The sequence below is a fragment of the Harpia harpyja genome, chromosome 6 (assembly GCF_026419915.1).
Source record: "Harpia harpyja isolate bHarHar1 chromosome 6, bHarHar1 primary haplotype, whole genome shotgun sequence".
NCBI lineage: Eukaryota > Metazoa > Chordata > Aves > Accipitriformes > Accipitridae > Harpia > Harpia harpyja.
The window spans coordinates 10,187,061-10,305,445 of record NC_068945.1 but is presented as its reverse complement, the minus strand read 5'-3'; the positions used below and the strand labels follow the sequence as shown (position 1 = coordinate 10,305,445).

The 118,385-nt window shown below is 39.5% G+C and overlaps 5 protein-coding genes across 18 annotated transcripts; 2 read left to right on the top strand and 3 right to left on the bottom strand.

Moving 5' to 3' along the window:
• Positions 1-2,157: 2,157 nt before the first annotated feature.
• On the bottom strand, positions 2,158-8,712 carry SPX (spexin hormone). The gene is made up of 6 exons (XM_052788804.1): positions 8,664-8,712; positions 7,650-7,730; positions 7,467-7,524; positions 5,963-6,025; positions 5,226-5,312; positions 2,158-3,170 (listed from the first exon to the last, which is right to left on the bottom strand). The coding sequence occupies exons 1-6, from the start codon at positions 8,667-8,669 to the stop codon at positions 3,112-3,114; spliced, it is 354 nt and encodes a 117-aa protein (XP_052644764.1). The 5' UTR covers positions 8,670-8,712; the 3' UTR covers positions 2,158-3,111.
• Positions 8,713-19,467: 10,755 nt separating this feature from the next.
• Positions 19,468-60,011, top strand: IRAG2 (inositol 1,4,5-triphosphate receptor associated 2). 2 transcript variants are annotated; one of them, XM_052788785.1, is made up of 39 exons: positions 19,468-20,066; positions 20,833-20,943; positions 21,695-21,875; positions 22,096-22,172; positions 22,252-22,330; positions 23,307-23,465; positions 24,618-24,735; positions 26,135-26,185; positions 27,343-27,420; positions 27,967-28,023; positions 30,866-30,925; positions 31,036-31,100; positions 31,182-31,278; positions 32,890-33,003; positions 33,353-33,454; positions 36,877-37,040; positions 38,632-38,746; positions 39,185-39,347; positions 41,620-41,681; positions 42,636-42,701; positions 43,740-43,845; positions 44,980-45,127; positions 45,924-46,005; positions 49,442-49,488; positions 49,572-49,636; positions 49,766-49,882; positions 52,039-52,121; positions 52,261-52,333; positions 53,144-53,198; positions 53,285-53,312; positions 53,872-54,012; positions 54,460-54,594; positions 55,418-55,565; positions 56,473-56,516; positions 57,185-57,262; positions 57,367-57,431; positions 57,823-57,924; positions 58,099-58,203; positions 59,312-60,011. In XM_052788785.1, exons 1-39 carry the CDS (start codon positions 19,472-19,474, stop codon positions 59,553-59,555), a joined length of 4,380 nt encoding a protein of 1,459 aa, XP_052644745.1. In that variant the 5' UTR covers positions 19,468-19,471; the 3' UTR covers positions 59,556-60,011. The 2 variants fall into 2 exon arrangements, with proteins under 2 accessions (XP_052644745.1, XP_052644746.1); XM_052788786.1 differs by lacking the exons at positions 19,468-20,066; positions 20,833-20,943; positions 21,695-21,875; ... (13 more) ...; positions 38,632-38,746; positions 39,185-39,347 and adding an exon at positions 39,547-39,661 and having other exon boundaries at positions 43,737-43,845.
• Positions 59,698-84,700, bottom strand: DNAI7 (dynein axonemal intermediate chain 7). 7 transcript variants are annotated; one of them, XM_052788787.1, is made up of 15 exons: positions 84,623-84,654; positions 79,919-80,000; positions 78,268-78,359; positions 76,926-77,027; positions 73,925-74,062; positions 71,847-71,993; positions 70,585-70,688; positions 68,839-69,118; positions 67,020-67,122; positions 64,557-64,723; positions 63,441-63,585; positions 62,431-62,645; positions 61,577-61,744; positions 61,231-61,344; positions 59,698-60,292 (listed from the first exon to the last, which is right to left on the bottom strand). In XM_052788787.1, exons 1-15 carry the CDS (start codon positions 84,623-84,625, stop codon positions 60,023-60,025), a joined length of 2,130 nt encoding a protein of 709 aa, XP_052644747.1. In that variant the 5' UTR covers positions 84,626-84,654; the 3' UTR covers positions 59,698-60,022. The 7 variants fall into 7 exon arrangements, with proteins under 7 accessions (XP_052644747.1, XP_052644749.1, XP_052644748.1 ...); XM_052788789.1 differs by lacking the exon at positions 84,623-84,654 and adding an exon at positions 80,787-81,161; XM_052788788.1 differs by lacking the exon at positions 61,231-61,344.
• A 24-nt stretch (positions 84,701-84,724) lies between these two features.
• Positions 84,725-86,100, top strand: ETFRF1 (electron transfer flavoprotein regulatory factor 1). Of its 2 annotated transcripts, none has more exons than XR_008235459.1 (2): positions 84,725-84,809; positions 85,784-86,100. XR_008235459.1 is itself a non-coding variant. In XM_052788805.1 (2 exons), the coding sequence occupies exons 1-2, from the start codon at positions 85,642-85,644 to the stop codon at positions 85,997-85,999; spliced, it is 261 nt and encodes an 86-aa protein (XP_052644765.1). In that variant the 5' UTR covers positions 85,048-85,641; the 3' UTR covers positions 86,000-86,100. The 2 variants fall into 2 exon arrangements, 1 of the variants encoding a protein (XP_052644765.1); XM_052788805.1 differs by lacking the exon at positions 84,725-84,809 and adding an exon at positions 85,048-85,686.
• Positions 86,101-86,921: 821 nt separating this feature from the next.
• KRAS (KRAS proto-oncogene, GTPase) lies at positions 86,922-114,695 on the bottom strand. Of its 6 annotated transcripts, none has more exons than XM_052788803.1 (7): positions 114,534-114,695; positions 113,232-113,474; positions 106,774-106,952; positions 104,262-104,421; positions 96,863-96,978; position 96,811; positions 86,922-90,550 (listed from the first exon to the last, which is right to left on the bottom strand). In XM_052788803.1, exons 2-7 carry the CDS (start codon positions 113,340-113,342, stop codon positions 90,434-90,436), a joined length of 684 nt encoding a protein of 227 aa, XP_052644763.1. In that variant the 5' UTR covers positions 113,343-113,474; positions 114,534-114,695; the 3' UTR covers positions 86,922-90,433. The 6 variants fall into 6 exon arrangements, with proteins under 6 accessions (XP_052644763.1, XP_052644762.1, XP_052644759.1 ...); XM_052788799.1 differs by lacking the exon at position 96,811 and having other exon boundaries at positions 90,445-90,550; positions 96,855-96,978; positions 113,232-113,354; positions 113,457-113,474; positions 114,534-114,693; XM_052788801.1 differs by lacking the exon at position 96,811 and having other exon boundaries at positions 90,445-90,550; positions 96,855-96,978; positions 113,232-113,354; positions 113,457-113,470; positions 114,534-114,693.
• Positions 114,696-118,385: the final 3,690 nt, after the last annotated feature.

Here is a 118,385-nt window from a genome sequence, read left to right as displayed (position 1 = left end):
TTCAGCCTGTTCTTCAGCAGGTAGGATGATGTAACCTTTGGAGGTATTTATGCTCACTGTCAATCCCAGGGGGAGCCTAAATGTCCAACTTTGATTAGACACCTACCTTTCAAACACTTAACCAACATTTGATGACATGGTTCTTACTATAGGCCATATAGAATAAAAGTGATTAGGTGCCTATTTGTATTTTTGGCCACCTAAAATCAGTTTTAAAATTGGACTCACATTCTTAAGCTGATTTGGATACCTGAAAGAATAACTATTCTCAGAAGACAGGTTCAGGCTTTTATGGCAAAAACTTAATTGGATTTAAAAGGAGTCGCTATTTTTTAGCCTTTTTAAAAGTAATTAAAACAATGAGTAGTTATTTTTCATATGAAAGTGGTGAAAGCAAAGATACTGCAAATATTTTCCTTCATACAGTTTACTAAGTGGAGAACAACTGTATTTTGTGAGTTCAGAAATGTATATTCTTGCCCAAAGTGCTTTTAATCAAAATTCCCTTGCAGAGTCAAAGAATGTAATGGATGAGAGTCCCAGCAAAAGAACATTTAAAGGGCATATTGATTGAAAGTTAATGTTCTCTTAAAAAAAATAAAATTCAAGAAATCTGCCATTATTGCTTATATTTCAATGCACTGTTGTACGGAAGGAAAGCATTTCACCCCAAATTCCGTCATCAAAATTGCATTAGCATCATCTGAGCATGATCCAGAACTTCCTTTGTTGCCTAAAAATGTTCTAGCAGCCACACGGTGGTGAATATCTGTTAATCATCATTCCAGACCCAGCTTCATTGCAGTGCTGAAAGGTGTGATCATTGCACACATATTGTAAATATTGCTAAATGATGGAAGCACAGCACAGACAATATGGAAAGTAGGAAGGTTTTGCTAGTGTTGCATTAAGACAGCTACACTTGTTCTTTCTGGACAAGTTCCAGAGGAGAAAAATAAGCAACATGTATGATCCGGGTTGCAGGTTCTCTTAGATGTGCTTATGGGGGCTGAGCTCCCTGGGAAATGCAGAGAGCTGGCATGACATCTCACACAAATCCAGGTGTGTTTGTTTCAGCATACTCACGTTTTGAGCACCTCCCTGGTGACAGAAAGTGCACAAATTTTGAGGTACAACTAATGTGAATACTGTGCCCATTCTTCTCAGAAATGGTCCTGCAGTGGCCAAAGTGACCTCTACCTCATGCCTCTAGGCTTATTTTAGTTCTGCCCTGAATGCTAGGAGTAGCCATCAGTAGCAAGGCAATTTAACTACAGCAAAACATTTCTGCCTTTTGAATTTGCAGTGTTAGAGGGAATGGCTTTTCATTCAGTCAAGGCAACAGATTGCCTAACTGAAATGCCACACATTTCTAACAGTTACTGACATCTGACAAGCTTGGTGGCAGTTATCTGTTACATAAGTGATTATCTGCCAGATTGAAAATATTAGGGTTTCACAAACAGCTCACCAACAAGGCAGAATGTTTATTCTGTTTCATGATTTTTGTAAAGAACTGTTTAAGCTAGTAGGCTTAGATCAGGAATACATACAAAAATCCGTCAACTGGGAATGTGATTAGTACAGTTTTTATATCTCTGGGATGTTTAGAGGCATATGAATTTCACGATACTAACAAACCAAAGGATGTATGAGGGTTCTACTTTTTGTCTGAGCACTGACTGATTATACTGTAAAATATGCTGAAAAATAACTTAGATGCACCTGAGATATTCAGAGAATGCTTGAAACAAAGAGCAATTAAATTAATGAAAAGATTTTGGTGGATACCATTGGTCTTTAGATGAAGTTCATGATGAATGCATTCTGTCATGCATTATATACTGCTATTGAAAGATATATTAGTGCTTAAAAATGAACAAACAAGGACATTTTGATTTCTCTGGTTACGTTCCTCCATGAAATGATATAAACAACTACTGAAAGTGCCTATAGCCCCATGATAGAAATTAATTCCTCTGTTCCTTCAGCTGTGTTTCTTTGTGTTGAGGAGAAGCAAGATTATAGTTAGTGTGAGTTAACAAAATTAATTAGCAGTGTCATGAGAAAGATCAGAGGAAAGTACCATTAAAAGATGAAGAGCATGACTAGGGCTAAAGGTTAAAAAAATAAAACATAGTTGCTTGGACACAAGAATCATGTGGCTACTTTTTAATTACATGAGAACTACAGAGGGCTTTCCAGTAAGACCACAAAACTACATAAATAATGTTAAATATATCCTTATCAGCATGGAATGATAATTAACCAATTTATGTATAATTCCAGTTCTGCAATTCAAAAACCAGGCCAACAAAAAAGTACACTAACGATGTGATTAATATTCTTTGTGCCTGTTGTCATGCATGACACTAGATTTGTACCTAGTACACTACCACTAGCTCCAGCAGTACTGCACCTCCTGACAACAGTAGTGACTGTATGCCATAGTTATTAATGAGGCCCTGGTCCTGTAAGACCTATCCCCATACTACCTTTATGTGGTGGGACTTGCTCAGTAGGATTGTTCAGAGTATACATTTCTGTATGCATGTAACTGGGGCAGTACTGAGGTCTAAGTAAGTGCTGTTGCCTATTCTCGAGTGGTGACAGTTATCTGCAAAAAAAAATCACCGGCTTTGCAGTCAAAGATAACAGGATTGCTTTAATATCTCACTGACTTTATTGACTATCAGCAACTTACAGGGCCAGCAGTGAAGTGGTGAAGGAATCTACCTTTATCAGAAATAAAAAGGCTTCAATATACAGCTGGGTGGAAGGTGGTAAATGGTTTCCCAATGACTATTGAAAAGTTGTTTTTAATGAAGTAGTTGTCCAAAAAGACAGTTTTAATCATCTTTTCAGGTAAGATGGTACAGCGTATTTTAAATTTTGGGTGGGACATATGAAATGGTCTAAACAAAGCAGGAACTTTACAAATACTTTCCTTATCTGAACAAATAACTTTTAATCCGTTTGCATTCAAAATTTTGTAATGTGTATATATGTCACCCTTTGTGAACTTAAGTGAAGATGGATGAAATATTCTGTTTACACAAGTCATGATTTCAGGGTATATGCAATACAAACGTTAAAGAAATTTGAAATATTTCACCAATTTGATAGATTATCTGTCAAGTAGCCAGGGTGATCAGTGTTTTCTTCTTCAACTGTAAGACAAGACACAATGGGGAAAAATAAGCTGTAGATAAATGAAAGTTCAGTCAGCCAGAGTTTTCAGCAGATAGATGTGCCTCAGGCACAGGCCTAGTGTAATGTGACTGCTTAGCTAAGAGATGCAGGCATCTGTAGAAATAATCATGTCTTCTCTCATTTTAAATGTAGGAATTTTTCTGTTTGCTGAAGAGCAAAGATACAAACCATGTCCAGAGGGGTATCTTAGTACAAGGCACAAATTTTTTATGCAGAGGAAAATAATGTGTTTGTTCTTTATTTGCATATTTCTCTCAGTCAAGAGGATTCTGAAATCACCTGAAAGTGATCTTCTGAAAGTGCATGGCTTACCTAGGTTTGACTGTCTTGTTATTCCTTACTACAATGATGGCAATGTTATTCCACATAGTATTTTTCAAACAAGCTGCCAGTTCTGCTTAGCTCTCTCAGATATGTCACCTTTTTTCTCAGAGGGCTGCTGCTGTCCACCGTCTCCTCTGGAACAGCAACAGCAGGCAGGAAAATACCACTAAAACTTATGAATCGTGAACTTCAGAGGATTTTCTCTTTTTGTTAGCACACAAATGACACTTACACTGATTTATCTTTAGAACTGCTCATATATTTTGTCTAAAGCACTATGCTCATTGTCAATTCTGCCTTTCTTAGTCAAAATGCCACTGAATTTTTTTGGTTAGCGGAGTTCTGCCAGGGCAGAAGAGAGCTGAGCACAGAGCCCCAGCATTACATGAGGTACAGTGGGAGATTTTAGGAAGTGGCAAAAGACAGGAGTGGTTCCAGCATATCTGCACATACACCAGGTAAATTCTGTGAGGTGCTTCCTCACACCTTCTTTTCATTTCAGGAAAGGTGTGTACTTCAGATATCTAAGGAGAGGTGATATTGCAGTGATGACAAGGCGGTGTTTTATTACACACTGTTGATGATGTCAAGGGCAATCAGACAGTAACAGGCCTGTCTTACCACTCATCTATGTGAAAGGTACAAAACTACCTCATATTTTACTAGGGTTTTACTTCACATTTCCTAATTCAAGTAAAGCACTTTTTTTCCTGTCATGATGATAGCAATTAAGAGTCCGAATAAGGAACTCACAACCAGGACAATAAGAAACAAAGGTAGCTTTTAGCCACCCTCTGTTTCTCCCTGTCCTGAACCAAAGAGGGGAAGAGCATAACTTAGGCAAACTCCTGGGCTTGCACATGCTACAACAGCCTCCCCAGCACCCAGGGGTCAAAGCACAGCACAGACTCTCCACAGCCACCTGTAGGGTGTATTGTCCTTTTACAACCTCCATATCCCCAGCTCCATTTCCAAAAAAATAGTCTACGTACCTGAAGAGGTGAATGGTAGAAAGACAGAGGACATGGATAACATAGATTCAGGGTGTCAGCCTGGTGAGCTGTATGTATGCATCAGACAATGAGGGGTTCAGGATAATGGTTTTGCAGGTAAGCTGGTCTAGGGAGGAAAGGTGAACTACAGCGGGGTGAGGGAGCTGGGGAATATAGGATAGGGGTCCTCATCTAAGGGAGTGCAATGTGCATGAAGGAGATGAGGATTAAGCCTGACTCAGTAGCTGAGTTTTGCTGGGGGTATTGTGGCGGGGGGGATTTTTAGGATTCTTTTAAGCCTTTCCACCAGGACAAAAGAGCCAATGGAGGATGAAAATTTCACAGGCAAACAATATTCTGCAGAAAAAGGAGCCCCAGTAGAGTTTTGTTTTGGAAAATTCAATTCAAAATAGCCATTCACTTGAATCTAAACCAATAAAAATCTGAAAAGCAAATTAAAAGCAGAATATACAAAAGTTTACCTACTATCATTTATCTGATTCATGTTCTAATCTGTAGAAATGTACACCCTAATATAATACACTCTTTGTAAATGTACACTCTAACACAATGCACTCGGTGGAACAATATCTCATTTCAAACCAGGCCTTTTAGATCAATTTACTAAATTGTTAGTAAATGAAATACTGATAAACCCCTTTTAAAAACATCAGGTAAGACAAAACATGCATTTACCTTCCTCTTGTGCTTTCCGTAAGGAACCAAGGAACAGTGCTGCAGCTTCAGAAAGAGATAAAGGATTTGTGTTTTGGCTGCGTGTTTCTAGAATTATAAAATCAGACATGTATGGTTTGTTAGTGTTTACTGGTATTTATTTATTTTGTTCTTTGCTTTTTTATCTCTACAACTAGAAACCCAAAGAGAAAAAAATACTGTCTCCTTCGCTCTATAATATCCTCTGCTCAAAACCAGCCTGGTAAATATCTAACACAGAAGACACTAGCAATCTTTTTTAAAAAAGAGGCTATTTTAAATTCCCTTAGAAGGTAATAAGAAGATTTTCTTTTTTCATATATTCCTTACTTTGCTACAACATTGTTTCCTCCAGAAACATTGTCTAGCATGGATTAATGTTGTCTACTTTTGTCATTTGTCAGTTCAGCGCAATTAGTAACTTGATTTGATTTTTTCCAGTAGAAAAAGAAAGTCAAAGGTATTGATGATAATCCCACTTAACTGCCAGGTCAGTCTGGAACATGACTTATGTAAATGAAGTCACACAGGTACACAAGAGAGGAAAATCAGACAGTCTTTATCATGTGCTTTTTGGAATGAAGGAACTGACAAAAGGGAGTTTAATTGCTTCCTTAAATAACATTGCAGGAAAACAAATCCCCTCCAGTTTCCACAGATTTCTCCCATAATCTGAGGAAAGAGTGATGTGTAACATATACCTGTGCACATGTACTTACCAAGCTGCATTCTGTCATACAGATCCTTTCGCTGGCTCTCATCTGAGATGAATCGACGTCCCTCTACAAAAGCAGTGGGAAAAGGGTGAAAACAACCTGCCAAATCTGTTGTAATTCCTACTTTACAATCCCTAAAGCAGTATTTTCAAAATACAAAATTACAGCAATCCTTCTACAAACGTAAAATGGAAGGCATAAGTCCATTCCAGAGTCTTTCCAAATCAGCAATAGCTCATCCTGAACCAGAACACTCAAGACATACTTTATTCCATAGAACTGGTGTTTCAGCACTTTTTGTTCTCTATTAACCTGCTGTAGGAACTGTACGTAGGGAGGAATTTACTGTCTTTTCCTCGCTCTTTCCTCGACTGCTGTACGGTCAAGAGCCTTCAAGCCCTTTGCTGGACTATAAAATATTGCCTTTTAAAGGCATATTTCTACTTTAAAAATGAAAAAACCTGCTAAAAAAATAAAATCACATTACTTCCTGTGCATCAATAGGAATGATACACAGGTCGGTGTAGAAGTAACACAGTGCATTATTCAGTTGGAAGCATTAAACAAAACAAAAAAGGGCCAACTTCTTTCTTTTTATGAATAGAAATAATTTTATTAATGTCACTAGAACTTCTTTCAGTTACACTTACAGGTCTTTGGAGCCTATATTTATTTTGTGTTTTTATTATTTGTATTGTCTCCCTTTTGCATTTTTCTCAGGGTAGTGAGCTTCAATTTTTTTTTTTTTTTTTTATTTCAAGGAAGCTGTTTTTCTTGCTCTCTTAATACCTACCCTACCTGATAGCTTTTAATTTGGAAACAACAATTCAGTATAGAATTTTTTAAAATACAAATATTTCCGTTAAATTTTGTGGGTTTGCATCAAAGGACAAAATCTCTCTTTGGCTCTAAATTTTATCCTTATATTTAATGCTTCTCTAATTCCAGACTAACAATAGAAACTCAGAAGTTCATTGCACAACCTTGACACCACAATATTGATAACACTGACATCCAAGTTCTCCTTAGGAGACGATGCTTGTGGTCTTAACACCAACCCTAATGCAAGATGCTTGTAATAGGAATGTGTGTTCTCCTATCACTTGAGAAGATGTTTTAATAAAGCCTGAATGAGAATAAGGAATGATAACTATATCCACTGTATCTTAACCCCCCTTTAAGGTTATTTCAGCTAAGGAAACTGCTTTTCCAATAGGTTTTACAATCAAGCTTCAAACTCTATATATTTTCAGTACTTTGTTTTGCTTTTCTTCTTCCACACTTGCTTTCTTCAATTTGATTTCTTTAAAAAATAATAATAATACTGCCAATGCCACTGTTTCAGAGGCAAGAAGAAATAACTAATTAGCACATCCCTGCAGGCCTCAGAACTTCTACCTCCACAGCATCCTCGGGGATTTACTGCTTGTGTGGAGCCAAGCAGATCAGGAATAACCCAGTGTTAGAGAAAGTTATCTCCTCAAAATAGAAAGAGCTTGGGACTTACGTGCACCCTTCAAATAGAGCATAGCCTGGGGAGTCCAGTTTCTCCTTTGGAAATAAGCCTTTATGCCAAAAAAGAGAAAAGATCCATGTCAAGGTTTCATGCCATTACTAACCAGTACAAATACTTAAATGGCACCAACCTGTGAAACTCATGCTGCACATTCAGCCTGAGCAAGCAGTTTACCTGAGGTGCACTCCAGGAGAAAGATATGAAGGACGCTGCCAGAAACAGTGCCATTGCAGATGCTGTCAGTTTATGCAGTCCCTGTGCACAACAAAGAACCACAAGGTACAGGAAAAGCCTTTCAGATCTGTAGATCCTCTCAACTTCAAATCTAAATGTGAGGGTATTTCCAGTCGCTCCTTTCTCCCTGTCTTGCTGCCAAACCTCCTCTTGCTCAGTGGCTGTTTCAGCTTCAATACACAGTGATCGGACAGGAGGATGAATGTTAAATCAAACATACTTTTTTCTCTTTACTCATATTCATTATAAAGGTTCCATACCAGTGAGAACTGCCATCGAGGCAAGCACCTTTTGTGCTCCGATTTACAAGGACATTAGATCTTTCAGAAATGAGAATAACGTGCTAACTAAGGGAGAAAGACAATATAAAGTATATCTTGATTTTACCAAACCTTGAATCATAGAGTTTAGACAACAAGCAAATGTAGGGGACTTGCCATTCCAAACCAACCAACCAACAAACCAGGAGAGTGGATCACTACTTCCTCAGGAAGAGAAAGTTTTCAAACTTAGCATCTTATTTGCATCAACCATGATTACACACATGTCACGAGACCGGCTTTTTTGATTCTTGGAGTTTGTTCGCTGATGCAGCACATGCAAATGAAAGCATTGAGCATGAATCCTCTGAGAACAAATTGCATCTCTGCTTGTTCGCACAGACCATGATGTTATTCATATATTGATAACAGTGATGGGCAACAGAAAGCATCTTACATTATGATTGACAGTGGTTTATTTCATCCTGTTTTTGAGAGCACATTGTGCTGTTAATGGTTTTTTAATGCAGTTGTTTGAAGCACACTGAATATAACTGTGTATATTTCTCTCAGGTTATTTTTAAGTTTAAATTATTAAGCCCCCCCCCCCCCCAGTTCCTAAATATTATACTCGCATGAAAAAGCATAAATTGCAAACTAAATATTTCCCACACACCCAAAGAGTCTCACTCACCTTCATACTTAGTTCAGTGGCAAATCTTCAGTCTTCTTTTCTTGGGATAATGTGTGACAAGATCTCCTACAGGTTTGGGGGTCCCTTTTTAAATCTTCAGAGTGAAAGTACCCTCCCCTTCTGTGGCAGGGCGGAGGAGTCTAAAGGGATCTCATCAGCCCTGCAGATGGAGAAGTAGAAGGTCTGATGACTCCTGAGGGAAACCTGTAGTCTTGCAGGAAGTCAGAGAAATGATTGAAAGATGGATACACTTGGAGATGCACCCCATTAGCCAGGTGAATACCTTCTGAATACATTAGCATCAGCCCTGTGCATTTGCAGTACATCACCTTCTTGCTAGATGATCGATAACCACAGCCAGAAGCAGGTATTAATATGGATGATGAGTGTTTACCTAGTATAATCTAGCATATATCAGATGGCTATCCATTGCAGGAGCTGGAAAAGTTAGTAAATTACTCTCCAGTCATAACATGCCAACATCAAGAAAAAGGTGACTTATCCAGAGTCACTAGCTTGAGGTTATTCCTAGCATACGTTTAGAAGATGTAGTCTCTTGTTTGATTCTCTAACGATCTCTCGCATCTAGTTTTCTTACACACAAGTAAAAACACAAAGCTGAATAAAAAAAACACCAAAAAAACCCCCAGCCCCCGTTAGTCAGAAACACTTTTCTGTCTCATGGATTGGTTGGAGTAAAAGCCCAGATCGTGGGCTTGAATAGGTCAAGCAGTGGAGCAGTAAACAGAAAAAAGGCAGGAAGCGGGAATCAGAGAAGCCATTTCCATAAGCTACTTCTAAGTAATTGTTGGACTCATCACAGTCATGGACAGTGGGTTTGCTCCTCCGGCCAAGAGCTAATCATGCTTGATGCCTAGCCTTGCTGGTTCTGTAGCTAGGATTTTTATCTCTCCCCCTCAATTTTTTCCTTTGTGAAATGGGAGAGGGAAGCAGAAGGGGAAGCAAAGCAAACAGGGAGCTAGAAATTTGCTGATTAGAAGATCGACCAATAGAAAGTTTACTGCAGCAGCCTCACAAACAGGACCAGCCCCTGGTGTAATAAAAGTACAGGTCAGACCACATGTATGACAAACACATGCTCATGTACATGGAGTCTGAGTGAGGAGTGTGCAGATAGGCACTGCTAAGACTTGTTATGAGCTTTTCCCTGACATGATGTGTCCGTGGAGACTGCTCTGAAGCACACTGTTAGCGAAGGTGCAATTGCTCTCCTGCTTTTGGGGGGATATTGTTCTGTTCTCTGCTCATGCCAGACAGAATTGTTCATGGAATATACAGAACTGGCATTAGCTGCAGCTCATTCTGGTATAGATGCAAGGAATGAGAGAGGGAAGTTCAGGTTTTGGCCTCATGTAGCTCTTGTGATGGCTGGAAGCTGCTATTATACCTCTATCCTTTTAAAAAGGCCGTGCTATGATGCATCCTAGCCAGCAGAAGGGATTCCACTTGCATCTACTTCAATGTGAAGTTTACATTTTCCCTGCTCTTTTCCTCTTGCTCTGACAGATCAGAGTCGTTTCTTGATGATTATTAACCCTTAGCCTTAGAAGGGGACTATGCATTGTATCCAGGAGACATTTAACAAGCAGAGACTTGGAAAAGATAAAGCTACTCACCTATACCCTTGTGGAGTGACTTCAGCACTTCTTTTTATGCACAGACCACAGGGCTAGAATCAAAACATACAACTGGGTCTGTGAAAATTACCCCCCTGCCTTTGGTATTGGTCAGTGTAAAGTATATTCTCGTCTCAATGTTTCTCCTTGTGGTAGAAAAAACAGAATGTGTTTGGCACTGAAAATAAGCCCTGGTTCTCCTGCCACCGGAATGAGAGGAGTTAACACAAAATAAACTGTGAAGACAACCAGGTCAGCCCCTTCTGTTGGAACTGGGGAGAAGAGGAAGAGAACGGAAAGCATAGAGAAAGATTTATGTTGTTACCACACTGTAGAAAGACAACTTCAGCTTTTCTTATGTTTTGACCTCTTTGCAAAGTCTGAGTTGCTCTGAGTTGGTGTTGCTGGAGTCTTACTCTCTCTTCCAAACCTGGCTGTATTGCCAGAGTCCCACTCACCTCCTTGTAGAGACTGGGGCTTGTTTGAGGCTGCCTGGAGGGCAGCAGGGAGCTGAACTGGAGAGGTCAAACCTGAACTGCCTTATTGCAGGGTCAGGTGACCATCAGCTCAAAAGAAAATGCAGGGCCTTGATGGCATCCTCTTAAATGAAATGGTTTTAATGCTGTACCATCAGATGTCTCAATGGCACTAAGGTGTCTAAAAGTGAAGTGTTTCATTTCAACCAATAGCAAGAGACAGACTACCTTTCCCAAACACCATCCAGGGCACCTGATACATGCACATGGAACTGCCAGCTGTGACACAGGGCCTGCAAGAGACCCAAGACAAGTGGAGAAGCAGCTGAACAGCAGGCAGTATCCCTAGGGCACCTAAAATGTCACTAATTGCTTTTGACTAGGAACTGAATCACTCCTACAAAGTGGAGGGAAACAGGACTTCAAAGAGCACCCTCTGGCAGCAGAGCATTAAGAGAGAAGGACTGAATTCTCCTCTGGAGATGTCTGTGTCTCTTCATTGGCTTCAGACAGCATTTACACAGACAACATCAGGTGAAATGAACCCAATCCAAAATTGAATTTCCATAATGGCTTTTTTTCCAAAAGCTTTTTCTTTTCCCCTTAAATTCTCTGTGCCTTTGTGACTTAGGGCCCTAAATCCATTTATTTTTACTATGACCAGCAATTCTAAGTTGCTTTGGTGTTTCAAAATTATGTATTTCATAACCACTTCCCTGGAAATCTGTAAGAAGTCTGCATGCAGAATAAAGAACTCCAGGTTTGTCAATTCTACTTTAGCAATTAAAATTTAAAAAACTCTTCTTCTCCCTTCATAGCTATTTCTGGTGTGATCCTATGAGAAGGTGGTCATCTCACTCTTCCCAGAAACAAAACCGCTTCTAGGATGGCATATGGGATATGATTTATTTGCAAATAGCAACAGGAGGCAATGCTTTGGGAAGAAAATGCATGTACTGAGAGTGTTTGCATTCACAAAAAAAACCATGTGGATGTGTACGGGCATATGTAAGCTTGTACTCTTGAAAAATGAAGTAGCCTATAATTGGGTTATGGATCATAACACACTAAAAAACTACAGCACTTCAGGATGATGAGCTGTACATGAAACACTCATTGTCAGTGCTGCCATTTCTCAGCTGATTCACATAAATGGGGAAGTGGCTTTGGCATGTAATCAATACCCTAAGTGAGGGAAGTAAAGTTTGCTGTAGCAGCAGGACCCCTTATTAGAAAGAACATAACCTATTCTTATTCTTAAAGATGATCTAAAGGGCAGAGACTCCTTATCCTGACACAGTAAATGATAAAAAGCCAATTTCTGGGATTGAAGTTCGGTGCTGAGATGGGTGAAAAAGTTTTCATGTGATAGAGTTTTAAGTAGTGGGGTCAAACATACATCACTGACTTGCATCACGACCGTGTACTTTCCCAAATCTTTCCCTAAAAATATAGGCTACAGTCATTGTGCCTATTTTTAAAATGCTGGTAAGGACACCAGTGATCCGTTGCTTGCTCTTGAGCAAAACGTGTAGCTGTTGTGTGTAGGTGGCCAGTAGGTACGTCAGCAAATATGGTACTCTGATGGTGTCAGGGTATAAATCTCCTGCAATTTATGACCTTTGTCTCTTGTGCTTATTCTCATTTCCTTTGCACTTTCCTGCTAGTTTGTTAAGTCTTTGGGAAATACATCTCACTTTTGTCTGGCATCTGAACAGCACCTAGCACAGCGTAGTTCTGGCTCACACATGCTAACCATAGCATCTTAAAAGGCTGTGAATTATCATGGCAGAGTCCGAAAAGTAGGAAATTGCAAATAAAGAATTTTGTGTTTAATTTGCAGTATGGGGATTTAAGTTAGATAGTAAGGCAAGCTTTCTAACAGTAGCACAGTGAAATATAAATAGATTGCCTTGGAAGGCTGTGGATCTATTATCACTGAGAAACTCAGAGAACAGATTAACCAACCCCTTCTTAGGACTCACTGGTAAACTGATCCTGCCCAGAAACATGATGATGAACCGTGTGACCTCTTAACATCTTCTTTGGGGCCTATTTTTTTGTGGTTTTGTGATCATTCAAAGCTGACTCTGGACTTTAACCCCATGCATCCCACTCAGACTAGGGGGAACTTTATGTCCAAGTTCCATATTCGCCTTGTAAAATCTATTGACTGATCAAACCATACCTGCAAACCATCAATACATTTTATGTCAGCCAGTTCATCTCACACGAACATGTTTTTCAGCATTATTTTTCAGAATAGGCCCTAACTTATAGAATCATAGAATAGTTTGTGTTAGAAGGGACCTTTAAAGGTCATCTAGTCCAACACCCTCCTACAATGAGCAGGGACATCTTTAACTTCTCTGGGAAGTTGTATTTTCGTGGTGCAGCTCTGAAGAGAAGAGATACTCTCTGACGTAAACCAGGTGCATGATTACAGAGGCCATTAGTTGTTGGCCCAAAATTTACTGGACTACACTGTTGCACATTCAGCACCATAATGTCTGTGGGCCTGATTCCAGTGCTACTGCATAGTTATTAGAGTTGCTTTTCTTCTTTTCTCTAGACTGTATGAGAAGAACTGTACTAAAACCTACTTGAGGTACAGAACAAGCTGTAGAAAAGCCAGTCTGCTAGGGATCGTGTAAATGCCTCACACAATAGAGGTAACAGAGCCTTTGTTGAGGACTACAGTACGATCAATGCTACATTCAGGTCCAGGCACTACTGTTCTCAGAAATGTGTTGATGAAAGAAGAAACTTCAAGGGATAGTTATAAGTAAAAGTTAAATATGTTATGTGGGATGAGGGATTTTTAAAATTATCAGGAAAGAGTAGAAATCCACAAATATTTGAAAGGTGTAAACATCACAGAAAGAGGTATTACTTCTGAAGTTCTGTGAACCGTAGGATGGTACAACATTTTTTTCAGTAATGGACAACTCTGGGGCAAACACCAGGAAAAAAAGACCAGCTGAAAAACAGTTTTCTCCAGTTTGCAAGCTGGAAAAGAGATCTGACCACCTAAATACAGGCATTTACAAAGTACATTAGCAGAAGCTGTACAGCTCTTCAGACAGGCAGATACTACTGAATGTATCTCACAGAACATACCTTTCTGTAATGACAGAAGCACCAAAGGCCAAGGAGTCATCTGACCTTTTCTTCCACCCCCATGAACTTGGCAAAGAGGATTTTTGTCTTTGTCAAGAAGCTACCTAGCGGGCTACAAACTATGCTGAGCATTACGCATGCAGTCGTCTCCTCTTGGCTGAGCAGTATGTTTGTCACACAGTCTCACCCATGGAGCGGGGCATGAAATACATGCTGTTGCTGAGCAGCTGGATGTCTATATTTTATTGTAAACAGTGGACGAATTGGGAGAGACAAAAAAAGGCAAGTTACACTGAGAGACTGCATGATAACCAGACAGTCAGGTGTCAGAGACTGAAACAGCCTGCCCCATATTCTTGACGGACAAAGTGCCCAACCTCTGTAAGCATGGTCCATAAAATGTGCAGCCTCTTGGGCTGGTTTTCCTTGCCCATGTATACCACGAGGGATGGGGAGGGGTTGATACATTTATATAGAAATACACATATTTATATACAAAATACATAACTTATGTAAAGGAAAATGTTAAAGGCCAAACAGGAAACCCTGGAGAGTATTTTCAAGACAAACCAAGTAACTTAGGAGTTCTACTCCATTAACATTTGTTAAACTTTGAAAACATTTGTTCTCAATATTTGCCCATACATACTGAACATGAGGTACACTTCACCCTTAAATAATATGTATTTTAATCCCACCATGCAGAGAACAGGAATCCTACTAAAATAAGAGTAGTTTTTGTGCTACACTGTTGTAACAACAAACATCATTGTTGTTTGAAACAAAGCTTGGTTCTAGAGCCACAAGTCCAGTTTAGGGGAGAATAAATAGCTCTACCTGATGCACCAGGTCATCAGGACTGACAGGCATTTCAGATGTTCCCAAAGTAGGTGGGAAACCACTTCAGCCAGGTCTGTCAGTGCTTACCTGTCTCAGCCCACAGTGAAGCTCTAAGCAAAACACAGTGTTGCACAGGAAAGATGGGCCGTGAGCCACGTGTACCTGAACTGCACACCAGGCAAATGGGGAGGGTGGGAATTTCCTGCTGCTGGATCTCCCCCACATCACTGAAGTAACACATACTTCTTTTTGCAGAGCTGAATGAAATAGCACAAAACCCACAAGCTGATTCAGTGCATGACTCTGATTTCACAAAGGAAAGGACCTGTTACAGGTGCTATTTTTGAAATTAGAAACTTTATTGTACATTTTATATTACAGGAGTTTGTGCTCATGCAGCTTAACAGCTTAACTGTTACATGGTTAGACTTATCTCTTTACAAGGTCCTGTGTCTTTGTCATCTGAAGCAATGTGACAAGGAGGCAGAGTACATCAATGAGACTTTTAGGAGCATATCAGGCACCTAGTTTATATCTCAGACCCTGTGAATGAAGCACTGCTTCCTGTGCCCCTGCTTTTCTCGCCATCTTTCTCAGTTTAGACTGCAAGGTCTACAGGCAAGGGTCATTTGCTCCTGCACCTGCACAGTGCCTACTCTGCTAGTTGTACAGCAGCACAAACAACATCATCACCTGGAAGAACCTCCCTGAGCAGAGGTCAATTGTTCCTGTCAAGATATGAAAAAATAGGGGTGCTGTTTTAATGTGGGAGGTTTTCTCTTCAAACCAGTAAGTTAAAAATCTTCCCATACACATAAATCTCTCAAAGATAAAAGAGATCCTCACCTAGATTGGTTTGATCTCAGAATTGTTACCTTTGTATTATTATCAGCTTTACTCCTGGAAGAAAGTGTCTAGTCAGAAACACCCATCTGCTAATCAAACCAGAACGGATTGCATCAGCTCTGTGGTCTTTGGTAAGGCTGCTGGATGTCAGTGCCAAGTTTTCACTTTTATTTAACAGTTTTCCCACAAAACAGGGAACAGCAACGTCAGCTCACTTCCACATTTGGGGTTTTAATCACAAAGCACCTGTGAGAGCACTTCTTACTTCTTTTCTAGGGGTGCCCAAATAGCCTGTAGTAGATTGGGAGGTGTCATTTCTCCAGGTGTTTGGAGAAGTCTGATCGGTTGTGCAGTTAGTAGGTACTGGGCAGGCAGTAGTATTCCCTCAACAACATTATTCTATTTCCAGTTATTTGTACAGCATATACGTAAAGATCCACACTGTAAAAATGCAAATCTCGTTTGAGAATTTAATACTAAAGAGCAGACTTGGTTAACAGTCCTGATGACAAAACTCTTTTTTTTTGCTCACAGAGCCAAGTGCAGTGCAGACAGTAACAGAGAGTCTTTAATACACCATCAGCCCAAGAGACTTCAACACTTGCCTTCCTTTAAAAAGTGGTAAGAGCCATGAAATTTATACAGTTTCTGGATTCTCTGCTCTGTCACAGGAGAAAGTAGGAGAGATCTGCTCCTGTCTGAAATTTTGCAGTAGGTGAGAAAAGTAAGAAGAACTGCTAATAGAAGTGAGAAACATCCCAGATACCTGAGTTGCGACAGAGCAGTAAACTAGATCATTATTTTCCTCACTGTTTACAAGTAAGGGGAGGATAGCAGGGAGACTTCAGCATGCATTGAAATTCCAGGCAATTCATTTAACAGCTGCAGAGGAGATGCAAGAGAAAAAAGTAGAAGGGCTAGGAAGCTGGAGACCAATGCTTGATTTGCACCTCCTTGCAGTTCATTGTCCCTCTCAGCCTGAGAGCTGAGTGGCAAGCAGCAACAGGTGTACCTTGTAAAGCTGATTTTCTAACAAATGAGCCTTCCGCTAATTTGAGTACCAAAGTTCACACAGCTAGTCTTCCTCAGAGAAACAGCTAAAATAGCTTTTGTTATCCTGTGCTATCTCTACCAGAGAGGAATAGAAGGTATTTTTCCATATGCTAGTGTAAGTATAAGGTCTTGGACTGTTTGGTTTTTTTTTAATGAGGAATTACAAGCAATATTTAAAAACACATTGTAGATAAAAAGACTAATATTATTTCATGGAGGGTTACTTATATCTGCTTGAAGGCTCTTGTGCACTTAGAGAACTTACTTAAATCTAACTGCAATGTTTTTAAGCTTTCTTTTAAAAGGTAGTCTGTATCTCTAATATAGGAGACTGCTTCAACTTCTTGGCATTTACTTTTAAGGAGTAAATCTTTTAAATCAGCCATAACAATAAAAAGCAGTCTCTTTAAAATTATTCTGAGAGTCTTACTATTGTTTTGGGGTGGGGTGGGGGTTAAGTATTCCTGTGGCTAAGGACATGTTCATTAAGGTAAATGTAACTACTTACAGAAATCATGGTAAAAAAATAAACCTGGAGATCTTTCCTCTACATATGTAAAACCAAGCCTCTGGCATGCAGGAAGCTTGTAATAAATCAATTTAAGTAAAACATTGAGTATTTATGTCTATTGTAGTCTGGATTAATAGACACGTGATTTTCCTCTTTGCTTCGCAAGATTATACAAGTGGCAACTCTTGTGTTAAATGCTAGTGGAGCATATTGCTGTCTGAGAAAAGAACTATTTTTTCTGTCTAAAAAAAAAAGCGGGGAGCTAACTTCTTGGGGAGGTTGCTTCATTTTGTTTCCTGATGCACAGTTTGAGTAAAATGACACAGTTCAGTGAAGTCTATATCCTTCTGTGGGCAAATTGGTATTTGTACTATACAGGGGGAAATCCCTTCAGGGTCAAGGAGTCTGGTGTTCTGCCCCTGAGGGCAACCATGTCAGTCCCCCTCACACCCCACCCCACCCCCCCCCACCTCGTGAGCTCTAGTTATGAAGTTGCTGTTTAGTTTTCCTCTCTGTCTACCCCTTACAGAAGTCTGGTCTGTGATGGTGCTATTCTGATAGACTGGCTAAGAGTAAAACCCAGTCTTGGAGGATCTGAGGATGGTTGTTGCTGGTCATGTAGGTTATGCGGTTAACATACACAGGACTCTTCACTGCTTCCCTGCTTCTTACTTTAAAGCAAGTGTTGTGTTTCGCATGTGTTTTGGTTTTTGTTTTTTAACACTGTATATAATCTCGTGGAGAGAAGCAATACAGTGTTTTCAGAGCTGAGGAGCTGAAAGTGGTAAGAGTGGTGGAAGGCAGGTAGGTAGCTGCACTATTGGGTGTAAAATATCACTTAAAAACTGATACTTGGGAGCTTGAGCTAGCTTTATTGGTACTTTTTTTTTTTTTAATAGTATATCTCTTATAGTGATCTAGATGTCATAGATAACTTCCAATAGTATTGCTTGTTTCCCTCCTGTTTCCAATGACAAAGATTCAGTCAAGTTGCTGACACCTGTCACAGAGTTCTGTTCAAGTCCAGCCGTATTCACTGGGTTACACTGGCTGGTGGATGGCCTTTCTCAGTGGTGATGTATCAGCAGATGCTCTTTTTGGGGGTGAGAAGCTGTGAGTGAAGTCCACAGTGGGACAGTGATGGATGAAATCTCCCAACTACTCAGTTCAGAGAAGGTGGCTGCAAATTGTAGGGTGGAGATGGGCATCTCACTTGAAATGTGGCTTTATCCCTGCAAAATGCACCTCCCATGTCTTCGTCACACACACATATGCTTATCTTATTGGAAATATCTTTTTAAATATTGCCTGTACAATAGGTAATAAAAATGTAGTAGTGAAGCACCTCTGTAGGGTATGTTTCTTAGGTAATTCCCTGTGTGGTAGCGTGACAGCTGTAGTTGTGGCTAATTAGTAAAAGAGAGAACTGGGATTTGGGTTTTTTGTTCTTCTAGGCTCACTGAAATGCTGAAAGTCTTGTTGCTCTTGCTTTTCCTGTCTCCCCACACCCTACAACCCAGTACCTGCAAAGAGCAAATCCAGAAAGACAGCCTAATGTCTTCCTGAAAGTAAACTTCGTTTAAGTCTTGGCTTCTGAAACCTGTCACAAGATGGATTCTAGAAAGCTGCAGGCTCGGTATACTTCACCTGACTTGAGTAGTCGTGGCTGCAGGGTTTGATTGGGATGCCATGTAAAGAGATCAGAAACTGATAATGTTTATAGCTGTAGGAGATACTTTCAGTAAATAGCTGGACATTTGTTGCTGTTAGAGCTGAGCAAAAAGCCATGGAACTAGGGAAGGAAGTACGTGCTACAGATGTGATCAGAGGTAATAGTTACAATAGTTGTGTGAGGTTTTTGTTTCTTTTTAATGAACACTTCTTATATAAAAAAGAAATACCCAATTTGGGATAAGTTGGTCTGAGTAATATTGCTTCATGCTTCCTTTAATCTAAAAAAGATAGTCAGCTGCTAGGTTGCAGGGAGTTCTTCAGGTTTTATTTTTGTTTCTCCCCCCTCTCTGACATGGTTATTGTATTTAAGAATAAGCAGTGAGATTTCAGAAAGTATGTGTTTCTTTCTTCCCCACCTTTTCCAAATCTACATCACTTCTAGTTCCTTGGAGAACTAAACATAATGATTGAAGGTTTCTGTCACAGCTGGTATGTGGACTAAGGATTTTCCAGCCACTTGATACCAAAGCTCCAAGTTGTCTCTGAATGGAAAAATTGGTGCAAAGAATATGTATGTGTATGTTGATCATCCTGACTCTTGTATCTTGTCCCTCTTCTTTCCAGATACTTTGCAAGAGAGGGGAATTGATAATGTCTTCAGAACACGGAGCTAACAAGCGGCATCACAACCCAGTGGACAGTATATGCAGGAAGATCAAATCTATCCAAATGATGGACCAAGTTTCTAACCCTGCTTTGCAGATACCGAAATTTCAGTCCCGGAACTTTGACAGTCCACAGTGCAGTATCAAAAAAAATCTAGAAGAAATACTGAAGAAAAGAACTTTTAGAAGTCGTGATAGTACTGGTCCACACTTAACCAGTCCCATCAGTGACAGTGTTTCCTCCACAGATTTGCAGCTGCTGTCACCTTGTCTCAGGTGTATCTCTGACTCCTGTTCTCCAAATGTTGCCTATTCGGTCATTAAAAGTGAAGAGAGATCCAGCAACTCATGGATGCCAGTATGCCCCATGGAGAGCTGTTCTCCATCCTACTTCAGATCCAGAGAGGCTAATACCCAGAACAAACTGCGAGTTTTATCAAACATTGAATCTAAAGATGTGCCTCATGAACAGAAGTATCTTACGTCAAGTCCAAATTTATGTTTCTTCACATCTGATAAAAAGTCAGAAAGTGCAGTGATCCAATCTCCTGTGCCAAAGAGATTATCTTTGAGTGAAAGAGGTAAAAATCCTGGGGAAAAAAAAAAAACTCCCAATCCAAAATCCTAGACATCTGAATGTTCAGCCTACATAGGTGACATTTATTTACTACTTAAACTAGTACCAATACATTTTAGAATCACTCAAATCACTGCAAAAAGAGCTGAGTAAAGTATTAATATTTTTAGAGAAAATCTAAGGTGAATGTGAAAAGTGATGAAGTACTGAGTGAAGCAAAAGCTTTTTCAAATTTGCTAATTCCTTTTTGTGGATAAGAGATTTGGCTATTAATTTAATATAAAAAGATATATAAGTTTGGGTGTGGCTTTTTGTGCTTGGGGTTTTTTTAAGGATTGTTTTCTTAATAACTTAATCTGACCATGATGACTTCTCTACAGTATATCTGGAGGTGGAGGGAAGAAATAGCTGGACTCTTAAAACGTTCCATTTTATGTGTTTACTTCATGCAAAATAATAGCCAGAGTGGCCAAAAATGCATGTGTAGAAGTAGATGCATAAGCCGGTTCCCAACTCAGAGGCTCCAGCTATGAACAGTTCCCGGTTTTATTTGACAGTAAAAGCTCTGTTTTTATTGGCAGGGGAGGAGGGACCTGGTTGGTTGGTTTTGGCTTTTTAATAATCTTAAATGGCACTTTTTTTTTTTTTTAAGCTGTGGTATGCTATGTGTGCTCATGCTGTTACAAACATAATATTTTAGTTAGAAACTATGGTGCATAAAGTTAATAGGAGCAAATAAAGATGCGCAATAACAAACTTATTCTTCATAGGATGGAAGCAGTCCCTGGGGTACAAAGCTGACAACATGTATGATGTGAGCTTGATCTGTGAAGAAGACCTGCTGACCACTATCTTCTGTGCATGTGACATAGAGCATACAGGTTTGCCAGTGGCTTTTCACTGCTCCGTTTCATTCTCCTCTCAACAGATTTTTCAAGGCTGCGATTGCATTACGATTCCTGAAACGTGCCAATCTGTGGTATGCTTAGACTGACTAGCTCCCTTAGCTAGGTGGCTGTATGTGTGGCAGATGCAGAATAAATGTCTGTGCCTCTTTTGCACGGTGCCTGTCTCCTCCCTCCTCCTTCCCCTTCTCCACACACCGCCCCCCCCCTGCTGATCTTTGCTATATTTTACTGCAGAGGAAGTAGAGGAGCAATATGCTTCTAGCAGTCAACCTTATTGGAAATGACTGTTTATTTCTTCTAGGCTTTTTCCTGTTAGAAAAGAGAACTTTGGGAAGCTTCAGAGCAAGAGATAATTCCTCTGAGCTTCACCTCAAACATGACTAGAAGTGGTAAAGAAAGGAGTCGTCTAGTCACAGGGTTTGCCCAATTTGATGAGAGACCTGAAAGCAGTAGCATAGCAAACATCAAGTCTGTTCTTCTTAAACTGAAGTCCACAAAACTAGTAAACTGGACTTCCACACTTCTGTATTAGAAAAACCAAACAAAAGCTCTAAACTATTCCTTTCCAGGTTGCACTAGAACTGCAGGGATCAGTTGTTTGTCTACAGCTCATGAGATCTTTGAATACACACTAGTGCAGATCAGTAGCATGCCCTTTTACAGCTTTTTATAATGGCTTGCCAGATTTCAGAGTCTGTCGCATGGACACCTGTATCTATTTTAGGAAAAGTAGCAGTTTCCAAGATAGTTGATTATTTGAGACATACAACTAGTCGAGGATCGGACGATAGTGGTCTTGAAGAGCTGTGCAACATGCTTGACCCAGATCAGAAGGATGTCTCCATGGACCTGGAAACATATCATGCCATCATGAAAGAGTGGATTGAAGACTGTAAGAGGAAATGGTAATAACTTTTTATCAATCTATCTTATAAAAGCTTCTGTGAAAACAGGAGAGTAGAAAGTTCTCCTGTGGCTTGCGTCTTCTGTACTCTGGAACAAAGATGGTGTTAGGACACCATGACCATAGTGTGGATTTTGGCTGCAAGCTTTTAAATGTTACAAAGTTGGTAAGCAATCCAGTGTCATGCTGACTTTGTGACTCTTGATGCTTCCTTGTTTCAGGGAAGATGGTGCCACGAAGGAACCAACAGCAAGCATGGAAGACCTGGAATTTAAAGTGCATAAAAACACCTCTGAAGGTGCAGACCATTTTATTCTGTTTTTATTCAGGAAAACTCCACTTTCTTACTCTCTAACCAAAAACCTCACCTCTTTCAGCCAAAAAGATGCATGTCTGGATGAACATTACATCAGGAAGCTTGGAGGCCTATGGTGGTGATGTGTCTAAAGGAGATATGTAAGTCCATTTAAGCAATTCTTTCTCAGAATTTAGTACTCCTGGCTTTGAATTACTTGAGAGCAGTTTCTAGAACCACTGTTTCAGAAAACTATCTCGGCAGAGTTTCTAACGCTGACCTCGGTCTGCACTAGCTTTTGATGTCATCACATTCTTTCTCACAGCTTCTGTTCAGACTTAAAAACACACTAGTAATTTTTCCCGCTGCTACCTTGGTCCTTCTGTGTCCATTTGCCTTTTTAATTCCCTTTGGTCAGAGTTGTGCCGTGTGTTTCTTTTCCTTTTTAAACTGGTTCCTTCCCTCCCCCCAAGTTCTTAAGTGTATGACAATAGAAGACATTATCTCCTGAAAATCTTGTCCTTGGTTTCATTTAGGTTTTTTTTATTTTTTTTTTATAGTCATGACTGACTTGGAGTCTGTTAATAGCAAAGCACTATTCTTTGAAAATTCTTAAGATTTTTGACTGCATAAAATGCAAAAGTTAACAAACTTCAGATCTGCTTTCTGAAGCTTCCGTATTGTTTCTCAGGATCTCAAAAGGGTGATCCTTGTTCAAGTTTCAGTTGAAAGCAAAAGTGGGGAATGGCTTAGCAGAAAAGAAAGGATCCAGAAACTGTAGAGTTAATACAAAAGTATTAGTGGTGGCCTAAGGAGTGATTAGCAAAGACTTAAGATGCTGTCATGCAGACATCCAGGTGTGGCACTTGTCTGGTGGCATACTTCAATTGCAGGGAGCATTAAAAAAAGGGCTTAAAAACAAAACAGTTCCTGGTGTCTGTAGAATTAGAGAACTGGTCTGAAGATGATCTGATATCTCTGTGCAGAGCAAATGACTGTACACTGCAGCATTACAAGTCCTCTGTGGGCTCTCCTCTCACCTCTCTAATAAGTACAGCACAGTATCAGGATTTTTAAAAAGTCTAAATTGGATCAAATCACCTTTCTTAATCTTTCCTGGTTTTGTTACTGGAATAGGGAGACTTCTGACTTGATAACCTGTGTTGCGGACCTGCAGTACAACAACCAGAAGCTTCAGGAAGAGAACAACAAGCTGAAGCTCACACTGGAAGCTGTGGATGAGACCAACAATAAGCTATTGGCAGATAATGACGATCTACGTCAACAAATAAAAAGGTGGGAGACCCTGGTAGCACCAGATCTACAGTGTAATGGCCATGGGCAGACCTATCTTCTTCCAAGTGGTCCAGCCTTGCTTTATGCTTTTAGCTTCATTGGTGCTTCATGACAGCAACTTTCTTAATGTAGTTATCTGTAAGGTTTAACCTTCTTGCCAGATTGTTCTGCTCTGTACCTCCTGGACTTTATAAAGTCAGTCATTCATCTTATAGCCTGGCTCTTGCAGCATGAGGTGCTGCGGGTGCACACAGGCAAAATCTTAGGGTAAAGCGGCAAAAAAAAAAAAGCCAAAGCTTAATATTACCCATAGAACAGCCAAGCACTGGAAGGCTTCTAATCCTAGAACATACACTTGCTGCCAAGTACAGGGGAAATGAGCACACAAGAGTTATTTTGCTAGTCCCTTGAGGAACTAAAGTGAGTTGTCTCACCAGCTTAGTATTCCTGCAGCCTGGGGACCATTAATGCCACAAGTACAAGCCTATTTTTACAGTAATTTTGTAATGCTCATCTGACCTAATTAATTCAAATGTGATATAGTTATGTCAACTGCCAAACCACTCCAAGTGTCTTCTGGGGAGATTAAGGCAAGAGTCCTGCAGCATAGCTGGCATGGGATGCGTGCCCTCATGTGGGACCATGTGCTCTGGAGTGGTCTGCAGCCCAGAGCTAGCCAGGAAAAGAGCCTTGCCCCATTGGTTAAATAAATATTGTTTGGGGTATCAGATCAGGATAAGAAACTGATGCAGAGCTTATTCTTGAAAACTGAACTGAAATGGTTTCCGTAACTGCTAACAATCAAGTATTGTAAGGATGAATTTATGTACTCGGGTAACCTGATGTATTTGACTGTAACAAGCTAGATTGTTAGGTGGATACAAACAAAAGCATGCTCTCTTGGATGTCACATTTGCCTGGGGTTGCATCCCTTTACTGTGAGAGCAGAGGAATAGAGGGTAAGTCCATGAGCCTTTACTTACTGCACAGAAATGATGGGTTTAAACTTTATTGTTGCTCTTCTGTTAAGTATCTGTGCCAAAGAATAAGTCCCTAGTGGCTTCTAAAAATACTGTTCTTGGTATTTCAAGCCTATCTAATGACCAACAGTAACTCACTACAGTTTCTCTGGATTTAATTCTCCCCATGCAGCATCCAGCATTCTGTGCTGAAAGCCAAATCACTGGAAGAAGATCTAGAAGAAGCAAAAAACAACCTGAACCTGTCAGAAGAGAAGAGACAGCAGATTCTCTGCCAGAATAAACAGCTAGTAGGTGCTCTTATTTCTTAGCTTACCTTATACAGCATCACATACCTTGCTGTAACAGTGGCATGACCCCTCAGACTATAAAAATCAGCTGTATGACCTTCTCTGTACTAGTAGGTACGGAGGCTTTTTGAGGATGTTTGAAATGTGATTTATTAGCGTTATGAAAACACTGTGAAGTTTTTGCATGGAAGTTTCTTTAAACTATTGTCAGTTACAATGAAGAAAACAATTAAAAGGGCCAATCTTGCATATAATTATGCTAAAGAACAGCTTGCATGCTGCCATCATTGAGCCCTGTCTATTTTGAAGTTGGTGATGTTCTGCCAGAAATTCACACGACTTTTCTAGAACCAGCAGTGACAGGAGACTCGGTTCAGATGTCCACACAAAAGCCGTTTTCCAAAACACCCCTAGGTTATTGTCAATGTCCGTATGGATGGGCAGATATGACAAAGGCCTATCAGAAACCTGTCTGTTATGGACTGACAGCTGGAAGCTTGGCCTGTCTCGGGGCGTGAGCTCCCTGCATGAGAGCATCTGAATTGCACCCCAGGTGTCTGAGTAGCAAAGCCTGTGTGACTGTAAGTGGTGTAAAGCAGCCTGGTAACAAGGCTGATGTGGCTGCAGCTTTAGCAGGTGTTGCCAGACACCAGAGCGTAGGCTCTCTGGAGAACATGTGTTTGCATTGCTGCTATGCATGTTTTTCACCCTACAGTGGCATCTCTGTGTCTTGCTGTGTGGGTGTAGCTGTAAATTGGTGTTCCATAGCTCTGTGCACTGCTGATGGTTGGTATTTGGAAATCAAAAAAAGTCTTCCATGCCGAGCAAGAACACAAGATTTTTTGGTGCTATCCTGCTGCAGTGTGTATAATTCACCTTGTGAGAAGGAGGTGGGGTGGGAGAGAGAAATACTATTAGAAGTTTTGTAGTTGTTCTTCTAAGTCCGTTACTTACTGTTCCCTGTGCTGTGGAGGCACTGAGTGGGATACTACTACCTTTCTTCATGTCTGATATGAAGAAAGTGTAGTGTGGCACATAGGCTTTCCAGATTTGGCTGAACTCAAGCATGAGCACAACTAGACTTGCTCACTCTGGCTTTGAATACCTCCTTCCTATCATCTAGTGGTCTGAGTTTTACTCTGATTTGAAATGCCTGTGTCAAACCTGCCAGTTAAAGTTCATGAGCTGGACCAGCCTCAGCACTCCCCTTTTTGCTGTGCTCTCAGAATTAAAGGAATGCAACACTATAGCTTCATAATCAGCCCTGAATGTGTTTGTGGTCTGTTGCTTTTTGGCTTAGTTTGGCTTTGAATGTTGAACTTGACACACTAAAACCAACTATTTTGGTTTTATCATCTTTTTTTTTTTTTTTTTTTTTTCTTCAAATAAACCTGATCAGGAAAAAGAAAACCAGTCTCTCATCATCAAAATTACTTCTCTCCAGGAAGAGGTAAAATAAATCATGACTTTGCAAGTGTATGTTCTTGTCTAGCTAAAAGCTCACCATTAAGAAATGAAATGTTTGTCATACTTTGAAGCCTGACATGCTAATTAGGTTATCAAAATATCTTACATTTTACAAGGAAAACTTATCATGAAACTTTGTATCTTGAAGTTGCACTGTGCTTCAGACTTTCCATTTGCTGGGTAAGTAAGGATATGAGGTTGGGGAAGTATGGGGGACAGGGACAAACAGCTTTTTTCCCCCTGTTTTTCAAAGCTTTATAGACAAATTCCAAATATTTCTAGTTAACACAGCTATAAGATACTAACCCTATATTGAAACAATCTCCATCTAACACTTTTTCATATTCACTTCTGTTTCCCTCCTTTATGATCCAAAGGAGGAGCCCTGTATAGAGCTGTAACTGCAAAAAAAAAAAAAAAAAATGCAGTAGCTGGGGGCTTCACTCACAGATGAATCCATTGATACTGGCCAAGGACCTACAGGAGGCTTTTAGGGAATATATTGCTAATGGTGCTATATCTCTAGGCTCTCTTTTTTTCTGTTCAGAGGAGAGCTATTCATTCTCTACTTTCTTTTATTTATTTCATTAAAGTAAATATTTTATAAACCAGTTTTTATCAGGTGATAAAATGTTATATTTTATGAGTCTGTATTTTAGACTATTTAGGATGATATAGAGAAACAGGTTAAATCACACATAGTCATGAAAAGAAGAACCTCATGGATTCAGGAATCTATTACCTATTATGACAACATGGTAGTCATTGTTCTTTGCACATTTACCGTGCTCAAGATTAGTCTTTCCAAAAAGCTCATAAGTCCAAATAGCTATCAAACTGCATCTTTCAAAAAATAATTCTCATGCTGCAGGCCTGAAAGACTTCCTTTCGCTTTCTAGGTCTGATAGTGCTTATAAATCACATTCTGAGGTTTCCTCTTTTAACAGTGCTCTGGAGAAATGGGGGAAAGTAGCAGAAACGGTTTCAGTGGGACAAGCACGTACAATGTATGTGCAGAAATGCTGGTAGTGCTTTAGAGTAGGCAGTAGCTTGGGGGTGGAGATGTCATTTTGCCTACTTTCTTCAAGGAGAAGCTGTCAATCCATTCAGCTGTGCCTAAACACTCTGTATCTTGTTCAGAATATTAGGAATACCATGGACACTGATGGACTTCAGAAGAAGATTTTGGAGTTGTCTAAAAATGCAGCAGAGCTTCAAGTAAGCATTTCAACTCTAGGAGGAACAAAAAGACAGCCTATAGTTCACTCGGGTCTAGGGAGGGGCATTTCTACCTCTGGAAGGTAGACAGCCGTGAACCTGTCTGTATTAAAGAACTGCAGTGCAATCATAATTTGGACAGTGTGACAGCTCTGACTAAGAAAGTTGCTTGTCTGGAGGCTAAAAACTGGGCTAATATAAACAATCCACAGTTTCATTCTTTCTGCTAAGTTAAACTTCTAGGAAACCTTTTCCCCACTATTTGAGAAAATATATTAGAAAGTCGTGCTTTGGCTGATGTTGCTGAAACTATTAGCCTGGACAGACAAAAGGAAACAAAGGTGACTAAAAGCTGAGCATGCTTTCACTTTTAACTGTGTACAAGATTTGAACTTTGAAACACACCATGCGAGGTACTCAAGAATTTGTTTTTTCTAAGCAAGGAATGTTGATACCCTTTTTGATTTCCAAGAAGGACATAGGAACAGACTTGTATTATAGTGCATACTGATGACTGGAGTTATTTTTGATCTTTTCATTCTTTAGGTCCAAGCACATATCTATGAGAGCACTGTGGTGAATAAAGAGGCAAGCTTGATCCAGGTTAGTTGCTTTTACTTCATTACTGTCTTGACTGAAAATACTGACTATGGGATGATTTGTAAAAAAGCAAGGCAATAGTCTTGACTGTGGCACTTTTGTTTCTACTGTTCTCGCACTACAGAACCTGATCCTATAAATGGCTTCAAAGTAGGCGAGATCTACTTTAGGACCTGGTTATGAGTCAGCATAATTAAAGGTTTCAGGATTTTGCTTTTATTTTAAAAAAGAAAAAAACCCACAACCTATTAAAACAAAACAAATTTGCAAATTTCAGAAAAATGTACAGAAACTTCTGAAGGCTGCTTCCTTCAACAGTTGGTAAAAGAATGTGCCTGCGGAAGATCCTTCCCTTCATGTTTTTTTACTTAAATTGCTTAATTTTTGTGTCAAACTAGAAATGGTGATTCAGAGCCCAATGGAATAGCAAATTTGTCCTTTCTTGTTACTGAGGTGTAATTATCTAGGCTTTGCTGAAGATCATAATTTCTGATGTTGTCCTTAAACTAGAAAACAAAGACATAAGACTACATAAAGGTGTTGGCATTCTCTGGATTCATAAATTATGCAAATAGCCTTCTACGCTAATGGAGTTGCTATTTAGCAGAACGTGTTCTAAATCAGCTGATGAAATATTTGACTATTAGGCTGTCTGCAAAAATGAGTGCAGCTGAAGTCAAATAGTGACAAGAAAGAACCTAATGTCAGTGTTATCCAGCTGATAACTTTGTAGCTGTTTTTAATAGTTGGGTTGGGGGGGGGTGTTGTGATTTGGTTTGGTTTGGGGTTTTTTTGGTGGTTCTGGTTTTGATTTTTTTTTTTTTTTTTTTTTCCAGAAGCAGCTTAAGGGCACAAATGAATTAACTTCTGTTTTTTTAAATAGCTTTCACTTTCTCCTCCTTGAATGATTCAAAGCTTTTGTGGCCTCTGTAGTATCCTTTTATTTTAAAAGGGCTTTTTAGTATATTGACTAAATGGGAATTTTGAAAGCAGACTGCTAGATTGCATGTTCTTGTAGATAAAGGTGACTGGTTTGTATAATCTTGAAGAAACTGGTGTGGAAAACTGACTTTCCTTGTTGGCATTAGGATCTGTGGGATAAGGGTTTACCTGTAAGCTAAAAAAACCCTCTCATAGCTCTTTATGCAAAGATAGATCAGACAGGATTGATGGTGACTGAAAATTATTATGGCAACCTTTCTTTTCCAGGCCTGCAGAAGGTATATGAACATAGGAAACACTTTAAGTTTTTCCCCATTTAAAAAAAAAAACCCAAAAAAACCCCAAACAACAAAAAACCAACCCCCCCAAAAAAACCACACACACACACAAAAAAAAAAAAAAAACAAAACAAAAACCCCTCAAACCCAAAATACCCAACAACAACCTTCAGCACCATACATCAGTTGTCTCTGCCAAAGCTGGAAACCGGGTTCTGTAACCTCACTTTTCCTGCTTAGCTTTCTGTGTATTTGTCGTGGTTTAACCCCAGCCAGCAACTAAACACCACACAGCCGCTCACTCACACACCCCACCCCCACCCCCAGTGGGATGGGGGAGAGAATCGGAAGGAAAAAGGTAAAACTCATGGGTTGAGATAAGAACAGTTTAGTAGAACAGAAAGGAAGAAACTAATAATGATAATGATAACACTAATAAAATGACAACAGCAATAATGAAAGGATTGGAATGTACAAATGATGCACAGTGCAATTGCTCACCACCCGCCGACCGACACCCAGCCAGTCCCCGAGCGGCGATTCCCTGCCCCCAGTTCCTATACTAGATGGGACGTCCCATGGTATGGAATATCCCGTTGGCCACTTTGGGTCAGGTGCCCTGGCTGTGTCCTGTGCCAACTTCTTGTGCCCCTCCAGCTTTCTCGCTGGCTGGGCATGAGAAGCTGAAAAATCCTTGACATTAGTCTAAACACTACTGAGCAACAACTGAAAACATCAGTGTTATCAACATTCTTTGCATACTGAACTCAAAACATAGCACTGTACCAGCTACTAGGAAGACAGTTGACTCTATCCCAGCTGAAACCAGGACAGTATTTCATCTCTTGCAAAAACCTCAACTATTTTTAAAGATGAAGAGTAGGAAGAAGTCATACAAGGGGTGAGAGGACCAGAGCTCCTACTTGAAGTTCCTGTTTTCTCTAAGAAATGCTCTGCTTTTCTGTGCAGTGTCTTCTATTGTAATGGCATAACATGACTGAAGCCCATTGCTAGTTTGTGATGCTAAGCAAGCTACTACTTCTACTAACTCCTCAGTCTTACCATGACGGTTGATATGTTCTCTATCAGTCCTTCCGTTAGGCAGTGTTTAATCTGCAGAGCACTACACTCTATGCCTTTAATCACGAAAAGTAATGAGACTAAACTCAGAACACTGCAACTTGTTTTAAGGGTCAGTTGGGATTAAAACTCATGCCAGGCATAATATAGTCCAGGTTTTCAGCTAAAATTAGAGTGATTCTGTCTAGTTTAATCTGCTACTGCTAGTACAGAAACCAGGTAAGTAAGAAATTAAAACACAGCACCTGGAAAGAGTTTTTCTGTCTCCTCAGTTTCAGGAGTTACATAGAAAAGGTCTTCTGAGTGCTTTCTGTTAGCCAATATGCAAGGTAATTGACTATAGTCTTTTAAATTTGCAACTATTTTATACGTTACATAATTAGGTTGCTGCTCAAACCTAAATTGTACAGTTTACTGCTGTGATGTAGGATTGAGCATAATGTTATTTTGGTTACAAAGCATCATAGCCGTATTACAAATGCACTTCAATGTGCTAGTTGTCAGGTTGTGTACTTTAAAGGTTCTTTTCTCCACAATCTCTGCAGAAGGAGCAGGACATCAAAGAACTGAAGTTAACAATTGTGGAGTGTTCCTCAGTAATAGAGGTATGGGACCTGAGTTTAGTTTTTGACTATGTGAGGGGAAACCATGCATATACTATGCTTCCTCTGCCTGACAAACTAACACTCTAACCAGGTCTGATTATATGTTTTAGACTTTGCGAGCAGAAAAAAATAAGCTACTGGAGAACGTGCAACACATGCAGCAAGAGTTGATCTCGTGAGTATTGTGAACAAGTCCCGGGAAATGCAGTTCATCAAAAGTAAAAAAGGGCTGATTTTTTTTTTCTACCTCTTTCAGAAATGGGTTGAGTTTCCCATTGTGTAAATTCAACAGTAACATTCCTGAAAGGACGAATTCACTGCACTGTGAACTGGAACTTGCTCAGTCTTCTGAGGTATGAATCAAATCTTTATTGAATCTTATCCCAGTTGTCTTGCATCAGTGAAGGAAAAACAAAGCTCATTCCCTATAGGTCATTAGTAACCCTGGAACTTGAAGCCATTAGTCCTAGCACACAAGCATAGAATGTGACGGTTACAATATTGTCCCAAGTACATTGGAGAATGTCCAAGGAAAAGCAAACACTTGGAGATGTAAAAAATGAGACCTACAAAGTAAATCTGGAAGAGCTAGGGTCATGCATTTAGCTGGCAGAAGAACAGACTGATAGAAGAAAATATGAGTTTTCAAATATATAAAAGCTATTATGCTGAAGAATGTAATGGTCTGTTTTTTGTGACACAAACATTTTCAATTGCAGGAGGGGAGACTTCTTTTTCCTTGAAGTCTAATGTAGTGAAAAAGAAAATTAAGCATTAGAGTAAGCATCTTGATGAGGTTGTAGAGTCTTCATCTTATTTACTCTTTAGAAACTCTGATAAGCATCTGTCCGTAGATACCATTCCCTTGCCCCCCACCAAGTACAATGGAGACTGATCTTTAGAAGTCCTGTCCAGCTTTTTTTTTTTTTTTCTTCCCCCCCCCCGAGGTCTTTGCATAGTGACTCAGAAGAGGACAGGAGAGGCACCCTTCTGATGAGCCTGGCACAGGCTGACAGTCTTAGTACTGCAGTTGAGCCTGTTGGTTTGGAGCTGTAATGTCCCCCATGTCCTCTGCAGAACACCCGGCAGGTGGTTTGGTGACTTTTGGCAGCTACGCTTTTGATCAGACACACTTGACATAACACTGGAAGTTTTGTCTCTAATTTACTGTTCTCATAGCTTTCCAGCACTCCAATAGAGAACTACTGGAAAAAAACAATGTACATTATGGTTTTGGTTCAGATTTTTATCTGAGCTGTCCTGTGCCCACTTCCCTAAAGACATTCCATGGAGTCCAGCCTTCCTTACAGTGCTGTCTTCCCTTCAGATGAGAGCTGTGCAGCAGAGCTGATACCAAATATATGCTATTGCAGTGATTTTTTCTTGTAAAACTTCACTGTGCTGCTACCTGCTTTTGTATGTGGTACGTTTGAGCAGCAGTTGCAAAGAGTTAGCATTTGCAACAGAAAAAAAGAAAACTACTCACAGACTAAAACTACAGGCCCAGAAATGAGAGGTACACTTGGCTAGGCAGCTTCGTTTCAAAAGTAACATGTTGTCCCCTATTGCAGCTCCCCACAGATGCAGTGACTCACTGTGTTTATCTCAAATGCTGTAATGAGACACAATTCCACCAAATCATCTATAAAGCAAGTAAGGTCTCTGCTTATTCATCATTTGGTAAAGCCTCTTCTGAATAAAGATAACTAATTATTGACTTCCTCTTGCCTACTCCTGACATGAAAATTTACATTGGATCACTCGGCAGCTTGGCTGGCTTGCTTTTTTTAAATTCCCATGACATGATGGTTTTGAAAAGCTTTTACAAGCTTCAAGTTTCAGTAGCTCTGACCTTCTGGTAAATACGACGCAGGGATACTTCAGAAAAGTCTAAATGTCACTGATGCCGGTTTGTAATAAGGAGATGTCAAAATAAGCTAGCTGGCTCTTCCATCTCTTCAAAGATTACCAAGACTGAATGGATGTCCCTGGATGAAACACTGGACCGTGAAGTGCTGTTTTTACTTCAGGGACCTGAACATGTGGGAGAAAAATTTAAGACTATCATGCAAAACCTGGTCAGTGGCAGAGCTTATATGAATAAGGATGTGGTCTTCTATCAGCCTTTTAATTAGCATTTCTCAAAGCATTGATAATCAGATCATGTTTACGCCTTTTTAAAAAATAAGAATAGCTTCTTTGGGGATGGAGAGGGGGGCATAGTTGCTTTAACAATATCACTTGGCACCTACTCTAACACTGTAACTTATAACCTGGGTAATTCTGGGCAGGATTGTGTCAGACTAGCACTAGAAATGCCAGGGGTTTGGGGTTGAGGAGGGGGGCTGTTTGGTTTGTTTCGGGGTTTGTTTGTTTTGGTTTTTTGGTGGGTTTTTGGTTTGTTTTGTTGTTTGTTTTGTTTTTCAGCAAGACGAAGCCTCTGAAGCAGAGGAGCTTGTCATGACTTCTTTACGATGCATAAAAGATCCTGATGTGAACATGCAACAAGCTTGGGAAAGAAAACTTGTGGTAAGTAACTGTTTCTCTGAAGCTATTTTATGAAATAGTAGGGCTGTGCAAAAACTTAATGTATATTAATTACTTGAGATCACAGCAGTCAATTTGGAAGTCAGGGATGGCTGTATGGAGAGAAATACCTTTTGTAACTTTTTTTTTTTGAAGATGAAGGGGATGATTGCTTTTCACTTAAATGCTGTACTTTTCCTGACTTGTCTTGTGCAAGGTCTCACTTTGTTAAAACTATGCTTGAAGGAAAGGGTAGGTGAAACAAATCAATTTGAAGAGGGAAATGAGGTCAGATGACAATGCTATAGCATGTGAGCTATGAAGATTTTTCTGCCCACTGCATGTTTCTGTGTGCCTCGAGCACCCATTTTCCCCTGTGCTCTGAATCTATGTAGTGGATGGTTTCACCATCAAGAGGAGGAGGGAGGTGGCTTTATAACTGGATTTCCAAATCAAAACCTTCATAGGGTTTGCCTTCTTTTGAAAGGCAAAGTGTTCTGCTTTTTCTGGACACAATCCATAGGAAAAGTTTCTACAAAAACATATTTTATAACTTAATCTTGCATAATGTATTTTTACTATTCCTCATACCACTTGCGAGGCTTGAAAGTAAATAGTTTTGCTCAAGGTAACTGACAAAAATAAGTTTCCCATATGGTAGCAGTGGTCTGTGGACTCAGCTCAACTCCCTTGCTCTTGTTCCCTCCTTCCCTCCCATGTAACAGCACAGTTTCTGAAATTTTCATCTTGCTGGATGTAGCTTTTTCTCTAACCTTCTCCTTCTTCCTAATCTGTCATTAGGAACACTACTACATAAAACTCCACTGAATTCTATGTTAATGCTGTCTTTCAGCTCCTTAATAGAAGCAAAACCCTCAATTCATCCCGCTTGGGTAATAGCAGGTGGCACTACCATACGTGCTGCTTTAAACTGTTAGCTTTTAAGCAGAAATCTACCCTTCTTTTCTTCTAGTGCTGCTAAATGTTGTAGCTGGCCCTCTTCATCTTTCCTGGGCAGGCAGGAGCAATCATTGGAGCCATCTAGTCCTGCAGCCAGCTTTTTTAGTTTTTTCTTTTTTATGTAAATCCTGAAAGCTTCCACTTGCAGAAGGTGCAAGCATCTCAGTCTCCTCACCCTGGTGTGACTTTGGGTAGACTCTAGGAATCTGCTGCCTCATGCATTGCTGTAACTTTTTGATCTTGACTAAAAACTTCCTCATTCAAAGACGTCACAGCTGAAAAATACTTGTTAACTTACCATTCGCGCTGGGATCCTATTCCTGTTAAACATGTAAAGCTAAAAACTTTTGCTGTGGGTGTTGGAGTTGATCGTGGCAAGTGAATCCTATTCTGGTTCCTAGAGAGTGATGCATTTGGAAACTAAGTTAACAGAGGATCAAGGAAGAATAAAATTTTTAAAAAATAAAAGGTCCCATCCTTCTGGGTCCTGTGGGGATTGGAAGTGACTTCATGTCAAACGTATTGTCTTCACCTAGCTAGAACAAGCCAGATGTGTGGGAAATATGGTATATGGAACTGAACAACAGTAGATCCAAAAAAAGAAGCATTCAAAGTAGCTTCTTCCAGCCTTAGAGAAAACTTTTGTAGAAAACTTAGTTAAATCTTGGACCATGCACTATCACTTGAAGCCTAAAACTTCCCCACCATTTCCTGTGAAACATACTATGGACATGTTTTGCTGGGTTTTAGTATTTTTAAGTATGTTTTAAATTACATTATACATAAAGTAAATTTTAAGTGTGCCTGTGGTTTTGTGTGTATATACATACATTTAAGCATATACAAATAGTGACAGCAAAAACTTTTTTGCCCTTCTCCTGCTGGAAGATAAGTGGTATAGGCTTATCAGGGCACATGTGCCAGTCTTATGTGTCAAAACCATGCTATTTCTAAGAGCAAGTGCTGCCTGCCTTGGCTGAGAAACTGATCTTCAGGATGTGGGCATTTGCATATGGTCACATCCCATGTCATCCTAGTAAGCCTATCTAGCAAAACTGCTCAGGTCCCCCACCCCCCCCCCCACCCCCTTTTTTTTTTTAGCATGATACTTGATGTGCTACACTTTTTTGTTGTTGTTGTTTGAAGCCTGTGAACAACATTAGAATCTAACTTGCAAGTAGGTAACATGGCCTGTATTTGTAGGGTTGTCGTTTTCCCCTTTGAATTAATGTGAAATCCTGGAAATATGAACCTCATTCTTACCTGATCCCTGTTTGACTCTCACTAAGCATTCTTTAAAAGCTGAGGACTCTATTTTGTATGTTCAGTTGAACAAGGTCAGAGAAAGAGGACTGGATTCTTCTTTCTCAGTACTTTATACTGCAAGTCACTGTTCAGAGAAATACAGAGGATGCAATGTTACTTAACACTTCATTTTTACCCTCTTCCCCTTTTTCTTCCTACAAATCAAGGTAAAACGGAAAGCCTTTGTCACAGGGGTCATCCCTTGGACAGATTTCATCTGCTAGGCATGCATGACAATGAAGTGTGGATTTATCGGGATTTGTTGTGTTGTTTGTTTTCTCTTTTTATTTTGCTGCAATACAAACTTAAATTGGTGCCAGTGGACTTAGTTGTACTTTGAGGAAAGGGTCACAGAAGTCTAAATTATCAATTTTAGGGCTTCCTGCAAGATAGTAATTATTAAAACTTACCCTTACGAAATATGGGTTTTGTTGCTGTATCTGGGCATCTTGTGCTGGAGTTTTTGGGGGGTAAGTTGTAAAGACTCACTTGTGCACCATGTAATCTCCTGCCACTCTTACCATAAATACTTGCCAACCGTATATTTGTTTTACAAGGAAGAAAGAGGAAGAGGACTATCTGTGTACCCTAGATCTGCCCAGAAAGGCTGAGAGTGGCCTTTGACTTAGAAGTAACCTTTTGAAAAAAACAGGAGCCATTTGTCAAATTGGACTACAGAAGGCTTACATTTTCTTGTGCAAACTGTTATGCATTGCTCCGTCTTAAAAGAAAAAAAAAAAAAGTCTTAAAGTACTAATGCTCGGCAGGAGTCTAGCCTGTCTGTCCCCACATCCTGTCAGATTCAGGAGTTAGGCACAGGTTTGAAGTTTAGGTAGCTTTGTTAACCTATTAGACTGCACAAAACACTGTTTTGTACAAAACAAACATCCATTTCTCCTTTATAATACCTTCCTTATTAAAATGTATTTTTCCTCATTTCTCTCTCTCTCTCCCCTTCCCCAACCAGATACTCTGTGAGTAGATTACAAAATATTGTCAATCATCCACCTTCTTTATTGCTGATAGTGTTGGATGTAGGTGATGATACTAAATGGTGGAGCAAGGAAATTAATTCTCATCATGTGAATTGGAGCTCTGGTTTAGTCTCTGGTTCTGCTCCTCATCTAGCCACATGGCAAATCAGTTTCAAAATTCCACAGGTTCTCAAGCAAGAACTAGGAGAAAAAAGACATCTTTGGATCCAGAAACTTCATCTCTTGGAAAAATACAAAGAATCCCTAGATAAGGATTTTATTCGAATGGCAGGCGACCTGAGGAGAACCAAGACAGAGCAACTTCACCTAAGAAAAGAGCTCTCTGCCAGGTACCCCTTCAAAGCATATGTATCTGTTGTTGTTGTTGTTGGTTTTGTTGGTTGCTTAGCTGTTCGGTGGGGGTTTTTATCTTGTGGAACAAAGTTTACTGAATTCTGAAGACTTTTTTTTTCACAGAGGAAGTTATCTGCTGTTTTGGAGAGTGGATCTGGTTTTAGCATAACGCTTCCACTATGTGGGAGTTAAGGTTTGTGTGTGAAGTAACACATGATCTTGGAGATGTCTCTGAAAACACCAGGGAGACCACAGACTGAGCAGTTAAAGCAAGAGGGCACTGCTTATCTAGCAGGTGCAACCATTAAATAAACTGCTGGGTTTATGTGAAGCAGAAGACCTGTAAAATATATGCCTGCAGGTATTATTTCTTTGGTAGACAATTGCTAGCCCCAGACAATATAATGTCGCAGTTTCTCAAGGGTGTAGCTTCAGTGAGTTATCTCATTAAATATGAAAATGTAACTTTAAATTTTAGTTTATTGGCACATGGTTTCTGCTATGACTTTTGATGTTACAAATATGACAGCAAAAGACAGCAGGTGTAAACCTCTGCCTGCCCACCCTCCCTCCTCTCCTCAGACATTCAGGAAAGTAGGTAGTTAAGGGTTTTTTGCCAGAAAAACTAATCTGAATTTGTTGTCTTTGTGGAACCCAGGCTTACTCATAGCGTCAGCCTTCTGCTATCCTATGTTAAATGTAAATTTTTGCACATATGCTTTTACCTGGGTTTGGGGTGTAAGCAGCTTCCTAGGGCATTGCATCCCAAAGAGCTAATGTGGAGCAGTCATACTGCACTTTTGCCTGACTTATCTTCCACTTAACATTGTTAATGTAGACCTCCCACGTGCTCCCCCTTCACTTAGAAAAGAGCTGAAAAAAGTACTGATGGCTTGGTTTCTTACAGCTGCCTCTCTGTAACAAAATTGTTTGTGCTGGTAGCAACAAGAAAAAAAATACAAGGGTGAGTTACAGAAGAAATGGGCAAAGGGTTTCTGCAGTGGAAAAGAAGGGGTTCCTTGAAAGCCAGAACCTTTAGCACTGGTTCTGATGGTATCTGCTTGCTGTCAAGTGAAATACCCTGTTGAAATACTGGGGAATTAATCTAATGAACCTGTGTATCTGCAGTAATAGTTCCAGGGTATCTTTTCTGGAATGATTGACTCTATATCCAATAATTATTTTTTCCAAACCATGAGACAATGCATTCTTTTGACTAAATTGCAAAAGTTTGCCCCGCTAAGCTCTTGCTCTTTGAGAGTTCTCTGGATGTTCCACAAGCTTCTGCTATGGTACCCAGCTGGCTGGGGCTGGCACAGCCATTGCACTGTTCAGCTGGGGAGAAACCAGGGAAAACCTCCATCCCTTTCCAAATTCTGGAGCTGCTATAGAAAACCTTGTCTGCCTACTGAGTTGAACTGTGCTTAGCAAGAACTAAGTCCCTAGTGCTGGATCCTGGGGAGCTGCAATATGTAACAGCTGAATGTGGTTCTTGATGCGTGTCTCAACTAGTGTGTGTCATCTCCCAGGCATGCCTGCTCTAAAATATCAGGAATGGATTGTGGTTTGTGCTCTCTCACCCTGCAGGCAACGTGAGATAGAAACTGTCAAACAGTTACAAGAAGAAACTGCTGGCCAGGCAGAAGCCCTTGGTTTAGAGCTGCAAAAAGCTACAAAGCAGCTTGAGTATGCCAGCAAACAGGTAAGGGACAGTCTAGTTCCTTCTACACAGGGAACAAGAAAGCAGATGCAAAAGGTTACGTACAATGCATCGCTGCTCTTGGGAAAGGAAATCGTATGTTCGGAATGGAGCACCTCATTGCAAAAGTGGAACCAGCAGAGGAAGTAAAATTTGAGGGGGTGGTGACAACAGTTTGCTGATGAAAGAGGCAGCATTGCATATTTGCGGTGGCTTAAAAAAAAGAAAAGAGAAAAAAAACCCAAAAATAGCTTCCATACACAGTCCACCCCAACGTAAAAATGCAGAAGTTCAGAGGGAGCTTTATCACTTCCTGAGAAAGAACAGATGCAGTTTGGTTTCATTTACATGAACTGTAGAGGCTCCTTGTGTTAGCCAGGCTGCTTTATTTTTTATTTTTTTTATTCCCGTCTTTTTTCTTAAATATTGTTTTGTGCTTAGGCAGAGGATCAAGTTGAAGCCTTTCACTCTGCTTGTGAGGAAGCTGCATCCTTGAAATGCAAGTTAGAGGAAGCCATTTCTGAGCAGCAAAAACTCAAGGATGTGAATGCAGCTTTAACAAGCACTTGCCAGTTGCTTCAAGAAAAGGTTGAAGACCAGAAAAGTGAGTAACTGCCGGCAGTGTGCCACCATTCACTCTTGCACAGGCAAATCCTTTATGGTTTAGTTATGGCAAGGGGGAATAGGACTGAGCTGCAGGTCATCCAGTAAAATTCTCTGTGGAGTCTTTTTTTTTTTTTTTCTCTTTTCTTTTTTGGGCGTGGGTGAGGGGGCTTTCTTTCTATTTTCCCTTTTCCTTTAAGAGATCTGCAGCCATGGCATCTGGGCTGAGAATCAGGTGGGATCCCAATGAGTGGGTGTTGGGCTGGACCAAAGCTGCAGAGCCTCCTAACAAAATCTCCAGTCCTAGGAGGAAGGGTTAGTAACTCCATGGGTGGCACTGGCACTCCTTTACCAAAGGTGCTGTTCCCACACCTGAATAGCCCACCTTATTCCTAACAAAGTCATCCCTCTTTCTTAAGCTTCCTGTACCAAATAGACCTGATTTTTATGTTCTGCATTCTGCTTGCTGCTTGTATTTGCTTTGTGTTTTTGAATAACTGCATGGTATTAGGCTGTTTTCTTTAGTAGAAAGCAATTGTGTCATTGCATCGTACGTATGCAACTTCTGCTATGGAACCATGGGGACTTCATACTACCTCTTGCTCGCTTACTAACGCCAACACCTCAAAAGCTTGGGCAATTAAAGAATGCAGTGGTTTGATTCCACCACATGTGGCTTTTTCTTTCCAAATTCTGGAGTGTGTATTGCTTATAGGAAAAAAATTTGACTGACTTAAGCCCACTAACATTTGGCATCAGGCATGCATTTCCCAGGGCAATGTGACTGATGCTCAACATACATGTGCATTGTAGTTTCACATAAAGTTGTTTACAATTTGTCTTGTAGGAAAAATTACATAGGACCCTATGTCTTGGCTCTAAGGCACAACTGTTATGCACCGATGTGGCAGAAACAGCTCCAGATTGTGCTTGACTTCTGACCAGTATTTTAGCATCGTTCACGTGTGTGTGCTCACATTGCTTTCATGCTTACTGCTTACTTCAAACTGTGGAGTGTGGGTTGGGTTTTTTGGGGTTGGGTTTTTAATTTTTTTGCAAGAGGCATAACAATGGAAATAGTGTGTCATTTTCCAGCAATGAGTAGACAAAGCTCTTCTGCAAAGTGAGCTAGAGTAAATGAAAACAGAGATCCCCAGACATGTGGAAGAGACTGGTGCCACTGTGACTCAAAAAAGGAGAATTTAAAAAAAAACAAAAAAACCCCCCGCAACTAAAGACCACCCCAAAAAACACCACCACCTTGAAAATGGCTAAGGCTTTGGCTTTAAATGACTCCAGGTAGTTTGCAGAAACCTCTTTCTGTAGATAAATAGAAATAAACCTGGTAGATGTGTAGAGAAGTTGCAAAGTGTTATGAAGAACAGGGCTTACAAACAAGGATGGGAGTGGGGGAGGACAATGTTTTATATTTGGTTCCTGCAGAAAGCCAGACAGGTCTAGTGTCCCTTCTGACTGAAGGGCTGGGCTGAGGTGTCTCCCCATCCACCTACCCACTCCATTCCCTTACTTCCTCCCACCTGTGTGGTAGGAAGTGAGAAATTAGGGAACCTGTTGGCCAAGGAAGCTACTACTCAACCTAAGTCAGCCTGGCACAGGTCCTTCTATGTTTCAGATGTCTAATCACACCTTGCCACTAATTGCTACAGCCCTCATCCAGTGAAAAAGCTGAACAAGCTGCTGAGCTGCCTTCAATTTTTGCTTAGGCACTGAAGTGGCAGTGCTAATAATCTCATACCCCACCCCCATTATTAGCTGTGGTATAAAAGTTATGATAGACTTATATCAAGGTAGAAGTCAGCAGAGGCAGGCCCTGGCATTACCTAACTTGAACAAAGAAGGTTTCTAAGCATAACATAAAGCCCATTGACTTTAAAACTTCTGTACAGGATGTCAAATTGGAAGGACAAATGCTTCTCTTCCAGCAAGTAATAATGGAGTCATCCATTTCCAGAGGGAATTGTGGCACCATAACGCTGACGATGTGGGCAAGCATTGCCTCCCCTTTATAGCAAGGGGAAACATAACTGCAGGGAAGAAAGTGCCCAGTGTTTTCTGCAGGGTGGAACTCGCAAAACAAAATGCACTTTTAAAATTCTCTTTCCTGTGAAAAACTGTTGTAAGTATAACTAGACTAAAGCAAAGTACAACGGGTTAGTGATAGGCAGTAGTCAGGTTTAAAAATGCTATAACATCCAACTGCTTGTTATCAAATTATAAGGAACCCTGTAAGACTTGTAAATGTCTCTTCATAGCAACTGCTAATGCACTGAGATGGGAACTGCTTCAAAGGCGACTCTGTGAATTGCTCTGTCAGGTATGATGCTTGCTTGGTGGGAGAAGAAAAGGTAAACTTGCACAGGAGGTGGTCTGGTGGAAGGACATCTACAGCTGAGATGAACTGCAAGTAATTTGGCAGCATCTAATTTCTTCTTTTCTAACATGTACATAACTGTGGAGGCAGTAAACTGTATGTACTGATCTGCTCATTATTATTATTTTCCCTCCTCAGCCTTCTGGAAAAAATGGGCTAGAACCTAACAGGTGTGGTGTTGGTCTTTGCTATAAACTATTGTTGGTGATCATATCAAATGGGGCTGAGGGAAGCTTTCCCTGATGCATTGGTGTAATTTGTGCCCCACAATCAGCCCTCTCTTCTGTAGACAGTCTTGAAAACAAATGTTTAAAATTTTGTAATAAAATATTTTTCAGTATCCAGATACTGGAATAGGCAGTGAAACAGTTATTACCTTTGTGCCCCTCTGTGGAAATATGTTGAAAATTATATAACTCTGGTGTGCTTTGCTTTGAATAAAAATACTTTCTTCAAGTTTGGAAGGGGGTGGAGGGGGAGACATTGTGGGAAGACTTTTTTTTTTTTTTTTCCCCTCAAACAGCTCTAGTAAGGAACGCTATAGCTCAGGGTCTGAACAGTCTGGATTTCACATAGAATAACAAGGTATTTATAAAGACAAACAGAAGATCCTAAAATGTATCCTAGGCTGTAACAGGGGCATCAGAGGAGCAGAATCAAAACTGTGGACCAGCTGCATGTGAATAAAACTTGTGTTTGTGCATAAAGGTCTGCAGAATTAAAGGCTGAAAGTAGCAAGGGGAAACAACTGTGTAGTTTTCCTGATAGCTGATAATAGTTCAATTAGGAAGATAAAATTCTATTTTGTTCATAATCAGTAGTAGTGTTCCTTCTCTTTTTTTTTACCTTTTTTTTTTCTACACCTGCCTGCCTTGAACTATTTCTCTAATGCAACAGTGCTGTGCAGAGTTAGAATCTGACTACAGTCTGCTGCCCACGTCAGCTGAGCCACTAAAAGGGAAGGTAAGTGTGCTTGCTATGACCATTGCTGAGCCTGTTTAAAATGTGACACTAGTTCTGTTTGTTCCTAATTTTTTTTCATGACCTAAAGGAATTAACTTTCCTTGTAAGAAACTTTGCAAAGTTAAACATTCAATAAAAATAATTTGTGGTACATATTTATGTATATGCATGCACATGAATACACACATACAAAAGTATATTTAAAATTTTATTGCAAAACCAGTTTCCTATTGCTTCTGAACAGTCACTGTGACAAAATACAGGCATTTGATGAATTGCATTTGGAGAAGGATGAGAGGCTGAAGATGGGGCTACATCTTCCAATTTCTTTTCCATTTTTCATCACTTAAGCAACATTAGGTTAAATGTAGCTGTGTTAAGTGTTGCTTCAGAAGTTTCCTCTAGCCATCTTCAGATGACATCTCTTCAGCACTAAAGAGCTAGTGGTGTGCATTCAGGGGCAGGGGGTGGTGGGGACAGTGCTTTGTCTCCACGCAGCCGAGCTGGAGCTGCCCTCCTGCTCCTGCTGCGGGAAATCTGACCTGTGTAGCAGGTGCTGGGCACTGGACAAACGTTGCCCTTCTCAGGCTGTCCAGTTGGCTTGGCTTGGCTGAAAGGGTTGGTTTTGGTTTGGGGGTTTTTTTTGTGGTGGTTTGTTGTTTATTTGGGTTTTGCTTTTGGGGGGGTTGGGGTATTTTTTTTGTTTTTTTCACGGGGTTTGGTTTGTTATTTGGGTGGTATTTTTGGTTCTCCTGTCCTGCTCGTCTTGCCTGGTTTTGTAGTATCTAGTTCCAGACCTAGCTTGAACCAATATGTCTGTTGCAAATATAAAGTTGAATTATTCTACCTCTTCCTGTATCTGTTCTGCCCATTAAGGGTGTCAGCTTTTCTAGACAAAAAAGCAACAGATGATGTATTTGTATAACTGTTAGTATTACATTATGCAGATGCAACTGTGCGTGTGTGGGGGAAGTTGATGGTATTAATGTATTCAGCGTGATTGAACAATAGCAGCACTTTCTATTTTTCAATTAGCAGCTCCATTGCTCTAAACGACTGTGGAGTGAAGGACCCACCTTGTGCACTGAACTTCCCGGGACACTGCCCTTGGATATTTCACGCTGGCATAGTACGCCTCTGCTAGGTAAGACCTGGTGGTGTTGGCCATTTTTCTGTCTCTCTCCTGAAATATAGGAAGAGTTGATAGAACAGTATCATCAATGGTGCTAAACGTGCTGGTAGAGTTTGGAAAATCTATTGTTGGCTTTAGGCTATTTCTGCATGTAATCCAGGAGGCTGAACCATGTTTATAATGCTTGCAATGAAAGGTCTGAAAAGGTGACTGTATCAACCTAATAGGAGTCCCCAAAAGCTTAAGGAACTATTGGTATAAAGCATACATCCAGGTATATTCCTGACAAGATGTTTGCTAGTCTGGATCAAGAGGGCTTGAGTTATGTTCTTCCTATTCACTCTGACTGGCACACACTGAGATAGCAAGTGATGTACTGCTACTTTGCTACTGACCTGAGGTCAGTTCTGGTTTAAAAACTTGAACAGGTAACATAGCTACTGAGAATCAATTAATTTTATTTGTTGATTTCTCCTGCGTTCATAAGGTGTTTGTAGCTCCCTGCAACTCTCGAGCCTTACGAGTATTAAAAACAACCACTAACAGATATGCATTGCAATGTCACAGAACTGCAGATTGCATTTGGGATTTTACAGACAAAGTGTTTCTTCCAGCAGTAAGCTCGTACAACACAGAGTCTCTTCTCACACAAACTGAAAAATGCTCAAATGTAATTCTATGCCATACTGGGGGAAATGGAAGAAGATCTTGCTTGACTGCACATGCTCCTTACAAGAGCACTGCTGCTCTGAAAGGGCTGTTTCAGTGGACGAACTCAGAGCAACTTGCTGTAATATCACGATCCAGCCACAAATAAGGCACGTATTCTCGGCTTGCACCAATTGAGTATTGATACAAAAAAGATGATCTATTTCCCAGCCCTCTACAACAAAGCTGTCCCACATGGAAGTTTCCATAACCTGACTGATGGAATAATCCCCATCCTCAGGTGCTGCAGACTCTCCATCTACAAAATATGTTAAGGCCGCATAACCTACCTTTTCATACCAAAATAGAAGCTGCTTTATTATAAATCTGTATTTGGTTGGTCTGCTGCTTGATTATTTTAAACTTAGTCAAAAACTGATGTAACTAAATCCAACTTTGCCCATGACTGCCACCCTTCACGCTTGTCTCTCTTAACAGATGCTCTGACCTTGGAAACCTCATACCCAAATAACTCTTCTGTGCACAGCTGGGATCGGCCTTGTAGACGGAGCTCTGGCAGCTGCACATTTGAAACCCGCAATCTGCAACACGTGTCCACTTCAGATGTGACATCAGTGGGGTGCAAGTAAGATGGCAGAATTACCTCTTTGGGGCAAAGGGTGGAAGAGTCCACAGGATCTAGCAGGTTCTAAGGAAAAGCTCTATCCCCAGCACATGCTGACTTCAACAGCAGAACGTCTCTTATATACTGGACACTCAGAGGTCAGCTAATGGTGCTGTGGGGTAACATTTTGCTTCTATTCACACAAGTAATATTAAAACCTTTTACTGAGACTGTTGGTATGACTGCCAGCCAGATACAGTGATGGCATTTCCATTTCATGAGGCATGAGGTAGGTATTCTTGTGTCTATTTTCAGCGTTTAACTCACAACTGACACTCCCATTTAGGAGCCAAAAGCCTATTGGCTTTGAGGAGTTACTTTTTTTTTTTTGCAGAGTTTAGAGCAGGAATTCTGAGGTCTTTGCTTGTCAAGCTGCCTCCTTAGATCTTTAAAATAGAGATTGAACTGCTTAAGATTGTGAAAGCTAGCTATTGTCAGTGAATATTTTAAAAGATAAGGATGTTCCTGAAGATGCAGAGGCAGACAGTCTGCAGCAAAAGACTCGGCAGCTCTTGAAGATTTTGCCACTGGTTTTCTGTAGAATTGTGCAATGTGGAGGAGGTTGGGAGGAGGACTGGTGGTGGTTCTTGCTGTTCGGGGGAGGGATTGATGGTTAGTGATGAATTTGTCTTTCTCTGAGACACCAGCTGTCTGACTATACAGATAGTGGTGACTTGAGTTGTTACGTGCTTAAGGAAAACGGGCAATGTAGCTCTCTGTTGTTTGGGCAATATGCAAATAAAATGTGTATTGCCAGGTGGAAAATATGCTCTGCTGCTAACTATACTGATGCAGACCTTCCTGTTTCCATTACAATGACGGACTCTTCACTTACTGAGGTGAGTGCTGTCTCTGATGCCCGAGATGTGGTTCTGAACGGGTTCAAGCATTTAGTGCCTTACTCAGGCCCAGATCCAGAAGCTATAAATTGGCACTGCTCCAAGGTGTAATACTGTAGTTATAGACCTAAATGTCTTGATGTTCACGTGCATCTGGGTCATGCTTTTAGCTGGGGAGTATTTTAAACATGGCTTCAAGGCTTGAGACAGTGCTGTTTCTGTAGTAATACTCAGTTCTGCCAGGGAAGTCTGAGTGATTTTGCTCTTTTTATCCACCTGCAAGAAGCCACAAGATGTTTTAGTTGTGAATGCTGCCTTTCTCTGCACTTTCTCCCACAGCTGCCATGTAACAGCTGAAAAACGGCATCTTTGCTGTATGAAAACTTTCCTTCAGCTGATGTGCTCAGATATACCTTCACTGCTGTATTGAATCCTGCATCTACAGCTTGAGCTGTCAGTTGGCCTTCTCATGGCGACAGCAAGATGAGCTGCAGCTCAGCACACCTAGTTGTGCTCTGTGCTCAGTGTCACAATACTTACTACTGAAATCTAGACCTCAGCCCTGCCATGCAGGGCTTCTAATTAGTTTTACAAATGCCAGTGTTGGTGGTGGTGATGGAAGAATATTGGTCAGTGGTTTCTGTGAACCTGGAAATAACCTTTGTAAGACTGGTGAGCAGGCAACCTCAGACCTAGCCTAGCACGTGTGTGGTACCTGCGAGTGCAGCAGTGGTCTGGTTGTAGTGGCAAATCAAGGCAGAAAGTGCAGTGAGGGTAAAAACTAAGAGTGGTGGGGACTGCCTGTGGTTTCAGCACACTGCTCGGTTGGGGTAAAGCAGGTGAGGAACTCAGTTTGTGCTGTTACTACTTAAGCTACCTTAAAGAGGATCATCTCAAGCGCTCTTGCTTTATCCAGTCCTATCACAGCCTTGCGAAGTTGTCTGAAATGCCTGTGCTTCATTGCTCTGGAGCTTTCTGTAACTACAGCTGGGCTCAGAAATGTCATTTTCCATTTTCGCTTCTTTTTTTATACAAAAAAAACTTTCCGTGTGAGTATTCTAGAGGGGGAAAATGAAAATGTTAAAGCTTGCCCCAGAGAAAAGGCAAATGGGCTGTGTCCAGTAACTGTTCTAAAAACTGTGACGTGCAGCAAAATTTGAATATCCTTGTTTAATAGGAAAAGTCTCCCTAGTTTTTTTTTATTATTATTATTACACTGTGGTTGCAGATATGTTTGAGCAGATCAAGCCCTTCAGCATGTAAGTAACTTAAATTATTTTGTCCAAGCATTGTCACTGTACGAGTTTAGGGGATATTTATTAAAGGAGCTCTTGTGAGAAGCAGATGAAGCTTGAGCTTTTTATACTTGTTTTCATTTATAAATGTGAAAGTTGTATCACAGTCTAAAAACCAGATGATAGGCATTCCAAATGTTATTGCTCGTTTGGGAGGAGTTATACAAGACTGTGGCCAGAATTTGTCTTATGATAGAGAATCCTTGTATTATTATGCTAATCGAAGGGATGGAGGAGGAGGAAAAAGTGGTTAGGGTTGTACTGCAGAATCTTTGACACAATCCTTTTACTAGGAAGAACCACCATTCTCTAATGCCCTGTGCAAACAGATTTTATTAGGAAATCTAGAATGCAAGGGGTTTTCTTGTTGTTTCTCTTTAAGAGTACCCTGTGCAATCCAGGGGAGCTCACAATCCTAATAGTTAGTATGGGGTTTTAAAAACTGAATTGAGGATTTTCCTTCACTGGAAACAGAAACCACTGACCATGTGATTACCTGGGGAGGGAAGGGTATGTAGAATAATGTATCACTTTAGTCAGTTCCAGGTGTTGCAAGGGGTTTTTTGTTTGTTTGGGTGGTGGGAGGTGTGTGTGTGTTTGTTTTAAAAGCCCTTTAGATTTCTTTTGTTTTCATTCCAACATGCTATTCATTTTCACCTTCTCCTTCCCCAATACTCCTGTAGACCTAATGGCCTGAACAAGGCAAACGCAATGCTGTACTTCCTTAAGCTTGATAGAGAATTCAAATAAGAATAAAAATAGCCTGGATTTGCATTAGAGGAAACATCCAGCTGGCTGGGGCAAGGCTCTGTGAGTGCAGTCGAGCTCTGATGGGTGGGTGAGCAGAGAGGAGAGGGAAGGCACTTACTGATGCTGGGAGCAGTCAGTTGCTCTCAGAAGTGACTGGGGGCCTTGGTCACCTCCTTTTCTACTTCGCTGGGTTTCCTGGGTCCTTTGAAGAGGTTTGAGGGAGTAGGGGAGATACCAGAACATAGGTGATCACTTGCTCATATGTTTTTTCTGTTGTCGCAGCCCCCTCCCCTCCCTGACTTCAATAGTGCTCTTAGACACTTGATAGTAGGGAGCTACCCAAAGCTGGCTAATTTCATACCTTCTCTGCTTGGAGACGGGTGGGTTTTTTTGGTTTGGGGTTTTTGGTTGGTGGGGTTTGTTTTTTTTTTTTTCTATTCAGCACTCCTCTTCAGCCATGGGTGGAGTTCATCACAAGTCATTACCGACTTAACCCTTTAAACCTCTGTTTCACCCTGTATTTTCACCCATAAAGAGAGACCAATCTATCAATTGAATAAGCAAGCTGGAGTTATCCAGGGTGAAATGAGGAAGAGGGATACTTTCCATTCAGTATCTCCCTTGCCATATTAAAAGACTTAAAAGGATGTTGTTTTTGTCTGTGACGTGATAAGACTCGGGTCCAGAACAGCACTTCAGTGGCTAAAGGAACATGAGCAAAACTATGTACCAGCCTTTAACTGCTTAATTCCTCTCTGCTGTTTGCATACTGTCCTGGAGGAGGCCTGAAGCCTACTGAAATGGCTAGGTAATTGTTATATATAATATTGAAAACTAGCGTCATTCAAAGACAGATACTAAAATGTACAACGCAACATGCAAGTTTTCTGCATTCTGGATCATCTGCTCAGTCGAGCTGTTAATAGTAACGCTTTTATTTACCTAAACAAGTCTGACATCTATAGCCAAGTGAAGATCTGTGTAACTCATTTGTAGGGTTTGAGGTCAAGACCTTGAAAATTGATATATCTTGATGCACAGCATTAAGATAGGACAATGGTGTGGTAACACATGCATTGGTCATTTGAAAATGCGTGTTAGAAGCAAAACATGAAGTGAGGAACCAAAATACATCTCTAAGTATGATATTCGTGAGAAGATTTCTGCAGAAACATAGTTATCACTCCTAATGATGATAACATGCTAAGCTACATACTTTATGTATGGATGGCTTTAGACTAGCAGATGAATCTGCATGCACTTAGCATCTAGTTCTTCACTGCTGAAATAATTTAGGTACAGCTGGAGGATTATTAAAACCTTGACATACAAATTTTCTACTTGCACAGCAACTGTTTCCCTGATACTAACTCTTCTCTCTTTCCGTTAAGATCGACAGTGGAGAGTCAACACTACCAGCCACTCTGATCCCATCCAGGTCAGGTTTTGTGCAAGCTTGTAAAAGCCTTTATCAAGATTGCGTAATATGGATGAGTATCTGAAAGAATTTTGTTTTGGCAGTGATCACTTAACATCACCCCAAGAAGTTCTTACATCCTCTGTGGAAAGCACTGAACCAGTGACAAGTAAGCACTTAATTTGGGGCACAGATGTATGAACTTTTTGCACTGAAATTGTTGGAAGTGGATATGCTCAAGTCTGCACACTTACTGAACAGTAAGAGCTCTGTCTTCTGTTGCCTGATATATTTGTAGGCTGCCTTGTTACAGAGGAAAAATCACCCAAGTGCTCACGTGAAAGAGAGGAAGATGTGCCAACTTCTGTAGCAATGGAGAAAAACAACGATAAGGATGCAGCTGGTCCTGTATCAGGTACAGTAACTGCTGCAGCACACTGGCACTCGCACAGTGAGGAAAGGGCTTGCTTCCAGCACATCTTTGAAGTGAGGAAGCTGACTAAGAAAAATAACTTGAGGACAACTTATGATTTTCTGTTGTTGTACATGCTTTTGCCTGCGAGTTCTCTCAACCCTCCCTGAAACTCTGAGTAGGCATAAGGCTTTACCTACTTGCAGGAAGCCAGTAGAGTACAGCACTGCAAGAAGTAAACATGGAATAGCTTAGTGAAATACTGATGCTTGCTCAGCTGGCAAAACATTGTGTGGGTACTAAACCCCAGGCAATTTTGGAAGGATAGAGAATGTTTTCATGCCTTTAAAAAGTTTAGTGACACAGCTAGGCAAAAGAACACTTTCCTCGCTTTCAAAACTGATGTTTAGTGCACAAGAAGCTGGGATGGGTCAAGAGGCGGGATGAGGATAGAGGCCTTTGTGTATGGTTCTGTCTCTTGCTATAGCCATAAATACCCAGAAGAATTATTCTTACTAGATCTGATGGTGTTTCTTCCACTTAAAAACTAAAAGCAAAACAAAACTGAAGTACACGTACACAGTGTATTTAAGCTATTTTTAAAAAAGCTGATCTGAATAACCAGCACAGAATATGCGTGCATGCTTCTTTGTAACCATTTTTTAACATTTACCTAAACATAAGGCTTTTTGTCGTCACTTCTTGTTTGGTTTTGTTTCTTTCTTTAGTACTATCTTCCTGAAATCTAATTCAGTCCCCTCACTTAAACATTCTTTCTTTCTACTAGTTTGCCTCTACTGTTAATTTTCATATGTGGTCTAGGCGCCTTTGGCAAGAAGGAAACAGATATGCAAAACAGATCAGAAAGAGTCCAAGCAGCTTTAAAGTCTGAGAATCCTGCTGCCTGTTGTACATCTCTGAATAGAAAGTGTTTCTAGTATTAGAACAGATATACACTGATGAATCTCTACTTGTGGTTTTTGCTAGTACCACACAATGTCTTGTAAAGGTGCTTGGGAGCCAGGTCAGATATGTAGGGCTGCTGCAAAAATCAGTAGGGACAAAAGGGAGTGCTAAGCAGAGGTGGTTGTTCATGTGAAGGATGAAAAGAGAAAGCACTTCAAACCTGAAGGTGGGTTTTTTTTGTTGTTTTTTTCCTGTGCCATTTCTTTGGCTTGCATCTCTCTGTGTGTGTGTGTGTCTGTGTGTATGACTACATAAACAGAACAGAAAAAAAAACAAACCTCTAGATGTTCTAAAAGGTATAAATAGCTACCAGGGTTACTGCTACACAAGAAATTAGGTGACTCTCAGACTTCCTTCAGTTTCTTAAATATTTTCCTTTTTAAATCTTCCTGGAGGTTATTTTTGCTTGCTTTAAAGCTTTTCTAAATTGCAGCACTTGAAAGTTTGTGTTGCATTTGAACTGGCATCATCAGTTCCTGAACATATCAGTTTTTCATCACCACTCATCTTCCAGGAAAAAAATTATTTTGTTGGCTCTATCAGCACTCTGCTAGTTCCATTTTTAGGCACAAAGGACAGTCCAAGCGGCAGACTATGTCTGAAGCTTATGGACACCTGAAATACCACAACTGCATGCATTTCATGACCTGGTTGTGCTCAAGCCTCTCTGTAACAGAAGAGCATCTATTTCTTGACTTCATCTGATATTCTGTAACATGAAAGAAGAGAATTACATCGCTGCTTCTGTTAAGTCTGTGCATGGGATTTTTTTTTTTACATATTCCTGTGCTTATAGAATTCCAAATAAAAAATTAATTATAAACTGTCTCTTTAAATAGCAAACAAACAAAAAAACTCCTGTGCTGCCAGCAAAATAATGAAATTCATTTATCCAAGGGAATATTACTGTAACTCTTACAACTTCTACTAGAGCAACTACAACCAGGAGTAATAGTCTCACTTGTAGACACATAACACTTCTTACTGGAATTTTTTCCAAGCCAAATATAATTATCATCACACTTCTTCCTTTATGTCTTTATAGTGTTCTTTGTGGCTGCCTCTCTTAATGCCCTCTCCTGGCATTTGCTGCAATTTCTTTTAGCCCTGTTGGTCCATGGCTAGTATGCTGGGTGTTGCAGTCTTGTTTTGGTTTTGTCATTACATTTGGTTTTTGGAATGTTTCTCCCCAGGAGCAGATCTGACCAAGAAGGAATTCTGCCCTGTAATGGAAGAACACAAAACCGCATTTCGAAATGTTTTAAAGCAAGATCTGGTAAGAGTCCTAGTGACAGGGAAACATAGAATTGGTTTGCCTGAGCAGTGACAAAGAAAAATACTGCCGGAGGGGCCAGACCCCTCCAGTGGTGTTGTGGCTGCTCCCTTGCTATAACTACTCTCTGATATGCCTTTAGGAGGTGGACCAGGAAAAGAAAAGTAATAAAGAGCAGAGTGAGGAAGCACCAGCCGTGGTTCCCAGTAGGAAAGGTAAGAGTTTTTTGCTGAACACATCTGTGTAACTCACTGGAGGACATGCCTTGGTCACCTGTGTCAAGGGCTGTGTAAAGATGTGCAGAGAGCTGTCTGCTCCACACCAATTATTATGAGGGGTTTTTGTTTTAAGGAATAGTAGCTGCAGTTAGAGATCAAAATGGATTAACAGTGGAGAGAAGGAAAACATTGTGCAAAACCTGCGTCTCTGATTTCTACAGATACTGATTTAACCAGCTCCATCTTCCTCTAGACAGGAGGTAAAATTTCTTAGACGTTGCAAAGGAGTTGGAATAATTGAAACGGTTCTGGTGTGCCTGCCCTCCCCATGTATTTGTAAAGCAGCATCCTTTGTACTAGCTAGAGTTTGGGGTAATATGATATAGATAAGCAGGGTGATGTTTCTACTGAACTGTGCTTAGATGTCTCTGCTCTTCTAATCACCTCACCTTTTGCCTTTGGAGTTCTCTAAAAGCTAGTGATGTAGTAAGTCATGTAACATCCTGAACCTACAGGCTGGGGACTTAAACCAAAAGCTATATTTAATCATTCCTGTACTGATTAAATGCCAGTTGAAGCCAACTAAACAACTAACTCTTGGGGCTTTGTACAAATGACAGTGCTGTGCTGTCTTACTGACGCTAACCCTAATGTACTCTGAGGTACACAAATTGGTTTTAGTGGCAAGAGCTTAACACTGGAAATCTTTAACAGTGGCTTCTGCTGGAGCTTAAAAGACTTTCACAGGCTGTTTGGGAGGGGCTGTGTTTTCATTTTTGCCTGAGAACTTTTTTCCTCTCTTCTCAGGGAGTTCACCTACTGCAGGTGGCATTAAAGCAGATAAAACAAAGCAAAAGGAGCTGTAAGTGTTTTGACTTTCAATGATCACCTGCAGGTATGAACTTAAAGCTGCAGTCTGTTACATGATTGCTTTTTCTCATCCTACAGTGACTCTCCTAATGAGAAAGAAGTGGAGGTAAATCTCAACTGCTTGTATCCTTAAGTTTCTCAGACAACAGGAAGATCTTGTTGATAAGCCCTGATTAATATCTTGTCCTATATAAAACAATGGTGCTGAGTAGCTTAAAGTGGATGTATTTCTATAAATTGGTTTCTTAAATCTGTCTTTCCAAGCCCAATAGAAAATTTGGAAGGGATGGGAAAAGGTGGAAATCTGTAAAACTGAACAAAAGATTTCTCACTACTGAAACATTTGTTTGTAAGCTTGAAGGAGCTTAGCTGTGACCTCCTCCCAGGCAGAATGTGCTGATTTAAGACAGTTTTGTCAAAAGACACAGATGGCACTCTGCGTGCTGCCAGGATATCACCTATTCTGGCTGCATATTATTTTCCCCATCACTACAGATGGGAAGATGGGCTTTGTGGAAGTGGGCCATGTTTGCTTTCTTTTCTGTATCTCTCCTGTAACTTTGTTCGTGGCATATAGTCCCAAATGTCATGTCAGTATCCAAATCTACTTTAAAAGCTTCTGCATCACTTGGATTATTCTGAAATCTTTTCCTTTCCCACAACAGGCTGAATTTCTGAGGTTGTCTTTAGGTTTTAAATGTGACTTGTTTACCTTGGACAAGAGAGTGAGGCTTGAAGAAAGGTCCCGAGACTTGGCTGAAGAAAATTTGAAAAAGGAGATTACAAATGCTTTAAAGATGTTAGAGGTTAGTATTGGCCAAGGCTAGTAGGGTGGATGGGATGAATGGTTGTAAAAGCGTCTGTCTTAATATGGCTTTTTTTTTTTTGATTTGTGTGTGTGTAATATGTTATAAGCAAATCTGAACAAAGTTCTTAAGTGATGCACTCGAAATATGAGAGACTTTGCATTTGAGCGGTAGCCTTCATCTGAGTGTACTGTGTGCTCAGGCAGTGGGGAAATTTTCTATTGCACACACGCTGGGCAAGAACCCCTGTCTTCAGCTGATTTTATGCTAGGTAAGCTGAAGTCTCTGCCCACTGGAGGTCTGTATCCAAGTTACACTGACCAAGGATGTTGGCTGCTTATCTTGTGACTGTGTGGGCCTGAACACAACTCCTCACTGTCATCAGTTGGGTTCACCCTCTTTTCTCTACTAATAGCTCACACTTTTTCTTATCAATATGCCTCTTAGGCTTTAGTTCCTTTGTGTGAAGAAGATAACCAAGCACAGGAGATTATTAAGAAGTTGCAGAAAAGCTTGCAGTTCCTTAGCCAGTATGCAGCCCGAGTCGCCAGTAGAGCAGAGATGTTGGGGGCTATTAATCAGGTAACTGTTTCCATGTAAATGTATTTTGTACAAAGTTAAAAGCTTCTAGATGTAAAAGGGATAGCAGTATCTGTTTGCTAGGCTGCTGATTCCAGAATTAGATTTGAGAACCTCATGTATGTAATGCAGACTGACCAGTACAGCTTAGTCCTGGCTTTCTCTTCTCAGATCACTGTTTGTATTGTTGTAAGGAATGCCAGGCACTGAGAGCAGCTACATTGCACTAGCATTGTGCAAAAACGCACAACAGAAATATGGTCCTGATTTAAAACAAAATGCAAACAAACAAAAATCAAAATAAGAATTTGCAGCAGAGGGATCTATACAGTAGAGAGCACAAGAATGCAGTGTGGTAATAGTCTTCATGCTCTAATGGTATTTCTGTGCCTTATGGAAAGGGCAGCTAATAAGCTAGATCCATGGAAATTTACAAAGACCTGCTCAAATGTTATGTGTAATTGTGTATAATGCCAAAGAACAGCATGAAAATATGACTTGGCAATACTAGCAAATGCGTGGTGGCAGCTGAGACTGTAAATCAGAGAAAGATGAGGAGGAGTTATAAGGGCTCAGAAAATGAAGACCAATTTATTTTGAGATAAGAGTAATCACTGGAGAAATGAGACCTGTGTATCTTGGGCATGTGTTGGGAGATGGGCTGTAGTGAAACTTTGAAAGGGCGGACAAAAATGAGAGGATGTTGCATCATGGTGCTACAAAATGAGAGTAGATGGCTAAGGGCGGTGGGAAATAAACTCTAAACATGATGCAGTTCCTCAAACAGCCACTTCTTTTCCTACTGCTGTTGCACTTGCTCTGTTAGGAAAGCCGTGTCAGCAAGGCTGTGGAGGTAATGATTCAACATGTAGAAAACCTGAAGCGCATGTATGCAAAAGAACATGCAGAACTTGAGGAGCTGAAACAGGTCCTGCTCCAGAATGAGAGATCTTTTAATACTCTTGGAGATAGAGGTAACTAAGAAAAGCTGCTTTGTCTTTCCTCTTTCTACAACCTGCCAGATAGACCCTTATCTAGTTGAAGCTTAACATGTTAGGTGGAGGGGTTATATGACTGTTGTATTTCCTTTCCTAAAAATAGAGGAAAAAATAGCAATTTACGAACAGTATTAGAAACAACTCTCAGAAATTGGACTTGTGTATGTAAACTGTCATGAATCTCGGGGTGGGGGGGCAACACTGAAAGTATGCAGTAACGTTCTGGCTTTTAGAAAAGTGCGTTGCATGTGGTGGTGATAATCTTATTCCTTGTGAGCAGTAAATTTGGGTGCTCACTCACACTGGAGCATTGCCAGTAGCTATTTCTAGGTAGCTGAGCTTTGACTGCTCTCTACAGATGCTTCCGCTCTTTTCTAAATACAAATTACAGACTCTGTAAGTGCAGGTACTCTGAATTTCCCCCTCTAAGCAGATGGTACAGTGGTCACGTTTTCAGATGGCACTGTGCACTTGTGGCTTTGCCAGAGAAGTATTAAATTCTTTTGAAAAATGGAGCATGTACTTTAAAAGCAGAAAGGTCAGTCTTACACACCAGGAAAATCCTCACAGGAGCCTTCTGAATCACAAGCTATTCCTTCCTGACTGTAGAAGATTGTCCTGTAATAGGACACTGCCTCAATATTAGAAGAATACATTTAATGATAGCAACAGAAATTGATGCTTGTAGAGCATGTATAATGTGTGAATATTATGAACTTATCTAATGAAATAGAAAGCTTTTTCCTGAAACCTCATTTCTGCTTTCCAAGAGTACTCTGATATGCTCTTTGCTTAAACAGACACTGCAAAAAGTCAGAGCTTTAGTTGCAAATAAAGCTCACGGCATTCCTGTAAGCCTTTCTGATGTTTGATCTCTTCACAGATGAATCTACGAATAAAAAGCTGCCAAATTCTTTTAACTTTAAGGTAATGGCCCTTGCAGCCTAACATGAAATTTCAAGTGTGTTTTTAAGCGTGTGTGTTCTGTGTTTTTCTTTGCTTTGTCATTTGCTGGTGCTCTGCTACGTGCTTGACTCGGTGGTTTTCTGTCTCAGATATCGGCTGATGTCATCAAACATGAGGATATGTTCAATCACCCCTACCCACCCCACCCCCCCAACCCAAGGGAACTGCATATAGTCCCACTTAGAAAATGACATGTTCACAGAAGCTGAAATGGCTGTGCTGTCATGCAGTGGTTAAGAAATATTGTTCACGTGTTGTTCTCTCATTGGGGTTACAGAAAAAGGATTTAGCATGGAAAGATTAAAAAAAAAAAAAAATAGGTGGGAGCAATTGACTGTAGGAATTCCTGTGAGCACCATTAGGGGAATTTAGACACATTCAGTTTTGGTATTTTGCTGGAAGCTCTGTAGCCAGCCTTACTTCAGGTGCTTGTGGGGGGGAAAGCAGTTAATGTGGAAAAATACTGCTTTAAAGAATATGATTTGATTCTTTTCTGTGTGTTACTTCAAGCTAAGTATCAACATCTATTTTTTTTATACAGTTTGTATAAAAACAGATGGTATTTTATGTGATCAGTGAGTAATCCAGTCATTCCTTGATAGAGTCAGTAATGCCTCTTATTTGTATAGCCATCATCATCCCTACGAAGAGTTAGCATTGCAACATTGCCTAGGAGTGCTGGAAGTGCAGGTATTGGGTTGCCGCTGGTAAGTAAGGGCTCCCAGATGGTGAGGTGCTTTACCTTCTCAAAACTGGCTGGGCTGAAGCATGAAAATGCCAATGCAGTAAGTGTGTCAAACTTCTTCTCTAGGCCCAACTCCATGAACCTGATGGAGATGAACGGAGTGATAAATTCAACAGGAGATCAAGCAGTTGGTAAAGTTACTTGGCCTTGTCTTTGAATAGTTAAATTTTCAACTCGAACTGTGTCTGTGTTAAGCAGCTTATGGAGCATCTTGAGGCATAATAACATTTAGGCTGCATCTTTCACGTTAATTTTACATGCTTCAATAGGTAAATGAGCCTTTGACTAAATGTTACAGCTTTTTTTTTTTTTTTAATTACCTTGACTGTTTTGCATTAGAACTAGGCAGCTGGCATTGATGGATTTGGTTTAAAAAACCCCACACCTTTAATTTCAGGCAACTAATTTTGAAACTTATTTGTCTAAGGCCTACTCAAGCGAGTATGCTGCTGTTGAATTTCTAATTTCCTCCTATATATCTGTTGGGGAAATTAAGACAAATATTTTTTTAAAATATGACAGGGGGCGACTAGGAGCAAAGCAAAATGAGAAGCGTCCTTCACTACAGCGGTTCATTAGCACGTATTCCTGGGCAGAGTATGAAGACGAACATTCTGAAACAAAGTAAGTTTAACAGCAACCTCCTTCAAGGTGTGTGTGCAGGGTTGGTTGGTTTATTTTTAATGAACTCTCAACTGCCCACTGCCTGATCAGGGCTATAAAGTCAAGCTACTGTGAGCTCTGTCAAATTGAATGCTTGACGGAAAAGCTTTGGAACTTGTTGATGTTTGCTTACAGAAATGAGCCATCAGAATCACCTGCTGAAGTACAAGAACCACCATCCAGGAAGGAAAGTGTCTCTGAAAAAGGAAAATATTTGTCAAAATGGAACCTAGAGTCAGTGTAAGTTTTCTCACATCATTGTGAAGTAAAGCAATGTTGGGGTGGTGGACATGGGAAGAGGAAGCAAAGCTGTAGCTTTGGTTTGGTTGTTAATGCCCATTTCTTAAACAAAGCAACTGGGAATGAGTGATCTCAGGTGCCAGAGACTTGCCCCCAGGGATTCATTACCCATCCTAAATGGTGAGGTAAAGAGAGGCCCCATGCTATGATCTCACCTCTTTTGGTTGCTCTGACAGCTGTTACAGCTAGGCTACCAGGTCATGCTAGCATGTACTCTTGTAAAAATGATCAAGGATTTGAGGCCTGTGCAAAACTTACTAGCAGCTTTGGTACACACTGAGGTGCAAGTAGTTATCAAGCCTAACTCCAGACTATTGCAGCTAACTTCTCTGAATATCTTAAATCAAGCGAGAGAGTGCTGTCCTAAACAAGTATCCCCTGGAAGCCCCTCCCTTACAGGAAAGGAGGTCTGCTGTCTCTGCAGAGAAACTCTTTATTCCGTATGAATATACAATGCTAAGCCTCCCCTGTGAGCATTCCTGATCAAGGGGAGACAAGACAATTATGCTAGTGTGTAAAAGTGAGAAGACAGCAAGAACAAATATGATTTTTTTTTTTTCTATTTAATAAAGGATGGAGGTACCCAATGTCATGAGAGGTCTAGGATTTGGATAACCAGTGAGGGTATGACTTCTCCCTAACCTCAAGGAAGGCACCAAAGCCCTAGAAAACAAAAGCCCTACACTTTCAGTGCTTTCTACAAGCAAGATTTCTTGATTATCTGCAAGGCAGCTTTGTGAATCCTCTTCAGAAACCATGTGTGGTACAGAGAGCATGGCTGGACTTACAAGTTGGGTCAGTCACCTAAATAGCTTAGCAAGAACTTGCTTACTGAAGTCTGCATTTTAAACCCAAAACATAAGCTAGCACTGTACACAGCTCCCATAGAGTAACAACCTTGTTGCTTTTGGTAGTGAAGGATCTGTATGTTTGCTTGTGGGGTCTGGTTTGCTTTAGGGTTTTTTGGGGTGAGGGAGGGGGGTGGGAAGATGGCTTCCAAGTTTTAAAGAAAAACTGAACCACTCTTATGACTTACTCTTCTGTGCAGATGCAATTTAATATCATCGTGGGTATCCCATTTCAAGACTTCCTTTTCCAATGCTAACAAAACTCTCTGGGTTTCCGTTTCCATCCTGGTACTGCTTGCTGCTCTTACAAGCTTCATCACTGGGCTGTCTCTTCAAAGACCAGCAGATGCAGCACCTGTAGGAACTGGGGACTCCTGGACTTCACTACAGCAACTGTTGTGGCCATATACAGGACTTCAACACAACGGACCACCCCCAGTATAACAAAGGTTCTGACTTTTGTAGTTATACTTCCAAGTTCTGGATGACAGTATGAGAAGCTGGGATAGTATATTTAAGGTTATATGTTTGGGTTTGTTTTGTTGGGTTGTGGGTGTTTTTTTGGGAGATGTTTTTTTTTGTTTGGTTGGTTTTTTTAAAGCATGACTTGAAATTGAAATTTTTTTTCTTCCTGTTCTGACAAAAGTCATCTTTACGAGTACATAAAAGTGTCTCAGTTCTGTTCATGTTTACAATAAAACAGTAATTCTGAAGACAGCTAACAATAAATATGACTAAGTGGTCTAGCCACAAGAGGATAAAGAAAATATTTTGCTTTAACAGAAATAAAATGTTTGCATTTTAGTCACTGAAGCTATTCCAGTGATTTGAATAGAAAAGGATTCAAGACTTGAAATGTAACTTTATTGAAATCTTTTGATAATAAAGTTTTAAAGGAAAGCATGCAGTATTTAAGAGTATGTTAAAACTCTTGTAGCAAGGAGTAGCTGATATACAACATCAATAAACAGGAAGTTAGTTGTTTCTACTTTATCAATTGCTTCTTTGCTGGCAAAGTCCTTAAGCATATGGTAGAGTGTGGAGTGAAATTCAGAATCTTCTTCTAGCTCTTCTGAAAAAGCTTCACTGGTTTCAGTGATCTTGAGCTTTTGTGCTTTCTGACCATTAAACATATAAAGAGACCAGTCTTTGACAGAATCTGCTTTAAGATGCTCACTTACCTGTTGCAGAAAAAAATGTGCTGTAAGATGAAGCCCATGACGGACAGAGTGTAAGTTCTAGTATGAAATTCTAAATTCTAGTATACTCATGAGTCTAATACAGAAACAAAACTAAGGCCCTGCTTTGAACCCTTAAAATAATATTAGTTCTCCGTGCCTAAGAGACTATGTACCAGGTACTGTATCAACACCAAAATCTTCCATCTAGTTTGCCTCTGTAAAATGCAAGGTTTGGCGACTCCTGTGGAAAGAGCAGCTAGGTGCAATAGGCATCATTTGTTTTAGTTCTTGCTCCTGGGATTAAGTATTAGGCTAAATATTTGTATGTAGCATGCATTTAACTCAAGAGAATGGGAGAGCTGCTCGAGATTTCAACAGTATGGTATGTTCTGTATCTACAACCACAACTGGGAGTATTTTTCTGTCTGTCTGGGAGAAGTTTTAACCACATGTGTTTTAGTTCACAGATGGAAACAAATCAATGCTTAAGTTGCTTATTCCCTCCTTTACAGTATGGAACAAATGAAACCCACTATGGATAAGAAGAAATTTCCAGATATTAAATATAAAACTGGCAGATCAGATTGCTATTCGGAGGAACCCTACAGTAGGACACTTCATGAAAATCAGCATCCAGCTATATCATCCCAGCTTTGGCTAAAGCCTCAAGAGCTGACCTATCAGTTATATAGCCTAGCACATTAGCAAGTGTCTTTGAGATGTGTGTCCTATTAGAGCTCTCACAAATGCATGAGCTGTGAAGCAGTGGAGAAGCAGGCTCTGAAGTTTTACTGACACACACTGAAAGCTGCTGTGTAGGCAGGGGTTGAAGACAATGTTTGAGATGAATGTGACTTATACAAGTTAATTGTTTCTGTCCCTTTAACTGTGATAGAGTTGTATGCTGGTTTTCTCAAGTTTAGTCTAAATCCACAGACCTTGAACACTACTTGCTCTTGACCTGCTTCTAGATTCCACTTGCTCCAGGCAAAAGCAAAAGCAGATGCAACCAGTGCCATCTGTTGATAGGCCCTAACTTCTGCTAGGGGAGCCTGTAATGCAAAAGTACAAGTTAGAAAAAAATATATATCATTCAGTCTAATGCCCTGTGTTATACAAATGTAAGAAAAAGCTTGCTTTAACTGGAATCCCCTGGCTAAGCTGGCAGAACACTTGCATGCTTGCCCTTTGAGTCTGCACAACAGGTCTTCATACAAGATGTTACCTAAGCGAAAAATAGGTGGAAAAAAAAAAAACAGGAAAACCATTCACTCTTGTACTTACCTTCTTGTTCACAGAGACATACTTGTGAGAATATGCTCCTGGGAAAATATTCACACCAGCTTTTTTCAAAACTGCTCTTAGGTCAACTGGACTTAGCCATTTTCCTGTGACATAGGAAAGGACATCCTTCTCTTCCACCACTACTGAAGACAACATACACTGATTACCCTGTTGTACAAACCAGTGAAAGCAACTTACTGGTCATGAAAGCTATTTTCTGCTTCAGGTGTTAAGTATTAGTATCTTTGCTATTCTGGACATTGCATACATTATCTACCACTCTGGGCTGTAAACTTTCATTCACATATCTTGAAGAAAGCCACATTTCAGAAATGACACCTGGTCTACTGGCCCATGCTTATACTGACTCTTTGAAAATCATGTCCGTTACTGAACTGATTTATACAGCAATGAGCATATGGATGACCATGCGTAACAAACCTTTAGAAGGAACAAGCAGCACTAGTAGTTAGTAGGTTGCTTGAAATGCTTTTATTTCTCTTGGTATAGGTGGGAGGAGAGAGGAACAATTCTTAAGTCTCTAGCTGGTGAAACAGTCTTGAATTCAGCAAGGTAGTAGTATCAATATCAAAGCACTTACTGGAACTTTGCAGAACAATCACACAGATGCTTTCTTCTGACCAGTTCACAGAAAATAACTGAAATTAAATCACCAGTACTGTTCCTTACAGGGCTTGGAAAGGAAGAGATCCTCCCTCATTTTCACCAGTACAAAGTGAAATTCAAATTGCTCTTGTGGAAGCACCCCAAGTTCTTAATAAGGGACACTGTAATAATTCTGTATTTTTTAAAAACATCTGACAAAGTTTTATAAAAAAAATTACTTACAGTACCTTAATTTGTATCTGAATTGTTGCAAAGACTGTAGTAACTATAAGTAGTGCTTCATCCATGCCTGTAGGTTGCAATTCCCATGCCTGATATGGCATGTTGAGATGAGCATCCTGGAGAAGTGCTATTGTATAAAAGGCACGCATCTCAAAGGTGATACTCTTGGCTTGTCTTTCATACGTTATGTTGCTGATGCCATCAGTTCTCCACTGTTGGCCTTTACAAAAGGGATGCAAAAATACAAAGATGTATATGTGAAGCTTCTGCTTGTGATTGATACATGCTGGGGAAGAATTAGTTAGCAAAGGCATCCTAGATTAACAAATATTCACAGTTAAGATAAAATATCAGGCACAAAATAAAGATAATTCATTTAAGACCAAAACTTCCCAATTTTAATTGTCTTTAAGTACAAGATTGGGCTAATTTTGACAGGAAAGCTTCTCCTTAATCTCAAAAGAAACACAAATACTAATGTCACTGTCATTTCTCACTTGCTATATAGCAGTCCACAAGCTCATTGTCAAGAGTAACTTCAACTATCAAACTGTTTACATTAATTAAAGAGAGTAGAACCTATTAAAAGTCAGAGGTTTGTTGTATTTATCTAATAACTAGAATATTACATTTGGTTTTTAACATTTAATTTTTACATTTTGACTTAATACTAATTAATACATGTAGTTAGGAGCTAATTTGGCTCAAAGTGGACTTTTTATATAGCTTCACCCTAGCAAAACTTGATTTGTAATGTACAGTTGTACTACTGCCCATTAAATGGTGTGTATTTTTTCCATTCATATTAAAAAGCCTCAACAAGCAGTCCATTATTAGATATGATGCAGAAGCAAAATAGAACCAAAAAACCCCAACCCCAAATGAATGAAGCCCCCAAATTATTTCTGGGCTGTGAATTGGCTGTTATCTTTACAGCTGGATTCTGGAAACAGTCAAACTCAGATATTAATTCCATTATTCAAACTTAAAATAAATTTATGTCTTAAGTTTGTACCTGCAGGATCCCATCGGGCTATCATAGGATCCTCAAAATACATCACATTGTCAGAAAGCCTAAGGGTTATCTGTATTGGTGGATGTGTGGCATCTTCAGCCTCTTCTGGGGGATAGGAGTATGCCTGCAATCCAACATCGAGTACCTTTGGCAAGATGGAAAAAGGACAGATAACATTTTTATGAGTAAAGGCAGTAGTCTACTTTTTTTATCTTCAAGTCCACCTAATCACCTGCAGAGTTTTCTAACACACCACTTCACTTACTTACTTACTTAAAATTTATTAGTATTAACGGTTTGCTAATATTGCACATTTCCAACTACACGGTTGAAGACCATATAGAAGGGTGACTACCAACAGGCCTTTGAACCCTTCATGTGCTGCCAATGGCAGTGCCACACAGTAGGCACAGTCATTTTTTAACAGATCCACAGTCTCCAAAAAAACCCCAAGAGCAGCTGAGAGGCAAAAGTAGATATAATTCCACTTTGCCGACACAGTGTCAAAGGGAACGAAAGATGTCACACATGACTGGTAATCCAGGTCTGTGTGCTCGGCTGGGAACGAAGATCCCATGCCTCTGAATCTGCCCCCAGTCCTGCTTGCTTAGTTTGTATGGGAATTTCACTTACTAAAGGTTTTCAGCTTCACAGTAAAAACTGTGATGTAGGTTAGCAATACATCGGGATCCACAAGTGGAAAAAATAGAACACTTTGGCTATAGTCTTCAAATATCTTGCAGAGCCTGGAACTGAATTGGCAGTAATTTTGTTACCATCCTTCCTTAAGTGTACCTTTCACATATGAAAAACTAAGAACTCTCTTTGCTTTTACTTTGGCCAAGAGCATTTTCCAGCACAATGATCTGTGCTAGCCATGCTAATGAGCACTGACTGAGCACACACCTCTTTAAGTGCAGGCTGATCTGTACCCTCCAGCTGCTCTGAAAATTGGCCAAGTGTAATTGAAAAATTATTTGAAAACTTGGTCCTTTAGTTTGCTGCTCAAGAAATCAGGCACACTGCATACACACAGTGGTGACACACCTCAGGAACAGCTCTTCAAGGATGACGGGGAAGAAAACTGCACACAGTGTAATCTCTTTCCGCACTTACCTCCACCATACTCCAGTCTTTGATTTGTTTGACCTGAGGTGGAAGCTGCAGTGCATCGATATGGTACACACCACCTACCGGTACAAACTGTTGCAAATCAACAATGTTTTCATCAGTTATTGCTTCTTCTTTTTCATTCATCTCTTCCTGTGTCAGCGGATGCTGAACTAAAAAATAACCAAACAACATGAGTTAACTTGGTGCTTAAACTAAGACACTGAAATTTCCCACTTCCATTATTTTTCTCTTTTGCACGAAAAGCCCATGTGCTTGAAGTGGTTTACACTCTGCAGCATTTCAGCACCATCTACTGGTGTTCCCCAAATCTTTTGACAATTCATTAAAATGTGGGGAAAGACAGACAGCTGGACAATGAAAAACACTTCTTGTTTTGGTACTGAGCTTTTTAACAGATTAATCTCTACTCTAACTTTGTAGTCAATTCAAAATGCTTTATACAGGAATAAGGTTTTACTGACAAAATGGGTCACATCATTAATCACAGAAGAATTTCACAAGTATTCAATACAGTAGATTCAGGACAGGTTTAGTAAGATTGTATTGGTATGAAAAGAAGTCAGGCAAATAAAAAGATATAAGGCACCTACAGGTCATGGGCTGAAGGTGAAAGACAGATGATATTTATGAAGAGCAAGAAGAAGGATTTAACATGAAACAAAATTTTCAGGTAACAAAGATGATTCATTTTTTTCTATGCATAATGTATGTATTAATTTAAGTTTTAATTAATTGGAAAATGTTATTAGAAGGCAACAATGCCATGGACAAAAATGTCTAGAAATATTTTCTTTAAAAAGACCAAACAAGCCCACACAAAACATTGTACCGGATGTTACAGAAGGAGGATGGAAGTTACTGTTGACAGGGATCAAGAAAAAGTGTTCAATACTGTAAAAACAGTTACTGTAAGTGCTATGAAATTTGCTTTTAGAGAGTGAGATAATCTCAAAAAATGACAAATATCTGTATAAACTGTCTTCAAGCTTTTTAAAAAACAAATGAAAAGGATGCTGGATGCTAATTTTATAATGTCAAGATTTTGTTGCATTATGCAGAGGTTTTATTGTACTGTATTCACATGAGAACATAAGGTCCTTTTGCAGTTATTCCGAGCAAAAAATTTACAGGAAGTAAAAACCATTTTACTACCAGCCACAGTGGTAGCTTGCCCTTTAACTGGCTTTTTAAAATAATAATACAAAAATATTGAAGTGTCTTCTAACCAAAATTATTCATCCTCCCAAGCTAAATTCACTTCTTAACACTGGTACAATGATGTTAAATCCAGAGAACTGCAGTAGTTCTCACTCTTCTCCTTGCTGCGTTCCTGTTTTTTTCCTCTTGTATACCCAGCTGCCTGTTTTCACTGAATTTGTGGTAACCGAGTATCCTTTCAAACTCTATTCTGAAAAGTGGTTGAATGGGTTTGCCAAACATTAGCATGCCAGCAAAAGCATAGTTTCATAAGCCTTCTCTCCTTATTAAAGGAGATAAACAAGCTTGAAGACATTCAGGTATAACTAGTACACTTCTGGGCACACACATTTCACCTAATACTACAGTAGGGATTTTCAAAGCCTTACCAAAGTAAAATAGCAAATTCCTCCAACTGAAGCCCAAGTCCTTTATATTCTCTTGAAAACCACCTTGTTTGGGTGGTCTTTAGGGTCTAGTCTCAAAACTGATGCTTGGACTGTGCTCAGCAGAAAGTGTTGTGGGCTGGAGTTTGGTTTTGGGTTTTTTTTGGTTTGAGTTTTTTGGGTTTTTTTGTTTTTTGTGGGGTTTTTTTTATTTATTTATTTTTTTTTTACAACAAGGAAAAGGCTGTATAGTTCAACTAAACTATGCTGAATAGTTTGCAGTTGTTTTATTTAAGACAGTACTACAAGAAAACTCACTCTCATTAAACCAAAGGACACTGAAGAAGTTTGTAACTTAACTTATGTAGGACAGAGTTTTACTTCCTAGAATTAGGCCCTCTTTTAGCAAAGTGTATCAGCACATATCTCGCTTTAAGCACACATTTAAGTAATACTCAGTAATACCTACACTACCTGAGTGCCTACCATTACATGCAGTTGAATCATTTTTTTTCTGAGGAAGTCAATCTCACCAGGCAGCCTGGCAGAGTCACAAAGATTGTGTGTCTCACCCACAAACATACATAAACATATGCATAATAATACACAAATATACATAAACAGAAATAATAAATAAATTAAGTGTGGGGACAAAATCCATTTTCCTATCTGTCCTATTTTCTCCCTGCATTTAACAATCATTAATAGAAATGTCAATAAAACTCAAGTGTTATCAAAACATCAATATATTTATAAACTTTGTTCCATGCACACAGATCTATATCACAATGTTTCCATATATAAAACAAAATATTTAAAATAAGTACTTTTGTAATGCTGCACATAAAACCTAACCAAATACCTTGTGACGATATGTCCAAGATTTCTGATTTCTTCTCAATTTCCTCCTCTGTCTCATTTATATCAGCTATGCTATTGCTGTTTTCTTTGAATGAGACAGCACTCTATATAAAAAGCAAAAGACATTTTTTCATTAGTCAAAGACAGACACAATAAAGAAGAGGGTATCGCCTCCTTCACAGAGGCCCAAGGAGAAAAGTACAGTCCCACTCCTCCAGCAAAATTTGCACCAATCTTGTTACAGATATATAGAGATAAACATAAAATAGTTACTTCATTTCCACAGCAAATCCCATCTCGAGCTCCCCAAGTACCATACAAGCACTTAACCTTTTTAGCAGTGTGTGCACTCAATAATTATGTTTATGCTGACTTTACAGCTAGAAGACTGACACAAAGAAAACTAAAGCCAATGTTGAATCCAAAGCCATGCTGAAACTCTGCCAGAACCCCCACCTGCAGTCTTAGCCTGTGCCTTGCCCATTATATTTATTCACTTTCTCACACTGTTTTCTATTTTCAAAACATTAGCCTAGATTTCCAGCCAAATTTCCAACCCAGATACAAATTCATCCCTGTCATAGCAGACTCCTCTGGAAGCACAGCAGTAGACAAATGGCAGATCAGTGTATGAGCCATCCATTAGGAGGCACAGGCACCTCCTGTGCCCTGTGCTGTGCCTGCCAGTGCATGGGAAGAAGTGCACATCTCCTGAAACAGGACAGAAAGTGAGCGGAAAGAGGTGTTTAAGCACATAAACGTGGCGGAACTCAAGGCAGAGCCAGACAGGAGGAGGGACTACAGTCCCTGAGAGAAATTGAGTCTTCAGAGGGAACAGGAAAATTCACAAAACTGGACTGAGAGGAAGAGAGTAAGACCTGGAAAAGAAAAAGTGAAGGAATGAAATGAGGAGCTTGAAGAAAGTCTAAAAAATATAGGTGAAAACTGCCAAAAGACAAGATTTGTCACGCAAAAAAAGAAAAAAGGAACCAAGAAAAATGGCATTTCAGGCACTGACTCACTACAAGGCATCAGGGACTGAAAAGGAAAAAGGCCAAGATTGTTGCTCCAAACATATTAAGAAGGCATAAAACACGATGGTTTACAGTTATTTGTGCAGAAATTTTAGATAAGAGAACCCAAGTCATTTATCTGCAGGTCACAGATGATACCGAAAGTGAAAAACCCAAACCCAGTAAGAAGAATACAAAACCAACCAACCATCACAACCCCCAAAGCCAACATACTCCATCGAGAAGTGTTGATGAAGGGAATCCAGCAAACAGACGCAGTATTGGGAAAGCCATCTAGTGGCAAAGGCTTCAGCACACAGACACGGAGCAACGACGTAACTGCACGACCAAGACATGCTGAACTGAATCCTATTCTGCATGCTGAAAATTCTCCTAATATTGGATTCCTACAGTGATTTTATGGGGCTGTCAGTTTCTCAGAAGCAGAATATATGTCACAGATTTATGGAAATATCTTACAACAATGGCACCTAACATTCCTCACGGCTTGATCCTACTCTTAAACTGTCAACCGAATGCCAACTCACACATGCCAACTGCCCAGCAACTACCACATCCTGTCCAAATGTCCCTTTCAACCTTCTGTACAATGATCTTTGGTCATCCATCTTTCCAATCCCTTGAGAAGATCTGTGACACAGTATTAACACAAGTTGCCTTTTTCTATAAAACGTTTAGGAACCTGGCTCTCAGACACAGGACACATTAAGAAGCTCTTACACTGTGACTAGGCCTCGAGTAACGGCAGCATTGTAGAACACCCTTTTGTGAGATTTTTTTAACTACCTTTCTCCCATCAGAACACATTTCTTCTTCAGTGAGCATGCTGGGCTCTTCTCTGGCTTTCTTTTCCTCTTCTTCTGGTTCTTCTACATTGTCTTTTGAATGCTGAGTTAACTCTTTGCTACCTAAGACTTCCAATCTCGGCACACTCTGACACTGCAGCCAAAGTGGAGATACATGGTCGTAATAAGTATGCAATATACGAACAGCAACACTGCTCATAGCCAGTGACTTTGGAAGATCAAACCCATGCTGTGCATCACAAAACACGTGATTTTTTAACCTGTAAATAACAGTTAAAAAAAAAAAAACAACATTCCCTAGTAAGATTGGCAGCGCACACTTTTATGTTTCTTCATAAGTATTCAAATTGATGTTCTACACTAAAAGTCACCTAAATTCTCTTTTGTCGCATGGCACAGTCTAAGAAATAGAGTGGGATGTCACGACACCCTTCCTGTCTTGTACTGACAGCTGTCTGTAAGCCCCTCCAGAAAAGCTGTAACTGCATTAAGGAGATCAGGAGCTGCAAAAATAACGGTCCTGATAGGATGACAGTGAGGCAGAATCAGACAGCAGCTCTTTTACATAGTATTTTCCTGGTAAAACTGACTAATTTAATGAGCAAATCCTACACAAGTGAAGTCACCAGCTGTCTGTGTTACATCAGTCTCAGCATCTTCCACATAAAACCCGAAGAGATACACAGATACAAAAGTAATTTTGATAATCAACAGTATTACACAGCCACCAATCCTTGTGACAGTGTAGGAAACAGGCTAAGAGCAGGCACAGAAGGCCAACTTGCATCAAATCAATTATCTAACCTGTGAACTTGGATTCTTTCATCAGACATGGAAGTTCGTTGCTCATTACAATTCCTGCCTAACCAAAGCCAGAACAATTCAAATAACACCTATTTTCAGATAAGATCAGCTGGTCACAAGTTCTAAAAATCTTCTAGTAAAGCAACACTTATTTTTTAATTCTTCGCTGAAAATTTTAAGTGCATCTCTAAGCTGACCAAAAGGCTTTAACACTAACCCAGACAGGCTCTTCCTGCAGGTCAGTCTGACATTGCTCAGCACCTAGCCTTCTAGTTATCTTAGCAAAGGCTACAGCAACAGGTCCTTAGTCAAGGCAAAGTCCTTTTACCAATTTATTCCTCGTATTTGCAGAGTGGGAGTAGGAAGTCTGCTCAAAAATCTTGTTTTGAAAAAATATATCAGTTAAACGGTAATCTAATAAAAAAAAAAAATCTTAGATTCAGAACCCACTATGGAGGTTATTTGCATCCCAGGCTCTAGAATCTTTTCTCTAACAGAGAACTGAGCACAAAGCATTATGCACCACTTTGCAAGCAACTGTTAACAGCTTAGAAACTATTTAATGCATCAGCAAGAAACACTACTTCCAGAGGAATTTCAATTCTCTGCATGAGTTTTATTGTTTTCCTTTAAAAATTGTTCTGGCAGTAATAGGGTTCTACTGTAGCATTTTAAGAAACAAATTTTATATATATTTATATGTACATACATATATAAAACACTCCTGTTTCTTTAATAAAACTCTGATGTAACCAGTACCTTCCTTAGCAACAGGTTGGTATGAAATCCATCAGCTGGGAGTCTGTAGAATGAATGCTATTCAACATGAAAAAGATTATGAGAAACTGGTTTGTGGTGTTTACTCAACTTGGGTAGAAAAGGGCAGGCCTCATTTCAGATTAAGAATTTCAGTATGCTGTACCTTACTTTCTTCTTCAGATTGGCCCAAATGCAGAAAGTAACATTTTTGTCCTTTATGACTGCCTGCATATTTCCCATTTCAGAATCTTCATACATATTAGCTGTCTACAAATAAAAAAGCTGATTGAATCATGTTTTCTTCTTATTTATATCACTTTGGTTTACTTACACTTACACTTGAATAAATAATTGAAAGACACATAGGAATAAAAATACACCAGACCAAGCTCAGGTATCATGTATTTATGTACTAGAACATGAGAGTTATAAACTCCAATCTGTTAAAATTTGAACTATGTTCTTTTGCTTCCTCTGACTTCATCAATTCTGTCAAATATGGGACCTTGCATTATCGCCTTCAATGGTACTGTCTATATCTCCCTTAATCTTTTGCCCTCAAAAATACTTCTCAGGACAAGTTTTTTTAAAAAAAAAAAAAAAAAAAGACTTACTGAGCAATAAAGCACTCCTGTCCCACAGTCACTGCACAGATTATTTTATAATTTTGTCAATATAAAACTTGTGAAATGATAATTACATTAGGAGTTTAATTCTAAACTCAGTAAAGACAATCAAGAACTTAACATTTCTTAATTTGCAGAGCATTTTGACTGTGAACATACAACCGGTTCACTATTTCTTTTACTCCGTTTCCTTTTTTGCTTCCTCTAGCAATACTTTTGCTAAACATACTTATATATATGATTAACATACTTAAAATCAGAAGCAAGATCACTATCTATACATGCAACCCAGAAAACTGATTCCCAAGTACATTTTCATTTTCTTGTTTAAATACTCTTTACTCTTCCCAAGATCCTAGTTTAAAAAATATTTTAGTCATATGCACTTGTATTAATGTGTACAAGCTAACCTTATGATCTGCTTTTCACATCTGCAATTTTTTGTAAAGTCAACTAGCTTTAATTTAAATCACTGAGACAAAATAGGAAACAAATTTCATACAGCGCCCCTTGTTTTCAACATCTCCAAACCTCACAAAATTTCACAGTAATTTAATCTTAAATGTCTTAATGATGGGAATTTCCACTGTAAAGCTTAGATTTTCAGGGGTTTTGAAGAATTACAAGTCTGGTATCTGCTATACACATGATTTGGAAACTCAAATGCTAAATCTGGAAACTCAAATACTAATCTCTGTGACAATTTAAGAACAAACAAAACCAGCCATCACAAGACACTTGTAGCTAACCTTATGTGCATTGCGCATGTTACAGTTTCAAAGTAGTAAATGTTACTTACTTTAAGCAGGTGTTCTGTTGCTCCATTGTACTTCTGATGAAGCAGATTCTGCAATTCCAGAATAGACTCCTGGTACTGGACTGTTTCTTTTTCTGTTATCTCACTTGGTGGTGTGTCCAATAAAAGAAACTGCAACTTCTCAATTAACTAAAAGACATTATATATGGGAAAAGTATCTTTGTTTTGATACCACCCTTAAATACTGTGTGTTCTGTCATAAAAAGAGGCAAACTGGCTTCCTTTGTACCCAAACACGTCTTGGTCACAGATATAATCTTTTTCTATACTATCTCTAGAAATTGTGCTAAGCCACCGATAGACAGTCAGCCATGCAAAGTGCTGGAAATCCCAGGGTCAATTCTGCCTTCCTTCATTCCTCTAGTCCAATTCCTTCATTCCTTAACCTGTGGGCTGTGAAATGTTAGCGTGTGAAACGGATCATTTATTGAACCGGATTGGTCATATGAAGAAACCTTTCGGTCAAAAATCAGTTTTAATGAAAAACTTACAGCTTTATTTTGAAACCATTATTTTCTATAGTAATAATCTCAACTATGAAATCTTAAAAATAATTAAAAAAAAAAACAATAGAAAGACATACAGCAATTATGTTTTAATCTTCAGAACAATCCTTAGCATGAAGTTTGGAACTCCGTTGTAACATTGTTTTCTTCCACTACATGCTAGTATCTTAACATCTAAATGCTTTTATAGAACTAAAAAATTCCTAGCTGGCCAAAGTGACCTGCAGCACTGAGACGAACGGAGGATCAGACTGTGTTTTATGCCTCCCTTCTAGACTTGCCAGGTTCTTCTTCCTCCTAGCCTGTGGAATTGCTGTGCAACTGCTCACTAAAGGTGTGGCAAAGCAGCAGCAGAATTGTGACTACTACAGTCTTTTTTATATTGCACCTTTAACGTGGTCTACCTCGACAGTGAGGTGGTGGTCCCTGTCAAGCTCTGAACTGCTGATCTACATGATCTCACAGTCCAGAGGGTTTAACAGTTTATGCTAAAAACATGTAGAACAGGAAAGAAATGCTCAAGTGTTTTAGACCAAGAGAAGACAGACAATCTTTTTGACATCAACTTGCATTTCCAGTGGGGGCAAAACAAAAATGCCTATCTTCTAGTATCACATAATACTCTATTTAGCCTACAGTGCAAGGTAGTATACTTTTACAGGACCTGAAGTAGCTGTAACTGCTTCAGTGTTGGATAGGAAATGTATAGCAGGGAGGAGGAAGCGTGTTTGTGGGAAAGACATAACAGCAGGGAGAAGAGTGGTGAGAACGAATGGAAGTGGGCAATTGCCAGGCTTTTTGCTTGGGTTGCAGTGTAGAAGAGAAAGGGAGGAGCTATCTGTTGAAATTCTTGGAAAGGATTAGCACATTCCCTGCTGGCTCAGAAAAAGGCAGTATGTGGAAGGTGAAAATTGCTGCACCCAGCAAGCATTGCAAGAGAGGAAACCTGACACTCAGAACCAAACCAGCCCAATGAAATTTGTATTACACATGCGACTTTCACCCCCAATTTCTGGAAGACCCCATTTAACTTTCTGAAAAACACTGTAAGTTAGCATAAATGAAAATAAAATCCTAAATTTACAGAGCAGCCACAAATTGCTTAAAATTGCTTCACAAGCCATCAATGGTTGGTGGATTGCATTTTGGGAACTCCTGCTCTTAACATAACACTTCACTGGCTCTAAGTGTTACCCAATAAGGCTGCTGTCCACTGAAGCACCTATACATGACATGAGCTTATATGTTCAGGCTCAAGACTGTTTAAAAGGTACATAGCAGGTAAGATGGATGTTGGAATAATAGAGCTCAGCGTAGAAGCATTACATACAAATCCCTTAAATGCACTGCATATTTAAAGTCAACAGTCATCTTCTTTAGTGTTAACAATAAATCTGTAATTAAAACAATGTAAAAACTGAAGAAAAACTTCTGGGTTTGGAAGGTTATAGTCAATTTCAGTCATGTGGCTGAAAAAAAAAAAGGAAGGGGGAGGGGGCTGTTAAGGATATGTTCTGTTAAGCTTAAACTGAAAAATACCATTTTAACACTTACATTTAGCACCTGTTCCCCCTTCTCCATCACAAGTTGAACGTCCTCATTTTGATCGTCACGCCATAAGCTCATGAAAGTATTTATTTCCTGCAGTACAGTTGGGTCAGGACTTCCATCACAACTGAGGTAATGCTCCCACTACAGAAAATGTTCAAAGAAAAGTAGATACAGCATGTGGTGCAAATGACTATCATTATTACAAGAAAAAAGGAGGATTCTGAAAGACAAATATATTATAGTGATACATTCATACCTGCATCTAAACAGGACTGTAACACCACCTGGCTTATCATTATGTCAGAAAAAAATGGTTTACTTTGATATTATTGTGCTAAGATACTTCTGCCCACCTAACATTTGCTGTTCATACTTACTCACTTATCAGTGGTTTCTGTTCTGCTAGGCAGAGCTTGCATGTCTACAAAAGCAATGAATTCAGTACCTGCCACAAATGAAGGGCTGAAAGAATAAATGACTGAGAACATAAATGAGGAAGTGGTGCAGGTGGAAGAGGCAGATGGTTCTCAAACCAGATACTGCCAACAAAACTGAAAATTCCTATGCTGGCAATAAAGCTGCTTAAGAGCTTTCTACTCCAACATGTTTATTCCTCCTTTCTCTGCCTCTGCTGCTACAGAAACTTCTGGTAGGAATATGAAACCCTAGATCTTTTTTTTTTTTTTTTTTAAATAATTTTATATTCAAATCAATTACCAGTCATTTGGGGGGGGGGGGGCGAATCAGTGACAGGCTAAACCCACTTAACTCTACACGAGCCTAACATTGGCTCATGGGATCAATTTATCACCTATAACGTAATTTTTTTCATCCATATAGTAAGATATTAAGGAAACACTACCTCTCTGTTTACTGTGAAGATTAATAACACACTGTTACTGAAGATTGCATTACAATGTAAAAATGGGTATTTTAAAGCAAAAGTGCTTGTATAATTGCATTTGCAACCACTTCCATAACCATTTCCACTGACTTCAAAAAAAGCAGTAATAGGTGAGTGCTCAGTACACTGGAAATCCTGTATAAAAGATTGATCAGTCTTCAGTAATTAAAACATCTGATTTCTGTTTTTTTTTTGTTTGGTTTTTTTTTACACATCTTTGCACTTAAAAAAGTGCTTCAGTTTCATCTTCAGAAAAACACATCCTTAAAAATAACAGCACTTGTTCTTTGAGAAAAAGGATAAATTTCATGGTAATTTGTAAATGTATCTGTTAATCTGAACTGAAATTGCTCAGAAATGGATGTGGAAACTCAGCATTGCATTTGGTATTATATGTTTCTTTTGCCCTAAATATTCTTAACAACAGACTCATACAAACTCTGGCATTTCCCATAATCTATCAGTATTTTACATGAAGATTTATTTTTAAAGAATAGTTCTATTTTGCCATTATTTTTCAAAATGAAAAAAATCTTGTGTTTCTCCTTCCAAGAAATACTCTTCAGAAACATCCATAAACACCAACTTTCCCCTTTCAAAACGACCAACAGATTCTCTTGTTCACAAGGATAATAAGGTTAGAGCTTGCCAGTAACTGAAAAAGGTAATAAAAATCATCCAAAAGTGTAAAGACATAACTGTGAAGTTATCATGCTGCACCCTTGTGGCAACGACGGGTACAGGCACACCGGGCTACGCCGGGCAGAGCATAACCAGCAAGCCCAGGACTGTTCCCTGTGCAGGGCTCCTGAGGCCACCCCTGCAGCGCTGCACCCAGCTTTGCAGTACAGGAGAAAGAGGGGTAAACTGGAGGGCCCAGATGAGGGACATTAAGATGGTTAGGGTACTGGAGAAAAAGACACGTGAGGAAAGGCTGAGCTTTGTTAGCCTGGAGAGGACTAATGTATGCAATCTGCCAGTACCTAGAGAGGGGTCATAGAGAACACAGAGGCAAACTTTCCTCAGAGGCGCACAGGAATGATGCGTACTGACAATTAGGCAATGATCACAAGCTGTAACAAGGGAAATGCCAACTGCATTTAAAGAAAAGTTGTTACGAGAGTGGTAAAGCAGTCAAAAAGGTTGCTCAGACATGCTGTAGTATCCCCATCCCTAGAAATTTTCAAAACCCAACTGAGCACCTTGATCTAACTTCAGAGTTTGCCCTGCTTTGTGCAGGAGGCTGAACTACGTGAATTTCAGAAGTCCCTTCTAACGTGATTTATCCTACGATTCTAAATTTGTTCTGCAGAGGCTTTACAAAGGATTAAGCAATATACAAGACAAAGAGAAAATCCTTGTGTCCACAAGTCTATTTAAGCTTACCTGGAACCAAACTGACCAAATCTCATATCAGACTGTTACCAAATGATGTTTCTGCAAGCTGGACTCACAAGAGTGAAATGTTCTACTAGTGTATTTCCATACCTTGCTATTTAAAATTTAACTTTACAGGTATATAGTACTATTGGGTGATGATTCAGCCACCCATGTGTCACCCTAAACTGCAGACATTAACTCTTAGCTGCATTTTCATGTATTTCCAGCCCTGATATCTGACCTAGATTTGTGCCATGCCCTTCAAAGTTTTGGCCAACCTCTTTCCAAATTATGACCAGTGATATCCAGGAACCCGTGGAACAAATGTTGTCAATTGTCTCAAATTCTACAAAAATATTTTAAGCCCTGGTAGAGCTCTTTTGTGGAATGCTTAAAAGTAGAATGAATTAAACAAATAGAAAAGGAAGGACAAATACCAGAACATCTGAAACTACAATTCCTCTTGACTGCTGTGGTAAGCTGTGGGGCCCTAATACTTTGATCACCCAGACAGGCTCCTCTTTGCCCATGTTTCATTTCTGTGTACACGAAAGTATAGAAGATAGAAGAGAGTGGGCATGGCAAGTTACTACCTTGAGATGGAACTTGAAAGAAGTTCAGAAAATGGAAGCTCCTGGATCCTGTAATGGAGACATAGCCTAACGTCTCTTCCTTGTTGAACCTCTACGACCCTGGGCAGATTTTGGAAAGAAAGCTTACCTTTCCATATGCTCTATAATCCGTTTTCCACTGCTGTGCAGACAAAAACTTCTGTTCCAGTGAATGAAGTTCTGCTAGTTCAGACTCCCTTCGTTCTTGATCCTGTTAAAAAATATCTCTCTCTCTCTCTCTCTCAAACAGAGGACTTAAATACTTGGTTTACTTCTTAAAATCATTTTATATCAAAGAAAAAAATTTGGGATATTTGAATGAGTTATCACTTAAACAAATCCAAGCACTGATAACTTGCGTTTTTACGAAACACTTGAGAAGACTGCAGTAGTTCGCAATATGTTATTGTCATCACATTAGTTGCTGCGCCATATGATAAACATAATGTGTCATATGATTGTTAACCTCTCACTTGAATGGTTTCCATATCATCATCCTGGAACTAGCTCTAATGAGAGCTGCTAAAAAATGTAAGCATATGTTGGAAAAATGTGTGCAAGATTATTCTATTTTTTTCCTTATAATTTCTATTATTTTAAATTACTTTTCTCCCTAGGGAAAAAAAATCGTCTGTGAAGGACAAGAGGCACAGGCAAGAGTGATTTTTTCAGGGGGAGGAGGAAAAGGAAAAAATATTTTTTTGTTGTAAATGGTTTTTTTTGAAAACACAAAAATATTTAGATGTTACCAATCAGTTTTTGTTCTGAATTCCAGTCTTCTCAGAAAAATAAATATATATTCTAATACAGACACAGATATATATACATATACACACACAAATCAATATATCTGCCCTAACATGTAACCACTTAGAGAATTTATACCAAAATTTTCTTGCCGCAGCTGTGCCAAATGTAATTATGGGGAACACAAAAAATATAGCTAATTGAAAGTATAGTGGAAATGGAAAAAAAAAAAAAAAAAAAGAAAAAAAAGAGGTATTTATTCAAACTGGAGTATATATATTGCAAAAGTTAATGTATTTAACCACAGAATCTCTATGTATCAAAACCAGGCAAGACTATCTCGTCTCAGGGAATTTTTCTGAATCAAAGCAACACTAAGCCAAACATTTGCTTAGTGAAAGAATACTATAGAAAAAAAATTCAGCAGCATTTCCCTTGACTGTGTATGCATTATGTTTTATTACTAATCCAGCTCACTACCTTCTCAATTTGTGGGATTTTAAATGAGTACCTTTCAGTGGCTTGGCCAGATTTTTCATGATTAATTTTAATCTAGTGATGCTAGAAAATTTCGTCTATATTGTTCCCAACACTAAGGACATAAGGAAATTAATTTCTATTCTCATACTAAATTACTAATGTTTTACAGACCTTGTCAAAAGTTTAGAAATAGGATTAGATTTTTTCAGTAAGTACAAACTAACTTTTGCCTCAAGCTTTTCCATCTGTTCTTGTTCAGTTCTCTCCTTTTCACGTCTTGCTGCTTCTTCTTGTTGAGCTTGAAATTGGGCTTCCTCTGAAGATTGGGAAATATACCAAGAGCATAATTATATTTTGCTTAATAAAACCAGACAAATTATTTTGTTATTAGCTGTAATGACGAAACAACCATAGTAATGAGCAACACAATCGTGTATCTTCTATCACACAGAAATCTTCCAAATGAGCCAAATTAATTTGAATCATAGTACTAAAACACACTATCTATGGCGCTGCCTCTATCAGCCTGTGACAATACAAGTGGAGACAAGGATCAGCAAGCCCTCTTTTTCCCCTCAGGAACAGCAGCAGGAGCGCCCTCTCCTTTTATCTACAGCTTCGACAAACCCAGGTTCTTAATCCAAACTCTATGCTGAAATTGCGTGGTTCAGTCCCAAGTTACTCTTCTCCTTTCCTACAACCTTTGGCTTCCTACAACTTCAATGTTACAGCTGTTTGTTCATTGAAAACCTCTTCAGGATCAGTTACTCCTGATCACAGTTTTAGCTTTTCTTTGCTGCCATAGGGACTAGAAAATTAGAGAAGATGTGAAAACTGAAATTCATTTCAACCTCTACACCTTCAGCCTAGGCTAGCACAGCCTATGCATCAATACAGATGTTCCCTAGCAGTGGCTTGAATGTCACTGCCTACACATAACATAAATCACTTCAAGTATATCTGTGTTGCACAGAGGCAAGAGCAAGGGCAGTTCCCAAATCTGCCCATACTCACCTGAGCTGCTATGCCCATCCACAAAAGTTAGTAGTGATTAGTAGTCACTTATTATTACTAGCAGTCATAACATGCCCAAGCCCCCACCAGGTTGGATTGATGGCAGAAAGGGAAGCAGAAGAGATGGATCTGACATTCAGACAGGGGTAGCAGGTTTTGATACTAAACTGCAGAAGCAGACACATTCAGATGGTGAGGACAGACAAGTCATGCAACTGGGATTTCATTTTAAGGGATACAGTGATATACAATAGAAAGATCTTGAAGAAGTGGGTGGAGAATCAGTCACTCAGTAGAGACAAGAAGCCCAAGCAAACTACACTTTAATCTATCCTAGTTTGTAGTCACTTTAGCTGCTACCCGTTCAGAATACCAGCCAGCCCCCTGTCAACAGAAGTATTCTGTTTGCCTTCTCTGGAAAGAGTCCTTTTCAGATAATTTCTCTTGACTACTGATAACATGGCCTGGGGCGGAGGGGGCGCGGGGCGCAGCAAGGAGTGGAAGAAATGCAATGTTTTGTGCTTTTCTAACTTGCTGAGAATATTTCAAAAGGTAATGGTAAGGGGGGGGGGGGGGGGGGGGGGGCGGCGGAATCCAATTCTTCCAGCTGTCCTCCTTCCCAAGTTCCTAACCACAGTAAAAATAACTAGAGAAAAGAGTATGGCTCTATATAGAAAAGTGAGATGTGATAACAAGTAACACAGAATTTGGCCCACACAAGGAAAGAGGGAGGAATCACCTGTGTTTGTGAAATAGAGAGAGATATTGATGCACATATAATTTAGAAAATTATTTTCTATCTATTTATTTAAAATAAGTGATTTGTGCCACCATATTCCCTATAAATGAAGTGCACAGTACCTTCCTCTTTCAGCCTCCTTTCTTCTTCTTCTTTCTGTAATCTCAGTTGTTCAGCTTTGCTGACTTTCTTTTTGCCACTGGACTTAATGTTGCAATAAATTAAAGGAAAATAAATGTCAATATTATTTTAATACATTTTGGGAGGTATTTGCTCTTTATAACTTTGCCCTTCTAATGCGATCCCTGAATTAAGATTTTAGACTCCCTACACAGTCAATGAAGCCTCCAGAACATCAATACACATCCTGGACTCAATTTTCTTCTCATTTTCATGATGCAATATACGCTCTTACAATTAATATATTATTCTATGCTAGACATTCCTGAACACAGCCACAATATTAAAATCTCTTTTTTTAATGTAGAAATTGAATAACAGGTAGATCTGCTAAAAAAGTAGAAGTTACAACTTCAAATGTTTCAGGAAACACTGGGAGACATATTTTGGGCAAGTCTGGCGTTTCAAAGCATCTAATTCACAAGACAACTAACAAAGAGTTCTCTTTTCTGTCATAAAATCCTAACTGCAACTCAAGACAGTTAACTATATTTTAAATTTGGGTTTCTCAGAAATTATCTTCCTTTGTCAGTCCTTTGTGGTCTGGGTATACACTTTAAAAAAGCAAAAGACAAGGTAAGTAACACACAAAATCTACTGTCGTGTAACAGATTAACCAAAATAGAACACTTATTTTTGTCCTGCAATTCATAGATTCCTCACTGATGATACACATAAAAATTTGATAATTGGATCTGCGCACATGAGGCCATGTTGTCTTCAAGAGGCTTGAACAGCTAGGATGTGGAAAGCATAATTCTCTTTGGATTTGAAGATGTTTGCTAATGACCCCTCACTTTTTTTCCTCACCAGCAAAAAGGAAGATTCTTGGATGGGTTTTTATTTTTTATTATCATTTTGTTTGGGCTTTGTGTTCATTTGTTTTTTGTGTTGACACAGTCTTGGGATGCTCAATCAAACATGTAGGATCAGCACTGTCACTACAAAACAGCACTTCAAACAGACACAGAGAAGGAAAATACTGATTTCCTGTTAATGCAGTAGCAAACGCAGCCTAAGGTTGCAGTCCCCACCAAGCACATAGTTACTAAGGACTAAATTATCTTTACTCAGTTTTATTCAGTGTTTACACAGGTAACACTGCCATTGTATTGCACGTATAATGCACTTGCAGTCAATGTGCCTTGACTCCATCTGGGGTTGATGGAATGACACCAGGGAGGAATACTGTTCCTGAAGGCAGATGCTGCAAAGACAACACCTGAATACAATAAATTAAAAAAAAAAAAGGGGGGGGGGAGAAAGATGGGCCAGGAAGTAAATCGAAACAAATTCGTGGAGCTTGTAAAAACAAGGAGGGTGATTTTGTACTGAACTGCAAAATTAATTCACAGCCAACATTATTGCTCATGATTGAGACAGATAAGGCTATTTTTTTTGTACACATGAGAAAACAAACCATGATATTTTGCATAGGCTCCAGCATACGTAGAAAACAAAAGAGTGACAGCAGCCTAAACTAAGGTTGAAAGCGAAGGTATGGATGAATGACAAAAGACATCAAGGAAAACAAATTACTTGCATTTGGTGGTAAACAATGGTATTCTACCACTGACACACAAACGAAAGACAATTAAATCAAATGTTTACTTTTTTAAAACATGGAAAATAGGGAATGTAAATGGTTTAGAGCACGAGGCAATGCAAAAAGAGGAGACACATCCTCTACCTAGGCATCTAACCTGGATGTTGCACATCAGAGTGCTGAATCCCAAGTCCTCATGCCATCACTGGTGAGAGACAAGGGCTTACAAGGATTCAGTCAGGTAAGGTAAAACGACTAAAACGGAACAAGTTTCATCCACAGTGTCAGCAAGAGAATATAATTGGACAGTATCACAATGTAAATAAGTACTAAGGATCAAAGGTATCTGTTAGGAAGCCAATCCTCCTCTTCTGCAGAGAAATGGGTACAGAATGGTACCAAACCAGCACATTAGCATAGTGCCCATCTTGCAGAGGTGTAAAGAAGGCAATAAAGAAAGAGGTCCAACAAAGCTGACAGAGAGAGACGACAAAAGAGGACTTAAGTCCATACAGTTGCAAAAGAACACGATGGTATTATGAAGTCTTCCCATCCACTCCACCCAAGTATTCCTAATAATTTGGTAAATATTGTTACAAGTAATCCAATTGATAGGGAACGTAGTAGAAATCATCAAGGAGAACCTTTGCCATTCATCACACAAAAAGCGTGTCACAAATACCGTTATTTCACATTTTGATTCTGACTAGAGTATTTTCAGATATAACAAACTACTTGGAAAGCTATTCACTTTATACTACTTTGCATGATAATAAATATATAAATAAATATAACTTTTAATACAAAGGTTATCATGAAGCTTGAACAAAAACAATGGTGAAAGTTTAGTGCCAACAAGAAACATACACCCACCAGAGTTAGCGTGCATCTTATGACATTTGTTACCAAAGCCTTTATTTGCAACATTCTCCTAGAACAGTCAGTAAAAACCACAATTCTACCCATTAAGTTTTCAGGGAAGAAACAGTTCCTTCTAGTTTCAAAAAAAAATTAAAAAAAAAAAAAAAAAATCTTTGATTACTTTTCTTCCAGTGAAAATGGAAAATCTGCTTGTTTCAAGTGTTTATAATCACTTTTTAGTCAAATTCTTTTCACATTTTTATGACTTAACATAGTACTGACAAAATTGAGATGCACAGTCCTCCAAGGAATACATTTGAATGTGTTCTTTTTGGGGGGGAAGCGTGGATAATTTCATTATCACTGAATTAAGAACAATCCACGGGACGAATTTATGCAATCCAGTTTCCCATGGACTTCTGTCTGTTGTCCCCCCTACCCATCATGTTCTGTGTCCAGCCTGTGGCTCAAAGCCAGGATGCTGGCTCTCTGCCTGGACATCTGCTACCAGGGAAAACACACAGCAGCTGCGCTCGCCACCTTCTCTCTAGTAGTTCTGCAGGAACACGACTCAGCCTCCTTGCAAAAGGCACATAAGCTTAGTGTCCTGGAGATGCCTGTTCCTCTTTCAAATTTGACTGAGCCTAACCAACTGGCTCAGAGAAAATACAGATTAAAAAATGAAATTAAAAAAAAACAACACCTTTTTTCTTTTTAAAATGCACATTTGCATACTATTAAGGTGTCACAAGACCTTTATTATGACAGATCCTCTTAAAAATATTGTTTTTTAGACATTAAGTCCAGAAGTAACTGATGCTTACTTTAATTTTAGCATTAAGTGCTTTGTAATTTTACTCATATAATTTCCAAAATAACAGAATTGTGCTGGCACGCTATCTAAATGAACACTGCAAGGGTCAAAACGCTGTATGTGAACTAGAGCATATTTCTGCCTACCTACCTTTTTCTTCTTCTTTGGACCCTAGAAGATTGGGGGGGAAAAAAAAGGGGGGGGGGTTAAGTGAGCATCAGAGAACAGGGTACCAAGTATAAAGGAATAATTAGAAGATACAACTATTCTGTAAAATTAGATGAGATTAACTATTGAAAAATTATAATGGCAATAATTTCAATATTGCAGAAAATTAGCCACTAACACAGGACTCCGGACCATCATAATTTATCAGGCTAGATTACACTTACGGTTATAGAACTGTATCTACTTATTCCCACTGTTAAAAAATGTATGTACATCAAATACGTAATTTAGTCCAAGACATAATTTAGTCAAAAAATGTTTTGAGTGTTTTCTGAACTCATCAACTGATACTGTTTGCTATTGCTAATAACACTAAATTACATCGTGCGATGGATGACCTAGAAGAACACAGAATCACTGAGTCTTTTTTCATTCACGGGGAAACTGCACGTGAAGTGAAGCAATATAATTAGGGGACTTCTCCAAACGACTACAGGTAATAAGAACGGATTCTGGAAAGCCAAACACCTAACAGCGAACCCCTTGTTTGACTGACCAAACCACTACCTTTTCCGTGCAACGTCTGAATATTGCCACGTGAATTTACATAACTTCGGCGTGATTAATCACCCACAGGAGAACGTTCCCTGGCGGGTGGAGGAAGGGGAAGGAGGAGAAGACGGGCTGTGCACAGGCACGCAGAGCGGTTCCGACAACCAAGTTCTGGTTACCTCCCGGCGGGGTTTCACGCCGAGCGGCCATGGCTACAAACGGCGGCACAAGTTAGACGGGGGGCTGCAGAAAAGCCGGCGTGCCCTTCAGGTGATTTTTTTCAGTCTTAAATCCTTTTTCCCCCCCCATACCGGTACCTCAGCAGCCGACGTGGACGGCTCCGGTCCAAGCCCTACCCGCCTCACCACCCCACCGGCGTCCCAAGGCGCCCGTTACCGCTGCTCTCGCCTTCCCTCTTCGCCTGCAGCAGCCCAAAGCCCTGCGCCCACCCCGGCACCAGCAAACCGCCCACCGCCCACCGCCCGGGCCGCTGCCTCAGCTGAGGGCGCGGGGGCAGCCCCGCCGCGGACCCCAGCGCACCGCGCCCTCGCGGCCGGTGCCGGCAGACCGCTCACCCGGGCCCGGCGGCGACAGCAGCGGCAGCCGCCGCCCCGGCCTGCCCCGCCGCGGGCGCGGGCCCCGGCCCCCGGCCCGAACCGCCGTAACGGGGAGACACCGCGGCCCCGCCGCCGGCCCGGCTCTCACCATGGCGCCTCCGCCGCGTCGCCCAGGCGACCGGCCCCTCCCCGCGCGCGCTCCCCGCCGCCGATGGCGCACTTCCTCCCACCGGAGGCGCCGCCCTGCGGCCGCCCGCCCGCCCGGCAGAAGGGCGGTGCCTCCCGTTACGGCGCTGCCGTAAAGCGGCGCCGGCGAGCTTTACGGCGCGGAGCTGGTAAGACCCCGACCTCCTTCTCCCCCAGCCCCGCGGGCCCGGCCGGGGCGGGAGGCGAGGCGGGGGGGTGCGGGTTCGTGTGAGACCGGGCGCCGGAGGCACAGGGCAAGGCGACAGGCACCGGCCCCCCGCAGGCCAAGGAGGGGGAGGCGGCAGGCCGAGGGGACGGGCCCCGGCCCCGCCGCCCCCGGAGGGCAGCCGCTTCCCGCGGCGCCGGCGGCTGGACTCTATTCCAGCTGCTTTCATGTACAAAAGCGGTTTACTTCCTTGCTCGCGCTTTTTTTTATTTATTTATTTTTACGTTACGTTTTGCCAGTATGCACTGGCCTCAACTCGTAGTGCAGTTAAAGGATTTTTAAAAAGCCAAATTTATGAACGCAAAAGTTGCAGAAATTCCTAGGTTTTTATACAGATACATACACACCTGTATATATAGATATAGATGTTTCTTTAGCAGACTACAGATAAAGCAGCTGCCCGGCTAGCAGCCAGGCAGAGAAGGGCAAGCAGCTGACCAAGAGCACAAAGATAAACGAGTGTAACAGTAGTTGAAGGTTTTGGGAAGTTTCCTGTTTTCCATTTGCGATGACAGGTGGAAGGGAAGAGAAAGAGAGGCTGAGAGCAGAAGAGACAGAGTAGAACCAGAAAATAACAGAGTTAGAGCAAACCAGGCTCAGTGAGGGAAAGGAGTCTGGTTAGAAACTGTGCAGTTCCTGTGGCGGATGAGGCTGGGGTTGACTCACTCCCGTGGAAGGCTAATGTCAAACTGATTATTCTTCAGGTAAAAAAAAAAAAAATCAGACGGGAATAAAGAGTTCACTGAAATGTGAGAATGGCCAATTCTTTAAGAGGTGAAGTGTTGAATCTATACAAAAATGTAAGTGTCTTAAATGCCACGAGCACTTTCCTTAACCAGACAAAACCCCTTCACTGTGCACCCAATTTATAAAAAAAATTTTTTTTTTTTCTTCAAGCTGCTGTACCTTGGAAGGGAGTATCCCAAAGGAGCAGACTACTTTAGAAGCCGTTTGAAAGCAGCTTTTCTAAAAAATAAAGATGTGAAAGATCCTGAAAAAATTAAGCAACTAATTGCACGAGGAGAATTTGTTATAAAAGAGTTGGAGGCTTTGTACTTTCTCAGGAAATACAGAGCTCTGAAACAGCGCTACTACAGTGACGACAATCAGTAACTGGTGCTAATGACTTTGCATGTAATGATACAAATCCATAAACAATAAAAGAGCTGTAACCTCAAAAGACACGAAACGTAAATCCTTCCAACCCATCTAAAGTTGCTTCCCTTTAAGTAGTTGCTTGAAGGATTTGGGTTTTGTAGTGTGTGGGCAATATGTTTTTCTCAACTACTTTTGACCTCCTTGAACTAAAAACTTAATGTATGAAACAATTTTGCAGGAAGTAGTGGTAACATAATTCTGTTCTGTTTCCTGTCGATACACACGTTGAACAGATAGCTCTTCTTGCCCAATAGCTGTGTGTTTGAATGCCGATTCAAGGTGCTGCACTTCTCTTGTTACTTTGAAGGTTAATCTGATTGAAAGTCTTCCACATTTAATGATTCATTTCCACTGTAGATGAGCACCTTCTCAAAAGTAAATTCTTAAAGATTTTAACTACATCTGCTTAACGTGCAAGAGTCACGTTGGCAGGCTGGCAGAGGCGCTGCCTTACTGTGTTAGGAAGAAGACTACAGGGTCAGGAAAGGGGGGAATTTGAACAACAGTGGTTTAAGCACTTAGACCCTGAAGACAGTTCCTGCTACTGCTGGTTTCTGATGTCGTGGAACTGCTGTAGCAGGAATATAGAACTTGATCCTTTCCCCTGGAAGAGAAGTTTGACTGTGGATGCTTGCTCCATGCCTGACTCTTAATTCTGTAGACCTTGGCTCAAGTAGCACAAACTTGTGTGAGAACTGATACTCTGTACATACTAGGGTTGGTTGGTGTTTCTGCCCCCCCCCCCCCCCCCCCCCAAGAACTAAATAACACTGGAGATAGAACAGTGATCAGGACACACATGCAATTCAGGGGATACTCCATTACAGAGATGAGGCACTGAAATTCTTGGAGAGGAAAAGGAAACTGGGACAGAAACTCACAATAACTATTTTTTATTACATTACAATAAATAGGAGCAGTACAGTTTGACAAAAAAATGACAAATTCCAGATCACCTCACAGCACATACTCCTAAAAACATTAAAAATTTTAAAACAAACAGTGGTCTTTTTTTTTTTTTCTTTTTTTAACTTAATGTCTGGTATGACCAACATTCCTAGGTCACGCAACCAAATGATGGAAAAACTGGATCACACTGCATATGTTCCACATCAAATAAAGCACAATGTACAAAATGTGCATGTTTCAGTTTACACTATACAAAAATAGTTAAAATACATTCCAGGTAAACATATTACATTAAGAAGTCATTCTAGTAAGAAGTTGGCACTCAAGAGGAAAAAGCAGAAGTATTTTCAACGTGAAAACACAAGACAGTGGAATAAAGAAATGTTAGGAAAGATTTACCATCTATGTAGCTTTATGTAAACTTGAGACACAATGATTTGTTTACAGTTTGATGGTCTTTGAAGGTAATAATTGTATTGCTTCGTAGTATAGACAAGAGCAGAAGATTGCGTGTCAGTATTTACCCATTACAGACATCCTGTTACTGTAACAAAATCTATACAGTTAAATTTATTTTTAAGTTAACAAAAATTTTAGGGCAATGAGACTGGTCAAAATAATTAAATTTCAGTTTTGAGAAAACCAATGATAAAGTTGTTTACCAGAGTTACATAAAGCTACTATCAGAAGGCGTTACTCCCTGACACATGGCAATTTAACATATTGACGTGGTAAGTGATTCACATGTTCATTTAGTAGTTGCTATCAGAACAGATAGCATCCAGGTATGTTCTTTGAAAGCATTCCAAATAGGGAAAGACAGAATAATAATGAGATCAACTTGTGCAAGCTGCATCCAACATGCTTCACCAAATCTCAACAAATATTAAGACAAAACTGCACAACAGTGGCAAGGATGTGTGTTTTTTCTTTTTTCTTCCTTTTTTTTTTTTCCAAAAAAAGTAAATAAGGGTTAATCTAAATGGATTTTGTACTAATTTAGATTGGTAGCTACAGATCACATTTACTGAAAGAAAAAAAAAAAAGAAACCCAACTATTTTATATATAGCTTTATATTAGAGCTATATAAATCCATATTTGATGATTAAGATGTTTCAGCTAAAATTTCTCCTAATGGTTTTTAGTTAAATTAACATAAGAATTTTAGACCAGCCCTAATTTTACATGCAGTGTGACTCAGTTACCAAAAATCTTAAAGTAATCTTAAGATTACTTCCATTTGCTCAAGGTATACTATCCTCTTCTGCTACGCTCTTCATATATGATCAAGAGTGTCAAAAATGTGCAAATAACTGTCCCCAAAATGTTTTAACCTTGGAAGCTGTAAAATGTTTTGCAACATTAAGAATCTGTTCTTATTCCTTATTGGTCCTTACAATATAACGTTAGGTTCTCCTATTACTATTTTTCAGAATATTTCATAATCTGAAGTATATTTCACATCAAAGCTGAAAGGAGGGGAAGGGGTCTGGGTTTTGGTGGAGAGTGAGGAATGGGGGGCATAGGCAGGAAAAGGCATTGTTTCTCTCTGCCACATTGAAATTAAAGAACACACAGCAATCCAGATAGTATACATCCCCTGCCAGCTTTGCAGCTCTCCACCTATGAGAGTCACTGCGGGGTTTTTCTTCGTAGAAGCACAAGAATACTTTTCTCATGCAGTTGCACCCTTGACATCATATAAATGGTCCAAGTCAGAGGTATATGAAAATCGTACTGTGTAAAATTTCCACGTAATTGTTTAGGTATACCTTAGGTTAGGGCAATGCTGCTATTCCCTGTTCCAAACTTTCCAGTGTCCTGAACTATCCTACTTCAATGTCTTATGTTTTATTTTTTGGGGTACACCAGAGTCACATTTTCAACTTTACTCTGCAGCTGAGCTGGGTACTAGAAAGAAGTGTACCTTCAGGAGCCCAGGCCCTAATGAAACAATCAAACAATGCAACATTTACAGTAAGACAACAGGAACTGGCAACACTGGAATTACTGGCTCTTACTTTAGTGCAGAATAACTAGACTACTGCAGTACCAAAAAATGAAAGCTTCTGCAAAAATTCTGAACTCCAATCAGAAAAAAAAAAGGGGGGGGGGGGGATCATAAGAGAACTTAATCACAGAGAGAGACAACATTAAAATCTTGGTCTAGCTTCGTGACAGTCTAGACACCGGAATGCCACTCACCAACAATTTAATCTGTGCAACAAAACTAGTACTTCACGAACATCACACAAACATTGACTCTGGAAACCATGTTCTATGTTGACTGTTTGTGCAAATTCCACACCATTTTTATGGCATAGTAGATTTCCAAATTATTTGCATGAAGCAGCTAAATTCAACTCATTCATTCACTCATTTGATATTACTAGAATTTAAAATTCCTCCCCTATTATGCACAAGATGGGCATCTGGAAATATTTAATGCCACTCTTGGGGAAATAAAGAATGGTTTTACTTCGCTATATAATTTAGGATTCATTCTGATTTAATTCTTATGGCAAATTCTGGATCCATTTATGAATTAACCTAAGAATTTGAATCTACTTATCTGTTAAGGCTTTCTAGTATTTCCTAGATACACTAAGGGTGAAATCCTGTACCTACTGAACAAAGCTACTTAAAGATTTGCCACTGGGGGTCAGAAGAGCTAGGATTTCACCTTGGTCTTCAGACACAAAAAGTTAGTGAGTCTTAAAACAACGCATTAACAATAGCAAATCAACCTAATTAGAACTTTTACTTTTTCCATTGCCAGATGTGCATTGTTGTCTTTTTTTAATTTTTCTTTTTTTTTTATAGAAAAAATAGAGTATTTAAGGAGTGACCGTGACAAATTGCAGTGAAAATTTTTTTTGTGAAAGTTTTATCTTTACATTCATTAAAGCTGATCTGAAATGCTACAAGACTAGATGCCTAGAAGCAAAATCTACAGGAAGACTATAAAGGCTTCTGGTCTCTCTATATTGCAGTCAGTCTAAAATAAAAGAAAGGCTGAAATGAAAGTCTCTTTTGCTAACTAGTCCGTTGTCCCAACCAGATTTAAAAACCAAAAAATTAAAGGGGATGTTAGAATGTGTAGAGCATCATTTCATTGTTTGGTTTGCACACAGAACAGAAGTTCACAATCAGTAAGAAAAATAGGAAGTTAGCAACGGTGCATGCACTGAAGAGTCCTAAGACAGTTCTCAGGTTTTTGTGCGAGTTTTTTTTGTTTGGGTTTTTTTTGTTGGTTTTGTTTTTTTTTTCACAGGCATTGCTAGTTCAAGAACCAACAGTCAAAGAATACTGGCACTTTAAGAGGAATGAAGTTTCCACTGTCATTTAAAACAAGCATTCAGGTAAAGCTAACAGGATCATGAAGCAGAAAGTAAAGTAATGCTAAAACAAATGCTAATAATTTAGTGTAATGTACAAAAATTACTTAAGTACTTCTTAAGAATAAGGATAAATTGTATTTACATAATTATACACTTTGTCTTTGTCTTCTTTTTCTTCTTTTTACCATCTTTGCTCATCTTCTCTTTGTGTTTTCTGATTTCTCGAACTAATGTATAAAAGGCATCATCAACACCCTGAAAAGATACATACATGCACATATTAAGATCACATTAACAGACTTACATGCCTGCTTAGGTACAGCCTGTTTTCATCTGACCTGATCAGGTGAAGTGTGTTCAATCAGCAGTCTGTTTTGCTGCCTGCCAGGAGAGGTTACGCTGTCTTCTCCTTTCTGAGGCTTTTATAATGTCCCCTTGAGTAGACCATGTGTTGGAGGAATTGCCAGCGTAACAGTCCTCTCGAGCATTCCTGTTTCTTGGGAAGGGGCATACTGGGGAAAACATTCAGATGGAAGGGGAACCATAGTTGTCTCCTGTCATGTAATAGGAACACGTCTGACCGCATTACTGTGCGTGGGCAGAGAGGCCTGCAGGAGAGCAGCTTTGGGGAGTGGGCTGCCATTGTTTGAACAATTAGTTCTGGCTACAGGCTGTTCCTCTCCTGAGTTCTGAAGAGCACTGGAACAACCACCTGAAGGAGCTGTTTTGGTGCCAGCAATAGCTAACACCTGCCTGCCTTCTTTCTCAGCTATTCCCCAAACTGGCCTTACAGCAGCCTGCAGGTGACACTGCTCAGGGGCTGACCACAGATACCCCTAGGTCCAACTCCATTATTAATGTGGTAAGGAAAGTAATTTAGTGTACAGCCCTCTTCCCCATCTCGAAGAGGGCACATGTTGTCCCACCTCAAACTAGAAAAGTATAGGCACCACACGTTTAGATTGTAAGTATATTATTACCACAGAATAAAGTTGTGAAACATTAGCTAGCTTCTTTTATGCCTTAATAATCTATATGCAGCTTTAAAAAGTAAATACAAGTATTTGTAGCAAGAATTCAATACCAAAGACATACTTATGATTAATCTACATATTCAGGTCATTTCTTAGGCACACTGATAGTAATCACACCACAGTTTTATAAATCTTTACATAATGCAAATCAATCCCATGTTCCAGGGATAAATTATTATTTGATAAATCATGCTATTCAACTTATATAAAGACATGTGGAACACATTATCCATGCTGCTGTAGCATGCACAGTCACTTAAAATCTCCACGGCTCCAGTAGTTCAGCTACAAACACAAAAGCTAATGTTTCTTCACAGTAAGTAGTTTATTTTTGGGGGTGGTAATTACAGCTGACAAAAATTAACTCTGGTCAAAAAAGACCAGCATATCTGAAAGCCCAATATGAATCATCAAGTACAGTGTTATACAGTATACTTTGTAACAACCTATTTACATGAAACAGTTTATTGCCTAGCTTTCAGGTTGCTCCAAATTCTAATCAAGTACCCATGTTGTCAGTCACCCTTTACATTTAATAGTTTGAGTACTGACAGTTATAAAATCATTAAGATAAAAAATGATCTTGATTCTTCACTGCCTTACTCATATATCTTTTAGATAGATCAGAAACAGTTGTATAATGTTAATGTATCACAGCAGCCAGCTGCATCACTGTAGAACCAGGTCTAGAAATTTAGCCCTACAACTGGCAGGCAGCTTCCTACCTCGTCAGTTACAGAGTTTGCCTTCAAGCTGACAATAAAAATTTAACAGTCTCTGTTTAGCCCTGTATGCCTACTTCAGTAAAAGAACTGAAAGTGAACTCTGAAAAAAGCACAACAGAAAGCCAAAAAATCACCTAATTCATTACTGTTTCAGTCAAACACCAAGTGATGATGAAACTTAAGATGGAAAGTCCAACCAAGAGTGAGGTGTTAAATAGCTTCACTTATAAAGCAGTGCTCCCAGTATAATCTAAATTTATTTAAAAATTCAAGTTCACAGTCAAGTTCATAAAACATTTACAAATAACTGATGTTCCATCAAAGCCCTTGGCAGCCTATCTCCCAATACTAATAACACGCTTTTGCAAGGTTTTGTAATATACAAAATACACTTGCAAATACCTTACTCTACATATTAAAATATTCTCAATCAATATAAAATTGATGTAGCATGCCTAATGAAGAGTAGCCTTAGTTCTGGAAAAGGTCATGTCCCCCTTTAATCTTTTGAGATTTAGAAATGCTTGGTATTATTTTACAGAGAGCTAGTGTATTTTGCTTATAACTTCAGCATTAATGCATAAAGTGAATACTTAGCAATGTTTGTGTAGGGAAATGATCTAGAAGTGGTGATGGTTCAAAGTGTATCTACTGCAGTTCTCATCTCAACCAGCCAGCTAGGAGGACAGTATTAAGAATCAATCACAACAGACAGAAGAATAGTTTCATTCCTAGAACACGAGAGTGGTGTAAGGAAAACCACTGCACAATATTCTTCTACAAGACTGTTCACATTTCCTTACAAAACTACCTTTCAGTATTTCACACTCATCATTAATGTGTTAGAAAAATACTCATTACGAGGACAGTCGTTGGCTTTCAGTGGTGTTTTCAAACATGACATGCTGAACAAAAATTGTAATTTAAGCTTTCAAACAAGCAACCCTCCCTCATTAAACTGGTCTAAAAATAAATACAGAGAAAATAACTTCTACAAAGTAATATCCAGACACTATTATGGGCCTTTACACACATGACTTCACAATTTAGGCTGAAATCTTTTATTCTACCTAGTAAGGTGATGATGATCTTTTAAATACAGCGCATGTTGCAAAATACTAGGGAATTGACTTACCTTTTGTCCTTGCATTAACACCACTGTAGATAAAGCCTTTAAAATTATTTATTATGTATTTAGTAGTTTGGTCCTGCCACAGTTCCTCTTAAATTCAGGTAATGAATATAACATGACATACAAAACTATGTTTAGAATGTTTGTGAATTAGAATAGGAGAACTCAAGATAAACTGAGGTCTTTCACTTTTCAGTCTGTGGATTAAATTTTAAATGTGATGGATATGCTGTTTACAGAACGTCCCTAAAGGCATCAGTACTGTAAGATCAAAGGTGATCAACCTTTCTAGTTACTTCTTTCAGTAAGAAGGGACTGCATGCAGCTGACCTTCCTCTCTCTAACAATGGAGTTATTATGTACAAGCTTTTTGGAAAGCGTAAGATGTACTGAATGAGTGCTTTAAATCCAGGCTCAGGATTAGAAACTCAAAATTCACTGTGCATGTTCAGAACTATACCACACTGCCTCAATAAAGGTGCATTGATGGAGCTTGCTCCTGGCACTTGTTTTTCCAAAGGGCAACTACGAAAGGCAAAGAGAACAGAAAAATCAGAACTGTTCCCACAGAAACAGCCTGCTCCTGGCTGCAACTTTTCTTTGGAGCACCACATGGTCCCATGACCATATAGAAGTCTAGATATGTGGTTGCTTGGTTACAAGCACGCATGAGACTTGGCAACTAACCTGCCTATCAATAAGAAACCCTAAATTCATAAGAAATTTGGAATTCCTTCATAGCCCAGCCCCCAAAATAGACCCTTAAGCAAGTTTTAAGTTGTAGAAAAGAGTCTTTTTCATATTTTTTTTAATATGTAATACATATATACATACACACATGTATCAGTCATGAGTAAGAGAAACTATTTGTACACCTCTGTAGTACTATGGAAAAATCATTAAATTACAGTTTTAATCAGGCATCTAGAAATTCTTTAATTCAAATCTAGAACTTTTGTAATTCAAACTTTTTACTGTTAATCCAGCTCAATCTGAATTACATTATCTAGATGTCTAATTTATGCCCTAGAGAAACCTTTTGTTATAGTATGCTTTTTATGTAAAAACTTTAATGCTTTCTTGAAAGAGATCTTTTGAAGATTTTACACGGAGTTTTAGAAATTTCTTCTTGGTAGTTGGAAATTACAAAGGGAGCAAAAGATATTATGTATTTTCTGCTTTACTGTGTAACAGGAATGACCATCTTGGAAAGCATCAGCAGTTAATGGTAATCAGGGTAGTCAAAGATTTCAGTTACTTTGTACAAGATTAATCTAACTAAGAAGGCATCCCATAAGCAGCAAGAAGATAAACTGAATATTCCAAGAGGTAGCATAACAACACTCTGAACCATCAAATTTGATTATCCACAGACAAAAAAGGAAAGTAAATACTGTGTATCAGTAACACAGCAAACTGTGTTATAATGAGTATTTTTTAAGTCTAAAATCCCAGCTGAAAGACTCACGTCATTAGGTGCTGCTGTCCTTAGTCATCTACTATGCATCAGACTGAAGTAATACCTACCTTCTTACTGAACAAGCCAGACTGTTTTCAATGTGAGATTTCTTATTCCACTAGAATCACTACTGAATTACAGCTGTACCACATAATTTTGGAATATGCTTTCTCCAGCTTAACCTCCTAAATACAAAGTTGCTGAAATGACTGTCAGTACTACGTAAAATTCACTTGAGTATAAAGATGAATGTTTCCTGCCCTGAGCAAGCTCTTGAAGTTCTAGAGTCTTATATCCAAGACTATTTTCTAAATAGGGTATGGGGAAAAGAAAACAAAACCCCAACAGTATCCATTGTTGACATGAGATTTTCCCCACCTGGGAAAAAAAAAATAAACAGCATGCACAAAACCCCAAAAACATACTTCTCTTGGACATAGGCAGAAAGAAAGTAGGAAGCTCGTAGAAAGAAAGCATAGGTTCGCTGAGCTATCAAGAATCTTAAATTCTGAAAAGATGCTTCCACTGGAAAAAAAAAAGAAAGCCACAACTCCCACCATCCTGTTCTTCTCTCAAGGAATTCCACAGAAAGGAAAAGCAGACAGAATTCAGGATCTTTAAAGTCCTGGTATACTAAAAGAAATTCTACTTTGAGGTGTGGCTACATTAGTAAGACAGCAAGAAACGGCAAAGTTGGTTTTCAGAAGGCTACAGGAAGCAGGCTTAAGCAATTTAATTCATATTGCTCTCTATTTGCCAAGCTGCTGTTAGTTGGGGTTTTTTGATAACTAGGAAAGAATAAAACAAGGTATTTTGATGGCATCAATTCTATTGATATTTGGATGCAAGACTGGGGAGCCTTTCCAGTTTCCCGCAAAGGAAACCTTTGATACAAACAGTATCACAAAGTGTATCTTTTTTAAGGAAACATCTAAAGAATTCTCAGAGCAGTCATCCACCACTTAAAAGCTGAGAATATAATAAGCCTGAGCAGATCTAATAAAAACTGATATGAAACAAAATTTCTCTTCCCTCCCCCAGAAAGAGGAATAAAATTCCCTTACTGAAGGGACTATTCCTACAGTTGTGACAGTCTCTTTAAGATACAAGTCAAATTCCACTACCTCTCTGCAAGATGTTCTGGAGTGTGAAAATATACCTTGAAAAGTGAACAGTTTTTCTTTTACACAATGGGAAACTCCAGGTCATCCTCCTGTTAGACAATTATATAAGGAGTAGCAACCCACGCTCTGCACTGGTGCAGTAAGAGGTAAAGAATTAGTGGATGGTAATATATGCAAGGAGCTATTCTGATGGTTTGCTCAAAAAGCACTGGAAGTGATTTAGACTAGTACTTCTTCCATATCACAGTTTCTTCTTCCCTCTCCTCCCATTTTTTCTTACAGTGTAGTTACAGATAAACGATTTTGTGAGAATTTGGGTATTGGGTTTTCAGTGTGCTTTTTTTATTATTGTTGGTTTTGGTCCATCCCCCCCCCTCCAGTTTTACTTCACTGTTGCTTCCCTCACACCCCCCACCCCTTGTAAAGGCTCTCAAAAAAAGTGAAACCTTACCATTTGGTCCATATCTGGATTGCTCATTGCACTATAGATAGCAAAAAACAAAACTAAAGTATTTCTAGAAATGGTAGATTTTTTAAGCTTGGGGAAAACAAGGGAAAAATGGCATGGCGTAAGGAAGGGCCTGAGAATTAAGAAATTCTGTACACCAGCTGCTAGCCAAATACTGCTTTGCTGGATTAGGAACCTCCTGTTTCTGCATCTGAGAAGGACTATAAATATTATTGTCCTCTCCCCTCAGTTCATCAACCTAAAGATTCAATCAATATTCACTTCAACAGTATCTGCAATATATCTGTAGTAAAACTTTTTCCTCTTAACTTCTTCACACTCAAAACTAGGTCTCCATTTCACAGGTGAAGTTGATATGCAGTAAAGACTTCTTGTTAATCTATTTATCAAAAACCCATGAAACAAAGCAAATTCATAGTACTTGGGTGTTTGCTAGGAATATTATTCAGGATTACTATACTGAAATCTGATTGGCTTTATATCTTAAATTATGTCATCAATTAACCATAAAATATCTGATTTGCAAGACACTATCAATCATTTTTATTTGGCAAGTGATTTGTAAAACTTACCCTGTTACATTACAAAACTTACCCTGTTACATTACAAAACTTACCCTGTTACATTACAAGGCATTTTTTAATTTTCACGCACCCTGGAGTCTTTTCTTCTTTGCTGATTTTTTTCACTCTGTACTGTCGAATCTCTCGCACCAATGTATAAAAAGCATCCTCCACTCTCTGCATTGTAAAACACAACTCCTTAAAAACTGCTTCATTGACAATCGTGACATATTGGGACACCCATGGCAGGGGAAAAAGCCACAACAAAACTACTGAAATTATGAGCTTTACTTGAGAGAAGTATACGGATCTCCATTCATATATTTAAAATGCCAGGCTTGCACATTTGCTGCTTGATGAATAGTTTTTAATGCAAGCAAAAAAAGACACACTCAAAGAATTTATTGATTACCAATTATTGTGAATATCTACGCTTCAAGCCCTCCTTTTTTCCTGTGCAAGGTAACACTCAGACAAAAAAGCATAGGAAAGATTTTCTTCCACTGCATACCATGCTGAAAATAATACCGCTTATGGTACCGAATCTTCTCACACATTTTTGTGGGCATGGATGTACTTAGCAGGCACAAAACCTTATTAGATTGGTAACTGGGGGGTACTTACAAACACGCAGTTAACCACCTATTTTCACTTCTTAGCCAAAGTGAGAACCTGTTACTGTTTGGGCAGGCAAAGAAAAGTAAGCTCGTTTATGTTCTGTTCTTTATGAAGGTGTACTTTCTTTGCAAAAATCTGTGGAACAAACTAACAAAAGTATAGAAAAAGTCTAAACAGGTAATTTCCTAAGAGGTTACAAAGAAATAAAATCTTCCAAGAATACTGAATTTTGGGCAATATTGTCTTTAAAGCTACTGACTTCACAGAGCAAACGCTACGCTATTAGATTTAGGAAAAGCGATATTTGGGTCATGGCAAAGTGCTTTTAAGAAGCACCCTAAGTATATTATATTTCAGAGTAACTTTCAAAAGTGATTATTGTAATTACAGAAGTTATTCTTCCATGCAGAAAAAGCAATAAGTTCATTACTATCATGTTTAAGAGCTTGGTTCACATCAACATACAAGGCACACCTAATCTGTTCTCTCTGGGCTAGACTCTGGGCAAAGGTCCCATAATAACCACTAAGTGCAAACAGCCCGTGAAGTTCTGCTGCTCAGATTTTTCTCTGGTTGATGAGAGCTCTTCAAGTATTCCAAGGATGACACAGAGCTACACCAGATTCTCTGGTTTCACACCCTACCTTTCTGCAGTTCTAAGTTTAGGCTACTTGGAGATGATGATACAATAAGCATTTAAAAAAAGAAAAAGTATGAGAACTGAAGATACCTTTAAGTAAATACAAGAGAAAGAAGTACAGCACCAGCTTTAAATTATGATACCTGTTATTTTAAACTGATTATATCTGTGCATAAACTTAAAAATTCAGGTAGATCTGTAAGGATGTTCTTGTCATAACAAGATACAAAATGTTTAGCTGCAGCTTTTAAAGGGAGAGCAAATCTCTCCTCTGCCTTACTGTCAATCTCATTACTTGTCTCTTCAGTCAGATCCAAGGTTGTTAATTTAATACAAACACATTATTTGAAAATAAAAACAGAACAGACTGATGATCATGGAAAACAGTACAACCATTTAAGCCTCAAAACTTTATTACTACCCAAACACACAATCTGGGCTTGCATTTGGCATTTTCCGTAAATTATGTCTCCAACTTATCTTCATATTATGCACCTAATAACAAAAATAGCTGACATTTACTGCCACAGTTACTGGGTCATTTTGCATGAACTGTGCCACAGGTTATCACATTTAAGACTCATTCTTAACACGCTGCTGCTTATCTGAGGGCCCTTCTGAACTACAGCCACTTGAATTTAAAGATTAATTTAATTAGATTTATTTATTTATTGGATTGTATTTCTCTGGTATATACAATGTGTCCTGTTAGAATGTAGTGAAGTATTGACGAGGTGTGAAGTCTTACATTCTAGGTCTGAGAGTTTGCAAAATGTAAAGGAAGCCATTAAAAAACAGCAAAAAAACAAGTAAAGCTCATACTTTCATGTTTTCCTGGAAGGAATGGAAGTTTATTCCTGAAGAGGAAACAGTAAACATTGATCAGCTGCTATGTGCCAAAGCACAGGCTGTACAAGAATCAACATTTTTGCAAATCTACTGTTTTGCAGTAGAAATATGTAATTTGATTATGGAGCTTTCACATGAATAATTAGATAGCAATTCTTCAGTCAACATTTATTGCCAACTTTCCCATCACCAATGTGAGCTGTAATTTGCTTTAGCAATGCAGAGAGAGGGAGAGAAACAGACAGAGTGAGAAAAGAAATTGCTACTACTGCCACCACCAAGAACAGTCTTATGAATCCTGCTGCAAGAAATTATTCTGAAAGAAAATCTGTACAGAGACGCATTTGCTAATTTCATTAGCACAAGGTGACATTTTAAAGAGCCAGGTGCCAGTCTTATAAACTTAAGAAGTCATTTTAATACCAATTTCTTTTAAGATTCTTCAGTATTTTTTCCTTAAATGAGCATGGACCATACATCTAAAATATGATTAACCAGTTCTTTTAGCTGTCAGAACTGGAAGCAAAAATATCCTTTGGCAGACATTAAAACCTTCAAAATCTAAACAGCCCAAAGAACCCGTGACCTTGAGGCAATGTTTTCAAGATGCTTTTGACTCCTAGGAGACAGCCAAACATTCAATTTAAAATATGACTATGTGCAAAGAAAGACTATTTCAAATACAGACCAAAGTACAAACAGGAATTTTCACATGTTCTGCTTCTGTAAATAGCACTTAAAGTAATGAAAGTTAGCCTTGACATCTCAAAAGTGTTCTGCGTCCACCTTTATACACTTTGTCAAGAGTTGGTCTCCTAAAACCAACTGTTAGACAAATAAAATCAACATTATTCATGAGGACATGAGCAAAAAGAATGCTACTGACTTGCATAGAAGCACTCCCAACATAAAACTTTGTAGTGGTAAAGTCAGCTTAGCCAATACTAGAGAATACACAAACCTGCAAAAATCTACTAGCTCATGTAATATTTAGCTTATAGGTTAGGACCAATTTTTTGTCTGTCTCTAAAACAGACATAATACTTCAAAGGACTGTTTGGAAACAGTTACTATAAGTCAGACACATGCAGAACCTCCACTGGTTTGGGGAGGGAGGGTGTGTTAAGCTAATCATGTTATTATCTTATGAGGGTTAAATACCAGATATACATCAGTAAATTCACACTAAATACTGCATAAAATCATGATTAAAATTACAAAGGTAATCACTCCAAAGTTAAGAAGTGCCAGAATTATAGCTGTCCGTCCTACCTGAATTTCACCCATTGTGCACATGTAACCTTTTTTTGCTGCGCCTATTTATGTTAGGTAAATAAGAAACCTGTTTCCTCAGCATCCTGGAGTCATTTAGCACACAAGCGGGATGCCAGAATGTGTTTCAACATCATCAAAACTTTTTTTTTTCCTTGGGGCCTTGTTCTTGGGAAGGACTAAGCTTTTTTGGAAAAATTTTCCCTTACAACAAACAAGCAACATGAAAAAAACTCAACCCACATTGTGAAGTCTGACAAAGTTGTAACTAATTGAAAAGAAAGTTTTAAAATGGAACCTGTACACATGAACTACATTAAAAATGGCTTGGAGTGAAATACATACAGTATCATTAAGCAGATAGGACAAATCCCTAAAAAAATGGCAAGTTGGTTCAAGCAAACTAAGTTATCAGTTATTCATAAATCTTAATTGAGATGTAGGAATGAAGTTTTTTAAATACTGCACCGATTACTTCATCAGACCAGGCACAGGTTCTCAACTTCTTTTTGTCACAAGTCTGGGGCCTAACCTATTGTACATCAGACAGCTGAAATAACTATAATGCCTTTTTAACAGCATCCTTGTGATTTAAGTCAACTTCTTCATTACACACTTCAAAAGTGTGTTTAAGTATATATTCTCAACAACGAGACCTAACGCTTTGGAGAATCCTTTACTATGCTTACAATAATGCCCATCTATCTGCTTTTCCTCTGAATTCAATACTAGCAAGACAGTTGAAATGTTCCAAGGAAAACAAAATCCTACAGTTAAACCACATTTGGGCTACAGCCTTACAGCTTTTCCTTGTGTAACTCACAGGCAAATGGAAGCCCAGTAAAGAATACAGGATGCAGCCTTGGTGGGGATAAATCAAGTTTGCCTCTCATCTCTCATTGATACTATTGATATTATCGGGAGCTATACGCTCATGTGGACAGAGAAGAATTTGAATGTAAAGCTTATGTCAAACAGAGAAAAGCAAAAACAGCTATCAAAATAAACCCAAGAAATTCATACCCTTCTGCATAAGGATTGTGAAAGGATGAGTATAAGTGATGCAACATGCCTTACAAAACCACCAGTATTGACGCATTTACATTTAGAAATAGGACAATCGCTATTTTTCATAAATTGCATTATATTAATTTCAGTCAGTGATCCAATTAAAAAAAAATTAATAATCTATAGCCTTATACTCAAGTTGCAGGGTCCACTAAGCAAACATTTCACTGATGAACTCAATGATTTGTATGAAAATTCACACAGGGATTTGGCTTAGAACACGACCTTTTTGCAGTAAGTTAATCTTTATTGCAGTCAGAACCAAATAAAAACAAATACACTAACTTTTAGAACAACTTATTTCTGCACTTCATTTCACTTTCCTATTTTTGACCTTGTCTATGAATTTTTGAAAAATCTTAAAAACTGACTTAGTTGGAACTGAGACATCATTCTGCACGAGCATACAATGCCATCATTTAAAAAAAGTGTCTTGGCAAAACAGACTACATGGACAACTCCTTTCCATTTCCATCTCCCCCGTTTCCTTCCCCAGAAACCTTTCTGATTCTCTCTGAGCTCCAGCAGAAGTGGGGCAAGGGGAAGGGCTAAAGCAAGAAGATGGCGAGGGCCCCTTCCACAGTGCATTAGTGCTGACGTTTCCCTGTGGTGGGAGGTGCATACAGGAAAGGAAAAGAAGGTTCCTACTTCCAAATATTCGTGTCAGACTTTCTACAGACTCCAGAAGTTGCCAGACCACCAACTACATCTGTTCATACTTGGTAGTTCTGCATGTAACCAGAGAGGACCAGATTTATTTATTTATTTTTAGCCAAGGACCGAATTCTGCCCAATAAAAATAATAGTCCATGGACCACATGCAGCTTGCAAAATTGTTTGAATCCCCTAATTAAAAAAGTTACTTTGGAAGAAGGTATGCATATATATGTATGTATGTATTTTTTATATATGACAATGTGACTGAAAAATTGTAATATGTAAATGCATACGTCTACACATATATATACATAAATACTTAGATGATCTTGCTATAATTAAAGATCAGGTTCTTCCTCCAATTCCATTTCGTCTTCTCAAAAATATTTTAACAACACAGCATCTTATGAAGCAGTTTCATAACACAACGTGTTACTAGCAGCACTGCAAAAGAACCAGCAGCCATACCTAGTGGTTCCAACTTTTAGAAGCCAACATTCTCAAAGAGTCTATTGGGTATCTTTATTTTAAAATCCATGAGACTACTTTAGGGACTCCTTATCTGTAGAGGGCGTAAAGCTCAGCTTTGAAAAACAAAAGCCAACAGTCAGATCTCTTCTGTAACGTTTCAGCTGGCACCTCCAGAAATATAAAGTCACAGATAAAAGCAGTCAAATTATAGAATGACAGTCAAATATGACTGATCTATTGTGCTCTGAAACATGTACAAACCTCCAGCAGACCTCTTAAAAGTCTGAGACATAAAAAAAGCAGGTACTACTTTGTGTAAACAAACATTATAAAACTGAACAGAAGTGGTGATTTTTGAGCATGTGATTTTGTATTGGCTAAGCATGATGGGGCTGCTTGTAGGAGTAAACTGCAGGTGGGGTGGGGAGAAGCAATCTTTGAAAATATACCATTGTACCCACATACTTTTATTAAAAGTGGCTATGCAAAAGGAGTATTTCCTCAACAAAGCCTGACACTCTGTAAAACAGGCCGAACAAAGTACAATCTAGATGTTACTACAGAACTTCCATTATTTCAAACCTCAAATATAATTTCAGAGTTCTTCCTCTTTTATCCTAACATCTCAATGCCAGCCACTAATACAGGACCTTCCAAACAAGAACCCTGTAATTATTCAAGTCCACTTACATGCCACATTCTTCACAACACTCTTGTGGCCTAATTTTTTCTCAGTCATTAAAGTTAGGTAGGATTAAAAAAATGGAACTACACAACAGAGACTTTCTCTATTGCCAAAAGTTAGCATTCCTTTAATTCCTCTGTAAAGTTTTACTAATTAGTCCAGGTTTCAACTTGTCAAACTTGGGTGGGTGTAGCAAATTTGCACTAATAAAATACTCATTTCTTATATCCAAAAGTAACTTAGGTACTGCCTATGGGGAAATTCTGCCAAGTGATGCAGCTGAATCTATTTAGCAGTTACATTGAGCAGTTACTCAAAATGCAGTATTCTGCTCTTATTTGCCTCCTCTGCTACACCTAATTCCTGATTCATAACTTCCACATAACACTTCTGATTATGCAGAGAGTATGAGTTATTCGGCCATTCAGGCCTGATCTAATTTGTACTGATATTAAGTCTTTACTCTTAAAAGAAAAAACACAAATCAGCATTTTTCAAAAAGAATGCTTTCTTCCAGAAGTACAGAACCAGTTTCATCTACATCTGTATAGCTTATCTCCTCCTGAATGCACAGATGTACCACTATGTTCACCTTTGTCCTAGCAAACCCTGAGAGAAGCACTGAAAGGACCCTAATGGCTGCCTCTTTCACCTATACCAGTGGGGTACGATAAACCAACAGTGAGCTCTAAAGTCTTAGAAGAGTATCAGTTTACACAAGCAATTAATCCAGTAATTTCAAAAAATACTTACGGTCAATCGCTTAGCTATAAAAAGGTATATCAAGCACATCCCACTAACATTGAATCAATGCCTCAAAGAAAAATTCCTTTTGTTATTAATGAAAAGACTTAAAACAGAATAAACTGATTAGCTGTTTGTCTACTTAATCATCTTGCTGAGGAAAAAAAGCACTTCAATTCTATTAAAACCTTTCACAACATTAAGAACGCTGCAACCATCTGACAGTGGAGAGTTAATGGCAGGCCAGGTCTCATTCTTTGAGTTTGCTCAACTGAAGCAAATCACTCATTAATAAACAATTACCAGTTGTCAGTGAGTTGGCAGAAGGAAGAGACACCACAAGAATTTGTACTCTGGAGAAAAGTATCTATTGATATGACCAAGCAATTGTCAATGCCTGAAATGATAATTCAGATGAGAGTTCTGCATTTGTATCTGGTAAGTTTCGAGTTTTACCTGTCTTGTCTTTGCTGATGTTTCAATGAAAGGAATTCCATAACTTCTTGCTAAATCCTGAGCTTGTTTTGTATCTACTGTTCTGGAAGGCAAATCACATTTGTTTCCTACTAGCACCATTGGGACATCTTCAGAGTCTTTAACTCTCTTTATCTGTTCCCTAAAAAGGAAAAAAAAGGAGAGATTGTATTTAACAGGTATTAATATTAATAGTCTATATGGTAGATTTTAAAACAATTTAAAAAATTCAATTAACATATTCCAACATCATACTTTAGGTTAATTTACTGCACATAACACTACTAGAAGCCACCAAAAAATAGAGTGACTAATCCTGTCACCATCAAGTTTATCATCTTATTTAAAAAAAAAAAGTTGACATTTTGCAAACTACTATAGATTTTGACATCATGACACTTTTTTTTTTTTTTTTTTTTTTTTTTTTAAACAGCTAATGCCAGAACAAGCCTAGGAGGCTCTGGTATAAATCTTACTACTTCTCTCTCATACTCAGCACTCCTAATACTCAATTCATTTGCTAAGGTAAAAGCGCTATGCCTGTTGTCTCAATTTTGGTTTGGTTTTGGGGGACTTTGTTTGTTTGTTTGTTTTTAATTAAATACAGCATTACAAACTCTGCATTTAGACCGGCAGGGTTAAAATTTGAAGACCCCTGGTCTGGTTCTCTACAAGGAGAAATTTGGTAAGGGAGTCTTTTCAAACAATAGTTAGAAAGCATTTTGAAATACTAGTTAGATGTACTTGTCAAGAATCTCAGATAACAATCATTCATTTCATTACTTTTGCCTTCCCAAATAATCTAGCCGTATGTTCCTTAATTTAGTCAATGTTTTCAGTTATTTATAAGCCTTCAGCTTCAGTCTGCAAGGTCATTCACAGGTGTGTGAATGCACAGTAGAAACTCCAGCATTCAACTCCCAACATTCTTTGAAATAAACTGGGAAGGCCTTCTTATGCAAATCTGCAACTCTCTCTTTAAAAACAAAAATTCCACATAAAAACCTCTATGCTCCTTCTTCCCCTTACATCAACATCTATCCTACCCTCTTCCCTTCTTCCTCTACAACCAGAGGAAACCCATTTGTAAATAATCTGGTTAGATAATGAAGAGGAGTTTATGGTTTTTCTGAGAGCAATAGATATGTTGGTTTTTTTCATTTGTCATCCCTGCTGTGCTAACTCTTACCTGTTTGGGTTTTTTTTAAGTCACCAGTACCAATACATTCAATTAGAACATTTTATATGTAATGAAATTTATACAAAGGCTGGCTATCTCAATTCAAATATAAAAAAGAAACAGTCCTGAAAGAAAGCACCCACGTTCTCAATATTGATCTCTCCCTGAGTTAGTATGCAGCAGCAATTTTGCCCCTCTCATTTGCAACAGTACTCCCCTGATCCCACAGCTCCCCAGGGAGATAAGCCAGCAGTAAACTATTTCTGTAAGTAGGCATCTACCTGCTTAGCTACCCACATTAGCACGCTACACAATCAAACAAGCTGACTTGCTGGCATGCAGGAGAAAGTGAAACTGTGATCAGGGCAGTTGCACCTGATGACTTTGATTACCTTGAACTGCCATGGTATCCCACCTTAAATAAGGAACTGTAACTTCTATTCATAACAAAAATGTGCAACTTCAGCTTATGAGTAGATGTTGGGTTTGTGGGTAATACTGATAGCAAAACACTCCTCCACCATACAGCAACATAGATCTGACAGCATTATAAATGCCTAACTACGAATAGCTTAACGTTATGTGTTTGGGACTAATCTTAAACTGATGCTGCTAAACTCAGTGATCTTTGGTGGGATCTGCATTGCCTTCTAACAGAATACCTAAAGAGAATTCAGTATAATAGTAAGCTACTAAGTTATAAATTATCTGGTATGGTAATCACCAGAGACTGCTTCTACTTCTACATTAATGTAGCTGACAAAGAAAGCATGAGTTGAAATTTTTAACTAAGTATTAAAAAAGGAAAGAGACTATGAAGAAACTACTAACAGGTTTTTTAGCAGTCATCCTGGAACTCTGATTTTGTGCTTGTCTGCCACTCTTAGGTGCCAGGGCTTACACATGTTACTCTTCTAGTAACATTCCGCAGGTATTTCCCCTCCACCCCCAGAACAAAAGCTAACAACTGACATTATTGTCTGTACAATTTCAATTGCGTAAGTTTTTTCCCTCTTAGCACACAATTTTATCTATGGAATGGGCAAAGTTTACCTTTAGGTAAGTCTTCACTACGAAGAGGCAAAAATACTAAGTCACATTGGTTTATATGAGAAGCGCTTTCAGATATTCTAACTTGTGAACGAGGCAGCAGATTTTCAGACCTACAAATGCACAAATAAGTTGCAACATTGCTAACTTGCAAATTTCCCCTTAGATGCTATTTCATAAGAGATCATTCTATTATTTAGTGGAAGAGCAAGCAACCTATCCACCTAATAGAAGAGTTAGTCAATTATCTTTCAATATACACACCTATAATGGTGAATATCTTCAAAAGACTTTGTATTGTTTATAGCAAATACACACAGGAAGCCTTCCCCTGTTCTCATATATTGGTCCCTCATTGCACTGTATTCTTCTTGACCTGCTGTATCAAGAATATCCAAGAGACAGGTTTCTCCATCAATTACTACTTGCTTCCTGTAGGAATCCTAAGAAAAGAAAAAAACATAAACCTTGGTTAAACACAAACAAGTAAGGTTTCAAACACCTATAACTCAGGAGATATTGAAGTTGTTTACAATTAATCGAGCATGACTGAAAACAGTTAAAAATCCAACTTTACAGATGGACAAATGACAGTAGGAAAATAGTGTTCCGTATTTACATGTATACAGTAATCCAGAATTGGAAAGAGCACTGAAAGAACATGTTCTTATCTGTATTCTGAATCTTCAGTGAGTAACAGTACACGTGTGCACGCACACACACACACAAAAAGGGCAGTGTTCTTATTTCTTATTTTGCACAAAAGGACAAAAAGTACAAATTGTATTCAGATCAAAAGCATCTCCCCTTTGTCTCAGTTAAAAGAAGAACTGAAGAAGCTTGTAATCCTGATTTTAAAAGGTTTGACTTTGTTTAAGCTTACTCAATTTACCTTTTTTTTTTTTAAAGTAAAATTTGACCTTCATTCTATGGATGTTTACGAAAGCGTTGTGCCACAACAATGTACAAAATAATAAAATAGAAAGAGTACACAAGTGAGACAACTCCAAAAATCTATGCCACTGAAAATGAAATTAAGTATAAAAAGCTTTCAGTGTTTGGGACAGGAAATCTGTTTTGTATGCCTAAGCAGGTACCTATAATGGTATTTGTTATTAAGTTATCGAAGTTGTGTTAATATATTTGAAGATCAAGCTTTTTAGCCAAGACAGACCAACAGACTCATATAAAAGCCCTGACGGGTTGGTTCACAGAGATGTTGGAACAAACAATTTCAATGCTATCAAAGTTTTCAGGTCACTGATTCAAGTAGCTAAAATCTGTACAAAGTCTCAAGCAACTAGATATTCATGTCTATTTACAGCTCTTTTTGGTGCTAGGCTTCTATGAGTACATAGTTTTAGCGATAATAACATAAGCATTACTTTCCCAATAACTTCTATAAACATCTATATATTTGAAATAAAACCACGTCAATAAGCTTTTAAAATAGGTCTTTGAGCAGTGCCATGAATTATTCTCAGTAAACAGTACTTGTAACAAATAAAAGGTATAAGCACAAAATCTTGGTATTACCTTTCAGATCCCTTAGCTAGAGATTAACACAATATTGCTATTGTTCTTTTTAACACTATACAGAAGTGCACCTAAGCTACTGGGAAGGGAATCAAAAGAATTAAAGCTGCAATTCTAGCCAACTTCAAGATGAATTCAGAATGACCTTCCTTCCTTTGTACCCATTTTAAGGCACTGTATACCTACTCCTGTGCACTTTCCATCTACTTGTATTTTTACAAAAGGCTCTCTTCTTTCTTGTTGCTCACGCTAAAAAACAAGCAGGAGATAATGGTATAGAATCAATATCTTAAACTAAACAAACTCTGTAATCTCACATTTATCTTGAGCCTGGATGACATTTAACAGTATCAGGTAAAACAATATTGACTGTTACCTTAAAGATAAAAGTTTACCTCCAATATGATTTTCAAAATATTTATTTCACAGAAGTGCAAATTCAGTGTTCAAGTAAGAAGTAACTTACTTTATGCTGTTTATGCTTTATGTTTCAATACTGTTTAAATATTGATAGAGCCGAGACAAATACACAAGCTCCAACATGTTTTAAAATAAGGTTAATAGTCCATCTCATTGCTTAAAGGAAAAAAAAAAAAAAAAAAAACCACCACACCAACTCCCCTCCCTCCCCCAAAGGACACATCTTTATTCTAATTCACTTAAATTCATTAGCACACCCCTCATGTCCTATAATACCTTTAGCACCGTTCACAGTGAAGTACTGGTAGAACTTCTATCATTATACTAGGCATATCTACAAAGCTTTCATTTTCTCTTCTTGCAATTTGACTGCTAGTTTAAAAATATGAAAAACAGTTCTTGAAAAGCCTGTATTATTCCTTTACATCTCAGCACTTCAAAGGAAAAGAAATTCCCCTCAACTGAGCTCTAAACAAAAGCTTTAAGTAATTTTCATCAAAGAAAAGTCATTTTTAAGAGAAAAGAAAATCACTTTTAAGAACTGCTGGCTTTAGCATGCCTACCATGTTAGCAGTAGCAGCAAAGATGCACCAGCATAAAGCACAGCACAGGTACAAAAAGAAGGAACACTGAGATGATAGTTGTTTTGCCCACTTCTGGAGAGAAAATTTTGTCACTAACTAGAAAGGTGATTTGAGGCAGAAGAAAAAGAAAGACGTGGGAGAAAATTCAAGCTTATGATTTCCTTCCAAGCTACTGAAATAATAAGCACTTTGCTTTTTTGCCTTTTTCTTTTTCCCCTGCAAAACATCAAACCTGAAATCACATTTGTCACTGTAGGAAAGCAAACTGAAGCACCACATTAAAAACTCAGGCTACTGGGACCCCCACCCCCATCATGGTGAATACCAGCGTAAACATACCAAAGATAAAATTTGTTTATTTAAGTGTTACCATACAGTAAAAATTATCAAGTCCTACAAAATATAAAAGTAGGATGTAACAAAAAGTTATGCCACTGTACTACTTGTGGCACTTCTACTTCAAAATGCAATTGCAGAACCCAAATGGCCAGACTCCCCTTCAATAACAAAAAACCCCAACCTTCTAATCTATAAATTTCATAACTTATAAAAATCCAGTAGCTTTACTGCACATTGGAAGATTTGCAGTAATGAATGCAATGGAGGAACAATGAAGAAACATCCAGTACACAGCTATTAAGTAAAAACAAAATGCAAACTAAAAGTTAATTTTGAAGTAGTACCCGACTCCAAGTATGAATTTGCAATTTTCCCCAGAATACAGACTCAGCATATCTCTATAAAAAAATTTTTAATTTCATTAATCATTTAGCCTGCTTTTATTGGCCTTTCACAAGCCATAAAAATCACCATGAATTATGCTAAAGGAGTAATAATTCCATCTGTTCACAAGCACCGATTAGAAAATGTGATAGGAAATCTCAGCTATATGCTACATATGGAATTTATCTAAAAAAACCCCACTGCTTAATAAATCCCATCTAAGCAAGTAACTATTATTTTGTAAAAATCCATTATACCAGTGATTTAATGTTAAAATATCACAGCTACTAAGACTAAGCTATTACTAAATATTGGTGGAAGTTTCACAGGTGCATAGGTCATTTAAGAACACAGACTTAAATATCAGTATTCGTAAATCAGCCAAGGGATTTTGCTAATCCAATTGAAAAGCCTCTGACAGGCAACTAGGAAAGCTGTTCTTTCTTTAGGACATTGAAAAGATGACATATATTTAGCACTAAACATGCTGAAGCTGTAGAAAAAATAAAAATAAAATAAAACATTTAGAAGTTGTATTATCACACAAGAGAGCACAAATATTTAACAAACCTCGACCGGTAGAGGGCACTAGTCCAACTGGTCTGTGTATTAGGCCAGATTTACAAGGGTTAGTGTTAGTGTACATACAGTTAAGAAAAACCCACTTAAAATCGCTTGGCTATAAATCTGTGCTCGGACATCTACTTCAAATAAGATATGAAACTGTGAAACACATATAAAGCACATATATTTGAATAACAGTAGCCACCCAAACATACATTCATTTTAAACCTCCCCCTCCCCCCCATCATCTGCTATGCTCAGATACAAGTAAATAAAATACTCAAGCAGGCCATGCAACTTCACATTTTCCAAACAAGTTATTTGTTGAATCATTAATTCTATTCCACTGAAAACAGCAAAAACATTAACATTGTAAATGCATCTGTGATTAAGTAACTAGTATATTTTTTTTCCTCTCTTCAACTGCGTTGTCTTTACAACATGAGAATTTTAAAAGTGTTGAGTTTCGTTTTGTTAATCACAGGAAGGATTTAAATTATTCAATAACTGTGTCTTTATGGAATCCGCTACAGATAACAAACACTAAACTCCCTTCTCTGTCCACCCCAAAATATTTAGCTTGATTATGTATCTGTGAGGGAAAATGAGTATTTTGTCAACAGCCGCGTGGCGATGAAAGAAACAGCAGTAAGTGAGAAACAATAGTAGTGACACTACTGAGCCGTCTTAACTGTTATTATTTACTAGTCAAAGCAACTTTTGCCTTATTTCCTCACACTGCATAAAAAACACTCTACAGCTATTGTTCTTTCACCAGCCCCTACCACCACAACTGCATCTATACAGGAAGCACAATCAAGCAACCCTTCTCAACTGAATGGGATTCTGCCCAGGCAAGGACTGAAGCACTTAAACCCAATCACAAGCCCATTCTCTGCAACCTGCTTGCCACTCCAAATCACAGACCACTCTTATTATAACTGAATTCTTTCTTCCCTACAAGCTTACCTACATGATTATAGCACTGTGAGCGCACACAAGGTGATTTACCAGGAGCAGGAAGATACAGTCTCCATCCTCAAGGAATTTACAAGACAAAAAATCGTAACTAGTACTCAGACAAGAACTTGTAGAAGTTGCAGAAGATTAATACTGTTGCATGCGACAAGTTGTGGATGCTGGTAAAACCCATTGGGTTAAAGGTTTCTTTCTTTCACAACAACATACTGATTCTGGACCACACCACAGTGTTACAGTCATCCTGCACACAACCAAATAAAAGCCACAGTTCTGGGATTTCAGGTTCTTTCTATAAGGAACTGTATTTTCATTTTATTATTTTACATTTAAATGTATGTAGTATTCCTCAAAATACTCAGCCTGTTGATTAGCAAAATCCCTCAAGTGATTCAGGAATACTGGCATTTAATTTTTTGTGTTCCTAAATTGTTTACGCAGTTCTGGCTTTATATGACAACTTCTAACACAGAACCTCCACAATACTTTTTTGTAATGCATAAACATGCCTCTAACCCAAGAGAAACCCAGATTATTATGAACAAGTATTACAAAGACCAACATCCTCCAAAGTTCCTTTTGCAGGAAAAAGTAAAATCCCATTTTGCTTGTTCCTCTCAATGAGTTTTGTGTGTTTTCTGTTTAAGTGTGTTTTGGGTTGTTGTCTTAAAATTTCACATCTTAGTAATTGAAAGAGCTGCTCTCCTAGTGCAAGTCACTCTTCCTTTCTCCATAGGTCTATTCGCAAAATCTTCTACAAGCACACAACAGGTTACTTGGCCATGCAACAGAGAAACAAGACAACACACAGACAGGTTAAGGTAAACTCAAACTCAAGCCAACACATTTCTATTTGGGGCACATTAACTCAGGCCTGTACTTCGCTAAAATAAGACAGCTTCCTACCACCTCAGGGCACCGGCTCCTTTTGCTTATGTCTACCTGAAAATGACTACATAGCCATTTTCCGAGCCACCATTTTAAGCCTAGATTTAAAACCTTGTGATTCCTTCAAGTGAGCTTGGAAGCAAGTGCCTCATTGTATAAACATATAAATGAAGTCATAAGCTACAGAGCTTCAGTGCTGGGAACATAAAAATCTTGGGTAAATTATAGTGTCATTTCTCCCTTTATATGGTCTGAGGTTATTAAATCCAACGATCCACAGGAGATTTCAGACAACACTAGTATTTTTCTTATATTTAAAAGGCAGAGCTTGCCTGCTCATTAAAAGCCTTTAAAATATCACAGCTTTTAAAGCTTAAATACAATTTCAGATTTTGAGGAACTGTGCCATGTATTTCAAAGAATCCACTACAGTAGCTATCTTAAAACATTTTTTTCTAGATACAGAAACATGCACTGGTGTGTTAAAAAAAAAAAAAAACCAAACAAACAAAAAAACAGGCTCCAAATTTTGCTTCATTCACCATAACATTCCAGGACACATTTCTCACCGTGTGAAACAGATCCTAATGATAGGAGCTGAGAAAGCTTGATGCATGCATTTCAGAACAAATTTTCCTTCCTGATATCAAAAAGGAAAATCACATTTAAGAGGTTGCATGCAAAGCCATGAAAAGTTTTGCCAACCACTTTCAAGTGAATTCGGCAAATACTTTGTCACCCAAGATCCTAAACACATGCATCCAAACTGTCCAACAAGACATGGCAATTAACACCATACTTTAATTGATAAAAATTGTTAATTCTTTACTGCAGATGATGTTCCATGGCCAGATCGAGAAGTGCAGCTATTTCCTCTCCAATGCTGGCCCAGTGCGGACCATTATATGTTTGAGCTCTTTTTATTATAAAGCCTTGTTCTATGTTTTTGTGGTAACTGTCCAAAAGTAAACAACTACCATTATTACTGATAATCTCTCTTCACAAAAAGTATAAGATGAAGTTGTTTACCTCTATTGTAGGGTCATATTCATCCACAAAGTGATTCTGAATTAGCTGTATTGTCAAGGCGCTCTTGCCTACACCACCAGCTCCAACGACAACAAGTTTATATTCTGTCATTTTTTAGCAGACCTGATGACAAAGAAACCAACATTAAGCAGAGAGAGTCAGGCTCCGACTAATGAGGATGCTGTTGGTGCGTTTTCATTCAATATCACGTTCCTTTGCTATTACCGGAAAGCAACTCCCTCCCTGAAAGACAAGACAAAAAGCTGTGAGGGAATGCTATTTCTCAAAGTCATACACAGGAAACACAGCGTGGGCACTAAGCTGAAAGGCACCGATTCCAGAGAGAAAAAAACCCAAGGATACACTAAATTCTGAAAAAGGTCAAAGAGTATTTCTTGCAGGGCACAGATATCGTTCTCCACCGCCTTCCCCCAAAGCCCCAGCGACTCTGGGAGACCTCCTGGTTTTTTACGAAAGCCGGGCCAAACCGAGCGCCCCTCAGGCTGGGCCACAAACCCGGGACCCCCCCCGCTCCTGCAAACGATTGTGGCGGGACAGGCGCCGGTGCGAGCACAGCTTCACCTGACGGCTTCACCGCCGCAATTATTTTTTTTCCCGGGCGAGCCCGGCGCGACCGCCCCGAGCTCCGCCGCGGGGCCGGCGGCGGGATCCCCCCACCTTCACCGTCCCCGGGGCTCGGGGTACGGCTGCCCGTCCCGCCCCGGCTCCCCTCAGCCAGGAGCCAGCGACGCGGCCGGGCCGCCGAAAACTTTCCGGCCCGGCCCCTCGGCCCCGCGCACGGGGGGGGGGGGGTTAAAGATTTGGGAGGAGGGGAAAAAAATAAAATAAAATAAAATAAATCTATGAGGAAAAGGGGAGGGGTGGGGGGTTGCCTCGGCATAAGCCGCCGGGTGCCGGCTCCCGGAGGGCGTTGGCCACCTGTCCCGCCGCCCCCTCCCGCGGCCGCCGAGCCACCGCCCGCGCCGCGGGGAAGGACGGCGGAGGGGCAGGCGAGGGCTGCTCCGGAGGATGCCGGCGGAGGGGAAGCGGGGCAGGGCGCAGCCCCGCGGGCGGCAGCGGGACAGTCGCCGGGAGGCTGCCCCCGCCCGGCTGCCGGCGTTTCTTGCCCCTCCGCTGGGCGACGCCGGGAGGAAGAAGGGGGACGGGGGAGGGGGGTGCCCGGCTCCGGGAAGCCGCAGCGCTTCCCCCTGCCCCACCTCGAAGGGAAAGGGAGGAAGAAAGCAAGCAGGCGCGGCGGCTCGTCCCGGTTCAACGGGCTAGGGCTAAGGGCTAGGCGGGTACCTGCCTGGCGCTGCAGCGGGCCGCGGGAGCACGCCGGCGCCTCCCTTGCCCGCCCCGCCGCGGCGGTCGCTCCGCGTCCCTTTCCGTCCCGGTCTGAAATGGCGGGGGACGGGGAGGGCTGGGGCTGGAGCTGCCGAGGGAGCCGAGCGCCGAGAGGGTGGATGGCTGGCTGGATGGATGGACGGGCGCGATCGATGCGCTCCGCGCTCCCCCGCCCCTTGCGGCAGCCTCGGCCTCGGCCCCTCCCTCCCTCCCTCCCTCCTCCTCCTCCTCCTCCTCCTCCTCCCCCTCCTCCCGCCGCGCCGCCTCAACCGCCCGCGGCCGCGGGCGGTTGAGGCGGCGCGGCGGGAGGAGGGGGGAAGGAGAGGTCGGGGCCGCCGCCCGCCGGCACCGGAGGGGCTCGGAGGCGGCGTTTTGCGTCTCAACCTGAGGGAAAGCCTGCCCGGGAAGTGCGCGCTCTGAGGGCGGTGGAGGGAAATAAGTACAATTCCCAGCGTTTCCTCGCCGTTTCCCCCTCCCTCATCGCCGGCGGGGACCCGGCGCGCACCGCCGCGGCTCCGCAGAGCGGGGGCACTGAGGGCGTGAGGCGTAAGGGCCGCCGTAAGGGCTTTCTGCCGGTTCATCCTGAGGGGAGCGAGTTGGCTGCCCGGCCGGGGCAGGCGTAAGACAGTCCCTGGCTAAATATAAAAAGCATTTTTATCCGTAGCCGGTCGTGAAAGTGTCAGCGGAGGCCTTGCGGAACTGCTGCAAAACTTAGGCGCCCGTTAAAGTTGGTCGGCTTGCACTCCTTTCAAAAATTGGCTGCCGGGATGCTCTGTATAAAAGTTAATAAACACAGGTTTTTTTCGGAAGGAAGTTAACAACTGCATAGTGAAGCCTGTTTTCTTATTAAAAGGCCAAAACCATAATTCCCTGTAATTGAAAGGCTCTAACGTGTTGATTAATATACTGTAATGTCATTTATATGCCTGTGGTTTACATCCCAAGCAGTAAGATTTTTCTGAAACACGTCGCCAGGTCTCAGACAAAGGTAGCGAACCTTATTCCTAACAAAGCTTATTCGGAGGGTAACTCCAGTGGTGTCGACTGGCTCACACAAGGGATTAATTTGCCCAGTTTTGCTTTCCCTCTTTAAATTGGAAGGTCAAAAATAAATATGTTGTGTCTACACATCTGGTGTGCAAGAGTTTTAATTTAAGAGGCTGGAGCTTTGTTCTCTGCAACTGCGTGTGACAACTTCCAGCTTCTTTCATTATCAGTGTGCAGCTAAGGCGCTCTGCTTTTGGGCCATACCCAGCCGAGCATCGAAGGCATTAACCCTCTGGGACTATGCTGTCTAATTTAGAAAGTGTGTTCCTATGATTAATACACGTAAATAAGCCAAAGCCCCTGTGGTGGTGTTCAGCACTACTCCCTGATGCTAAGGTGTTAAGACTCAGGTGGAAAACAAACACATCTTTGAGCTGTTGTGTGAAAAATGGTGTCTCTTCAGGCAAAGACAGCAAAAGATCAGACAAGCTTTTCCTGTGTTCTTGAAACGAGTCTCTTCTGTCACTGAAATCAGTGCCAAAAGTCTTGTGGACTCCTATGGGAGCTTCTGTAAGGATACTCATATACAGTGGGAGGGTATATACTGTCATGAGCTGCGGAGAAAATGAAATTGGGAAACTCTTTATGATCCCCATTTCTCATCTCCCAGGGATTTAGGTGTTAGTAACCCGGTCATTTTTGTGTTAAATCTTATTAGATTGTTTCCCAACTGCCTCAATAAAAAGAGACTCACAAAAACACATGTGACGGTGTAACATGAAATCATCTCACAAATTAGAGTTAAAACTGAGTGATTCAGTTTGCTTATTAAGTAGGCTACCTCACATGAGCAGATGTAAAAACCAAAAGAAAGACCTGCTTTCAAAGAACAAGTAGCCTGGTGGTAAAACCACAAGCTTGGGATGTGGGAAACCCACATTCCCATCTGTGGCGTGAAAGAGGCAAAGAAAGGATTTGAATGCAGATGTTCGGTAACTGAGGTAAACGCCCCGATCAGCAATTTTAGGATAGCCGGATCTCACTTTCGTATTTTGCCTCCCCTAGGAAAACTATTTGAGTGTTGTGGTTCTTCCAAATGCAGTGGGAAAATGTCTGCGTAGCAGGAAAACTTGCCCAGTTCTGCACATAATGCTGGTGTTCCACAAACAGCTTTGATGGTTTGTTCTCATCTAGAGGGCTTTATATGGGGAGAAGCTGTTCGTCTTTAAACCCACACAGTCACAGCTGGGATCAGAAGAGTATCCGGAGAACAGCTGCCTTTGTTAGAACCTTCCCTGTGAAAAATTCAGGTCCTGATGACAGCTTGAATTGTCGTATCTCCATACGATCTCAATGAAATGTGCAAACAATCATTTTGCATATCATTGGGAGGAAAAAAGAATTGTTCAGATTCTGGAAAAAGCAAAATGCAAAGCTTGATTTTTTTTTTTTTTTTGTGCACAGATTTGTTTATAAATGTCTATTATGAAACTGCTGTTTGCTTCAATTAAATTTCACTTAGAAATAGCTTCTCAGGCTTCTGTGTGAAGTGGTTTGAAAACAAGCTGAAATAAATGAGCTGATCAAAAATATTAAGTGCCAACCCATACACTGCATTGATATGAAAGCTGGTGAAAAGTCTGCACAAGTGATGCAAGACCTCCTAGATTTTGCAAAAGTGCTGCTCTCTAAGTTACTGACTTCATTTTAGTGATTGTTTCTTCAATGCAATTTGCACAGAGAATTCTGCACACAGGCAAGGAAGATGCACGTCCTCAAATCCCAAAACACTTCAGTGTGCTAGAGCTAAATACTTTTGTGAAGTTAAAGCATATTCATCAATTCAAAGGCTTCTTCACATTTGCATTAAAATATTCCAGTCCCAGTCTTCTGGATCCTCCATGGATATGGATCTTTGAGGGCAAACCACCAGTCACAACTCCTTATTCTGACAAAATGCTTCCCTTACGATATCAAGCACTAGGCCAAGTATAATCCCATCAGACACATAATTACGCTACTCAGATTTGCCCAATCCCAAAGATTATACAATAAATTCAGTGACATTTTAACTTTGAGAATATATGAGCTTTCACCACCCATCAGCAGTTGCAAGGTGGGGGGGAGGAAATGTAAAATACAGCTCCAGCTTCAAGATAAATAGTAATCTTTCCCTGTTAACAGAGAGTGTCAGACAAGCTGAGACAAGAGTTAATTTTCCTGTGGCTTTTCCTGGCATTGAAGTCTATGCAAAGCAGATGCAAAGCCAATGTAGAGTTACTACAGGAAGATAAGTGGGTTCGTGCAACTTCAAGTTTGCCTGCCGTGAATTAGGAATATTAGTAAAGAGAATTTTTCAGTCACACATAGATAGGCCAAGGGTCCCTGGCCAGTATGGCCAGTAGTGATCCATATACATTGTCAGGCAACCACCAATATAGATTCAGTCCTGGCCATGCATAAGCAGATGGTTATACTTCAGTTCGTTTAGCCAGAGGCCACAATACTGGCTTTAATGGTAGTTTCATGCTTTTAGGCCACCATTATGGTACTTTGCACAAGGACAGACACTACCTGATCAGTCTGCACATGTTAAGTGTTTACATGACAAAGTTTCTGAAGACATTTGACCTGGCTGCATGGGTTTATATAGGCTGTGTGTTTTGTTTTATGCAGGCACGTTATTTTGCTCTGGTGTAAGATTCCATGCATGTGTCACTCAGGAGCAGCATTTGAGACATTCCTGTCATTTGGGATGTACATACCACCCTTCAGTTTTTACCTTTTCCTCTTCTCCTCCCAGGAAAATTAAGACTTTTAAGG

Coding starts and splice junctions, on each gene's coding strand:
- SPX (XM_052788804.1), bottom strand. Junction 6,026..7,466: donor GCTCTATTTGAAGGGTGCAC/GTAAGTCCCAAG, acceptor CTGCTTTTGTAG/AGGGACGTCGATTCATCTCA. Junction 3,171..5,225: donor ACGGAAAGCACAAGAGGAAG/GTAAATGCATGT, acceptor CTTGTCTTACAG/TTGAAGAAGAAAACACTGAT.
- IRAG2 (XM_052788785.1), top strand. CDS start 19,472: ATGTCTTCAGAACACGGAGCTAACAAGCGGCATCACAACCCAGTGGAC. Junction 22,173..22,251: donor GCATAAAAACACCTCTGAAG/GTGCAGACCATT, acceptor CACCTCTTTCAG/CCAAAAAGATGCATGTCTGG. Junction 52,334..53,143: donor CGTGGTTCCCAGTAGGAAAG/GTAAGAGTTTTT, acceptor CTCTCTTCTCAG/GGAGTTCACCTACTGCAGGT.
- DNAI7 (XM_052788787.1), bottom strand. Junction 64,724..67,019: donor CTTGGACATATCGTCACAAG/GTATTTGGTTAG, acceptor GTTATTTTTTAG/TTCAGCATCCGCTGACACAG. Junction 62,646..63,440: donor AGCCCGATGGGATCCTGCAG/GTACAAACTTAA, acceptor CCTTTTGTAAAG/GCCAACAGTGGAGAACTGAT.
- ETFRF1 (XM_052788805.1), top strand. CDS start 85,642: ATGGCCAATTCTTTAAGAGGTGAAGTGTTGAATCTATACAAAAAT. Junction 85,687..85,783: donor TGTTGAATCTATACAAAAAT/GTAAGTGTCTTA, acceptor TTTTTCTTCAAG/CTGCTGTACCTTGGAAGGGA.
- KRAS (XM_052788803.1), bottom strand. CDS start 113,342: ATGACAGAATATAAACTTGTTGTCGTTGGAGCTGGTGGTGTAGGCAAG. Junction 106,953..113,231: donor AATATGACCCTACAATAGAG/GTAAACAACTTC, acceptor TTCTTTTCTTAG/GATTCCTACAGGAAGCAAGT. Junction 96,979..104,261: donor CATCAGCAAAGACAAGACAG/GTAAAACTCGAA, acceptor TTTACAATGCAG/AGAGTGGAGGATGCTTTTTA.